The sequence below is a fragment of the Saccostrea echinata genome, unplaced genomic scaffold, assembly GCF_033153115.1.
Source record: "Saccostrea echinata isolate AGI-Se365-2 ecotype Australia unplaced genomic scaffold, CSIRO_AGI_Sech_v1 ptg000029l, whole genome shotgun sequence".
In the NCBI taxonomy this organism is placed as follows: domain Eukaryota; kingdom Metazoa; phylum Mollusca; class Bivalvia; order Ostreida; family Ostreidae; genus Saccostrea; species Saccostrea echinata.
The window spans coordinates 18973853-19118031 of NW_026889778.1; the positions used below are offsets into that span (position 1 = coordinate 18973853).

The window sequence follows — 144179 nt, forward strand, 5'->3', positions numbered from 1 at the left end:
AATTCAAAAGCATATATATATATATATATATATATATATATATATATATATATATATATATATATATATATATATATATATATATATATATATATATATATATATATATATATATATATACACAAGGGATGACCATCGAATACAGAATAGCCCGTTGGTTAACCACAAGACATTCCGACCGACTCTCTCTCTCTCTCTCTCTGTCTATATATATATATATATATATATATATATATATATATATATATATATATATATATATATATATATATAGAACGCACAAAGAAGTTCTCTTTTTATAAGGAAGATTCCGTAGGTCGAGAGTTCAACCCCGGGCTGGGGCGGAAGTGGGTATCCTTATAAAAAGTGAATTTCTTTGTGCTTCTGTATCAATTTTTCTTCACTTAGGGCAGTTAAGTAAGTTAAAGAGTTGTTGTAAAATGTGCTTTATGAATAAAACTAAATTTCTTTATAATGTGTATCGGTAACAATAAAGAAAAATAGACAATTCCACACAACCTGCTTGTTAGACAATAAATTGAAGATTAATATACCTAACATTAGGTCTATCCTAAAATAACTGTGTACAACAAAACTTCACTTATTGATCAGAACAACACCTATTTTTAAATCCCCAACTGTTTTACAGTCTGAATGTATTTTATGCAATTTATTGTAAGGCATAAAAATTACAACTGTTTTAAAGTTCAAAACCGTTGCACATTACATATTATATTGTCCAAAATGCAGAAACAGTTCCTATGATTAGATACAATGTAATAAATACAGCAAAAATAATACAAGCACCTGAAAATGATAAAATGATAATTTCAGGTGAAATCTGAACACCCAATGATATTTTATTGGCAATCAAAGGTACAAGTTATAATTCTATACACAAGAGGCCCATGGGCCACAACGCTCACCCGAGTAACTTTGGCCCTGCTGTTCTTCACCAGATTTCCCCCTTGTAATACCTATCGTGGCCCCACCCTACACCTGGGGGGGGGGGGGTCATTGAACAATTTAGAATCTACACTACCTCAGAAAGCTTCCACATTGGTATCAGCTTTTTCTGGCTCAGTGGTTCTTGAAAAGAAGATTTTTAAAGATTCTTTTCTATATCTTTCAATGTGAAACTTGGATATCCTAATGTGGCCCCACCCTACACCCGGGGTGTCGTGATTTGAACAATTTATAATCTACACTACCCCAGGATGCTTCCACATATGTTTCACCTTTACTGGCTCAGTGCTTTTTGAGATTCTTTTCTATATCTTTCAATGTGAAACTTGGATTCCCTATTGTTGTCTCACCCTACACCCAAGGGGTCATGATTTGAAAATTTAGAATCTACACTACACCAAGATACTTCACATAAGTTTCTGCTTTTCTGGCTCAGTGCTTCTTGAGAAGATTTTAAATATTTTTTTCGATATATTTCAATGTGAAACTTTGATATCCTAAATGTGGCCCCACCCTACACCCTGGGTGTCGTGATTTGAACAATTTAGAATCTACACTACCCCAGGATGCTTCCACATATGTTTCACCTTTACTGGCTCAGTGCTTCAAGAAAAGAAGATTTTTATTTTAAAGTTTTTTTTCTATATATTTCAATGTAAAACTTGGATTCCCTATTGTGGCCACACCCTACCCCTGGGGGTCATGATTTGAACAATTATGAATTTACACTACCCAAGAATGCTTCCATATGTTTCAGCTCTTCTGGCTCAGTGGTTCTTGAGAAGAAGATTTTTTAATGACTCACCCCTATTTTTGTATTTTCTTGATTATCTCCCCTTGTATGGGGTCTAGACCCTTCATTTTAGCATTTTAAACTTTCTTTCACCAAAGAATGCTTTATACCAATTTTGGTTAGAAGTGGCCGAGTGGTTCTTGAGAAGAAGTTGAAAATGTGAAAAGCTTACAGGCGGACGGACAGACGGACAACTGGTGATCAGAAAAGCTCACTTGAGCTTTCAGCTCAAGTGAGCTAAAAATCAATTTGAGAGTTCAATAATTAGGAGCACATGAATCTTCCCATAATATTTCATAGTTCGAGTTCTAAGAGATCATTATTTACTGAATCCTTTTCCAATCAAAGCTATTTAAAATCTTTTGAAAATGGTGCTACACGTATCTGGTACATGTCTGTACTCCTTTAGTAATGGAGCCTAGATAAGCATAAATATTAATGTTAACAACCAAAATTCATATAAGCATTGGTACACCAATAAACCTTGAATTCCCAAAAATAAATTGATAATGAACAGTTTTAAAGTAAATGCTCCTCCTCAATTTCAACATAAGGATATTCATCAAAACTGCCTGACTCCACGAAATCTGGATGGCAACAAAACCTGCAAAATAATGGAGAGCAACCTTAACCCTTAGTCTTCATGTTCTATAATAAAGTAGAATATTGGTTAGTATTTAATTAACTTGATCTCAGTTTAATTAATAATAGAACAAACATTTATTATGAGGCCAAGATTAAAGCTTTTATTACTTCCCTTTGTATGGATCCATACACAGAAAATGATCTCAATACAAACATGACAAAGACTTCTAGGGGCAAAATATATATGTTTTGAACTAAGTAGAAAGGTTTATCTGGTCTTATATAAATAATATTCCAAAATCTAGTCTGTTCAGTTTTACTACACAATGCCTTAATTATTTATTTCATGTTGAGTACATGTCTAATAATAAAAAAGGGAAAAAATTGTTAGTCTCTACATTATGATTTCAGGACTCCATTCCATGCTAAAAATTGTCAATGTTTCAAGCTTAATACGTTTCAAATAAAGTTTATCCTGCAATCTGAACATTAAATGTAGAACTCTATTGTTTTACCTTTAAAAACAATGTTTTACTGAGCTGTCACCTCCATAAATGATGTAAGTTAGACCTGTTCACCAAGATATAGTGCTATTTTTTTCACTACATTCACAATCTTTTTCTAATTTGCAATCACCAGTGTTTGACAGTTTTGAAATTGATCGAGTGAAATCTCCAGTGTGGGTTAACAAAATTTATCAAAATTTTGTCATCAGCTTCCCAGGCCTGGAAGCCATCACAAGATACATTATAATAAAAAGTAACTAGAAATATGTCCATAGGACATGAATGCCCCGCCGAGGGTATATTAGTAATGCAACATTTCAACACAAATTGAGAAAAGTGAGGTCAAGGTCAAAGGAATAGTCAAGGTGAAAAAATATTGATGCAGTTGAATAGCTTACATCAGTATGTATCAGCATATGAAGTTTGAAACTAATTTAAGAAAAGTGGGGTCAAAGGAAAGGTCAAGGTCAAAAATTGTTGATGCAGTTGAAAAGGTTACATCAGTATGTATTAGCATATGAAGTTTGATAAAAATATTATGAATGTTTTCTTTAAAACTGAGCTAAAAACTAATTTAAGAAAAGTAAGGTCAAGGTCAAAGGAAAGGTCAAGTCAAGAAATATTGATGCAGTTGAATAGCTCTCATCAGTATGTATCAGCATATGAAGTTTGGCACTAATTTAAGAAAAGTGAGGTCAAGGTCAAAGGAAATGTCAAGGTCAAAAAATATTGATGCAGTTGAATAGCTCTCATCCGTATGTATCAACATATGAAGTTTGATAACACTTTCTTGAATGGTATCTTTAAAACTGAGCTAAATTTTTTTTAAGAAAAGTGAGGTCAAGGAAAGGACTTGGTAAAAAATATTGATGCAGTTGAATAACTCTAATCAGTATGTATCAGCATATGAAGTTTCTTAAAAATATCTTGAATGGTTTCATTAAAACTGAGCTAAACACTACTTTAAGAAAAGTGAGGCCAAGGTCAAAAGAAAGGTCAAGGTCAAAAAATGTTGATGCAGTTAAATAGCTTACATCAGTATGTATCAACATATGAAGTTTGATTGCACAATCTTGAATGGTATATTTAAAACTGAGCTAAACACTACTTTAAGGAAAGTGATGTCGGGGTCAAAAGAAAGGTCAAGGTCAAAAAATGTTGATGCAGTTGAATAGCTCTCATCAGTATGTATCAACATATGAAGTTTGATTGCACTATCTTGAATGGTATCTTTAAAACTGAGCTAAACACTAATTTAAGTATAGTGAGGTCAAGGTCAAAGAAAAGGTCAAGGTCAAAAAATGTTGATGCTGTTGCATAGCTCTCATCAATATCTATCAGCATATGAAGTTTGATAAAAATATCTTGGATAGTTTCTTTGAAACTGAGCTTTGAACAGAGCTAAATGCAAAGTGTGACAGAAGGACAGACGGAAGGACGGAAGACGGACATGACAAACACTATATGCCCCGACCATATTCATGGCGGGGCATAAAAAAGTCAGAGCCTGGTTCCCTGCATGGCTCATCCACGCCAAAGGAGCAAAGCCAAGTGTAGTTCAAGTCAATGCTATTATATGATTGGTCATCACTGTTTCTGCAAAATTATTGATTAATATTGAACCATTGCCATTAACCATGGAAACGCCACAGTGATGGATTACATTGACGGTGTAGAAAAAGAGAAGAATGCATTTTGCTGAACCATTAAACCAGCTGCATGTTGCATTTACACCCCCCCCCCCCCAATGGATTCTCACATCCAACAAATAACATACGTCCCTCAAACCCAGTCAATAAATTTAATGTTTTATGTTTACTAAATGTTTTTTTTCCCACTTTTTTCTTTTCTTAATTTCTGGCATTGAAGATTGAGCTCATATTCCAAACTTCAAAGGATTTAAAGTTTCATTAAGGGAAAATTAAGAATATATTAGAATTAGACTTTACTGTAAATTATTTCAATGTTTTTTAGAAAGATTATGTTAAGAGATTTAGTATTTATAAGTACAAATACTTTAATTTCATTCTTGTCAGGCTTAATTTCAAAAGCAAAATAAAAAAAAAGAATTTACAAGATGTTTTTATTCGTGAAGTTGCCTATTAAATTATCTGTAGCATTTTAAAACTTTTAAATGCCGAATTGAGAAAAAAAAATAAAGAAGAATTCTTATCGAACAAAAATTATAATCTACAAAGAAAGCAAATGTAGTAAAGTTTGTTAAGAACATATAAAACATAACACTACCACTACCATTATTATCATATTACATGTATAAACAAAAAAAGGTCAAGCTACATGTATATTACAAAGCTGGCCTCATTTAATGTCATCTATAAGCCAATCAGTCTCCTATCAAATAAATGTTTCATAAAATGTGTTAATAATTTGCTTACATCATATTACACGGACTAACATATAGCTACATACAGCTGAACTTTGTTATGTCAAACTGTCATATCTCGAATACCATATCTATTTGATTAAAAAATCTGCGTAAATCAGAGAAGAAAATGTGATTCTGCGAAATTTTGAATCGCTGGAAAAACGTACGCTAATAGTATCTATGGTATTCGAGAGCATACTTAAAATTCATTAAAGACACACATTAACATTAAAGATAATTTGTTAATGTGTGTCTTTAATGAATTTTAAGTATGCTGTTATAAATTCCCGGAGAAAATCTGTCACTGTGTACGTAGCGTAAATTAATCCCACGCTGAAAAACGTACGTCTACAGTATGTCAAAGTGAGTTAAGTACAACTAGTATTTTAACCATAATATCTAAAACCATTGGATATCTCAAAGTTTTTTCTCGGTCTCATTGGTTTGAGATAATGTGGTACCTGAAACTTCATTGATTTAGGATGTATCTCAATATGCATTATCCATGTAAGTTGGTTCAGATATAGCTTGTAATTGTTAAGAAAGGACCATCTATTAAAAATTTGATCTTGTCACTCATCCAAAAAATATAGTTCAAATGACCCTCGTATATATAAAATTGTTACACCAGTTGAAAGATCGGGTTCCCTAAAATTTGACCCTTTTAAAATAAGTGATTAAAGGTCCTCATTATATACTTTATTTACATCACCAGTAATGACGTATTCAGCAGATTATTGTTGTACGATGATGAAGAACATGAACATGTAGGTAGATAATGTTTCAGTAGTTTGTCATCAAGGGACTGAAGACTTTTTCTGTAATTAAACAGTCTGGAAGAAATATTTGCAAAACATACAAGATGTTGAATTCAGCTTAGGATATGGTGAATACAAGGCTGTTCCCTTCCTCTGTTGGCAAATTAAAATTTAAGGAACAGACTGGTTACTTGCGCAGCATTCTCTTCCGTAAAACACGGGGGTTTAAAATGCCTATGATCTGAAATATACATAAACAGAGATCCCACCCTGTATTCTGGTGTCGAATAATCCAAATAGGGACTTTCCTTGACCCTTTCAAATAGACCATTAATAATTCCAAAAGGACAGATTTGTTTGGTGTGGACGTGATGATGACCTATAAGGTATTAGTGAATCAAAAGAGACATCATGAACATGTATAATAGCTAGGTTTATTGTAGGACTGGTGTCCATGTCTGTGTATTGTCAAGAAGTCCTATCACATTAACACTGCTATACATGCACTTGAAAGATTTCCAACACCATCGACACTGTATAAAGCTCACCCATAGTGGTGAAACTCGTGATACAATGCGTATGAAAGGTCAAATCTGAATAGTCAATTAGGCCAGTCAGGTTAATTGCACGGAGTGTCAACTGGAATGAATTCATGAGCGTCTCTTGGATGTAGAAATAAAAATTTTGAAAACCTTGATCTACAACTAATGTGAATAGGGGAAGCAGAAAAAAATCTTGCCATAGATATATAAACAAGATCTTTAATTGCATAAGGCAGCAAAAAATTTGTGAGAGTACTGAAATACTGTCGTTTTCTAACCAACCAACCCCCCCCCACCCCCCCCCCCCCCCCAATAATTTTCAGTACAAGCATGCTGTTAATATTCTTGTCAAGTTATTATAATTTCCTTACTATTTAATGAGTTTAATTTGTGCCCCTTTCAGAATCGGACATACATTTAAATATACAGTGTATATTATAATGCATTTTGGCAAGAAAATCAGATTCTCTAGATTCTATCCACAGTTGCTAGTACACGTATTTGACATTATATTTTCTATTACAAAAAATATAACCCCAACTCATAAATCACGTCAAGCGCTTGTGATTAAATCTTTAGTTATGTCACACTAAAAACTTGATGGAATCATTTTCAAATTATTCATTTTTATTCAATTTTTTTAATGGTGCAATATTCACATCTATGACACAAAACATAACATAACGTAGTATTTGATAACAATTTAAGTTTCATAACAAATACTTCTCGTACATTGATGAGACGCGTCTTAAAATTTAACAAAAATATTACATAATTTACAGGAATGATTTTATAAACAACCAAATATATTACAACTTCGTCTAAAAACAGTACTCTATTTCCGGCTTTGGGATCATGAAACATTAAACACGTTTATTTATTTTTATCATCAAGAAATCCAAATTATAGTGGATAATTTTAGTTCGCTGCTTATAAGCATTGACTGAAATTTTGAAAGTTCAACGATACACTACATTTATTTCATGAATTCAAGGCCAGAACTACATGCATTTAAGATACACCAAACAAATGTGTAACACTAAAAGTATTTGTGATTGCATGTCTGTAAACTGTATAAATATTATAATCAAGTTCAATGGGCTATATGCATTTCAAAACTACTTACATGTTTTGCAACGCATATTTTCAATTTCAAGTACTTTCATGTTCTCATTATTACAATGTTGATTGCATTGATTTAAATCTCAAAGATATGTACACATGCATATAAAATTATACAGGTTTATACGTAAAAAATAATTTACATGTGAAGATGACTGGATGATTGAAAATTTACATATTATTTACATGTGATAATTTTAAAGAAAATGATTCTTTCAATACATATTTAAAGATTGTAATGTTTCAGTAGTGGAAATCTAGATAAGTACCAACACTTCAATAACTAAAACTTAAATTTCTCCGTTTTCTTGTGGACAAATTAGAATACAGATCACTTTATCATTTGTTCTTAAAAGCAAATTTGGGTGATATTTGATATTGATAGGTATTAGACTATTATATATATATTGCACAGTAAAACTTGGTAAATAAGTCGCCCAAGGGATTCAGGGAATCATAGAAAGAATTCCTTACAACCGAAATTTCTTAATAACCGATTTTTACTACACTTAATGTGTAAATACAAAAAAATTGACAACTTCCATACAACCCTTTTTGCAAGACTAAATTAAACAATGTACCAAACACTAGATCTATCTCAAGATATATGTTTATGGAAAATCTCACAAAAAGATACAAACATACGAAAGTACCGTACATATTTCAAAATCCCCAACTGTTTAACAGTCTATACAACTATAAGGCACATAAAATATAACTGTTTCATATTCAAAACAATTGAAAATTGCACAGTAATTGTCCATTATGCAGAAATAGTTCATATGATCAGACACAATTTAATAAATACAGCATAAATAATACAAGAGGCTGAAAATGATGAAAATGATTAATTCAGATGAAAATTTAACACCCAATAAATATTTCTTTATTTCTAAATCAGGTATCGGAAGTACATGTATTTAAATTTTACACCACTAAATCAAGTTCCATAATAATTAGAAGCATATTATTTTCCCTCCATGATTGACAAAGTTAATGTTCTAAGAGATCACTATTTTATTGAATGCTCTTTTAATCATAACTATTTTAAAATATTTTGAAAATGGTGCTATCTGGCACTCCTTAATGGAGCCTTAATAAGCATAATGTTTACAACCAAAATTTATTAAGCAGTGGTATATTACACCAATAAACCTTGAACTTTCAAAAATGAATTTTTAATGAACAGTTTTAATGTAAATGCTCCTCCTCAATTTCAACATAAGGATATTCATCAAAACTGCCTGACTCCACAAAATCTGGATGGCAACAAAACCTGCAAAATAATGGAGAGCAAACCTTAACCCTTATAATTAGTCTTCATGTTCTCAAATAATGTAGAATATTAATTAGCATTTAATTATCTTGATCTCTGATTAATTATTAATATTAGAGCTCACATTATTATAATGCCTAGATTTAAGCTTTGATTGCTTCTCTTTTTAAAGATTTGTACACTGAAAATGATCTCCAATACAAAAGACTTCACTGTCATTTCTTGGGGCACAATATACATTTTTTGAACTAGGGAGCAAGGTTCATTTGGCCTTGTAAAAATAAAATTCAAAAATAATGTCTGTTCAATTTTACTGAACAATGTCTAAATTATTGATTTCATGTTAAAATAAAATTGGCTAATAAAAACAACAAAATTTGTTATTCTCTGCATTATGATTTCATGACTCCATTCCATGTCAAAATGGCCAATGTTTGAAGCTTTTTTTTTTCATTTCAAATATAGCTTATCCTGTAATCTGAATTTTAAATGTACAATGCCATGTACATACTGGTATTGTAGAACTCTCTCTGTTGTTTTACCTTTAAGGATAAATAACACAAACAAACTTTTTTTTCAGAAATCAGCAATATTTCTCACAGATTTATATTCAAATAGGTAACCTGAGTAATTTTTGCCAGGTAAAATGTTAGAATTTTGCAAGATTTTGTCACAAGGTTTAAAATGTGTGCAAAATTTTGTATAGAATTTCATAGAAAATGACACAAAGGCGCATATCTAAGCACCAAAGAAAACTTGCGACTTCTTTATATTTTATGGATTTATTATTTATGTCATTTCTATCACAAATCAGTCAAAAAGTATATATCAACCCATGCAGGCATCAAATTTTTGTTTGCGTTATGTATTCTAACTGAGCCATCACCTCGATATACAATGTAAGTTACCAGTTAGTCCTGTTCACCAAGATATAGTGCTTAATGTTTTTTCATAAAACTCACAAGCTTTATTTAATTTGTATTCATCAGTGTTTGACAGTTATGAAATTGATGGAGTTAAATCCGCAGCGTGGATTAACAAAATTTGATATCAAAATTGTGTTTGCGGCATCCAAGACTTGGAAGCCAGCGCAAGATACATCATAATAAAAAGTAAAAGGTATAGTCTGGTTCCCTGGCTCATCCACGCCAAAGCAGCAGAGCCAGGTGGACTTCAAGTCAATGCTGTCATATGATTGGTCATCACTGTTTGTGCAAAATGATCATTGATTAATATTGAGCCATTGCCATTAACCATGGAAACGCCACAGATGCATTACATTGAATCAAACAAATACATCACAATGAATCTCTACATTAATTGACACCGCAGCTGAATATGATGTCATAATGGGCATGGATTCAGGGAAAAATCGCTATGAATCTATTGTAGTTCACCTGGCCATAGTGTTGCGGAATACACAAAGCAGAACAGGGACAGGGAACCAGGCTATAAAAGGTAGTATAAAACATGTATTGGCCAGGTTCTCAAGCAGAATGCACTTTGCTGAACCATTAAACCAGCTGTTGCCTTAAGCCTCATGCCAGGTTCTCACATCTAACAAACAGCATACTTCCCTCAAACCCATTCAATAAATGTTTTATGTTTACTGTTTTTCTTTCCCTTTCCTTCTTTTCTTAATTTTTGGCATAGGTTGTACTCATATTCTAATCCTGGATTGAAATTTCTTCAAATACACTTCTTACTTTTTAAATTAAATTTTGAATATAGCAATTTCACATGCTATGTTTAAAATGGAAGATAAGATGAAAATTCATTATAAATGGTCTCAAGACATGGCCTTTTTGTGCTCAGCGAACCTAACTCTTAAAGTGTGAAACTGAAAATTATCAATACATCATTTTAATTTATTTTGAGGGGAAAAAAATTTCCAGTCATTCTAATAAAACTTCAAAGGATTTGAATTTTCATTAAGAGGAAATTAAGAATATTCTAAAATTAGACTTTACTGTACATCATTTTAATGGTTTTTTCCCTAAATAGGTTAAGTTAAGATATTATTTAGTGTTTATAAGTACATGTATTTTAACTTCATTCTGGTAAGGCCTCATTTCAAAAGCACAATAAGAAAAGAAAAAGATATTTTTCATACATGTATATACAATGTAGTGGCCTATTAAATTATTTGTAGCATTTTGAAACTTTTAATTGCCAAAGTGAGAAATATGTGATTTTTATCAAACATTAATTCTATTCTACAAAGCAAATGTAGGGAAGTGTGTTAAGCACATAAAACATAACACTGCCACTACCATTAAATACAATAGCAACAACAACAAAGGTAAATATTAAAAAGCTGCCCTCAGTTAATCTATAAGCCAAGCAGTCTCTTATCAAATAAATGTTCCATTCAATGCATTATATTCACATACTTTTACCATTTCAAGGATTTAGCCATATATCTGGAAAATGTAGTGCATGAAGATTGATCTAGGCTCCATGTATAATAGGAATATCCTAGATGCACCTTCCACACAAGTTTGTTCCTGATGGACAGATACCCTTTCTAAATGAACCTTCTCTGACTTCTTTAGCCTAAGACATGGATGCCTAGGTATATATTGCATATCCTTACATGCACCATCCTTACAAGTTCTTACTGGTCAGGTTTTAGTTAACTTTAAACACGAGACATGGATGCTGAGGTATATAGCACAAACTCAACTTGACAGACCTTGTCAACTCCATCAAAATGAGCTTTAAATCTTGTATAAAATGAGAAATTAAAACTTTTCTGTGAAATAATTCCTATATTGCTAATGATTAATCATGAATTTTATATATAATCATAGTATCTTAAAGACTCTTGTCATGGACTTCTGAAGGTAAGAGGTAATTACAGTTTCTTTTTGAAAACAGTTTTCAAAATTGCGAAATGCATGTAATTGAATGTGAATTCAATACATTTTGTTCCCTGGTTGTTCCTCATTGTATAAGCTAAAATACAAAGTACTGCTAATCAATCATAAGTGATACTCATAATTAAACATTTTATTTATTTTGAGCATGTAAGATTTAACATGGTCTATCACAGCAGAAAAGTTTTTAAAATGCTCCTGAAACATAAATTTAGTGTTAGTTAGCTTTATCAGCACTTTAGAGGAATTCGTTGTCAGGAATGTTATTTTTGTTATAAAAACAAGCATGCATGTACAAAATATAAAATAAATGTACGTTACAATGCTTAGATGCAAAAATAATGTAACAAATATAAATAAATAACAGATATAATTCACCTTTTCCATTACAAGTGTGAAATTACTACAAGAGTTCAAGTGTCTACTAACAGTTCAGCAAGGCAAGCAAATCCTGTCATGCAAGAAAATATAAAACACACCCACATCCAGTTTCTAAATAAAAATACACTGTTATCAAGATACAAACTGAGTTCTTGATCCACTGGAGGGAATTCTCCTTGTTATCTGTTTGCTTTGTTGTGCTTTTTCTTTGGTGGCTTGGGATTTTTTATAAGTTGCATGTAAGTCCTGAAGCCTCTTTTCCACATTGCCCAGTAGAGGGCGCCTCATAGGGTCTCCATTCCAGCACTCCTGCATCAAGTTCCAGCATTCCTCATCGAACACTGCCAGCTTTTCTGGTCTTAGTCCTGGAAACAGATTAATGAAACATTTTTAAACAGAAAAATTTACACAGTCTTTGTCACTTCATGAAGAGATTTTCTTTTAATAAAACTGAGGCTGGCCATGGGCACAAATTTTTGAAATCCATTTCTACATTAGCACAGGGCAATTCTTGTAAGTGCTTTGGCTCAAGGACCTTAGGCTCCTTATCTTGTAATTCAGGTTTTTCACACATAAATGATGACAAACTACAGTGAACATATATCTTATTCATGCAGACACTAAGAACTAGGAGACTTAAAGCACTCAAATGCCAAAGAAGAGTAAATCATAATATGCTTTACTTAGTAAGATATACCTACATGTATATCTTCAGGAAATTATCTGCTTTAATTAGTAAATCACACACATGTCTTGATTAATATGTTATACAAATACCTTTTTTGACATTTGTCCACAGTTGGTCTTTATTTGCACACTGTTCAAATGCACCAGGGAGCTTGACATTTCCAGCACAGACATACCAGAACAGAACACCGAAGGCGTACACGTCCACACTATTGTCATAGCGCCCAGTGAAAAGCTCTGGAGCCATGTGAATGGGCGTGCCCACAATACTCCCACTCATCATAGCCTCTGGCTTACAGAATCCTAGATCCGTCAGCTTCCCACGGTTTTCCTTGTCAAGCTGGAATTTAATAACATAGAATATTTCAAAACTTTCAAGTTAGAAATACATGACCATATTTCCTTTGAGAAAACTATTAACACACCTGTTTTAAGTTTCTAATTTATAATATTTTCACTAAGATTTTACACTTCTCATATATTTTAAGCTAAAGCTCTAAAAATTTCTTGTACCAAAAAAAAAATTAATCAAATACTTTCCATTAACAGATTCCTCAAAGACTTTTATAAATCTTTTTTCAATTAAAATTAAAACTTTCTTCCCTAAATCTGACAACTGCAGAAATTTTTCATTTACATCTATCACCTGGACCCAGAAAGGTAAACTTACCAGTACATTTTTTAGTTTGATGTCTCTGTGTACCAACCCCTGACTGTGAAGAAATCGGATCCCCTCCACTACATCTATAGCCACAACGATCCTAAGTAAGAGAGAAAAAGTTAACATTCAACCTATGAATAGCTGTATTCTTGACATTAAGTCTTATGTTAGGTATGTCAATTTAAAATCATCTTTGACAGTTAATATTTAACAGTCTGAATTAACAGAAAATATGGCAACTTATGTTATGTGCCTTTAAAAATTTTCCAATATATATTTTTATTGAATAAGGTGCTGTATCAATAGCCCTGACTCCGGGGCCATAAAAGTTAGATGAGCTCACTTTTGATCTCAGTCTCACTTTTCTACTATTAATTCCTTTGCTAAAAGCAAGACGAGATCAAAAGTGAGCTCGTCTCTAAGTTTTATAGGTGTTACTTAATATACCACATACATTTGAAATTTGCTATCTCAAACATTGATATCTCATTTACCTTGGATATGTAAAACTGAGATGGAAATCCCAATCACTTTTACTGTATGTACTTTTATTTACTTTTAGTTTTTATTTTTTTATATGGCCCCATAGCGTTCAAGATAACATGATTTGACTATATTAAGTCCCTCTCTGTTTTTATTACCTTGACAACCAGTCCAGTCCCTGTTTGATTGCCCCGTACAGATCCTTCTGCAGTCTGTCCATGATAAGTAAAACAGCGGGGGTGCTCCCTCCCCCATACATGTAGTCTATCACTGACCCACGGAGGGCCACAATTCTGTCATGGTGAGGAATGTTTCTGTCAAACAAAAGAGAGAAATCAAACCTAGATATGTTGTTTCAGTACATTAAAATATAATGTCTCCTCTTCATTCAATTCATACAGAAGTTTTGATGACATTTAAAATGTTCTTTAATGGTTATACCCACATGCAAACCATCAATTTGCAATAAATTACACTTAATTATGATGGAAAACATTTCAATTTTCAAAATTGTTGGGTACATACTTGGTATAGTAGAATTCTAATGCTAAATCATTCCAGTGTTTGTCATCAGGGGGAACAACTGATTTTATGGCACAAGGGGAATAACCTCCCCAAGAGTCGCAGGAGTAGACAACTCCGTACTGTCCTCGTCCTATCTCACGACCCATCTGTGGCATGCCTACAAGAGTGTAGAATTTCTTACAACGTAATACTATAAATGAAGAACTGCATGCTATTTCATACATCTTTAATGTAAGCAATAGCACAGATGAACACACAATATCTAGATGTTATCATCTCTATATACTTTTCAATTTTTAACTCATCTCTTTCTAATTTTTAAAGTACCAGTATTTTATACAGCATTCACGATGCTTTGAAGCAGTATTTATCTATGCAGTTGTATGTCATTAGCACACTTTATACATAATTAACTCACCATGCAGTATGACATCCATCAGAGAGGTGCTCTCCAGGGCCACCTTAGCCACACGAGGAGCATGAACTTTGCGGAGTTTTAATCGCCCCTCCTCTATCCTGTCTAACCTCCCGGAATGTTTCTGTTCCAACTGTTTAAGGGCAGCAGCGAAAGAATCATGGGATTTATTCAGCCTCTCTTTGATCTGACTAGAGATACTCTTGGCCAATCTGCATAACAATATATCCTTCATGACAATGTGTATATGTATAATTCCCAAAACTTGCCAAGTGTAAATTTTATTTGCTGTCTACGAAAAAAGTAGTCTCCCTTGAATAAGCAAGCCTTTTGTAAGACTGAACGTTTTAGATAATAGAATTTAACCTTTAATTCCTGTTAAGGTTTTCCATCCTTCTGCTCATTAATATAAAATCTTTCTTTAATTCTTAAGAAATCTAATTTTATGATTAAAATGCACACACTTTAAGTATACCTTGTGGGGCAAAATTTGACAGCAAGGGCCTGTTAACTTGACAGTTTTATAAAGGAATTATAGTAATTTCTACCAGTTAGAATTATCTCTCTTATCAGAATATCAATGAACCTTAAATTAGAATTATTTCACGAATTTTATGTTGCATATGCCATAACAGGTACAATCTATACAACTTTGTTCAAATCAGTAACTGCGTAAAAGACATCAGAAAGTTTGCCTTCACCAGAAATTGAACCCCTATCCTTTTGCACCATAACCATATTTCACCAGAACACCCATAAGAATTTTCATATTAAGGTAGAACCTATATCGGAAAAGTCTTTGTCACAGGATTTTCATACTTTTCAAAATGAGTAATTAGCACTTGCTTATTTATCAGTTAAAATTACATGGCATGTTTCCTTGTTATTAAATGTACTGCAGCCGGCGCAATTTGGAATGATTATAATATACTGCAACAGCCTTTTTTAGGGGGTACATGGTCATAAGGAGAATATAAAAAATCACAAAAATACTTCTTTAAACACCTTTCTTTATAGACTTTATTAATTAAAGAATAGTTAGGAATATTATCAAAAATTAATTTTGTTTTTCTTCAATTGACATTAAAGATTAAATCCACATTTCAAAAAATATATGCAAATACACTCAATATTTTTCAAAGGATATTTTAGTCCATCTACAACCCTAAATTTGTAAATATTTACTTAAAGTCTTTGTGACAGTGTTTTCAATCCTTAATATGATGAAGAACATACCCCAAATGATTACGAAGAATGATTAAAATAATTATATACCTTTCCCTGCAAACTAATGAGTGAGATGCTTTTTATCAATACTAGTCATGTTGACCTTTTTGCAATTACACACTATTTAGTATATAAATGAATGTTTTGGTGTTACTTTTAGATTTACAATATGAATATTTGTCAAAAAATGAAAATCTCTATTTAAAAAAATTAACTTTTTATCGAAATGTTATTATTATACACAATATAAACCACTAAAAATCCAAATGAATAATTAAGAAATAACTATGAAAATAAATACATTTCATTTCATAATTAACATAATTACAAACATTAAACACAATCTTTAATAGATTTAAGACTCAGATGATATATCATCAAGATATTGTACTATCTAATAGTCGACTGAAGATTTCTTAGCAACTTTGCATTCTTTCAAAATAGTTGCATGTCAATCACTTATCACAGTTGTGTATTTTCATTAGCTGAGACAGACTTGCATTCGTTCACTTAACTATGACGTCATACGACGTAGGTTCTACATTAAGTTTTGTGTCCATTACCTGGCTTCACTGAGACTGCTTAACATGTCTGAGGCTGCCTTCCTCTTCCACTCTATGTCTATCTTTGGCTGTGTACTCCATGGCATGGACTGTACAAGCTGAAACAGAAGAAATTCAATATAGGTCAAAGGTTCAAAGGTAAAGGTAATACAGGTTTATATATTAAAAAGTAATTTCTGTATGAATTTTCCCAGAATCTTAAATTATTAAAGAAAAAAATGTTGGGCAGTCTAAATCTATTTTTGATTAAAACATTATAGAATCGATAGAAAAGTGGACAAAAAAGTCACCCAAGATATGGTTTATTCTGAAAACTGAATCTGGGAAATTTTTATACTTTAAGAGGATATAGCTCTTTTAGACAAGGGTCATTTGTTTGATTAAATCTGAAAATGCATGTCTGCTTAAAAGATTTAGCATAGTGTACAAGGGTTTATTGTCATCCTGTGTTATTTTCATCCTATTACATTTCAAAACAATTTTTAATTACCCCTTTTTCAGTTGTAATAAAAGAAAAGTAACTCTTATCTCTGTTTAACTTGTGAATTCACCCACTGATGACAATGGTGAAAGGGATGAATTCAAATTGGCCCCAAATTTCACACAATATTTCTTTCACAGACTCAAATTGATTTCTTTGAAAGAAAACGGTCTTTAGTTACATCATTTTCATTGATTCCCTTTTTCTTCCTTTTTTGTTTTAATTTTGGTTTAGGAATAAAAATAGTACAAAAACTATTAATTTCTTATGAAAACTAAAATCACTGTAGAGAAAGATTTAGATACTCTAATGCTGTTAATTCATTGATACTTGCTGGCTCAAGCTTGTGTTAGTATAAACATACAGCACCGTTATATTTAAAAAAAAAAGAACACATCTAGAAAATGGCATTTTGGACAAACACAATGACAAATCCATTTTCATAATGATTAGGGTCATTGTTCATGCTATCTTCTTGAGACTATTTTTCAGCATTTGAGGAGCAGAAAATGTCATATACCGGTAGACAACACTTTTGAATTCAGAAAGAAAAAAGTGAAGAAGACGAGATTATATACCGACCTTCATTATGAGATTCTATAAAATCAGGGAGGATGATGAATTAGGAGGATGAACACACTGTTAATTTATATAGCATTACCGAATACTGTAATTCACTTTTAATTTGAGAGAACTTTATTTTCGCGAAATTATGTGAGACTGTCTGCTCACGAAAATTTCATTCTTGCATAAAATTCTACTATTAATTAAAAGATTAAATAGATCGAGTAGTAACCAAAATAAAAAAAAAAAATTGTTTCCGTAATAAATACCAAACAACAATATGGCAAAAATAAGGTGTCTAGTTGTGAAATTTTAGTGATCTACAGTACAGCAAGAACTGTGTACTGTATTTTTGCATAAAAAGTACTGTATGTTACAGAAAAGAGAACATTGCTGTTGTAAATCTGAGTTTTCAATAAGGGTGAATTATAGAACATTAGACAGGAATATCATGGTTGTACCATTTCTTTGAACATAGGAGTAAGTAAGGGTCAGAATATCTCTGCTGTACTGTATTTCTGTGTAAATGAATATCAGGATATCTTGGTTATACTGCATAATAGTTTTACCTGTTTCATCCTCTCCAATATGACCCTGATCAGAGAGGAACTTGACTGAAGACTTATCTCTACCTGGTAGGCTGAGTTCATAATCTGTAAAGATATACATAATTTAAATGTGTCCTAAGGCTTGTTACTTTAAAAGTGGGCATTTTTTTTGGGGGGGGGGGGGGGGGGAGGGGGGGGGGGATTTTACAATTTCCATGTAACAATGAAAGCATTCGTATGGGTGTTATTTTTGCAGAAGTTTAAGAATTTACAAAATGTGATGGATTGTTGTTTACATTGTAGTATATTGGTACTTTTTTTTTTTTTTGCAATATTCATGTGGTGATAGATTTTGTGAAATTATGTACAGCTTGCAAAATTTGCAAAAATTTCCACGACCTAAACATTACCATGTTTACAGTGAAATGGCAGAAAACATTTCCATTCATCTTTTTTTTAAATATGAGGAATTTCAAACATCAAGGATTCCAGATTTTTACCATTAAAACACAAAAATTCTTTAAAACGTGGTTAATAAGTATTAAGCATTTAAATACCGTGCTTTCTTTTGGACAGGTATATAATTATATTATTACAATTTTTTATTACATGATGGTGAGATTTGAAGATATATATTCAAGAACAAGAGGCCCAAGGGCCTTAACGGTCACCTGAGTATAATACAACAATTTAGAAGTTAAATACACTGACAGATGAAGCTTTTTTGCCCTAAAGCAAGAGAAGTAGGAAGATCAGGATCAACAAAATAATTAGTCTAGTATTCAGTATCAACTCATAAATTAAGTTCTAATCTGTGCTCCACTTAACACTATCACCATGCAGACTATTAACAAACTATTAGTGCTTCTGTACTATTTTTAAACCAATATTAAGACCTCTAGCATTGACCTCTCTTATGGTCTTTGAAGAACTTTTAATAAGATAAGTTATTTTTGTCTCATTTTTATTTATCTATTACTTACAGGTCTACCTGGTTATTAAAACTAAGAAAATACTTTTTGAATTATATGATAAACATTCTTGCATAATTATTTTATTCTATTTACCTTTCAAATACATTATTTACAGTGATTAATTATCAAAAGTGAACGGAAAAGGGGAATAACTTCTCTCAGTAGAATACAAATTAATAGAGCCCTGCCCAGGACTAGAATGCTTAGACAAATGGTCCAGATGTTCAAAAATCTGGTAGAAATGCGCTTACTTATATCATTTAAACTTTTACTCAGTTTTCTTCCGATATGCCCAGAAGCAGAGAAGAATTTCACAGGTACAATGCATTTTCACTACAGATTCAACAAAGCCTTACCCTAACACCAGAACCCAAGACCAAGGGTCAAGAAATTTACAGATTTGAAGAGTTACCCTCATCATCATAACTATGGACTTCGAAGAATTAACACTTTTCCACTATATTATCAAAAGCCCCCCCCCCCCCCTCGTTATGCCAGAACCCCTGACCCTAGGACCACAAGATTTAAAAATTCTGTTCGAAGCTCCCACTTTCATCATAGCTTAGCAATTTATTTATCAGCTCAATGCTAAGGAGCAGACAGGATTAATTAATGATTAATTAATAGAATTAATGCTTTTTCACTATATAATCAATAGAGCCCCCCCCTTCCTCAAGAGCCCCAAAAACTGAAGCCACATATTTAAAAATTTTGGAAGAAGCATCCTTGCCTATCATAATCATGCACTTAGTTTGTTTAAATAATCTCCAGTAGCAGAGAAGATTTTCAAAGAATCAATGCATTTTCACTATATAATCAATAGAGCCCCGCCCTAACACCAGAACCCCTGACCCTGGGGCCATGAATTTCACAATTTTGGAAGAGGCTCTCTTGGTCATCATAACTATGTATTTAGTTACTTTTTTTAATACCCAGGAGCAGAGAAGAAGATTTTCAAAGAAATTATGCTTTTTCACTATATAATCTATAGAGCCCCGCCCTAACACCAGAACCCCTGACCCTGGGGCCATGAATTTCACAATTTTGGAAGAGGCTCTCTTGGTCATCATAACTATGTACTTAGTTACTTTATTTAATACCCAGGAGCAGACAAGAAGATTTTCAAAGAATTAATGCACTTTCACTATATGATGTATATAGCCCCACCCTGAGGCCAGAACCCCTGACCCTGGGGCCATGAATTTCACAATTTTTGAACAGGCACTCTTGCTCATCATAACTATGTACTTAGTTACTTTTTTTAATACCCAGGAGCACAGAAGAAGATTTTCAAAGAATTAATGCATTTTCACTATATAATCAATAGAGCCCCGCCCTAACACCAGAACCCCTGACCCTGGGGCCATGAATTTCACAATTTTGGAAGAGGTACTCTTGCTCCTCATAACCATGTACTTAGTTACTTTATTTAATACCCAGGAGCAGAGAAGAAGATTTTCAAAGAAATAATGCACTTTCACTATATGATCTATATAGCTCCACCCTGGGGCCAGAACCCCTGACCCAGGGGCCATGAATTTCACAATTTCTGAAGAGGACTTCTTGCTCATCATAACTATGTACTTAGTTACTTTTTTTAATACCCAGGAGCACAGAAGAAGATTTTCAAAGAATTAATGCATTTTCACTATATAATCAATAGAGCCCCGCCCTAACACCAGAACCCCTGACCCTGGGGCCATGAATTTCACAATTTTGGAAGAGGTACTCTTGCTCTTCATAACTTTGTACTTAGTTACTTTATTTAATACCCAGGAGCAGAGAAGAAGATTTTCAAAGAAATGATGCACTTTCACTATATGATCTATATAGCCCCACCCTGGGGCCAGTACCCCTGACCCAGGGGCCATGAATTTCACAATTTCTGAAGAGGACTTCTTGCTCATCATAACTATGTACTTAGTTACTTTATTTAATACCCAGGAGCACAGAAGAAGATTTTCAAAGAATTAATGCATTTTCATGATATAATCAATTGATAGAGCCCCGCCCTAACACCAGAACCCCTGACCCTGGGGTCATGAATTTCACAATTTTGGAAGAGGCACTCTTGCTCTTCATAACTATGTACTAAGTTACTTTATTTAATACCCAGGAGCAGAGAAGAAGATTTTCAAAGAAATAATGCACTTTCACTATATGATCTATATAGCCCCACCCTGGGGCCAGAACCCCTGACCCTGGGGCCATGAATTTCACAATTTTGGTAGAGGGCTCAATGCTTGTTACAATGATGCCAACAGTTTGACTGCTTGATGTCCTGGAGTAAAGAAGAAGATTTTTAAAGATTGTATTATTTTTGGTGGTTTTAGCCCCACCCCTCAGGCCCCAGGGGGGCAGGGACCATGAAATTCACAATTTTTGTTCCCCTTCACCCATAGATGCTATATGCCACATTTGGTTGAAATTGGTTAAGCGGTTTCAGAGAAGAAGCTAAAAATGTTCAAATGTTAACACACGACGCACGACGCACACCGACGGACGAGAACGGATAGCAATAGGTCACCTGAGTGACTCAGGTGACCTAAAAATCATATTCCCTGGAAACATGAGGGGTTCCAAAAGGGGTTAGATACAGGATGTACTTTTTATTCTCTCTGTTACGGGAGTGTCTAAACCTTTTATAGAATTATTATATCGAGGTATAAAAAATATATTTTTATCTTATGAAAAGCTTTCATATTTAGTCTTATATATAGAGTAGTAATTAGTGAAATACTCTGATGATTTATAACCTGTTTGAGTGCCTCGCTTGTTGTCCCTGACTCATTGCCGTCCGTTTTGTCTATCCTCTCTAAACTCTCCAGACATCGTCTAAGGGTACCTATTTATAAGGAAGAAGACACTGGATCAGAAATCAGATGTGCTTATACAATGTATCTAATACAGAAAGTCATACATCTAATTTGAACTTTGAACTCATAGATCTGGCTTTAATTGAGTCCTTGACCTTAAGAAATATAAAATGCTGAAGTACATGTACGTGTAAATTTCGATAAACATTGTGAACAATCAAACAGATAATTATAACAAAGCCTAAAAGTACATGTATTTTCAAGCCCTAGATTTTTCAATCTCAGCCATCAAAATATTTTCCCAGGAGATTATATTGAAAAATGAATTATTCATGCATCTATACAAGGGTCCTATACAGGTGTACTAGACAGTGTCATGTGAACTTATGATTAACATAATTCTGTAGAAAAAGTGCATTTCTGAACAAAAGGTCCATACGGTAGCACAGATAGAGCTGTCAATGAAGTCTGGGTCGTGAACTTTAAAAATTTTGTAGGTCTTATTTTTAATGTTATCTGCAGCCCTGCTGATAGAGTCAATAACTCCTGACCTTGTTATTCTTAAATTTTTAATAATCAGCTGTTGACCTCTTTGTACCATACTCCCCTCATCAGATACATGTATACACCACCCTTATATGACAAATATAAGTTTTATCTCCTTCTACCAGATAAACAATCAAAATTTCATCTTCATGACCAAGCAAGTTTTCATTACATTGTCTCTATTTTTAAATTCTTGATTGTAATGTCATAATCACTAGAAATATACATTCTTACATCATATTCCCTTGTCAGAATTAAATATGACTAAAATACGAAAAGATATCCATGGAGAAATAATATGAATTACTACATATTTTTTCAAAGAATTAAAAGTGAACACATTTATTTTTAGACTTGCATGCAGTCTTGTGATATCAAAATTAAACAATTGTAGCCCTGTCATGAGATCTACCGTCTATACAAAGCATACATGTGATATGTACAGGCTGTACGCAAAATGTACAGTTTTTTGAGCCCATTCATCGTGTACCGGCGGGACACCAAAATTCACGGAATATGAAAATTTGTACAGTATTTTGAATTTCTCGCTAAATGCCACCATTTTCCTCTCATTCTCGCTCGCGAGACACTGGAAACGTCAGCTGTGTTTGACACTTGACCTTCTGATAATTGTGTAGTGTACACAAACCATCGCGTGCGAAGGTGTGAACTGCCAATTGGGATAATTATCTTGCTATAAATCAGTATCAAATACCCCTTTAGGTAGCTTTATTTTTTAAGGGGTACTTAATTACTGTTAAAGTTTCGTATACGCAACTTGATTGAAAAAAATTAAGCCAACTTCTAAAGTTGATATACATGACTTTAGTCTTAATATACGTGAATCTCACCCAGATCTTCGTAGGTATAAAATATACGATGTTTATTACAATGATTACAATGGAATTTCAGAAGAATTTAAGCGATATTTTATACCATTTTTTTGTACCGTTTTTTGATAGGCAGTGTACAGTTTTTTCACCCAAATTCCAGTTTTTTTATGGCTCCTGTACAGTTTTGTGGTCTTTGACTTATCACATGTATGACAAAGACTTAAATATATGAACTTCACAGAAAAGCATATCGACCAAGCAAGAAATGTGAAGTCAATTTATATGCTTTTTTGTGAAGTTCACATTTCTATGGATTGACTGAATGAGAGGGCTACATTTTGTTATATTATTTTTTTTAAATATTTGCAAAACAAAATTTGAAAATAATGGGAATTAACTTCAAGTAATTTTCTCTTAATTTTTATAACACATTAGATGAGAGATCAAAATAATTAAAGTAAACTCTTTTAACATGTGTTTTATGTAATTGTGTTTCCTCTATATTGATAGAGTAAAAGCTTAGCATTTTGATCTGGTACATTTAGTACCAAAATTAAAAATATTTGTTGTATTTTTTAATGATCACTTTATGAAACAAGAGGCCCATGGGCCACATCGCTCACCTGAGTGCTTTGGCCATGCTGTTCTTTACCAGATTTCCCCCTTGAAATACTCATTGTGGCCCCACCCTACCCCCGGGGGTCATGATTTTAATAATTTAAAATCTACACTATCCCAGGATGCTTCCACATAAGTTTCAGTTTTTCTGGCCCAGTTGTTCTTGAGAAGAAGATTTTTAAAGATTTTTCTTACATATTTCAATGTAAAACTTGGATTCCCTATTGTGGCCCTGCCCTACCCCCCGGGGTCATGATTTTTACAATTTAGCATCTACACTACCCCAGGATGCTTCCACATAAGTTTCAGTTTTTCTGGCCCAGTTGTTCTTGAGAAGAAGATTTTTAAAGATTTTTCTTACATATTTCAATGTAAAACTTGGATTCCCTATTGTGGCCCCGCCCTACCCCCGGGGATCATGATTTTTACAATTAGCATCTACACTACCCCAGGATGCTTCCACATAAATTTCAGTTTTTCTGGCCCAGTTGTTCTTGAGAGGAAGATTTTTTAAGATTTTACTTACATATTTCAATGTAAAACTTGGATTCCCTATTGTGGCCCCGCCCTACCCCCGGGGTCATGATTTTTACAATTTAGCATCTACACTACCCCAGGATGCTTCCACATAAATTTCATCTTTTCTGGCCCAGTTGTTCTTGAGAGGAAGATTTTTTAAGATTTTTCCTATTTATTTCAATGTAAAACTTGGATTCCCTATTGTGGCCCCGCCCTACCCCCGGGGGTCATGATTTTTACAATTTAGAATCTACACTACCATTGGATGCTTCCACATAAATTTCAGCTTTTCTTGCCCAATGGTTCTTGAAAAGAAGATTTTTCTTATATATTTCAACGTAAAACTTGGATTCCCTATTGTGGCCCCGCCCTACCCCCGGGGGTCATGATTTTAACAATTTAAAATCTACACTACCCCAGGATGCTTCCACATAAGTTTCAGCTTTTCTGGCCCAGTGGTTCTTGAGAAGAAGATTTTTAAAGATTTTTTCTATATATTTCAATGTAAAACTTGGATTCCCTATTGTGGCCCCGCCTTACCCCCAGGGGTCATGATTTTAACAATTTAGAATCTACACTATCCCAGGATGCTTCCACATAAGTTTCAGTTTTTTTGGCCCAGTGGTTCTTGAGAAGAAGATTTTTTAATGACCCCACCCTATTTTTGTCTTTTCTTGATTATCTCCCCTTGTAAGGGAACTTGGCCCTTTATTTTTACAATTTAAACTCCCCTTCACCAAAGGATACTTTGTACGAAGTTTGGTTAAAATTGGCCCAGTGGTTCTTGAGAAGAAGTTGAAAATGTGAAAAGTTTACAGACGGACGGACGGACAGACAGACAGACGGACGGACGGACGGACGACGGACAACAGGTGATCAGAAAAGCTCACTTGAGCTTTCAGCTCAGGTGAGCTAATAAATATATAAACATCTATGTTTACAATAGAGAATACGATAGATCAATATTCAAGGCACTGTTATGATTGTTATGATAACTTGCAAAGAGGAAATGAAGTATCTGTTTTTAGAAACATTAGTCATCATATAAAATTAATTCAACGTTTAATTTGATATTGTGAAGTCATCACTATTATTGATATGCTGTTGCAGTGTATATATATTACATGTACTTAATCATGTGATCAAGTTTGAGCCAATCAAAGAGCTGCGAATATTACAGAAAAAATAATAATTAACTATTAAATTATACAAAATAATATTTATAGGCCTTTTAAGAGGTTGGTCCATAGATATATTGGCTTCACAGAAAAGCATATTGACTATAAGCATGAAGTGCAAAGTCCATATGCTTTTCTGTAAAGTCCATATATCTATGGATTGACTGAATCAAAGGGCTACATTTGTTATATTATTTTCTTTGAAACAGAAAAAATAGAGACATGCTAATTAATTTTATAAGAATTTGTAAGTTTAAAAGACTTTTAACCATTTTAAATACATCTTTGAAATTTCCCTATGTTATTTGAGTAACTCAAGACAATATCGTAATTTAAAATATAATTTAGCACTTGATACCAAGCATTATCCAATCAGATTTATTGAATTACACGGTAAAAATAATATCGAATTGATCGACGCTTACATCTAAGTGATTTTTATTAACAGGGCTATAATGAAGGAAAATTGCCCATCCCTTACAGTATCCACCAATATCCCTATTCACTAGAAAAACTAATATCAAAAGATAATAACTGTTAATTTTAAACAATGCATATGACCTTCAATTTGAATTTCAAGTTTTAGCTGATAACTAAACTACTGTTCAAAAACTGTTCAACAGGTAAATAATTGTCCAATCACTGACAGAGTCAGACAAATAAACAACATGCTTGGAACTTCCTTAATTCACCCACATGCTGAAAAAGAATGTCCCCAATGCTGACATTCACATGTTGTATTTGACATGTGTCTGATCTCAGTCTACATTGTTTACTGTACAAAGCTCAGTTGTTAACACTGCCATGATAAGAAACAAATGGCCGTGATATGACACAAAGAAGGAAATTCTCCTTAAACTTCTGAAGCCTAAAGCAAGCAGTGCAATTTCAGTCACTCTACAGAAACAAGAGAAATGTGTAAGGTCCAATTGGCCAATGAAGTCCTAATAATATTGTACATGTACATAAATTGGCGTATTCAAAATTTAGCCTATAATTCACTGGGTATGGAGTTGTTGGCGTAATCATGAATTAGCGCTACACATGTCCATGCCGTGCATTGTATATATAAATGACTTATATTTCTTAGTGGTATTCATAAATTAGTGCATCTTTGTCTGCGCCAAAGCCGCTAAAATATGAAGCCTGCTTTTTTAAGTGCACATACAGTACAAGATATGACCAAGGATTCTTTACACTACAGAATGATCATTTTATGGATTCCAGGACACTACTTCTTTTCTGATTATTATATACAATTAAACCTCATTATCTCGAACTTGATGGGACCGAGAAAAATCTTTGAGATATCTGAGGATTTAAAATATCAATTAAAATACATAAATAAAGAGCAATTGGGACTTAAAAATTACTTCAACACATCCACAGTGTACGAGATACTGAAGTTCAATTCTATATATACAATCTTTCTTTTCTATTGCGTTGGTCACAGATTTGTTTGCTAGTGACTAGACAACTCTGTTAGTAAAGCACCTGTCTAAGAGTTCAAGGGGTTTGGTTCGAATCCTGGTCAGTTCCATTGAATTATCTCTCTTCCTGGTACATTTGGTGCCAGGTTTTAATCCTGGTCAGATTGCCAAATTTTTTCCCTACAAGTTTCACTATAAATTTTTAAATTATGTCACAAATTGTGTAGATCACCTACTTTTCCTTCGCAAAAGTTCTGAGGCTATCATATTTGTTTTGATATGCTGTGTATTTACACAAGCAGTCTTACCATTATTCATCTGACAATTATAAATTGATTTATAAAACTTCAGGTAGTCATGGTAGTTTTGTATGTGTGTCGATCTGCTTATTATATAGACATTTTTTTCCAAATCGTACTCATATAAATAACATTCAGCAGACATCATACATATACTATGTAGATTTTAATTGTGTCCCTTATCTACTGCACTCTTATATGTAATATGTTTTATTAGAGGAACTTTGGTACACAGGGCTCGACATTAACTTTTTTTCCTACTTGTCCATTCGGACAAGTGACCAAGACATTTACTTGTCCGAACTTCACTTGTCCGAAAATTTTTCAATAGAGATCTAATACTGTCAACTTGAAAACTAAAATAAAGTCCATTACACATGGCATGTGCTTGATTGACTCGTGATGTAATTGATAAATACAAAAACACATAAAACGAATTTTTTTCTAGGCTTTCTGTCCTGACAACAACATAAATGTCCACATTCGTTAAGTTCGTAAGTTCCATGCCTGTTCCGTAGTATGCAATTAGTGAACTTCGATCCCGATCGAATGTGAACTCAATTAACGATCTCTATCGGGATCGAAGTCCAGTTTTTATGTACAGCTTCCGTCTTGAATTTACCGATTAACTTTCAACAGTCGTTCTTTTTATTATTTAGAGACTCTTTTACATTAAAATGCACTTGTCCAATCGGACAAGTGCCCGGCAATATTCACTTGTCCGTAATTTTTTTTCAATGGTACCGGACAAGCGGACAAGCGTTAATGTCGAGCCCTGGTACATATAAACTACAACATGTACATAATATACAAGGAATACATTTTTTAAAATCTTAAATTTCAATATCCAATTCACAATGTTTCAGTCAAACTTTTTTTTGGTCCATAACTTACAGATATTGCAGTTTATTTGAATGTGTACAGGTATGCATGAATGAGGGACCCTCTGTGTGAATTCAAAATTAAACAACCCATTGGACCATATCAGGTTTATGAATCTGTAGAGGCCATAGCTTAACTCTCTATACCTAGGGTTGTCCCTGAGACCCTTGGGCCAGAGAATTTCCCCACCAATACTGACATAATCCCTGGTTATTCAAACCTGTTAGGGGAGGAACCCTAGACCCCCTTCTACTTTTTAAATGTCTCATCTATTCCGATTCTTAGGGAAACCCTGTATACAATATGGTATACCTGTATAAAGAGTCTCTCGATCAGTACATCTAAAGACTACACCAGTTTAACTATTGACTAGTTAGCTTAACTATCTTTACCTGTATAAGAGTCTCTTAGTATATCTATAGACTCCATCAGTTTGTTGGCTACAGCTTGGTTTAGGGCTCCGAGAACTAGTTCCTGTATCTGGTACGTACAGATCTTCAGGCCTTTCTGAGTCAAAATCTCTCCTTCTGCATTAAAATCTACACCTACAAATTACAAAATAAACTTGTCACATATATACCGGTATCATGTATGTTTCCATTTCTATTTGTTTTCTCTGTGATAACTCTTTGAAAGTTAGTTGAGTTGATTTCTTGATTATTCTACCAGAAAGTAAATTTTGAAAAGCAATAGCTCAGAAGCTAAGGAGGCCTAATATGCATGTAAATCTCGTGTGTCTGTCTTTGTGTCTGATGCTCAGGAGGCCTATTATGCATGAAAACCTCGTGCGACTGTCTTTGTGTTTGACGTCAGTGGGCGGGGACTATTGAAATTGACATGGGAGGCCTCGTGTAATTTAAATCTAAGTCTACATCTTTAAAATCTAAATTTACAATTTTATTTCACAATAAAATTGAAATATAAGGAATCACTGTCTATAGTTAGTAGAGTATGCTAGGGACATCAACGATAGTTGGAAACCTGGGATAATTTATGCATAATGGGCTTCCCGTTATGCAAATTATCCCACGTTTCCAAATATCGTTGATGCCCTAGCTGGCATACTCTACTAACTAGACAGTGATTCCTTAAATATTTGTATGTTATGTTGACTATATTATACCAATAAAGGAAAGGGGCACTACATGGCATTAGAAACATTCCTTGCTATATATAATGAGAAATGTTTTGTGAAGAGGAATCACAACTAACCAGTGTGTGCAGGTCAGTGACCAAGTTAATGTTGGAGGAAATCAAATGACACCTCATAAACTGGCACAAGGAATAAAAGAAGAGATTTTAGCTATTATAAAACCAGTACCTTTTCAGCAGGGCTGAAAACTCTTTTTTTAAATAGATTTTTTCAAATTTATAAACATTAAAAATTATCAATATGGCAACTATTAGACTAGTAATTCTGTGAGCCAGCTTCATGCACTGGTCTAAGATAAAGTAAGCACATGTACAAAATTGTACTTTCTATAGGTCTCCAAGTGTCAGGTATATTTATACATGTGGACACTGAAAGTCAGACTTTCATTTTCCATTTACCTAGAAATTCGTACTCCTCTGCCTTTCTGATCAACTGATCCCTCATGTCACCGATTGTCTCAGCGATCATTTTCCTGATTTCATCCCCCTTTTCAACAGCTATGGCCATTAATTGTTTAAAAAGCTCTGTTTCCTTTTCTCTGGCAAACTCTAGCTTTTTTGGGGTAATTAGCATGTCCCTGGCCATGTCAAAGGCGGATATGATGAACATGTTGAGACAGCGAGCATGAGAATTGTTTAATACAGTGGATGAGTTCACTAAATACCGTTGAAGAATCTGTTGCACAAATTGTAGGAATTTCTGAGGAAAGAGCTCAAAATTTTCCACAAATTCACTGTCAACTTCATAATAATCTGAAGTGATTGTATGTCGCATGCTTCGGACACCTGGCGAATCATTCAGGTAACCGATTTTACACAATTGTCTAAACACTTCCGAATTTGACTGAATTTTTCTTGTAATCTCTTTTGGCACATTTGTATAATTAGGTTCTGGCATGACCCTATACACAGGTTCATCAACACTAGAACTAAGATTATAACTGTCTTTTTCCTGAGTTGCTCCTCTTTGTTGCCTCTTCTGGATTTCCTCCTGACTGGTAGGAGCGCCATCTGGTGGATCCAGATCATAGTTTTTTTGACCAGGGGGAGGAACTCTGACAAAACAGACTGGCTGATAATGGCTGACATTGGAAAGTTCCTTTAAAATCTGTACATCCTGAAAAAGTCAATTATGAGTGAGTTAATCCTGCTTTGATATTTGACTTAGAATCATGCAATTTACTAATAAAAGATATAATATAATTTAAATTTTACACTTGTACATTAATTACAAGCATGAATAACACTATTCAATTTGAATTTCCATGATAACTTCTTTATAATTATCTTCAACTAAGCCCCCCTCTCTTCTAAAGCCATGCTTTTCATTTCAGATTGCTCAAGAAGTTAAAACATAGGTAATCAGAGATTACAGAGCTCACCTCAAGGAATGTTGTCTTTAAGTAAGGCAAAGTCCAACACTAAACTAATAATCTAGGAGTGTGCATCCCTAGATGCAACATTTATGCAATTTTGGTCTGATAGGGCTTGCAGTTACTTGGGAATAGACTTATCTGAAAACTTAAAACTAGTCACTCATTCAGAAAATGTAAGTCAAATCCAGCATCCGAAGCAAGTTTTGAGATTGTTCGTCCCTTGACGCATCATCCATGCAAGTTTGGTTCAGATAGGCCTTATAGTTACTTGGAAATGAGATCTGCTCCAAAAACTTTAATCTGGTTACTCATCTGGAAAATGTAGGTCAGATCCAGCATCCGAAGCAAGTCCAGTAGTGTGAATCCTTAGATGTATCATCCATGCAAGTTTGGTCAATATAGGGTTTATAGTTACTTGGAAATGACATCTGCTCCAAAAACTTTAACCTGGTCACTCATCCAGAAAATATAGGTCAGATCCAGCATCCGAAGCAAGTCCAGTAGTGTGCATCCTTAGATGTATCATCCATGCAAGTTTAGTCAATATAGGGTTTATAGTTACTTGGAAATGACATCTGCTCCAAAAACCTTAACCTGGTTACTCATCCAGGAAATATAGGTCAGATCCAGCATCCAAAGCAAGTCCAGTAGTGTGCATCCTTAGATGTATCATCCATGCAAGTTTGGTCAATATAGGGCTTATAGTTACTTGGAAATAAGACCTGCTCCAAAAACCTTAACCTAGTCACTCATCCGGAAAATGTAGGTCAGATCCAGCATCCGAAGCAAGTCCAGTAGTGTGCATCCTTAGATGTATCATCCATGCAAGTTTGGTCAATATAGGGCTTATAGTTACTTGGAAATGAGACCTGCTCCAAAAACTTTAACCTGCTCCAAAAACTTTAAAGGTGCATAGAAACAGATTTGAAGTTTATATTTCCTCAGATTTCCTGTATGGTATCACAACTTATATGTTGCTATAGCATTTCACACGAAAATAAAATTAAAAACTTATTTAATCTGGAAATTACTGAAACTACGAATTTTGGGAGGCGTTTGATTAACACATCCTCGCACTTTCACAATTTTTAACTTTATCCTTAATACTTAAGAAAAATAGCAATTTTGTTGTGTATTAATGAATAATATTATATCTATAATCCAGAAAATTCAGAGTAAAAATGTGCGAAAACAAAACCCACTCACTTAAGTATTGTCAGCCCGTGCTCAGTGTTGTGTAATTGTGTAGAGTTTAACAAATTGAATACACCCGTGAAACATAAACTGTTCTTGTACACAGGGCACGAGCTCTGTTGTTATTAATATTAATGTTTATGTTTCACCGGGTGTGTTCAATTGTTATACTCTGCACACACCACTGAGCACGGACTGACAATACTGGTGAGAGGATTTTGCTTTCTACATTTCTACTCTGACATTTCTGCATTATAGTTTTAATATTTTTCATTAATAAACAACAAAATTGCTACTTTTCTAAAGTAATAAGGATAAAGTTAAAATTTATGAAAGTGCAAGGATGTGTCTATCTAACGCGTCTAGAAATTGGAAGTTTCAATAACTTCCAGATAAAATAGGATTTTTATCAAAGGATGACTGCACTTAAGGACCTGCGAAAATTGCGACAAAATAAACTTTTAAAACAAACATTTTTCTTTTAATTGCACGAATGGTCAACATCTAATCTACAACTTTATGTAATTACATTAAATAAAAGTATGTATTTACGAAGTACGAAGCTGTTTTCTAGGGCGGGGGTCATCACAATTCCTTGAATTTCCGTACGATAATGAGGACGCCCACTTTTCACTGACTTTATACATAGTCAGCGCATGTTTGTCTATTGTTCTCCGTTTAACAGTAGTTGTATATTTGCATTAATAATGTTGTGTCAAAAGGAGATTAATAGACAAACATGCGCTCATGGTTTAAACGAGAAAAAACTGCCTCTTCTTAAGTTCGCTCTCCCTATTGTAACCAAGGGCTGTGACATGTTGAATATTATAATTCACCACGTGATTTCCTACCTCAGGTAACTCTGTGAATACTAAATTCCATCACGTGACTTGTAAAGTAGCATGTTTTGTGCTAACTAGGACAAAGTGCTCGAACACGTTAAATTGTTAGACATTGATTTAAAAGATTCTTTACTTACATGGACGTCGCTCATATTGTTAATTTCGTTTTTGAAACCTCTGAAAATAGTGTACTTGTGCAATACAGAATAAAGACGGAATGGGAAAGAGTGCATGATCTCGTATTTTTTAATATATGTCAGTGTTATTTACCTAGTCTAATTTTAGACCCATTCTTGCAATATTAGCTCCACCTCTCATGCATACCTAATGTTTAATCAAGGGCAGGTAAGGCTAAATTCTCTATATTTGGAAAGAGTAAGGGCAGAAAACATAGAATCATTTTATTGTATCACAGTCTAAGATCATTTTAATATTTAAATTCGGTTCGAAATTGACAGGATTCTTTCATTACCCGGTAATAAATAAAAATAAGATAAGATTATGATATAAAAGCAACAGAAGCGACCGAAAAAGACCCAAAACCCGGCGTTAAGTGCAGTCATCCTTTTCAATGACATATGAAATGCTATAGCAACATAAAAGTCATGAAATTATATAGAAAATTTGAGTAAATATTAACTTCAAATCTGTGTCTAAGCACCTTTAACCTGCTCCAAAAACATTGACCTGGTCATTCTTTAGCTGAAATTGCAGCATCTGAAACCTTGACTGGTACAATGAAACACACTAGAAGCATCCTCCATGCATCTCTGACTAATATAGGCCATAGAAGTACTTGAAAAGAAAACTGCTCCAAAAACCTTAACCTGGGACACTGACGCCGACACCGATGCCGACACGGTATTACATAAGCTCCCCCAACTTCGTTGAGGTGAGCTAAAAAAATACCAAAAATATCATTTAAAGACAAAACACTGTACATGCCATTGTGTTTATCATATCAATAAGCTCAGAGAAACTTTCAATGAAAACTAAAAAAGTATACCTTTTCTGGAAGAATCTCATCCTCGTAGCAGTAGATAAGAATGGGGGACACTTCCTCTACACAGTCAGCATACACCCTCCTTATATCACAGTGGGGGGAGGAGGGGGACACAATTACCCTGGCTCCATGTCGAAGGAGAACATGATTCAAATTCACCTCCAACAAAGCTAGTCCAAGAGCGGTGTCCCCAATCTCATTATCGTTTATCTCTAAATCTTTCCTTGGAATCGTCTTCCAGGGTCCTTTATATGATTCCAGATTATCCACAAGGTCATAATCATCCGGAAGTTGGAGACTAACAGATAAATTGTGTCCGTGTTTAAATCGCACCATCCGGTAATTGCCATTTTTTTCAGATTCACTGTATTCTAGAGGAAACAGGCTTCTGTTGAAGATTTCGTTGATGAGTCGACCTTTGGTGTAGATGTTCTGACCGAGGATCACGATCCCTGGGGGTTTGGTGGCCGTCGACAAAACCTCCTCCTCTTCCTCCTGGAGAAGTTCCACGGTAAAAAGTTGTCCTGGAAATTTAGAGGAAAATTGGTTTTCACATATTTATCAATTAAAATATGTATCACATTTAATTTACATTAGAGACAAACAGAAGAAAATTGTTTTGTTTTTTTTTTTTAATGTATCTGTAGCCAATATATTGACTTTTTTATAATTACAAGAAACAGGTATGCCTTATATCAAGGTTTGCTATAACATGATTTCTTACTGTATAATTTGCCAATTCAAACCAACATAATTTCTCTTCTCTAATATTTGATAAATTAAAGATTTAAACTTAATTCTATGACTAATAATAAAATAAATAATTATGATATGTTCATCATTTTACATGTAAATAAATTATGAACATGTTATAATTAATTTTTCAAAATTCTTCAATATTCAACATAAATCAAGATTGTCATTTAAATTACTATGTACGAAAAACTAAAGAAAGACTTTCATCTTTTTGAGAGCATTAAATTAATTAACATGAATATTATAATTATATGCACATGTTTAACAGCTAGTTTTCAATGAATTGACAAATTTTGAAAGTTAATATTTATCATGTTTATTGTGTAACAATAACAAAATTAGATTAGAATATTCCTGATCAAATGCACAATATTACACATGCATACATTAATAAACTATGCATTTAATTTTTAAAACGATCTTATTTTAAATTATCAAATATATTTCTTAAGAAATAAGCACTGCTTTATACTTCATACTCTTTTCCATTTGATATAAATGCTACATGATTGTATAGTTGTTGAAGAAAATCAATATGGGACTTTAAACTTTACAGCAAAGGGTCATTAACCCCATAATCATGATAATATTCAATACTGTGAACTCCTAGCTGTGTCCTTGCAAATAATTTAAAAATAAATTATATATTATTTTGGATTCTATAATTTTTTTTTTCAAATGTTAATCTGCAAAATAATTTACTCTAATTCTGATCTTCATACAAATTTTTAAGACATAATTATGAATAATTTCTCTAATATAACATTCTAATTCCTATAAAACAAACTGCATGACTGTCATGTGATATACAAACAAGCAGTTCACGCACGTCCACGATTTTCACTAATTATTGTGTCGTTAGAGTAGATTAACTCTAAGAGGAGAAGTTACCTTAAGAGATCTGACTCTCTATAGTCATAAGATTTAATACAAGGATTACATATGCCCAAAGTCACAAGACCTGCACGGGCCCCCACATGAATGTAATTCCATGCATGCAAGGTCAACATCAGAACTTCTATAAAAAGTACACAATGTTAATTCATTAAAAGCTTGTAGATATATGTATATTAGAGAAGTCGAGTAAAAACAAAGAAAGTGTGAGCGTCACGAGTGCGTCCGTCACCTGCAGGACTTTCGGTAACCTTGAAAGACAGCAGACTTCATCGGGGTTTGGGAAAATGAAATGTTCATCCTTATCTTAATATCATTTAAGGCTTAATATCTGAACTTTCTTTTTAAAACATTGACATGATTGAGAGATTAAATAGCAACTTGAAAGCGTGCATTATAAGAAGGAGGTGCTTTCTTAAGGAATGCAATTCATTTTGCAGCTCTGTTCTAAAAATTGTTAAAAAGAGATTTATGGTCAGAAAACTTTTTGGTGTATACGCATATTAACACAATAATACAAGAAATTTTACATTTCTGATCAAAAGATTAAGTTTTTCTGCTCCACTTGTTGCACATTTTTCAGACACAATTTACATCAGATATGTAAAAATTAGGGTGCATGTTTTTTATTTGCCTAGGTAAGCATTCACCCATTATTTTCAATCTTAACCAATAAATGAATAAATTAATATACATCTGTACATAAATCAAAGAAGGAAAGAAAAAATTGCGGATAAAAATTAGTGCAATTATGGCCTCGTCAAGATTTAAGATATCTAGCAAAGATAAATCAAATTATATACATCACTTTAATTCATATTATTTTTATTTTCTATTCATTTTTTTTTATTTTTATTCAATGAGCATGGAATTAGTACTTATGGACAAGAAAACTTAATTTAATATGACTATAAGGTTTATAATAACCTCTTTTTAAATTTGTTTTTCCATTTCACACACATTTACAAATGGTACGCCACTTAATAACTTTTTAGCATAAATAGTTTTTACTTAAAGTAAGACCTAACTAAAACTATCCACTTTTCAATTTTTTTTTTACATTCCTTTGGTGCTTACTTAGCTGAATTTGCTATTGAAAAAAAAAAACAAAACTTTTTTTCACCTGTGTCCGCCTAAATCAATTACTATAGTATATAGGTAAAAGACCTGTGGTTATAATATTAATTGTCCAATCTGTTGTCCAGCATGGTGTCAGCTCTAGCATACATGTATATCAATAACCCGATAATAGCCCTAAATGTCTGTCATGGTACTAATCCATTAAACTTTTTTATATGTACAAATAATGTTTACCAGTAGTCGTTTATGTTTATTTAGCAAAAAAATCATTTTCTGTAATAAAAGTGTATCAGTTACTGTCAGTACGAGAAAAAAAAATTTGGGCATTATTTGAAGGAGACAATGATTATTCTGGGGGACACTGAACTCAGGATAAAAATAAGATATACACAGCTCTATTTTTATTCCATTCATCATACATCAGGTACATATTTTGACAAGCATAACCAGAATACACAGGTGAGATAATGTATTATCTGACAACAAATATATGGTGGTCAAAAATGCTAATGACTGCATGTTCACAGATCAAGTTGATAGGGTTAAGGGACGACCATTTGATTCTGAAGAGGGGGGGGGGGGGGTGCTGGCAGATTTTGGAAATAAATAATTTGTCCTCAAAAATGTTAAAAATAAATAATCTGTCCTCAAAAATGTTTAAAATAAATAATCTGTCCTCAAAAATGTTGAAAATAAATAATCTGTCCTTGACTAGCATTGCTAGACAGATTATTTATTTTCTTAGAAAATAAATAATCTGTCCTTCACTGGTGGTAAAACAGTACACCACCCCCACCCCCACCCCCACCCCCCCCCCTTTCGAAATAGAATTCTGGAGTTTGGTTTTTTGTTTTTGCTTGTCAAACCTTTTTAAGAGAAGAAGACAATAAACTATCTGTCCTTGACTGGCATGAAATAAAAATAATCTGACTCAAAAAATTTTTGCCAGCCCCCCCCCCCCAACCTAAGAATAAATGGTCATCCTCTTCTTCCCATATACCGGTATCAGCTATATTAATCAATAAACCTCATAATTACGATCATCTCCATGCTTATCAAATTTTTTGTTACAGACTGTCGGTTACAAATCATTTCAGTTTTTTTCCCCACATACATTGGCTCTTATTTCTTTGATATTAGGGTGGTTATTTGGTCCCACTCCAAATGTGAGAAAATAGACTTACTTGCATAAGCCCCTCCTCCCCCCCCCCCCCCCCCAATTTTTTTTTTTTTTTTTTTTTGTGACTTCCATTTACAGTTCTGAGTAAAAATGAAGTAAGAATAATTTTAAAAAACAAAGTTAAGCATGTTAATTAAAGACTTTTAAGCTTCAATCAGATCTGTCTTTTAATTTTCTCTATATTTTATAACAACTAAAGTTTCCAAGGAATGTCTTTCAGGTCAATTAAGGTCCTCATAGAGCAATATATAGAGTAAGATACACTTTATTAATAACAAAGTACCAGGGACAGATGATTTTTCTTGTTTAATACATGTATAAACATAATTCGTTATATCCATTGAATTCACAATATAAGACTGCGGAACATTAACTGGCAAAATTGGAAATTAACTGGCAAAATTGGAAATATGCAGCTTACATCATTTCCGTCTGTTACAATCAAAACCTTTAATGATACACAATGGAATGGGCGGGTACAATTTGGCATAGATGTCCGAGAAAACACTGGATTGAAATTTTAGTTTGAAAATCATTTTCAATCCACCTCAGCTACGCTAGAAGGCAATGGGTTACTGATTGACCCAGATGACAAATAATTTCAATTTCGGAATATTTTGAAGTTTAAATATATAAATCAGAATTTCTGACCAGTGTTTTTAAAGAAATATAAAGAGACAAATATTTGATTTCTGTTAGGTATGTGCATGCATGTGTTGGGGTGGGGGGGGGGGGGAGGGAGGGGGCTGAACGATCTTGGAAATAAAAAAGAAAGTTTTTTTAGTATGGACAATCCCTCCCGGTTTTTGATTGTCAAACATTTTTCAGTGAAGACAAAATTAAAGACGTTTAATACCTCTTGTCATCCTAGAAATAAATATATTTTGTCATGTGAAGGCATGATCTGACTCGACAATTTTTAACCCCCCACCCCACCCCCCTTTCTAGTATCAAATAGCCATTCCCTGAAAAAATAATCTCTGTCTTCTATGACATTTACCTGTCCTTAAAATTATAAGCTAAAAACTCATATAAACAATGATGAATATGAATTACAAACAACATGTATTTGGGAATTGAAATTATTTATCTTTTGGATTCACACTCTGCATTTGAAAACAGCTGAGGTGGATTGAAAATGAATTTCAAACTAGAATTTTAATCTCATGTTTTCTCAGACATCCGTGCCGAATTGTACCCGCCCATTTCATTGTCTATCATTAAATGTTTTGACTGTAACAGATGGAAAAGACGAAAGCTGTATATATATTTCCAATTTTGCCAGTTAATGTTCCTTAATGCTTTTATTTTAAAGCCACAAGAAATGAAAACCACTTTGCTGTATATATACATACATACATACATACATACATATATATATATATATATATATATATATATATATATATATATATATATATATATATATATATATATATATATATATATATATATATATATATAAGCATCAATTCATTACAGAATGATGCAAAATTTGACAATAAACTGCTTTTTAAACTTGAAATTTTGTTAAGGGTAAATATAGTCACTTTAAATCCCAGATAAAGTTATCTCTCTTATCTAAAGGTCAATGAACTTTAAATCCTTATAACAGTGGAACAATTTGTTGTTTTTTTCTCATTCATATTTTTTTCCAGCTTTAGTCTGGAATTCATCATGCACTTAGGAATTACATAGCTAGAAATCAACTTCCAGAATTATTTTAGGAATAAAAATATGACTTCCTTCCTTAAGCTTAATAAGAGAGGAGCTATCTATCCAGTGATATGAAGAGCTCTTCTTTTTATCTATATCTTTTTTTTTTTAATTTATTCATGAATAACTTGGTTTGAAGTTTTCAACAAAGGACAATACATTACAAAACACTAAGACAACTAATTTAGTGTAAAGCCATCAACTTTGAAGTTGATGAACTTGCAGCCAATGGAGTTAATTAAATTCACAGGGTTTGACATTAACTTTTACAATTTAAGTACTGGATCAATCGAGCTACTTCTGATAATTTCTTATAATCACTAGCCCTGACCAAACTTGCTAATTTAATTCTTACAATGGAGAATTTTAATGAGGTATCTTTCAAAACTATACTTATTAAAGACATTATCTTGCATGTGTCAATATTTTTGACAGACTGTTCGATAGGTCAACTGAGTCGAATTCATTGGGACATTCGAGTATTATAAACCTTAAAGAACAATATTCAACAAACTTTAATAAAATAATTATCTTAAATATTAATAAATCAATTTAAAACTATACTATACATAACTATTTATACCATATTGATACTGAACTACTGTGACAGTAAGTTTCGAATTCAACTTGTCAATTGCCATGATTACAGCCCTGGCTATATAAAAATAGCGATTGTGTCTTGCAGGGATTTTTTTTCTTCACTCAGCAATGGCTTCAGAGAAATAAGAACAATTCTTTAAAAGTTTTTAGATTTTTTATTTGAAAGACTGAAATGGGAATTTAAGTTATTTTATCAACACAACCAATCGGTCTAGTTCAGGTACATTTAACCGACCGGACCACTCATTTACAAGACTGGGTCGGTCGGACGTGCCTAAGTATCAAACCCTGGTTCATAAGGCAAATAATAAGGGTGGCATTAAAATGACATCTGCCCTTTCAGCATGTGTTTAATGCATAGGTACCTGCAGACATTTTTTATATATATACTTAAATAAATATACTTCCTACTGAATCCTACATAATTAGGTAGGGGGTATATTTTTTATTATAATTAAGAAAAATAATTAATATCAGGTGCCTTAATTAGTGGTTTAAATTAATGTGCATTAAAGGAAAGCCATTCTGACAAACATGATAAGCCTATATCATATTTAGTAATTAAGACTGAATGACAATATGTGTCTTGACCAGTGAGTATAAAAAATAACAACATTATGTTAGCCCCAGTGGTCTGGGTTTGACCAAGATTTGACCAACATTCTACTCCCTGACATTTATGCAAATTAAAACAACATATGACCATGGTACATAAAAAATATGTAAATCTGGATACTGGCAATTTTTTCATGATTTGAGCATATAACTTTAGAATTCATCTTACATGTGTATAGTGTCTTTAAAATATTTATTTTTAATTGAAAAAAATGCTGTATGAGTGTTAATTGTTTTGAAATTATATCAAATATCATTTTATAATTAAATATGGAAGGGATAAAAAAATAATATAATAAATTAAAATAGAATCAACATGTTCAGCATGTTCGAAAGACTGAATTTAAATGCAAGATTCTTTTTCATTTTATACCACTGTGCGCCAAAATGAATCTACATGTAAGTCACATAAGTAGGACAATACATTTTAAAGGCTATATTAACCATAATTAAGTCAGAATATGTGATCTAGAAATAGATGGTACAGTATATCAAAGTAACAATAAATTCATATATATGCAGTTATGTAGATGTTCAAAATCCATTGTGCTACCATTAATATTGAATTTTTACAATATGAAGCCACAATTAAAAAAAAAGAAGTTTTTCCCATTGCTACCGACCGAGTGAGAGGAGAAAGTCTGCACTCTTAACCACTTGATATGGCCTTCGGGCGTTTTTGGTTTGTATTATAGACAACCTTCCTCTGTTTGAAATCATTTACTCTTTATCATCTGAGCCCAAGGTTGGCCAACATGAACAATCGTGTAACATTGAAATTTACCTGCGTGATATTAATAAGAAATGTAGAAGCATTCACGACAGGTTATTTAGTGTCCGTAAAGAAGCGAAAAGTAACCCAAAAACTAGAGTTTTAGTCCACGGTTTTTGTTTGTCCAACAGGAAAATGTACATGTCATTATGAAGAATTTGAAACATCTTCAAATTTGAAATCTCCAAATATTGCATTTAATCTTGTCAATTAACTTTTCCTTAATACTTTTGCCTTTCCTCTATTCCTCATTTATACCATATGATTATTGTATGTATTATATGTACCTATCTTTTTTCTCTTTTTTTTGTCCTCTTTCACTTCCATTTTCTGAATAAGTATATCAATAGACTTATATCTGTACCTCTGACCTGAATTTATATATATACTGTAAATATTTTCATTGTCCTCATGTACCATATATTTTAGATGGTTTTGAGTGAATAAATGAACATGAACTTGATCTATCGAAGCAAGTTAAATTGAGTTATGTCATATACATTTAAGTTCATCGAACTGTACAGATTTTTAAAGATTTTCTCATTGTTCTTATTTCATTCATTAGCAACAGCTGAGCAATCTAGCCTTGGTGATTATGGTGATTGAGAATTAACTATACAGTTCCCTTTGATATCAGAGATTAGATCTTTAAAATGCAACTTAATGACATTTCTTTGGCGTTGATTCTCCCTTTTACAGATGTTTAAAACAGCATGAATAATCATAAATGGTTTTGACTTTCATTTTCAACTCACCGACTTCGTGTCGACCATCCTCGTTTATATCATTAAAACATCGCTTGGTATCACTGAGAATTGTTTTAAGGCGTTTTGTACAGTTACAGAAACGACTTAGTTCCGCGGGGATGTTAGCCATCATAATGAAAGGCGCTGAAGACCCCGAATTTGTCCAGGAAATCACTCATCTCAACGCCATAGCATCTTCACTGCACAGTGGTCTCCATCTGAAATGGAGTTGTCGTTCTTGGTTTAGGCCAACGATAGTTATTTTTTCGTTTTGGCAAGGAGTTTCAATGGGCACTAGGGGGTCATGAAATGTTTACAAGCCACAGTCTTCTTTGACAGTGAAATTGATGATAATAACTATGTATAATCAATGAAAAAAAAACAAATAATTCCATTCAATATTTCAGCAGAGGCGATTTGATGTTCTGCAGACAAAAACGCACAGTTCCTTGCCACGCCCCTTCCGACCTCTTGTACTTTCGATCACGTGCATTTGTTTACTTCCGCCAAAACAGAAACTACAAACAATAAGGGGGAAGGGCATAAACGAAGATATTTTTTACACGTGACAGGAATAAAAATGGTAAAATTAAACTCATTATGATAGAATTACGGAACGTGTGCAACATTGTTGCCGATGCTGCGAATTATGTGTCAAGGCGGCGGCGTGAGAGACGCCTTCCCGCAACCGCAAAAGATAGTGGTAAGTTTTGCAGTTGAGTTTTGGGATGGATATCACAGGTAGATGTTATATTGATGGTGCTTTAAAAAAATAGCTTTATTAAACATAGATTATACTATCACACCTGACAAAAAATAAGACAAAAATCCCAAGCTGGAATTTATATTGCTTCAGAGATATCCTAATAAAGTTTTGTTTCCTTTCACTTGATTTTTTTTTTTACACTTTTGAATTTAATTGTAGAGCACCCAAGAATTTTGAATCAAGAGAAAAATGGAATAATCTTGTTTACCTGGGATGATGTCACACAAACAAGCAAGGTTGATTGAAATGTGTCAAAAAAATATATCTTATTAGCAAGATAATTATTTTTTAATAACAGTGTCAATAAAAATTGTATTGTGAAAGAAACGAAACTTTAAAAGAAGGGTTTGGGGTAATGAATTACATGAAACATGATACACTGGATACTGAGCAATATTTGATTTCAAATGAAATTTTAATCTTTCAGGGAGCCATATGTACCCATGTAGGATTTTATGACCCAACTAAGAAATCCCATGAGGTAAAAATATTTATATTAAATTGAAAAATTGAAAGTGCAAGAAAATTTGATTTATTTTAAAGTAAGCATTGTGATTTCTATGGATTTATCGTCATCTTTATGCATGTAGAACTGCAAATGAATTAATCCGAGTGTAATAAATTAATACTTTTAATTATAATAGTTAAAGTTTATATCCAAGAAATTAATGGTTTTTTTTTTTGTAGAAAGCTAAGGCTTGAATATAAAATTTGTGAAAATCTTAAAATTATAGGTGATTTGGATTTACAACCAGAGGGCCCGAATAGTGTCCTGTTCCATAAACCAAGGGAGGTCACTCTTAGGTAGACATTAAATTCTAAATTTTGACATGTGCTTCACAAAGATCAAGATGTAATAAATATAATTTTAAAAATATTTTAAAAAAATAATTTTGGGAAAAGAGATAGACGTGTTAACATGGTTAAGGGGAAAACAGAAGATTAGATTTGTTTTGAGCATTAGAACTAAGCACCAAAATTTTTTACTAAAAAAACTTTAATTTATTAAACACATCAGTATAGAAGATATATAAATGTAATTTCAGCATTCACAGTAATTGGCAGGGATGACTCTTTCACAGCCAAAATACCAGGCAAAGGTGTGTACTATTTAAAAACTTTACAAGAAGTTAGTTTCATGCTTTGCTGATGGAATATACATGTATGCCCTTGTATCCAAGGGAATCAAAATAACACATTTTATTTAAAATATACGAATTCATGTTTTGAATTTTTTGTCACTTTCAGTATTGGATTGATTTTTAATTTATCTTTGAATTCTGTTAAATAACATTTTCTCTGTTATGAATGAATATGCAAGAGAAGTATATGTACATTAAAATTTCCTTGTTTTTAACACAAAGACAGTTCTTTTGAATGAAGTAGAATCTTTAATAAAGGCAGTTAATTTGTTTTAGATGTATACAGTGTGTTTCTAGCAGAAACTCAGGCTACAAGCACAAGAGTTTTCTCCCTTAATCTAGAGCGACAACACTTCATAAAAGTTCAGTTTTTGTATGACAGCCAGACTTCTGACAGGGAGTCCCATCTGATGGTTATGCTGCATAGAGAGTGTAAGATTTGTAGCTTAGAGTGACTATGAATATAATGCTAAATAGCTAGCTATGTATGTCAGAGTGTGTAAAAAATGTTGCACAGAGAGTGTACTAAGTCATACTGCATAGAAAGAGTAAGTTAATATACTGCATAGAAAGTGTAAGTTATACTGCATAGAAAGTGTAAGTTATACTGTATAGGAAGTGTAAGTTATACTGCATAGAAAGTGTAAGTTATACTGCATAGAAAGTGTAAGTTATACTGCATAGAAAGTGTAAGTTATACTTCATAGAGAGTGTAAGTTATACTGCATAGAAAGTGTAAGTTATACTGCATAGAAAGTGTAAGTTATACTGTATAGGAAGTGTAAGTTATACTTCATAGAAAGTGTAAGTTATACTTCATAGAAAGTGTAATTTATTCTGCATAGAAAGTGTAAGTTATACTGCATAGAAAGTGTAAGTTATACTTCATAGAAAGTGTAATTTATTCTGCATAGAAAGTGTAAGTTATGCTACATAGAAAGTGTAAGTTAATATTCTGCATAGAAAGTGTAAGTTATACTGCATAGAGAGTGTAAGTTATACTTCATAGAAAGTGTAATTTATTCTGCATAGAAAGTGTAAGTTATACTGCATAGAAAGAGTAAGTTAATATTCTGCATAGAGAGTGTAAGTTCGCAGCTCTGTTAAGGCTGCATAAAGGGGGCGGGGCTTAATTTTTACGGGAAATGTTTACTGTGACATCACAAATATAGCAATTTCTCACAATAACGAAAAATGAAATAATTTGCGAATCTGAACTGCATAAGAGTAATGAACTACATCAAAACTTACCACTGCATTCATTTTTGTAGCTAGTTAAATCCCACACAGCAAGATATAAACAAGTCACTGATCGCAATGCACTTGTCGACATGACGTCATCATGGTAAAGTTTGACGCATTTTATGTGCAGTGAGAGGCGGATCAAGTAATTTTTTCACAGTGAAAAATGCATTTTATTATTAAAGAGAATATTATTTGAAAATCTTAGTAAGACCATTAATACAAATCTGAAACGTTTGTTTAGTGCCATTATTTAAAAAATATCGAGAGAATGTATTGAATTAAATAAATTCTACCGTGTTTTTGTCTACAGGGTGTGCATGTTTCACGCCGAGGTGCCTCAATAAATCGCCTTTTCGCAAGGGCATACACTTAATAGATCTTGACCATTTTTTAAATACACATAATGGACATATTCCTTAACTTGAAAAGTGCTGCTGCTTTCCTGAAATCGATAGCATAACTTAATAAATACATAAAATACTTGGTAAAGGTCACACATATTTCGACATTAGCAAGATAACTTGAAATTTAAACTTATAAAATGCAAATTCTATTTAAAGCAGCAGCACTTTCCATAAACTACAAGTTATGTAGAAACAATCTATTACTTTATTTTTTAATTTTAACTAGGGTATGCTCTTGCGATATTGAAATTTGCTTGTGACCTACATACAGTACACATTACATGCATTTATCACGTGACTATCAAATAACGCGAACAAACCAAATTCAGTACAGAGTGGGGTATACAATATTATTTCAAAGAATGTTAAAGTCATAAGATAATATAGTACCTTTATAAAATTAAAATTCATTTTAAAAAGGTATGTATTTATGCACTTTTATATTCTGTTGATTTCTTCAAAGTACGCCTTAACGGTGCTGCGTTATACTGCATAGAGAGTGTAAGTTATACTGCATAGAAAGTGTAAGTTAATTATGATGCAAAGAGAATGTAAGTTCTGCTGTATGGAGAATGTAAGGCTACATATGCATAATGTCGAGTTTTGTTCCATTTCATAAAGTCATATTTACACTGTATACTACTATGTATTTGGATAGAGAGTGTAAATGATGTTGTTTCTGAGTGTTAATAAAGCTGCATGTATTACATGCATTAAAAGTAAATACATGTAATGCAATGTCAGTATGAGTTATTCTTAAAAGTGAATATGAGAAATTCCCCTTAAGGAGTATATTTAGAACATAAATATGAAGATGGATCCACCCTAATAAAGAACAAATCATACTCATACAATCTTGAGATATATTTAAAGTGCAAATCATTTATGATTGAATTTATCTTTTCTATTTTTAGCTGTGGGACTATATCATATCAGGCTGGGCAGAGTTGGAGAGAAGGGTGTGGTATGTAGAGCTTCCCTACACTCAGAGATAAATTGTTTCTCTCAGCTTTACAACTGTACTAATTAAGACCTGCTATGTTTTATAATAATCTCTCACAAATGCCTTAATTTTTTATTTTTAAATTTTTTCTTATAAAAAGATACAATTTCCTCACCTGAAATAATTTTGTGACCTTATTTTAAAATTTGATTTCCTCCTCAATTTTCAAAATAGATTAATTCTTTTAAATATAATATTACATCCATACACATTTACATGTATATGTACATGTACTAAGGTGATGAGGGACCAACCAAAGACAGAGCAGTTAATTAAGCGGTTTTTCTGGTGTCAGTGGGACATGCTTCACCAGAGGTTGTATTACCTCCAGTATGTGAAGCGGGGGGAGGGGGACAAGGCCCACATTGCCCCCAGCATCTCCTGTATACAGTTTTACCAGAACAGCCAGCATGATAACATTGTAAGTTGATGATTTCTGTGCTTGTACGATTTCTAGAGTGTTCAAGGTTGAATAAAACTCTGCTCAATAAATGAAATTTTCTAGATCAGCTTCTGCTACATTTGAGGCAATATGTGTTGAAGATATTTAAAAAAGAATCAGTGATATAACAATATTGGCAAGTAAATCTATACTGAGTAATCTTTTTTTGTGTAAAATATGTGATCAGATTGTTTATGTGCATTTATTGTATGTTTTTCTTATTTCAGCTGGATATACCAATAGAATTTCCTTTCCCACACATAAAGACAAGTTCAAAGTAATTTCTTTCACATTCTCTTTTTGCATTCATATTATATTGTCACCATGTCTTTACAAACACTGATCTTCTCATATTTTCCTCTTGTATTGTGTATTGTAGTGTATATGTAATACAATGTATGAAAATTGTTCTATAGTACATGTAAGTTCTGAGTTTATGATTAAATGTTATTATTTCTAAACAGATTTCATTATTCAAGTGATCATTTGGATTGTGGAATTCCTGGTGAGTAATTTTTGATTCTTGCCAAAAAAAGTCATTGAATAAATAAAAATAAAAAAAAACACCTCATGATATCATTTGACCTTGATACACATACACATTTCCCTTCTACCATCTATATTCTTGGCAGTGTGCTTTATTTTTACCCAAATTGTGTCCACTCTTCTATGGGATATATGTATAGACCTAACTGGAATGAAAGTCATGATTCCTTTTTGTGATATTTCAGATTCATATCTCAATATGGTTGTGCTTACATTGGCCAATGGGACATTTTGTATCTGTTACCAAAAGATGGTGTCACCTTACACTGTAGATAGACGGTCACCAGTCAAACGGGCCAAGATATCGCCTGGTCCAGTAAGTTTGTAAAGATCATGTGATGCTTATTACAGAAAAAAGACAAACTGATAGTGCCATACATTTGTTTACAAATTGGTGATAAACATTTTGTGTTGCTTTTCTAGAATAAAAGCAATTAGCTGGATTCTATATAATTGTTTTACTCAGTTTTGATCTGTAAAATTTAATATATACTGTAAACATACGACGTTTTCCATGGGGTCATAATTCTGGGGAATCACAATTTCTGTTCGATCCATGGGTAGCAGATTATTGAATTTCTTAGATTGCCACTATATGCTTTAAATGTACTTATTATAAGTATGCTTGGACTTGCTAAGGAAAATTTGTGACAACATACATGTACATAGCATAAAGTAGTACCATGCAGAAAAAAGTACTTTTATGGTACTTTTAATGCATGTGCAACTGGAAAGAAATCTTTTGATATTTTAAGGTACATGTTTATGCAACAAAATTTTTTATGCAAATTTTAACAGAACCCTTCTCCCCTGAGTGCCCACAGTTTATCTGATACAGATGAAGAAACTGTTGATCTTAACTACTACATTTGTATGGTGCATCATGGTATGTTAAAATCAACTAATCAGTGTAAATTATATTGTACACTTTCAAAAGATCATTGACAGTATTAAATTACAGGAGAATTGATATATATTTTTACTCTACTCCAGTGACAAAAACTAGTCACAATTATTCATTAGAGTTTATTATATTAGTTTGCAAGATTCAAATAACTGTATAAAGCAATATACATGTACTACTATCAGATGTTCATTTCGCAAATTAATTTGCACAAACTTAGATTTTACAGATTCATAAATCATGTCCTGTAACTATCAGAGGAAGTTCACATCATCATGTTTATTATTCAATTTAATTAAACATCATTAATGTTTACAGCCAAAACTCTCCATGGTTGTGTAACTGGGCTTCCATATTCCCGCAAATACAGACTCCATTTTTCCTGGCATGGTAAGTAAGAAGTTGGAATATGTAGAGGTACACATCTTTAAAAGATATCATTGAAGTTGAGATGTGCTGTACTCATATAAAGATATCCCTGAGTTTGAAATGTTGAAATTGAGATTTGTACTCATATTTGAAATATCTGAGATTCTGAGATATTGAAGTTGACATTTTTTGTACTCATATCAAGATATCTGAGAGTTTGGGATATTTAAAATGAGATAAAATATATTTACTCTTATCAAAATATCTTAAAGTTTGAAATATTGAATTGATATTTGTAGTACTCATATTAAGATATCTGAGATTTTAAGATAGTGAAATTGACATTAGTAGGACTCATATTAAGATATCTGAGATTTGAGATAGTGAAATTGACATTAGTAGGACTCATATTGAGATATCTGAGATTTGAGATAGTGAAATTGACATTAGTAGGACTCATATTGAGATATCTGAGATTTGAGATAGTGAAATTGACATTAGTAGGACTCATATTAAGATATCTGAGATTTGAGATAGTGAAATTGACATTAGTAGGACTCATATTGAGATATCTGAGATTTGAGATAGTGAAATTGACATTAGTAGGACTCATATTGAGATATCTGAGATTTGAGATAGTGAAATTGACATTAGTAGGACTCATATTGAGATATCTGAGCTTTTGAGATAATAACGTTGACATTTGTTATACTTAATATATTAAGATGATTGACAGTTTAAACAGTGAAGTTGACATTTGAAGTACTTACACTTTTATTAATAGCAGATGTAACGTTTTGGGTTTTATAAGTAAATATAAATAAATTCGCTACCACCAACTGTAACGTGTAATTTTACATCAACTCGGTACCTATGAGGCACGTTACAATAGTTGGGTTCGAAGGTGCCTAGTTTTAATAAAGAAAAGAAATATATATAAACAGTTAATACATGTATTTATTATAGCATCAATACATATATTTATTATAGCATCAAAAACAATAAACTTCAACAAATATTTAAAATGTCTCTTCAATATTAAGTATACTGCCGAACTTCCGCGGAGCTTGGTGCTCGGTGCTACGTAAACAAGGTGCTCGGGGCTGTTCGGTGCTACTTGGTTTCTGGTGCAACAAGCCTGCAAGGTTTCCGTTGCTACTAGGTGTTCTGTACTACTTCTCAGTTTCCGGAGCTTCAAGATGTTCAGTGCTATCTGCTGCTACTACTAGGTATAACTATACAGGCACAATCAGGAATTCTGATACTGTAATCAGAACTATATCTGAAATCCAAATTTCTACTTCTTAACAACAAAAAGTCCACCCCCCCATCCTATGCTAGCATGTCATGCATAGATAGGAAAATTCTTGTGCTAATGCCAACCATCATTTATAACCTATGCAACTTAGAATTGTCTAATATATACTACTCGGTGCTCGGGACTACTTGGTGCTCGGTGCGACCAGGTGCACGGTGCTACCCGGTGCTCGGTGCCGCCGGTGCCAAACTGCACCAGCACCGTAAATTAACTTTAGCTAAGTCTCAATAAAAACGGAATTAATTATTCTAAACTTGCACAGTCGATAATACTAAAATTTATTTTAATAATTTAAGAAACAAACTTTGGTTCAGAATCTCACACCGAGTAGTCAATATCTGAATACTTTAAACTAATAAAAATTCTCAAATATTTTCTAAAGAATTTACATTTTAATATACTATTTCTAAATAGGCTAAGAAGGTTTGAAACTTTTTCTAACTTATCTAAAATATGAATTTACCTTAAACTTTACTGGCACCAACCAACACCGACTTTCGCTTATTTTTCTGGAGGAGATCTGATGACGACGCTTCGAGTTCGCTGCTTTTATACTGTGACGCAGTGATGCTGCGACTACGTCATATGTAAAATGTAAAACTCCAAAAACAATACTTCTATCAATAAACTAGGATAAACCAACCCACTAATAATACTCCAAAAGATCTATTTTATATATCTATAATTTTATAATTATTTTAAGCTTATTATTTCTAGAGTTATATATCCAGAAACTACTCGTCTGCCAACATTCCGGATATATTCATCTCTACCATACAGTTTCCGCAATTACTGAATCTCATGCATTTCCAGTTATCATATAACGAAATCCCGGTAATAAATAAATCTTTTGATGCTAAGTTCTACAAGACATAATAATATTAAGAGACATTCTTCAAGAATAGACAAAAGTGGAAATATATACTACAGGTAAATGTAATCCGCGTAATCAAAATGAAACACTGACATTTGTTGTTCCAAGTGTAAACATGCATCTTTAGTTCTAAAACATAACTATGAAACATACATTCTAAACAACACTAAAGGTTTGCTATGCAGGCGCAACACAGATCTAGCCAAACTTGCAGATTCTTTTCTGATCTGCCATCAATACTTATGACTCTTCCATTGCACAGTTACATAAAAAAAGATCAAATCTCTTCATTCAAAGATGCAAATCAAACAGTGGTTTGAAAATAAGTAAAAATAAAAAAAAGACAGACAAACTAGTTTATGTTTCTTCTCAGTGAAATTCAGTATTTAAGTAGAAAACATATAAACATTCATTTGTGAAATCCATTCGATGTTTCTTTGACACTTTACAGGAGACTACCTAATGGTGCTGTTACCCGGCCATTTTGTACATCTTCTTAATGTCGGAATTGAATTTGAACCTTGCCAACATATCCTTCTACACGGTAAAACTGTCGTAACCATTGAGGTTTTGTGTGACATTTCACTACAAGTTGATTTATCATTGTAAGGCAAGTGTCTCAAGTCAATTAATGTTTTGGAGACATATATTTCAGAACGCAGCATCAAAGGGAACATCACTTCTATACATAGAAATGTTGACAGTGGTGTTACCATGGTTACAGGGAATGGCGAGTCACATGATGATTCTGTGGCAGCCATTTTGGATGTGTCTGTGTTGTCATCAGCTGCAGAAAAATTAAACAACCTGTCAAATACCAGTTTGTATGAAATACAGAGAGATTCTCCAATGGGTATGTACAAGGATAAAGTTACAAAAACATGACATTTTTCAGCTCTGTTTACGTGTATAGAAGAACATTTGTTTTTTACCTATTCATTTAATTTTTGGGAATTCAAAGTACAGTTGTAACTTACAAAATTGGGAGTCAAAATTTAATATTCAGTGTACATTGTAAAGAACTTTGCTTACATGTTTCATCTGCATTACATTGCTTAAGATTATGCATATATTGAATCATATTGGAATCTCCCATTTTTGTCCTTAGGGACCTGTTTCTATGACAACAGCAGTGGTGAGGTGTGGAAAGTCCATGTTAACATGGAAACATTAATCCAGGTGTTCGTCCACTGTTACATGTCCACCACCAGGGCGGCTCTGTTACACTATGTACTGACCAGGACACGCGACTTCTTCTTAATCAAAAGGGTCAGTTTTGCACAGGATTACAAATAAATGTAAACTTGATTTCACTCTGCGTTTAAGTAGAACGCTTGTAGCTTTTATAAAATATATTAGCACATAATTTACAACATTTTGTTGTACATCTATAGTAGATAAAATGTTCTATCGTTAAAATGATAAATGTCCTACGGACCTGGTTTAGGAGGGCCTATCCCGAGACACAGTTAGATTATTCTAACTACATCTATAGCAAAATGGTAAATACACATTTCCATTGAAACCAAAGGCATAACTCACTGCAAGTTGTAAGAATGAAACTGTTGCATTACTAAAATGAAGCAGTATATATCACTACTTGGTGAAGAAACCAGCTTAAACAGTATTGTCTTTTTTGTGTACTTGGTTATTGGTGCATTGCTTAGATTTGTGTTTGTATTTGTAGCTCTTTGAAATGCTTAGCAATGACATTCCAAGTAGTGAGGTACCTGCACTTATGGCAGAGTTTCTCATTGGTCAGTATCCATATAAATGAATAATTACTGATCTCTGATTGGTCAACATATCTATAAATGAATAATTACTAATCTCTCATTGGTCAGTATATTACATATTTCTGTAAATGAATATTTCTGATCTCTCATTGGACAGTATACAAATATAATTATTCCTGATCTCTGATTTCTTTTATGAAATAAGCAATAATAAATTAGGTAATGTAAGTATTGTTTTTTAAAAATGTTTTTCTCACAGTCACCACCTACTCCAGTATGAGGCGACAGTTTGACAGAGAAATCTTGAAGCTGGTTCCGTTCACTGCTTCTGACACATTTAGAGGACAGTTTGAGAAGGTATAGTTGAACCAACTTACTCTTACATATGAAATGGAGTTCCTGTAAAACAGCTGACTTTAATATAAAGTCCAGGACTGAGATGCACAAACACTTGTTACTTTAACCAACAGTTATAACTTCTTATCAACTTTCTTTATAAACATTATAGAATTAACTAAAATACAGATTAATTACCTTTAACATGTCTGCATGCAACTGAACCCAGAACTTTAAAATTTCTCAGTCATGCAGTATTAGAAATAATAGAAAAAATGATATGCAATACTGGATTAATGCATGGCTTGAAAATATTTCAGTCTGACAAAATTAAAGTAAAGTTGACTTATAATTTCTGGAATTTCTAGAGCTATGAAGGGGAGAGAATTGCCCGGATATCCTACTCTCCACTGGTCTGTGTAAACATTGCCTCCAAGTCAGCCAAGGATAGAACACGTAAGCAAGGCAGTGTGGGGGATGATCTCTGGGATATCCTGAGGCATCACCTGCGCTGGATGCAGGTGGAGGAACTTGTTCGATTCTCCCACGAATCTGTGAAATCTCTGATGGAGGCAAGAGCCCAAAGCAGAAATAAGGTAATGTTACATTGCATTGTTAAATATAGCTATTAATTAAAGAATGCTAAAAATAAGCCTGTGGTTAGAAATTTTCAGGCACTTAACAGTCTAAGTAGCAGAGATGAAAAATGGTATCAGATTTAAGGGGGCATAACTCTGAGACATTTCTGTTTTCAGTAGTTTTCTGAAGGGAAAAAAAAAAGATACATTTTTCAGAGGGCTTAATTTTAAATGACAGTTAGAAGTGACTTTGTAATGATTAACTGCAAAATGATATACATGTTCTTATTAATGATGCTTAATTTACAACAGGAAGGAGCAGGCCAGGGTACCAAATCAGAGGACCAGTTTTTCTTTTCCTCCTTTCATGGACACAAGTCAAGGTCAAATAGGTTTGTATAGAGATAAATTAATGAGATGTTCTCTCAAATTCAGAGCCATCTCAAAAATTTATTAGAATGTTAGTACATGAATATCAAATATGGATTTACTTCAGTCTGTAATACCTTAATTAAGGAGGCTGTGAGGTAAACAGTTAAAGCAGTTATAGATTATCGATTAAAATCCTTATCACAAATACAAGTAGTTAGAAATTATCAACCTCTTCTTTGTCAGGAGTTAGAAAGAGTATATAAAATAGCCATGACAGTTTAGTCTCGTTAACAGATGATTGCCTTATATGAACTGTCAACAAATTGTACTGTTTTCAGATCAGAGTCCCCAGCCCCTGGCACCACAACATTCAACAACAACATGAAACGAGTGAGACCAGACACAGTGTTAGGGACAGCCCCACCATTTCTACAGGGAAACAATATTTCCAACTGCTCAGAAATGGCTATGGACATGGTAAATATGAGAAAATTAAAAACTTTGTAATTTTATAGACATTTTCATTAAATTTAATTTAAAATGGTAAAAGACAGTTAAATATTTCTTCAGAAATGTAGCACTCATGTTAATTTTTTTGGAATAATTATATAAACAATTGACTGATAACAAATTAATTGAATATTTCTTCTTTGCAATACAGATCTTTTTTTTTTTTTAATTTTTCTTCTTCGCAATACAGATCTTAACATTAATGAGTAATTGACCTTACTTATATTTATTCCAGACTAAAGAATTGTTCACTACTCATCTAAACAAGTATTTAAGGAAAGAAGCAAGATCAAAAGGTCATTCAGTTGCCAAGGAATACATAGCATGTCAGGTAATGTACAAGGAATACTGTAAATCACTTTTAATTTGCAAAATCATTATTTCAATATTTAGACGAGACTGTCTGCTCACAAAAATTTTGTTCTCGTGTATAATTATACATGTATAAGCTAGTATAGCTTATATACAGCAATAACCAGGAATTGTGAAAATTTTGTACTGCTCATAAGTAGCAAGTACCTATCTCATGAAAATAAGATCTCACGAAAATTTGGTGATCTGCAGTACATAGTTTGTTAGGTACATCATTGGTCACTGTCATATAAGACATATTGTTATTAATGTCATTCTTTCTATATACATGTAGTTTTTTTTATACCCCCGCTCCGAAGGAGAGGGGGGTATACTGTTTTACCCTTGTGTGTCTGTCTGTCTGTCTGTCCGTCTGTCTGTCTGTCCGTAACAAATTTTGGTCGCAGTTTTCTCAGCAACTACTCATTGCAGATGCTTGAAATTTTAGTACTATGTTTGTTTAGGCATGCCATTTGGTGGGAGTCATTTTTGTACGAATTCGATGTCAACTTCCTGTTTTTCTGTGCGTCTGTCCGTATCATACATAACAAATTTTGGTCGTAGTTTTCTCAGCAACTACTCATCGCAGATGCTTGAAATTTTGGTGGGATTCATTTTTGTACTAATCCGTTGTCAACTTCCTGTTTATTCGTGCATCTGTCCATACCATACATAACAAATTTTGGTCGTAGTTTTCTCAGCAACTACTCATTGTAGATGCTTGCAATTTTAGCACAATCTTGTTTAGGCATGCCATATAATGGGATTCATTTTGGTACAAATCTGATGTCAACTTCCTGTTTATCCCTGCATCTGTCTGTACCATACATAACAAATTTTGGTCGCAGTTTTCTCAGCAACTACTTATCGCAGGTGCTTGAAATCTTAACACAATGTTTGTTTAGGCATGCCATATGTTGGGATTCATTTTTTACTAATCCAGTGTCAATTTCCTGATTATCACTGTGTTTGTCCGTAACTGAACTTGTGTATTCACATCAGAGCGGGGGTATTATTAGTGAGCATTGGCTCACAGACTTCTTGTTTTCTGTTCTTTTCTGCAGATTCAGCAGTCCAGACAACTCTGTCATCTTCTGTGGAATCTTCGTGGTCCCCTCCTCCCCTACACAGACTTGGACTTCCTGCCTAACCTGTGAGTGTTCTTGTTAGGTCACCTGAGTCACTCAGGTGACCTATTGCTATCCGTTTTCGTCCGTCGTTGTCCGTCATGCGTCGGTCGTAAACTTTTGAACATTTTTAGCTTCTTCTCTTGAACCACTGAACCAATTTCAACCAATTTTGGCATATAGCATCAATGGGTGAAGGGGTACAAAAATTGTGAATTTCATGGTCCCTGCCCCCCTGGGACTTGAGGGGTGGGGCTAAAACCACCAAAATTGATGCAATCTTTAAAAAATCTTCTTCTTTACTCCTGGAAATCAAGCAGTCAAAGTGTTGACATGATTATAATAAGCATTGGGCCTTCTACCAAAATTGTGAAATTCATGGCCCCAGGGTCAGGGGTTCTGGTGCTAGGGTGGGGCTATATAGATCATATAGTGAAAGTGCATTAATTCTTTGAAAATCTTCTTCTCTGCTCCTGGGTATTAAATAAGCTAACTAAGTACATAGTTATGATGAGCAAGAGTGCATCTTTCAAAATTTTGAATTTCAAAGCCCCGGGGTCAGGGGTTCTTGTGTTAGGGCTGGGCTCTATTGATTATATAGTGAAAATGCATTAAATCTTTGAAAATCTTCTTCTCTGCTCCTGGGTATTAAATAAACTAACTAAGTGAATGGTTATAATAGGCTTGGCTGCCTCTTCCAAAATTGTGAATTTCATAGCCCCTGGGTCAGGGGTTCTGCTGTTAGGGCTGGGCTCTATTGATTATATAGTGAAAATGCATTAAATCTTTGAAAATCTTCTTCTCTGCTCCTGGGTATTAAATAAACTAACTAAGTACATAGTTATGATGAGCAAGAGTGCCTCTTCCAAAATTGTGAATTTCATGGCCCCTGGGTCAGGGGTTCTTGTGTTAGGGCTGGGCTCTATTGATTATATAGTGAAAATGCATTAAATCTTTGAAAATCTTCGTCTCTGATCCTGGGAATTAAATAAACTAACTAAGTACATAGTTATGATGAGCAAGAGTGCCTCTTCCAAAATTGTGAATTTCATGGCCCCTGGGTCAGGGGTTCTGGTGTTAGGGCAGGGCTCTATTGAGTATATAGTGAAAATGTATTAATTCTTTGAAAATCTTCTTCTCTGCTCCTGGGTATTAAATAAAGTAACTTAGTACATATTTATGATGAGCAAGAGTGCCTCTTCCAAAATTGTGAATTTCATGGCCCCTGGGTCAGGGGTTCTTGTGTTAGGGCTGGGCTCTATTGATTATATAGTGAAAATGCATTAAATCTTTGAAAATCTTCGTCTCTGATCCTGGGAATTAAATAAACTAACTAAGTACATAGTTATGATGAGCAAGAGTGCCTCTTCCAAAATTGTGAATTTCATGGCCCCTGGGTCAGGGGTTCTGGTGTTAGGGCTGGGCTCTATTGATTATACAGTGAAAATGCATTAATTCTTTGAAAATCTTCTTCTTTGCTCCTGGGTATTAAATAAACTAAGTACATAGTTATGATGAGCAAGAGTGCCTCTTCCAAAATTGTGAAATTCATGTCCCCAGTGTCAGAGGTTCTGGTGAAGTGGGGGGGGGGGGGGGCTCTATTGATTATATAGTGAAAATTCATAATTTCTTTCAAAATATTTTTTCTACTCCTGGTTTTAAAGCAAAGAAACAAGTGTATAGTTATGATGAGCAACAATGCTTTTACAAAATTTTTAAAACTTGTGGTCCCAGGGGTTCTATTGTCTGTTGGAGGGGGGGGGGGGGACTCCATTGATAATATAGTGAAAATGGGTGAATTCTTTGAAAATCTTCAACTATATGTACTAATTGTATAGTTATGATGATGAGGGTACCTCTTCCAAATTTGTAAATTTCATGACCCTGGGTCATGGGTTCTTGTGTTAAGGTAGGGCTGTGTTAAATAGTGAAAATGCATTATTTCTTTGAAGATCATCTCTGCTCCTGGGCATATTAGAGGCAATTTCAGAGTAAAAAGTTTTCAAAAGCAAGGGTATTTTTACCAGAATTTTGAACATCTGGACCATTTAGTCAAGTGTTCTGGTCCTGGCCAGGGCTCTATTAATTTGTATTCTACTGAGTGAAGTTATTCCCCTTTGCCATTCACCTTTGATAATTAATCACTATAGGTAATGTATCTGAAAGGTTACAACATGTAATAGAATAAGAGAATTATGCAAGAACATTTATTGTATAGTACAAAAAGTACTTTCTTAGTCTAAATGGTCAGGTAGACTTGGAAATAATACATGAATAAAAATGAAACAAAAATAACTTATCTTTTTAAATGTTCTTCAAAGGCCAAGTGAGGTCAATGTGAGAGGTAATAGACATTTTATAAAGAGTGTGCATGGTAATAGTGATAAATGAGGGACAGATAGATAGATATTAGAACAATTATTCTGATGATCTTAATCGTACTATTTTTCTTGCTTTTTGCAACAAAGCTTCATTTGTCAGTTTGTGGATCCTCAAAATTGTTGTACTCAGGTGACCGTTAAGGCCCTTGGGCCTCTTGTTTTCTTCTCTTAGACTAATGAACAGATCCATCACCTGACGATAAGATGATGAATATGAATTATTGTAGTTAGATCTGAGAGGGATGATGTTGAAATACTGCAAAAGTGGAAACTTTGACGATGTGGAAACGGTGGTGAAATTTACAAATTTCTAATAGTTGTCAAGTTTTCCACTCATAAACTTTCACATTCCTGATAAAGAGCACTGTTTAATACTAGTATATTGTCAAAGTTTCCACTTGCCATTTTTATAATCTACCAAAATTGTCAAACTTTCAACCCATCAATCTAATCACTTTTACAGTATTGCATTTCAGTAACTGCTGTTAAGTTCAGTCTGTAGTTGTAGATATATGCAGCCTCTGATCATGATTGAAATTTGCTTTTTATAGGACTGACCCATCATCTGATGACGAGTATGAATTGTTCCAGCTGTTTGAGAGGTATTATCAGACATGCCAGGATTTATCATTCCCACTTCCTCAAGGTATGTACTACATGTAGCTATAGGCAAATCTGGTCAAGTTCAGGTGTGTTTAGGTGTGGATGAGAAATGGGAGGTTGGGGGTCTAGATCTATATGATACATTTACCGGACTGGGTATAATGAAATGAAATACTGCATGTTCTTCCGTGATTTTGATTTTTTGGTGTTTTTTGGTTCTGTCTGTTTTAGGTTTTATATCGTACTTCACAGCTCTGGGTTATCGGAATTTAAATACCAGGTAATATTTATCACTAAATTACCTAATGCAGGTAGTACCTTTAGAGCAATCATACTCTTTGATTCAAACATTGGTCTGTTTATCAATGATAATTAATTTCCTAGTTTTTCTTCCCCAGCCTGTTCTTGCAGTATGTTGATCATGGAGTCCTCCAACTTACAGGAGAATTCATGGCTCAGGTTTTAGCAGGTAACACAAAAATTAAATTACTATATAAATATAAAAGTCTTTTTTATGAAAAAAAAATTCATGATGAAAATTATGTAAGTTAATTGCATTTCCAAAAAATCCAAATCCTTTTTTTTGCAACATGTTTGTGGTACATTGTAAGTTCTAATATGTGTTCATTGGGTGCAGTTCTTTTGAATTTTCAAAGAACTACAAACATTTAGTCCCAATTCATGCCTACATTTTTCGTCCATTTATTTCAATAATAATGACATGAAGCCCATTAAAACTTAATTGATTACAAAGAAGAGAGTACATGTATTTATAATTGATTAATCATTTTAAAAACAGTGTCAAAAAGTAAATTGCTCTTTTTTACATCTGTTTTCAGAAGTGGGTAAAACATTTTATCCAATGAAATCAGGCTTAAAAAGCATCAGTGTATTTTCAAAAAAGTAGCTATGGAACATGATTTTTAAAAGCACTTCTTAATTTAAAAAGCAACATTTTATTTTTAAGAGGCTTCAAAACCATTTCCAAAACAGTTTTATTTTTTGAAATTGGTTGAAAAATGAAAAAGTTATGATAATTTTTGTGTTTTCATTTTTTAAATCTTGAAACAAAAAGTGTTGCCATTTTTTAAAAAATCAAATAGACAAAGTCTACTGAGTTATAAGTCTTTATTTAATGCAAAGTACTTTATGACAATTATATAAACAAAAAATATGCATTAAGATTTTTTTCCCATTGTATATCATCGTTTGAAAAATAAATTTGATAGGGTCAGCAGAATTTTAAAGTCTGAACTGTGGTAAACAATGTCTTTTCATTCTTAATAAATAAAATGGGGGAAAAAACACTATGAGAAATATCAATACATGTATTTAAAAACATGATATTTCTCCAGCTAGAGTTCTTTGATCAGAATTGCTAAAAAATAAAAATTTTAAATTTATACCCCCTCCCCTTCGGCAAAAAGAACGAACTACAATATATACAATAAAAATGTATGAAAAAATTCTTACTAGGGTGAAAAAAGATTATTTTCAAGGATGATGATAACTTTGATGATGAAAAAGAATAGGCTTAAAGTTATTAAACTTAATATTATGATCAGAAATTGTGTAATCAAATCAGAAAGCCTCAGCAAGTAAAATATAAGTTAATGAATACATATGTAACAAGTGTAACATCCACATTTTTCACATGCACATCAAACTCGCACACATTTTATTTTAGTATTAGAAAGTAACAAAAAAGCTTAACTGGCTATACATCATAATTTTCAAAGAATATTGCATGAGGCAGAAATGAGGATATGTTAATTTACTGTCACCCATAAATTTATATTTTGTAATATTCATTATGTTCATGGTCACCCATAAATTTATATTTTGGATTATTCATCATGTTCATGTTCAAAAATTAAGTCTTGATACAATAATTATTCTTTCTCAATTCACTTGTACATTACACGTACCATAGTTTCTCTCAGTAAAATGTTATTATGATGTACAAAGTTATTCTTGTTTGTCTTGTCATTTTCTAAATTTAATTTGAGGACAGGTATTGTTGAAAGTTTTTTTCAAAACAAATTGATCTAGTAATCAGCTGATTGGCGAGTTGGCTTGGGGTGGGATTGGGGGTGGGGGTGCAATGATGTAAATTATCATTTCTTTGTGTTAATTTATGTATTTAGAATAAACTTTCTCTAATTTTTGAAACAATCATTTTTACTTTGGAAAACCAGACACAGACATGTCACGCTGAATATGACACTCATATTGGTTTCGTTGTCGTGCATCATTGCACTTTCACCTTACAAATTCAAAACAAACTACGAAATCAAAACAAACTAAATTATTTAAACAAGATATTTACATGATTTTATGACCTCTGGCCCTTTGCAATTTACTAAAATCCTACACCATGTACACACCCGTCACACGTTTAATACAAAGCAAAGGGCAAAAAACCCTGTCAGGCAAAAATAGTCCATGTGATTGAACGTGATTTGGTGTTAAGTACAAGAATTTAGAATTATTTTTAGATTAAATTCTCATAGAAAACACGTTTTTATTTTATAAAAATCAGGTTTTTAAGGCGTATATTCTGAAATTCAATTTTTTCTCTTGAAACGAATATTTCATTATTATTTTTTTACTGCTAAAATGATGTGATTTATTTATTTTTAGCTCTACTGGTCAGAGACCAGAAGAGCTTATGCGATAGTAAGGTGTCCGTCGTCCGTCCGTCTGTCTGTCTGTCTGTCTGTCTGTCTGTCTGTCTGTCCGTCTGTCTGTAAACAATTTTTCAAAACGCTACTCCTCCTACAGTTTTGGTCCGATTTCAATATAACTTGGCACACAAGTAGACTACACTAAGATACATAATTTAGTGCATCGGTTTTTGATTTCGATGGACGGTGTTGCCATGGTTACTAAAAATAGAAATTTCTGTGAAATTCCTTTAAAACGCTACTCCTCCTACAGTTTTGGTCCGATTTCAATATAACTTGGCACACAAGTAGACTACACTAAGATACATAAATTAGTGCATCGGTTTTTGATTTCGATGGACGGTGTTGCCATGGTTACTAAAAATAGAAATTTCTGTGAAATTCCTTTAAAACGCTTCTCCTCCTACAGTTTTGGTCCGATTTCAATATAACTTGGCACACAAGTAGACTACACTAAGATACATAATTTAGTGCATCAGTTTTTGATTTCGATGGACGGTGTTGCCATGGTTACTAAAAATAGAAAATTCTGTGAAATTCCTTTAAAACGCTACTCCTCCTACAGTTTTGGTCCGATTTCAATATAACTTGTGTGCCAAGTAGACTACACTAAGATACATAAATTAGTGCATTGGTTTTTGATTTCGATGGACGGTGTTGCCATGGTTACTAGAAATAGAAATTTCTGTGAAATTCCTTTAAAACGCTACTCCTCCTACAGTTTTGGTCCAATTTCAATATAACTTGGCACACAAGTAGACTACACTAAGATACATAATTTAGTGCATCGGTTTTTGATTTCGATGGACGGTGTTGCCATGGTTACTAAAAATAGAAATTTCTGTGAAATTCCTTTAAAACGCTACTCCTCCTACAGTTTTGGTCCGATTTCAATATAATTTGGCACACAAGTAGACTACACTAAGATACACAATTTAGTGCATCGGTTTTTGATTTCGATGGACGGTGTTGCCATGGTTACTAAAAATAGAAATTTCTGTGAAATTTCTTTAAAACGCTACTCCTCCTACAGTTTTGGTCCGATTTCAATATAACTTGGCACACAAGTAAACTACACTAAGATACATAATTTAGTGCATCGGTTTTTGATTTCGATGGACGGTGTTGTCATGGTTACTAAAAATAGAAATTTCTGTGAAATTCCTTTAAAACGCTACTCCTCCTACAGTTATGGTCCGATTTCAATATAACTTGGCACACAAGTAGACTACACTAAGATACATAATCTAGTGCATCGGTTTTTGATTTCGATGGACGGTGTTGTCATGGTTACTAAAAATAGAAATTTCTGTGAAATTCCTTTAAAACGCTACTCCTCCTACAGTTTTGGTCCGATTTCAATATAACTTGGCACACAAGTAGACTACACTAAGATACATAATTTAGTGCATCGGTTTTTGATTTCGATGGACGGTGTTGCCATGGTTACTAAAAATAGAAATTTCTGTGAAATTCCTTTAAAACACTACTCCTGCTACAGTTTTAGTCTGCTTCTAATATAATTAGGCATACAAGAAGACTATACTAAGATACATAATTTATTGCATTGGTTTTTGAATTCGATGAACAGTGTTGCCATGGTTACTTAAAATAGAAATTTCTGTGAAATTCCTCTTTAAACATTACTCCTCCTACAATTTTGGTCTGATTTCAATCTAATTTGGCACACAGTTAGAATACACTACGATACATAATATGTATTTCTGTTTTTTTTTATTTGGGTGAGTGGTGTTGTCATGGTTACCGGTACTAAAAATAGAAATTTCCGTGAAATACTTTCAAAACGCTACTACTCCTAGTTTTCATTTGATTTCAATATAACTTGTCACAAAAGTAGACTACATTAAGATACATAATTCTATTTATTGTTGCATGTTGCAATGTTTCAAATCCAAGTGCTACTTTTCTTTTGTTATACAAACAGACCAGTAGAGCTACAGTCTCATCAGAGACTTCTGGTTACCCATATACACTTGCAGTAATACCTCACGAAGGTTTCCAAAAAACTTTTGTGATTGTATATATCGTCGTCTTATCGTATCAGTCCGTAACACACGCCCACCCGATCAATTATTTTTTTTGGCAACAATAGTTTAGCAAATATTAGAGTTACCGCCCGTTGCTTTTCCGTCGCTAAAAAAAGCATTGAAATGGATAAATCATACTTAAATCTTTCCGTATGTTTAACTTGTGTTAAATTTAATGTAAAAGATTGATAAAGTACATTTTTTATTTGTAATTATTCCCATTTGAAAATTGTAATAAAATGACAATTTTTGTTGTTTTTCATCTGTAAACACCCCACTGCGAAACAACAAAAGCTTTGGTATGAATTAGTGGAATAATTCATAATACTCTGTGAAAATATGAATTTTTGTGTCACGATCGAGAAGAAAAGCGTTTTAATTAAAAATATTTTCAATTTTCCTTTGATTTCTATAGTGAAAAACGCAAGCAGTTATTCTAAAATTATAGAGTTACATGTTTCTCTCCTTGTTTTCCAAAATAAGTAATATTTTGAGAAAATTCACATAAGTGTTAAATATCTTTCAAATATACATGTATTAACTTTTGAAAATTGACATAGAGGTAGGCGGCAGGACAATACTATCATACGCAGTTCTCTCAGTGGCTGGCCCCTAATGAGAAAGGATGTAACATTGCTTATAGTTATTTAAGTACCTTTCATAAGACGCTTAGGTTTATGTGATTTTTAGCAAAAAATAATGGATTCAGAAGAGGTTGGATGAAAAATTCATAAATTTATTCATAATTTCTCTTTTCCCCTAGACATACAAGACACCAAGGAAGGCGTGAGAATGAAACAACAAATAATTTCCAGATTACCTCAGGTAGAATTTGTCTGAAAGGTGAAAAGTAAAACTCTAAGACTCTGATTCTGAATCAGAAGTTACACAAGACAAAAGCTGTTTATAGTCTTTGATTGGAAGTATTTTGTTGATGCAAGACTTAAATATATCGATTCCTAGGGAATTCATGAAAATGCCTACTGAGCTGAGAGATAAACCAATGGTAGAATCAAATACTTTAATGAAATATTTTAAGTTTGATTTAAGCACAGTTCGTATTGCTAAATGTAAGTCAATTTGTGGTAGAGAAGGAATATGTCTCTAATAAATAATTCTTTTTAGGAGAAGATGAATCATTATTTTAATTGTTGGGGCCAGTTGTAGAGGGTTGGGGAGCACTTCCTCCTTTAACCCATCCTTGATATTTGTACATTGTTCAGCATCTACAACACTGTCAAATGAATTTGCTTCATTTTTATTCGACTCTACTGTTTTTCTATGTTTAAAATTTATAGAACCTGGCAGAGGAGTGTTATCGAGAGTGGAACAACCCCCTGTGTCAGAGGTACTTTGCCCACAAACAGGTGTCCAACATCCTCCAAGGTAGGGTGAATAAGTCAACTTTAGTGGCAGAGAACTCTGTAGACTCAATAAATGATAAGAAGAATGACATGATAATCAGTCATTTAATTCTTTATGCAGAATTTTTAGTTTTATTTACATATAATTTTTTTACATGGATGGTAGTACGTCATGCAGAAACATTTTAATCCAAGAAAAAGTCACTCCACTATTTTTTTCAGCTTTACATATTGAACCATTTAAGACATGCTGTTGCTACTTCATTGAGTAGGTCAAGTGTACTGGTAATTAATTGTGTCCTACTTTTCTATCCTTCTACAGATTTTAACATCCAACAGGAGCGCAGTAGAAAATTATCTGATTACTCCTACATGGCCAGAGACAGATGTAAGTGATGTATGCAGTATATGTAGAAAAATTACTTTGATTAAAATTGGTATTTTTGAGAGAAATCTTCATTTTACCTGTTGATTTTAAATCAATATTGGCTCACTCGAGCTAAAGGCTCTTGAAAGCTTTTCTGATTCATGAATAATACATGTATATACAATTGTATTTTTGTTTAATGAAAGGAGAACTGTACTGAGCACATCTTGAGTAATCCTTAGATTTTTTCTTTTCAGCCGAGAGTTCAAACTCAAGCCTGGCTGATGTCTCCTTCCCACCCTTAGCTTCTTTCCTACATTATCTTGAAACTTTAGGTGAGTTAATTTGAATTTCTGTAAAGTTATTTGATATGTGAAAAGTTACAGACATGCATTTTTTTTCATGTTTCATAAAAAGTTGATTTTTATTTGTTTTTGCTTTTCTGGCAATGAATACTTGTTGATACAACACAAGGTAATGACATCTGCATGAATACATGAATAACAGCAGTGCTCAATTGTTCATTCCTATATTGATTGATTCAGTAGTTTCTGGTTTGTAGTTGTCCATGTTGCAGCCTTGATAATTATTCATTCAACTGTAGACTGTTGTTTTCTTGTAAATTCATGTAATTATCTACATTCATTTTCTGTTTAGCTAATATCACAATCATAAACTTATATGCATGTGATAATAGATTTAAAAAACAAAACAAAACAATTAAAACTTAAAACACAAGACAGAAAGTATTGTAAATACTAGCTTAATAAAAATCTTTTTCATCTGCTTAAAAATGCATTAAAAATTTCCCATTACAGCCGTTTTGTACAAATGTTTTTCTCTTACATGTATATAACACTATGGTGCAAGGCTTATTTAATTCTGTTTAAAAACAGGTTCAAGGATTTCATCACTTAATTGACCAACCCGTATATTTACATCCTGATAAAAGTTTTTAAATTATACCTTATTTCTTTCTTAATTATACCCTCTGTTTTACTAATGTTTGTGATATATATGCAAGAAGCTGTAATCTATCTGTGCATTTTCTACTTATAGACACTACCAAACCGACCCACACCCAGAATCCATTAGATGTGAACTTTTTGGCAGATGTGGCTCTTTATCATACCAGAAAAGAGAACAAATATGACATGTCTACTGTGAACTTCTAGTCTTTACAGAACTTTTGTTTAAATAACTTGTGATCATGGAGATTTCATTCAAATTAGAATAGTAGTCAAGATATTTTATTTGCCATGATATTTTGGAATGATCATCTTATCAAGTCAACGGTTTGACCTTTATCATGTTGTAAATTTTGATTTCACTAGGGGGAGGTAGATGCAAAATGCAGAATTAGTTATAAATTTTGCAGTTACCTCCCTCAAGTAAATTCAAAATTTGCAATATGATAAGTTTCTGATCCATTCGTTCCACATTGGAATGGATCGAGTTGATCAGAAACCCTTGACTTGGGAAGATTGGTACATGTATGTTATACATGTGATCCTTAAACTAGCTTGACTTGGTTAGATCTGGTATGTTACATCAGTGATCCTTTAATTAGCTTGACTTGGGATGATCTGCTGGTATGTTATATACATGTAAGTGATCCTTTAATTAGCTTGACTTGGTAGGATCTGTTGGTATGTTATATACATGTAATTAAGTGATCCTTTTATATGAAGAAATCTGTGATACCGGTCGTTTATATTACTTTGAGTTTATGATGGGATATTTGTGCAATATTATGATAATTGTTGTTAATTAAATTGTTACATTTGAATATTTGTTTATTTAAGGAATAAATTTAATGTTGAAATTCTTATATTGATAAATTTATGGTATGTTGTTTTACGTCCCAGTCGAGAATTTTTCACGCATATAGAGACATCACCATATACTGGTGAACGGCTTCAAATTTAGCCCTTTACTCCGCACTGAGGGCCATTGTGCAGTGAGGTGTAACGTGTTTAGGGGTCCATACCTGGTTGATTCCAGGATCTCGGGTTTGGATTAATAAAATAACTAAAAAAAATTTTCCTCTTAAAATTGCTTGAAAAATGGTTTTCCTGCAAATATATACAGATATGGCCCTTCCTTTACTTACTTTGGTAGAGCTAATGTGTAAAAAATCTGTTGTTGTAAACGAAAGCCAAGAACTACTAAAAATAATACGGCCTGATAGATGAAATGTTAGTTAACTGTTTAAGGTTGTTGCTAATTAAAGACGACTAACTTTAAAAAAAAAAAAAAAAGCTATACTTGTAAATTATAGGATTTTGATACCGCAATATGAAACAAATAACGTCACATATTCTAAATATAGGATAACACACTCCATTACAAGAACTGTCTATGATATGGATAACCTTTTGCAAGGATCTTAGCTGGTACATCTGTACAAGGAACAGGTATATAGGCAGGAGAAACATCAGGGTTCAGGGACATTCATGTATCTTCAGGTTAAATTTATCTTTTGACTCTCCAGAGAAGGTGAGGTAATACCGAATTTTGTAGAGGCAAACTATGGGTAGGTTGGGGAAATACTCTTTGATCAGGGTTTTATTTTAATGTTAAATAAATCTGGTATCTATCTTTAATAAGTAGAGTATTAACGTGTTTTGTGCAGGAGATTTAGCTGGAACAAAGTACAGGTAGCTGGGAGAACATCCAGGACCAGGGACATATTCACACTTACTCAAAAGTTAAGGACCACCCACTTTGATATGAAACTAAAAGTAAAAAAAGATATTTTTGATTGAATATATTCAGATTTACTAGTCAATCAAACGTTTATTTATCATTTGTTTTTAATGTTACATCAATATCTCCATTCATATAAACTGTAAAACCAGTTTCTTCAAGGCCACCAATGCGTGTTCGAACAATGCAGGTTTTCAATTGTATTCACATCCATGTTCGCATGAGCTTAACTGATAGAAAAAAAGAGTTATAAGTTTTCTGCAACCATGCCTCGTCGGAAACTCTCGGATGCTTAACGCTGGCAGGCCATTGGAATGGAAAGAAATGGAATGACGGGTTGGCGAACATTTTAATGGCAGTCACACTGTAATTTTGCGTCTGGCACAGCGCTGGAGAAGAACTGGGGTTGTGGAAGAAGCTAAAAGATCTGGAAGACCTCGAAAGACTACAGAGAGGGAAGATAGACTTCTAAAACGACTAGATAAACAGAGTCCTTTTGACACTGCATACACACCGAGAAGCAAATGGAACACCCAAGCTCGAATCAGCAGAAGCACAGTTAACAGGAGGCTAAACAAAGAAAAGGATGCGATCATGTCGGCCATACAATAAAACGTCCACTCTTATCCCAGAGACACAGAGAAGCAAGATTACTATGGGCACAACCGCATAGGAGGTGGAACATTCGGTCGTGGCAGAAAATACATTGGTCAGATAAAAGCCGATTCTTGCTTCACCCGGTAGACGGCAGGGTTCGGGTCAGGGATGGGGTAATCGTTATCAGTAATCGTAATCAGCTGTAATCGATTACAGTTTGTGGTGTAATCATGAGTAATCAGTAATCATCCATTTTTCTGATTACAAGTAATCATAATTTAATCAATTACTCTGAATAAAAAAGCCTTGTAATCATGATTACTTTATGATTACAATGATTAAAAAAGTGCATAAAATCATGGTCTTTTATGACATTCAGTGAATATTTTTCAATGTGCAAATTTTTTTATAGTCAAAAGTTATTATAAAAACTATAGGCAAACAATGTAGCTATATCTTCTTCTATTGCCTTCAGAAATGTTCATAATAAGGTCCATTGACCAGGCAGTGAGTGAATCCTCTAATACTAGCTAATAGTATATTCAATGGTCATTTCAAAATACTTAAAGCAGCTTAGCAATTCACCTCGTGTGACTAGATATATATACTGAGGAAAATTACTGCAGAGTTTGACTTTTTTGATCCAGTTAACATCTGTGCAATGGAACATTTTGTTTACCCTGTAAATCTTTAAGTACATCTATACAAGTGATTTTTTTTTTTTATATCAAATGTACCTTTGTAATGTGTATTCTAAAAATCACAGCTTTGTTTGACTTACCAAAAATGTCTATTAATTAACGATAAAACACAGGTGTGCTTAAGTTGGGTCAGCTTGGGTAATAACAATAGAGATCATCTAACAATGCTTGTCCAATCAAAGTGTTAATTCTAGTAAAAACATCTAACAATTTGCAGTTTAGTTGAAAGGTTCATCACTTACATCAGATTGGTCAATTACATATATCGGTTTTCTATTGAATCCCTCTAACAATAATGTCCTTTTGGATTGTTTTTTTCCTCAAAAATAACACAGATATTTACTTGTGTATAAGATAGAAAGCGGATGATCAGATAAACCATCTCAAGCATCTATATAAGGACATGTAACCAAATTTTGTCTGAACTCTACCTTTAAAATGTAAAAGATTATTAAATGCAATTAAAAAGTGTGTAAAATGAGCATTGATTTTAATGTATAATGTCCTGTGGAAAAAAATTCTTTCCCAAACATTAAACATGGAATTTATAAGAAGAAAAAAACTTTTTTAAAAATTAATGTAATCTAAAGTAATCACAAGTTATCATGATTTCATGATGGAAATAAGTAATCAGATGTAATTGATTACATTAAAAAATGACTGTAATCAGCTTGTAATCGATTACTTTTAAAATCCAAAGTAACTGTAATTTAATCGATTACTTTTGAAAGTAATCGACCCCATCCCTGGTTCGGGTATGGAGACACCTAAATTCTGCATACAAACAACAACATGCATTGTTAACGAAGGCCTTTGGTGGAGGCGGTGTAACAGTATGAGGATGTTTCTCTTTGCGGTGTAAACTGGAGCTGCACATTCTTGATGGCGCCTTAACTGCTCAAAAGTACAGGGACAACATACTAAGCCAATTAGGTGTGCCTCATTTCGATGATCATTCATTAGCAAGTCGACCTGTACTAATGGATGACAACGCTAGACCTCATCGGGCCCAAATAGTTAAAGACTATCTTCGCCAAGAAGCCATTGAAACAATGCCTTGGCGCGCCATGTCCCCAGATATGAACCCAATGATGAACATGCGTGGGATTACCTTGGTCGTCGAATTAATCAGAGGACTCCAAGATTTAAAAGCTTGCAGGAATTGAAAGACGCTTTAACACAGGAATGGAGACAATTCCCCAAAAATCGCCTAAGATGACTTGTCCACAGTATGAGAAGGCATGTAAAAGAACTGTACAAAAGTCGTGGTGGATATACACATCATAATTATTAAATATCTATGCTTATAAAATGTTGAAAATTAATGACTCTTTAAATGCCAATAAAGTTAAACATGCTTATTGCTAGCAACTTTTGTCAACAACAAATTAAAGTGAAACTTTAAATTCTACATTTTTTGACTTGTATTCTTTTCAGATGATCAGATGATTTCGAAACATACATTGTCTAAGGAGAGTTTAGATCTACTCTTTAAAAAAATCAAATAATTAATTGGATTGGTCTAAGAGAATGAAAAAGTTTCAAGAATTTTCACAGAAAGAGTGATGGTCCCTAACTTTTGTGTAAGTGTTTATTAATTTTCAGGTTTTATTTTTCTGGTGACCTTCTACAGGAGGTAGGGTATAACCGAGTTCTGTATTTTGTATCGGAATTTTAGCTGGTACAAAGTACTGGTAGGTTTGGAGAATCACATCTATAGAATTAGTGTTTTTTTTTTTTTTTTTTTTTTTTTTTTTTTTTTTTTACATGTAAAATTAATCTGATATCTGTTGAAAGTAAATAGGGAAATAATGTGCACTGTATAGGAAGTTTTATGATTGTACTTATTACAGTCAATGACATATAAAAATGGTAAGATGTCAGCGTAAAATGTGCAAGTCAGAAAAGCTAGAGAGTAATGTGTATTCTTTAGGGGTGAATGATGAATCGGATTTGCAAAAATGTCTGGAATTGGAAAGACGGTTTGATCATGTCCTGTATTGCATTGAGATATTTCTCGGTACATCGTGAGTTTTGTGAGTTAATCTTCTATCGGCATTTGATAAAAGGGGGAGGGTATCTTAAGACAGTCTCTAAGAAATTAAAAAACTTGCATGTCCAGGTGTAACGCTACGTCAAGTTTCCAATGGATAATAACTCTCTCCCCCTCCCCCGCATTCTCTGTGAGTATGCACTGTTACAACGCACTTTGAAAAATTACGCACTTTGAAAAAAAATTTCAAAGTGCGTTAAATTTGGGACCAAGTTAACGCACTTTGAAACAATTTTTTTTTTTCAAAGTGCGTTAATGTACCACATTAACGCACTTTGAAAAAAAAAGTGTGCACGGCTTGGTCAATATTCTTGTTAATATTAAATATGATTATTTGAACCTGGTTGGATAACATTTCAGTGATGACGTCACTTCAGGTTCTGAGATATAGGCCTAGACGTTTTAAAGATTTTTAGGGGTTGTTTTGTTCCCAAAGGTTCTCGTAAATATTCTAAAAGGAAAGTGGGTCTTTTAGATATACTGAAGGAATGATTGTTTTATAGCAGAATTTCGTTTCTTTTTTTTTTATTTTATCCAGTCTGTAATAAGTTTGGTAGATGTAGGGGACGATAAGTGACTTAAAGCATCGCATTCTTCTTAGGGAAAAGGGAGCAATTATGATTTTTCCATACCATGAAATTCTCTCTCTCTCTCTCTCTCTCTCTCTCTCTCTCTCTCATATTCATCTATCTATCTATTATGAACACATATGAAACAATGGTTGACTCATTTATTTGATAGTAAGGAAGATAAACCTTAGCCACATTACTCACGTGACTGAAATTTTTACATGGCTATTGTTGTTAGATCAGCGATTTGACACCCGAGCCTCTCTTCTTTTATTTAAAAGGGTGGGTTATTATTATTATTTTTTTTAGGAAAGCTCATCTCAGTTTTTTTTTTTTTCATCTATTTAACGTTAAATCAAAGGGGGAGTTTCGATAAGGCCTCTCAGCGGTCCGCTTTTTATCATAAAAATAAATTTCAATTTATTTTTTCAAAACTAGTTTAGAATTCAAGATAATTATGTTAACTTTTTGTTATTTGTATTTCAAAAGTTAATATGAGATGAATTCACGCCGTAGCTGATGCATACTAAGATGTGCCCTCAGATCCGTTAACATTATAGGCTTATGGGAAAATATAAGAGGGTGGCATTTATAAATCGATGTTTAGAATATGAAGTGCATGAGGGACACTCACCTAAATTTGTTCAGTAATTAGATATACTCTGCACACCAATTTCTTGAAATATGATGAGTGTCACTTATGCACTTCATATCCAAAAATTGAAAATTGCATAAAATTTGCATATCTAAAATTAGAAGCTCCTGGTTTCTTGATCTGACTCTGTGTTCAAATACTAAGCCAAAAGTAGCACATTTTTTTTTATATCAAAGAAGATATTCGATTATATTAACAGTAGAAAACATTATCGTATCCTATCTCCATTTCGATACTTTTTATGTCGCCAACGTACAACGTTAACGTCACATTTTTAGCTCACCTCCATGAAGTTTGAGGAGCTTTAAATTTGTAAAACCGTCGACATCAGTGTTCCGTGTAAGAGATTTTTCCAAGTATATCTATGCCCTATATTAATCAGAGTCACCTGATCCAGCGTGTTTCCTTGTCACCAGTCAGGTTTCAGATGCTGCATTGTCAGCCAAAGAATGTCCAGGTAAATGTTTCAAACGCAGGTGTAAGTTTTTGGAGCAGAGCAGCTGTAAGCACTTGTTGACCAGGCTTGCTTCATGATGCATCTACGGATGCACACCACCAGACTTGCTTCAGATGCTGGATCTGACCTACATTTCCTTGAGTGAGCAGGTTAAAGATCTTGAAGCGGGTCCCATTCTTATGTAAATATAAGCCCTATCGTGACCAAACTTGCACTGATGATGCATCTAGGATTGCACACTACCAGACATGGTTCAGATGCTGGATCTTTCTTACATTTTTCAATTGACTGTACAAAAAATAAGGTTTAGAGCAAGTCCATTCCTTAACGTTATTTATCATGCATAGTTATATTTTTGACTTTCTTGTAAATAGAAATCCAAGCTCCAACATGCTAGAGAAGCGCCCTTATATTTCCATGCGGTTGATTTAGGGAACATGGATTGTTTTAATTAAGTCTGGATGTCTAGGCGCATATGTGTGCTTGATTAAGGATTAAACACATATCTTTGGCGTTTACAAATGTATTCGAACTGCCCTCTGGTCTAGCAAATCATGCATAATGAATTTTAAAAGTCTCTAAATGAGAAATGAGTAGAGTTGGTGAAGCAACTTAAGTATCTATGGAGAGTTGGGAAGCGAGAGGAAATTATAGTTTTGGCTGGGATTCTCTCAGCTATGCTGAAAAAATAATGCAGATCTATATGTGGGCAAATACTTCTAATTTCATAATGAAAAGGAAACACTCAATGTATTATAGATTTCTCCATCATTTGGCTATTCACATAATTACATAATCACATAATCATGACATATCAAATACATTACACTGCAATATACTGAAGCCGGTAGGTGTTAGGTAAAAAAAAAAGGTAAGTTTCTAGCGCCTGCCATTGAAATATCTGGCGGCCGCCAGATAAAACTAGTTTTTTTGCTTTATTAACGACATCTTCTGTTTGCAGTCAAATCTGGGAGTTTCATGCCTTATTAGCAAAGATCAAATCTACACTTTATACAAAAATTCAATTCATAAAGTCTTCACTTCATAACTTAAAATGTATGCTTTATTAGATTACATGTCTACACCGCAAGAAACTTATTTGGCGGCTTCTAGTTATTTATGTGACGGCCGCCAGATAAGTTTCTGGCTGCCGCCAGTTATTTATGTGGTGGCCGCAGGAAAACTATTTTGCAGCCGCCAGATATATTTTTCTAGCCGTCGGCGAATAATTACATGGCGACCGCCAGATAAAATATTTTTTATTTTTCTAACCTTGCATCTCTACAATGTACATGTACCGGCTTACGTAGCAATAAGATGCTTTTAAATAAACCTTTTATTTAGGTATACATGTATATATAAAGTTGCATTTATTTTTTAATCTTGCCGATTTTTTCTTTTTATTTTAAAACATTTTTTAAAATTTAAATTTGATGATATTAAGGTATATTTTTATAAAACATGTAGTTGTATAACCTCATTGATGAAAATGTATTGCATATACCTGTATATGACGTTTTTACATTTACCTTTCTCATGTCTACATATCTATTCATTTGCATTTTTCGTACGTGAAAATGTCAAATATGAATTATAAAGTTTACGTTTAAACTGTCAACTTATTATGATGTTAAAACTTTTTTGTATATGTTTACGTTTTATAAGTTAAATTCATTCTCTTTTAAAGAAAAGTAATATTTAACACACCACAAAAAATATCGCACCTTAAAAAAACATTTGCATAAAATCGATACCATTTTCCGTTAAAAGAAAGCTGAAATTGGTTAATTTATGTCTTTATTCATATTTATCCTATTTCATTTACAATTTTGATGGTTTAAAAAATCCACTTTCCTCCTATAAAAATGTCTACTCCAAAAATATACGAAAGGGGTATACTTAAATTCTCAATTATCACGTGACCGGAAAATGCGCAACATAAATTATTTTCATATTTTTTGGAAGATAAAAAGTTTTTCTACAAAATATCAAAATTTCTTGAAATTTCGTGAGGGGCCGAAAAACGGCGTTATCGAAACTCCCCCTTAACTGAGAAAGTATATCAATGTCATACCAGTTATGTAAATACATATATTTGAGTAGGAAAGATAGAGTTGGGCTGAAGGACCTTCTATCTGTCTTTTCCTTGTTCCCGATGAGGATAGATCAATTTAATAAAGTTTCTTCTAAAAATATAATAAAATAATGCTGTCTATACTAAAATCTAAGTCCAGAATTTTTGTTTTATACATATTTTTTCAAAGTGCGTTAAGTTTCTCCATGGTAAAAAAAAATGTTGATGTACCCTCTTAACGCACTTTGAAAATTTTTTTCAAAGTGCGTTGATTTTGTCCCAAATTTAACGCACTTTGAATTTTTTTTTTCAAAGTGCGTTAATTTTGTTCCAGTTTTAACGCACTTTGAAAAAAAATTAATTAGCTTAATGAGTTTTATTTATTTAAATAATCCCCGATTGTCAAAAATTTATTAATATTTGATGAAATTTATTTAATTGACTGCCGTCATGAGAAAAGGGCCCTTATCTTTTGACGTCACAATGCGTAGAAAACGACGTCAAAGTCGCGGTATTGTAAACACGGAAGTAATTTTTGTCGAGTGCGTTTTGTGAACAAGATATAAAATTGGATTTCCAGATGTTACAAGAAAAAATTAAATGATATGAAATTTGATGCGGAAATTTTTAATAAATAATATAATTACATACTAGTACATGCATTTATTAATTATTCTGTTTCAGTATTTAACTTGATATCACATAATCAAGCTAAACGCGATATTGAACTCATTGTTAATTACGACGATTTATAGCGACGTGTTTATATGATGCATGCCTCAAGATACTGTACATTTGTTGTCTGAGCAATCTTCAAATGTTTAAATTTGACTAATATTCAATAGACTAAGTCTTATTATGAAATGGCATTCTACATACACGTATATATTTTTTTTCAGCGAGGGGGGATCAATGCACATATACACTTCTCTTTTCTAAAAAATACCTTCACGTAAAATGTATTTACCCATTTTAATACGAAGTTAATCATATCGATATGCGCAGTTAGACCAGCTCAGGGTGAAGCGTCGATATCAAAATGTGTGTTGGGGGGGGGGGGGCAGAGATCATTGAAATGGAAAACAAATCTGCGAATAAAAAAGCAATCGGTAAAATTTCATTCTAAAAAGAGAACCTTTCTTTTTTATTGGGGGAGGGGGGGTTAGATACTGGTATCATGGGAAATCCGGACCTCCTACTCTAACAAAGAATAACGGGGGGGGGGGGAGCAAACGGTCCCTATATAGTTAATTCTTTGCTAAATTAACAGCAAGAGCATATGCAAAGGGGAAAACGGAAAAGGGGGATGCCACGGAAATTTTGCATAAAATAAATTATGGTAAAAAAAAAAACATTTTGAAATGATCAAATAAATACATAAAAAAGTAGTTTCTGATAAAATTTATCTATCAATTTTCTTAAATTGTTGCGATAAAAGCTGACTTGAAATTGAATTGCAATATGTTTAGGAAATAAATACAACTATATAATGTGGACTTTTTCCAAAAGCATTATGATCAATGTTGAAGAAAATAGCAATTACATCGACGGTGATATTAGGATTTAAAATATTTATGAAACAGAAGAAACAACAGATTAAACAATAGATTAGGCTGTTAAGAAATTAGAAATTTCTGATAAGTGTTGAAATGGCGACATCTTTTGGGAATAAATCACCGATAGAGGAATTAGTACTAGTAACAAGTGGTTATAAGTGTCATATTCAAATGTTAAGAAAATGTTCAAAAACATCAACCACAATTTTGTAAGGCAACGAAGACAATCAAGAAATCTAAATTTTGATAAAGATGAAAGAAAAATTAACACTGGTGATGTTTCGAGCGGAAAAAAAAGGTTCAGGCAAAACTTTGAAAACCATAAAATATGTTAGAAAAAACATTTTTTTTTGGTTGACTGTTGAATTCATGTACATCTGTATGTAATAAATTAGTCACGTTTCGTGTTAAAATCTTGGACGTTGAGTCTCTGCTCCGATATTTCAATATCCCGGATATCTCGACATTTTTTGAAAGGTCCGTTGCTATTGGGATACTGAAGGAAAAGGATTAAACAAGCACACACATCTTTCTGATTTTAAAGAAAAAAAAATTGTTTCTATTTCAGATGTGTGGTGACAGGCAAAAATAAGAGCCATGTTCTTTAATTTCAAGATTTTTGAAACACTAACTAGGCAAAAGTGGTTTGTCTATTTTATCTTTAGCTTTCCAGACAAAAGCAGATACTAAGTCGCCTATGAAGGTCAAGTTAGAGTGGTAGAGTTACAAACATTCAATAGGATATTACTTAACCGAATCGCCCCATATACAAAAAAAGTATAAACATGTGTGTCGGACGTAATATTTAATTATTGTTTAAGAATATATTTTATGTACGTTTCGTCGCATCGAAATATGAAAAACTTAGATGTCAGATTAAGAAAGATGGAGAAGATGACTCGATGACCTTAATTATGTTAATATACATATATTCAAGCAGGTCCGTAGCTACAAATTCAAAAGTGTGGGGGGGGGGGATTCCTACATAAATCTGACACGCAATTAAAAAAAAAACCCTATACTGACTAAAGAGTGGTGGTGGTTTTTTCAGGGGGGGGGGGGGGCTTCCCAAAATAATCTGAGAAGCAGAAAAAGGGGAAAAACTTATCTGTACAAAAATCCTGGAATTTTCCAGTGCTCCACCTTACACCAACAAAAATTTGGTGGGATGGGGGACGGGAGAACCAGCACCTATAAAAGGAAAATTTGCTAATATTATACTAAGAAAAAGTGGGGGCAGCCCCCCCCCCCCCCGCCTTCTACGGGCCTGTTAATTCTTGCAAGAGATTCGGTTTCAATTTCAAATAGATTTCATAAAAATTGTAATGCAACTTGATTTTATTTCGTTCAGAGAAGTCCGTTTAGTATGTATATATATTTAATAAAAGAGCCAAGAGCAGTACAGCCATCCTTTTGATCGAACTATACAATATATACATAAACCATATTTTTTTTTAAAATTAACGGCCCTTTTAAGAAATGATGAACGATAATTGTGTGTTCATAATTGCAGTAGCGTCGAGAGCACAAGTGTCTCAAAACAATAAAAAAAAATGGGGGGGGGGATCAAAGTACAGAAACGTTTATAACCGCTTTTGATGACGTGTGAGTTGCTTAAAAAGTAAGAAGTTGGCAAAAATTTAAATTTTCGTGTCCGGAATAAACGTTCATAAAACAATCCTTTGACATCATTATGTGCCTCCTTGCTGTTTCTACATATCATATCTAAGACAGGTGAATAAACTGAATTGTATCAACAATGGAAACTTAATTATTTAAACATTTTGAATAAAGTGCTCAATAAAAGATAAAGGATTATCCCCTTGGAGGTAGTGAACAGATTTTTTTTTATGAATTATGTTTTTTTTTTCTGAAACTTTACAAAAAAAAAAAAAGGTTTCACATCATGGCGTATCTGAATTTATTTCCCATTAGAATTTTTCGGTGATACAGAAAATACATGAGGTGTTATTATCCCTTTGTAACAAAGTTACAGGGGATAAAGTAACGTGTGTGTATGTGGATGAGCGAATGCTTGCTTATATCCCAAAATATTGTTTTAAGATCGGGATCGATATGCTCTTTTGCGAGGAGATGCCCCGCTTTAATTGCATGAGGTGCCCTTCTGGGACATCTATATAGATCTTTTTTATAATTTAATATTACAAGTACTTTACATCTTTTATACATTGAAATAGAGTATTAATTATAAAAAGAATACAGTGGAATTCAACAAGTATTAATTTTTCGACTCGATAAAGACACGTTCCTAGATCCTGTCTAGACCCCCACCCCTCCCTCTACGAAATTACTAGATATGCCCTATATAGTATGAAAAAAGTGTGCGACTCCCCTTGTGAATAATTACACACTAGTTGCTTGGAAGAAAAAAAATCAAGTTTATATGTGTTAAAACGATTAAGGTTATTTTAAAAATGTAGTTTTTTTTAAAGAATGCTTGGAAACTGAATTTGACGCACGCGACGTCATTACGTTTTCAGTGAGTAACGTCAATGTTGTTTTGAAGCGGCCTTACTAAAATGCTCATAAAATACTGAAAAAAGTGAGATATTTTTAAAACTTGTGTATATTTGCATTCAGAAAGAGTCAGACTATCATAATTGACCAAAAAGTCAATTTGTGGAATTTTGACCTTAAGGGCCCTTTTCTCATGACGGCAGTCAATTAATTTTATATTGATACATTATATTTATATAGGCCGGTAATTTACTAGTACGGATTAATATATATAATTACATGTATCCATCGTTAATTATCAGTTACGTAATTATAACTTTTGAAATTTCATTTATTTCTGTATATTTAGTCACCTCCAATGTCCCAGGTACGAGTGAATGTAGAGTTTATTTTCATACTTTCCATGTACGAGTGAAAAAAAAAATCTACAAACTATAAAGAGAGATAACTCGCGTTCGCCTACCTGTAGCTTGTACCATCTAGCGTCAACCTATGAATAACTTGTAACTATGACGTCACAATCAATCCGCTGCGTATAGCTTACATCATGACGTCATTCGATCATTTTCATGCCACCAGAAACATGATTGTAACAACACTTCTTTTATTCCACGCCTCAAAGTGGTTGTGGAAGAACTATATGGGTATGTAATTTTTTTGTGGTGATTTCACGTAAAAAATAGATAAGGAAAAAGTATGATTCAAATAATATTCAGTGCCTTTTCTGCATTTTTTAACTTATCAGCACCACGTGCACTACCAAGGGCGCCGATAATTATAAACCCTCACGACCCAGGGAGCCCAGTGGATCCACCAATATATATCACTAGGCGCATTCACACTCTCTACCATCGGCTCATACATTCATTGTCTGAGAGAGGAACGAACGACAACTCTGCATAGGAGATTGGCGCATTCATAGTAGCCCCGATGGCGACCATAATTAAGGCATATGGGAATGTTAATCTGAAAAAAAGGTGTTTGTAGTGATTTTACTTATAAGATCAAGATAGAGTTTAAAAAGATGATTCAAATTCTTTATACCAATATTAAGTGTTTTTCTGCATTTAGTACTTATATATAAGCAGCACCACGACCAAGCGAGCCGGTAATATTATTCCCTGAGAGCCAGGGAGCCCTAGGCCTGTTGATCCACCTCCTACCCACAATCGGGTTCACAGTGGCCCGGGGGCGACCATTAAGGTAAGTATTTTTTTTTAACAAGTGAAATCGAGCTTACATGAGCCAGATTGTCCTTTGACAGCGATTTTCAACCCTTTCAGTTATTTCAGTACAATTCCATATGAAATAATCGTTTTATACGCGTATTTTTATAGATATAAAAAGTTGAAAAATCTTTTTCCATTTAGACTGGACTCTAGACTATATGTACACTGTACCAAAACGACAATATGTACCGTCACACGTGTCCCTTTCCCAGAGTGGGTAAGTCAGAAATTACACGAAAAATGAACTCTAATATCTATTTCAGTGAATAAGACATGGCCGTAGGGACCGGAAGGGGGGGGGGCACGGGGGCCATGCCTCCCCCCCAATAATATTGCCGATATATAGATTACTATAGAAAATACAGCTACTATATGCCTGTGCCCCCTCAATAAAAACGTCTGATGACCTTTTTTTTTTTTTTTGATTGTCAAGGAATTTTTGGCTGATAGTGCCCCCTCAACTGAAAATGTATGGCTGTGCCCCCCCCCCCCCAACTGAAATTGCTTCCTAAGGCCTGTAAGAATTGAACATTGAATATTTCCATTTCTATTTGTTTTCTCTGTGATAACTCTTTGAAAGTTAGGAGAGTTGATTTCTTGATCATTCCATCGGAATGCAAATTTCGCCAAGCGAAAGGTCAGGAGCTAAGAAGGCATAATATGCATGTAATTCTCGTGCGGCTGTCTTTGTCTTTGACGTCAGTGGGCGGGGACTATTGAAATTGACATGGGAGGCCTCGTGTAATTTAAAGTGACACTGTGACGGACAAACGGGAAAATTGTAAACAGTAGAATTTTTGCATGACACACGCAAATTTTGTTCAGTTCTTGAAGATATTAGGTTTCAGAAAATTACAGGTTTCAGAACCTAAAAAATCTAATTTAATGGAGAAAAATAAAAGTAAAAAAATCTTTGTATAACCCATCACAAAAATCTTCACTTCTTCCTCTTTATTGTACGCATGCGCTGAAAAGTTGAAGAATTTACCATGGTTTCAATTCCATAGAGATATAAATGTATGATGACTGAGAATTTTGATACAATCTTCGAAAAAGATTATCATAATTTATTCCTTACTTCTGCTTGCCCCAATTCAATGTTGTTTACAAGTTTCACGCTAAAAATAAAGGACGCGTGACCTTGACACTGTTGACATTGACGATAAAAACAAAGCGATAGATACAACATTTGTTTTTCCGGCACTTATATTTTGCAGTTTTTTTCTTGCTTTACAGTGCAGTTGATTTGTCAAAACTTCGTTATATTCATATTTCACAGAAATCTTTTGTTTTGTGATATGCTTCGCCCGTTATGCAAATTATCCCACGTTTCCAACTATCGTTGATGCCCTGGCATACTTTACTAACTAGACAGTGATTCCTTAAATTAATTCTATATATAACGGTATCTATTTTAAATATTGAAAATACGTGTTTTCGCTGTGAATGAAAATCAATTATAATTTTTGGTCCCAGAAATAAACACTGCATACCGATGGAGGTTTTGTAATTGGATGATGACGGAAATATTTCCTCCAACAAGCGGGATGTCCTTGAAAGATGGAGAGTTGATTTTGAAAATCTGTTAAATGGAAATGGAAGTAGCGAATTTGACAACGACCACTTTTTAAAATAACTCAAAGTTAGATAAACATATAAAAGAAAATCGGATGGAAGATTCATTTTATAAGTGTAACGAAGAAATAAATTATGATATATTTTCTGATATAGTGATGCATGCAAAATCCAAGTCCGCTTATGGGTTCAACGAAATTCTTTATAGTGTTTTAAATATCCAGTTGTCACCAAAATACTTTTTAAACACATATTTGATAGAAACACGATTCCCTCGGTGTGGCGGAAAGCGATAATTTGTCCCCTTCTTAAGGATCCTTCATCAGACAAACGTCTTCAAATGAATTACCGCGGAGCGAGTCTGTTGTCATGCATAAGCAAAATTTCCAGTTCCCTTATGAACAGAAAAATTATGTGTTATTTAAAGCGACAGTACGGCTGCAAAATATGTGCTTTTTCATCCAAATTTACCCAATATGTCATTAAGAAATAAGGTATAAAGTTGATGTAAGCAGTTTGAGAAACAGAAATATTCTCTACTCAAACAAAATTAACGTAATTAGAATCTGCCGGAAAATCAAGGGTCGTACGAACTGGAGCAATCTTATAGCATACTTGATTCTAACCATCCGGCGCGCCCGGGTTAACCGTCGACACACTTGATTCTGAGCCGGTATTGAGCACGCATCAAGCCGGGTGAGCCGATTGAGCCGCAGAAATTTGATAGGCTCGGGCGGCTTCAACATGGCGTCCTTGGGGATAGTAGTGTTGAACGTTGTTTGTTTTAAGACGTGAAGCTTTTGATCGAGGTACGATTGTGAAATGAACATATCTGCAAAAAGTGTAGTCCTTTTCTATATGCTAGATAATGTTTTACGATAGAAATACAATATTTCTATTACTTTACATGAGCCTGTTCGCTTGATTCTAAGAGCGTACCGGGGTTTACCCGGCTTGGTTCGGCTCGGCCGAATTCTATCACAATCAAGTATGCTATTAGATCTGTTTATTTGTACCACGTGAATTCTAAAACGGCACGTGCTTACACTGTAGAGTTGAAAGTTATAATGAATATTAGGTGAAAGCAATTTTCAAAAACACAAATTATCATAACTTTCTGATAAAATAATCTAAAATAATAATCGTAAAGATTTTAGTCTGCATTCAGGCGAATTTAATAGAATTAAAAGTACAAATGTTGACGTTTTGTGTATTGGGGTCCGAGAAAGGAAAAACCAACTAATCATACGTTATCGCGGCAAATGTCAAACAAAATATTTTTCTGCACAGTTAAAAAAAATTAGCATTTCAAATGGCAACAATGTTTATAAGTCAAAGATGTATTTTTTATGTTGAGTTTACAATATTTTTTTTCTTTGAAAGCGACGGAAAAATGAGAAATGATAACAAGTATCAACAAACCTGTCGAATAGAACCTTCGAGAGCCCTGCGTGAGTGTCGCCGAGTTCCCGTTTCTTCCTTATCCAGCGATTATATTAATCCCCAAACTAAATTTTAGTCAGGAAAGTTGCTTTTTCCAAGTTCTATTTTCAGTTTCTTTTTATTTTTAGTCGACTTGTCAATGTAGCAGGCCTACCGGGATTCCCTCTCTAACCATGCTGTTTTGTTTAGGAAATCTACGCATGCGTGCATAGCATGGAATGTGGAACCCCGAACACGTTGCGATGTATATATTTACGTCCCATAAATAACTATTAATTTTAATGAAATAATCCAAATTATTTAATTGTAAAAGTTGTAATTTTCTGAAAGTTTATACATTTATGAGTAGTAAAAAAATTCCAATTCTTATCGGAAAATTTTATCTAGTCAGTATTTTGATGAGATGCGCCGTACTGTCACTTTAAAGAATAACGCTATTCTAGTCCCCCTTTGCGCCTACTTCGGCTGTTTACGGAGACATCTTCGCAAGCCAAGGGTTTCTGATCCGCTACTCCTCATCAACCCTTGGCATATGGTGAGCACTGTCAAAAGTCGGGATTGTTTACGCCACGTGATCTCGAATCTTATCACATACGCACAGATTACGTGATCGACAGAATAAAAAGTGTATTTACAAGAAGGTATCGAGCAATGCTTATTTGTGAAGTAGGGTGCAAATCTATACCTGCAATATATAGAATCCTGATCACATTTTGTGCACATCTGCTCAAAGTTGGGTGACACCATCGCTTTTTTATAGAATAGCAAGTTATCTTATGGAACGTTGTTCACTTGCGCTTTTTAATTTATTCCCGAGACTAAAAAGTCAAGATATATCCCGAATGGATAAATCGTCATTTACAAAATTATTCGCTGATTGGTCGAACAATATCAATGGGCTCCAATCACAACCTGAGAAAAAAAAGCCAGACTTTTGATAGCGCTTGTGAGGAGAGTAGCGGATCATAAACCCCGTGGCCGTGGCTAGCGAAGATAGTAGACACTGGATGGATACCCAGTCAATATAGACCTTGAATAAATGTAATCAGATATATATTGGAATACAGTTTTAGCCTTTGACATTGATCGAATTACAAGATATGTATTTGAAGTTGATTACAATAGGTGTAGGAATAAATGGTGCAGAGAATTAAAAGAAATATACATCATTTAGATTTGCATCATTACTTTAAGTCAAGACTAATGATAGAAATAAATATGGTTCATATATATATATATATATATATATATATATATATATATATATATATATATATATATATATATATATATATATATATATATATATATATATATATATATATATATATATATATATATATATATATATATATATACTAACAGAAAATACCTACCTTAGCACACAGATGTATACTTATAAAAAGTAAATATTTCAGTATTATTTATATATTCATGTACGTTTTTGTTTATCTCTTAACGTAGTGCTCTTTTCTTTATGAATTTAAGTTTTGTGTTCACAGTGGCATGGAGGCCCGATGGGCCGGGTGTTTGCTGTATTTTTAAACTGTATGTAAACAAATAACATGTACACATGTCACAATAAATAAATAAATTACCTACTTGCTTATTTACTTATTAATAATCAGTAATATTCGTTCTAAAAGCCTTTTCCCGAAAATTACTTAACATGATGCCCATTTCGTTGTCATTTAGATAACCAATTATAGTACATGTACATGTATTTATTTTTTTCATTAGAAAAAATCCAATATATTAAAAAAAGTCCAGAGCACTGGATTCCTTTTTCAACCCATTGTTTGAGTTCAGTATGTGGTAGAGCTATGGTCGTATCTGAGACTTCCGTTTCGTTGTTAAAGTTAGGCATAGCGGCAGTGGTCATATTCACTAAAATAATCATGAAGTTAAACTAAATAATTTTGTGTTATCTAAACCAGCCCATAATCATGCTCATTGTACATCAATACCTTGTTTGTTATACAAATATTCTTTTAATTTTCCTTTTAAAGAAGAAGCCAGATCTATCGACTCTAAGAACCTAGTCTTCTCAACGCCAGGCGCCGAGGGAATGAGAGGAAACAAGTGACAATTCAGAGATTGATGAAGAGCTGGCAATCCGATCATGTGTTATTGTTTGTTTTGGTTTTTTTTTTTGTTTGCCTTGTTTCTTTTTTATCGTTTGTTTTAGGTTATTTTTGTAAAGTTAAAAAATCCTTTTTTTCTTATACAGGTGACTCTCGATGGCTCGAACTCCGATCTCTCGAAGTTCTCGATCTCTCGAAGTGAACCTCCGGTCTGAAAACAAGTGAATTACCTGTAAAATACGAATGAAAACGTGCTATGATATTATCAACATATACTTCCGGTTTTATAATAGTAGAACAATGATGATCGGAACTGAAAATTCCGGATTTTATTCACTTTCTATCTCTCGAACCCTTCGATCTCTCGAACTTTTCTTGCAGTCCCTTGAACTTCGAGAGATCGAGAGTCACCTGTAGTTTTACTAGAAGTAAAATGTAACTGTTTTTTCCTTTGTAAATTATTGTGTAAAAAAAAAAAAAAAAGAATGCTCGAATTTAAATGCATTGGTTTTTTTTTTTTAAATCCAGAAAAAAATCATGGAATACCCTAAATTGAATACGGGTAGTTCTTTCACACAATGCCATTCAGTCTTCTTTCTGATAATGCCGCGTTTGAAAATTTGAATAACTGAAAAAAGATTCCAAAAGAAGCCATCTATAATATCTAGTTATGGATAAACGAATTATTGGACATCTATGCATAAAAATTGGAACATTTTCAGATTAACAATACAAATGCAATTGTGATAATACTAAGTCTTTGGCGAATTGGAAAGAATTACCCATCCGAATCCGCGGCTAAAGGAAGGAGGCACATTATAAGGAGACCGATTATACACTGTACTATTGTAATACATGTAGTAACTTCAAACTTAAAAAGAAGAATGAGACTTTCCTTGTTACCCCCCCCCCCTTTCGTTTAATTTTCTTTATTCTTTTAAATTTTATAAGGGACTTTTTTCTATGTGTATGCAGAGTTTGAATTTATATTGCTATAGTTGATGAGCATCCAGATGTTTAATGGGGATCTCTTAAGGCACATTTCGCTTCAGTTTTATTGTATGATATTGAAGTTGTGATTAAAACCAGCCTTTTCAAAATTCTTTGCTATTAGAATTTGAAGCAAATAAAAAATCTTTTTTAAGTCAGATTGATAGAATAGTAAATCCTTTCTTCTTTGAAGTAATGATAATGAAAAGCTATATTGTTATGCTTTATGTTCTAAGTGTTTAGTTTTGATTGAATTATCGCTCCTAAACTGTTCCTCTGGTTTACATGCACAGTGTACAAAACTCAACACGTCATTGAAACGCATACAATATTAAATCTCAAATCAGTTCTGATAAAAACTTATTTGTATGGAATCTGGATTAGTATGGAATCCGGATAGTATGGAATCCGGATAGGGCAACGTAGTGCACTATCGCACCATCAAACATCGACTAATGGGCGATGGCGTGATGACGATGAAGCGATGTTGCGATGACGCAACGGTGCGAAAGCGCGATGACGATAATGCGATGGCCCGACAATCCGATGACATCGCTTCATCATCATCGTACCATCAAGCCATCGCCAACGGGCTATTGCTTCATCGTTATCGCACCATGGCGTTATCGCGCTATCGCTTCATCATGCCATCGCATCATCGTCATCGCATTGTTGCACCACCTCATCATCTTCATCGCGTAATCGCACAACCGCTTCATCGTCATCGCGCCATCACATTATTGTCATCGCATTATCGCGTCATCGCACTATCGACCCAAACCTCGATCGTGCACGTGCCATTACGCGATAATGAACTACATCGCCCTATTCGTAGGTTCATGCCTACAACGTTTTTCAATCTCTAAATCGCTTAGCATGACGTCTCAGCCGCTCAACTATGACGTCACAGCCCATGACATTGTGTTACGAAAAGACAGAGGCAAAGAGGAAAAAATCTAAGAAAATGTAATGAACATAAAATTCAATGTTTTGAAGATGAATATGGAATTTATTTCACTCGTGAGACAAGATTTTTTTATATTTTCACTTGTGCTTCGCACTCGTGAAAATACTGAAAAATCCTGTCCCACTCGTGAAATTAATTCCATATTCATCTACAAAACATTGAATATCCTCTATGTATTTCACTATTGAAAATGGAATACAAAGCCAAAATCTGAACATAATTTATTTGCATTTAACGTCAAACGTCAAATTCATTTTCAAAGTAAAGAAACGCTACAGTACTCTTCACCAAAACCGTCAAAGTGTGGACTTCATTCATCACACCATCTTATCTTAAATCTTGGATCTAGCATAGCTGGTATTTAAATGTCATTGTCATTTTCAAATGGATTCCTTCTTGTGTGTTGTGAAGACTTCAAAGTAGTCATCAACTTGTTGTTTTTCACTGCTGACAAATGATTGATCTGGTGCTTCTATCCCAAGATGACTAGTATAGTTTGACTTGCACTTTAGTGTCCTTGTATTAAGAATTAAATAGCATATTCAAAGGGATCTAGTATTGCTCACAGTTCTTGCAAGAGTTTTCTTTCATATGTAGACAATTTAAGAGTCATTCTCTGTAACAGCTGTGTAATGACTTGAACTTTTATATATAGGAGCTGTGGAACGCATAGTCTCAGAATTTCTCCAAACTCTCTATGATAAAAGTCTTTGATACCGTAAACTCAAATCAGGCAAAAATTGGTTGCTACGTGTCATGGTTACTATAGCAACATGTCCTAAAGTTTGAAAAATTGCATTTTTCAACATATTCAGAGTCCCACAGTTAACGTTTGCAGCAAAGCAAACAAGCTAAGTGGCAAGGACTGTACTGAAAGTTGAAGGCCTGATGTTTTCAATGCATGATAAATATATTTGGTAAATCATCTATTACATACGTTACTATGGAAACAAAGCATTCAAAAGTAATATTTTTTTTCATTTAATTTTTAGCTGCAATAATGTAGCCCTCTCCGATTTTTTTTAATCTGATATTTTCAGGAGAGGGCTACAATTCCACTGTATCTCCGTAATGGTGCAATATATTTTTTAGATACGGGCGACTGCAGGCAAAATAAATTGTTTTTGCATTCAACTTACTTCCAATAAGACGGAATTTTTATTCACTATCAACATCATAGCCCTTTATACGCGAAAACCAAGTAAAATAAATCTGCGTGTTTTCCAGTCGTTCACCTCAGCAGCCATGACAGTTCTCGCGTGATGTACTGAGACTTGCGCTTGAAATTTAGAATCACTTGATAATGTAAATGTCGGTGTTGATAAATGTTTGTGTTGTATGATATAACTAAACATCGATAAATAAAAGCATTCCACGTGATATTTTTATCATAAACAGTGATATTTATGCTTCTAATAAGGGAAATCCATACAGATCCGCTCCCCTAGATCCCAAATTCTCATTGGTTGTCCCAAAATAAAATCGATCAAGGTCAGTAAACATGGCGGATAAATTCAAGTTGTGATGTTGACATACACGAAAAATAACCGATATACGGATTGTTCTGTATATTTTTGGATCAATTCATGTCCTGCATAACTACATTTTATGAGTTCAGGTAAGATATGTTAATAAAATACCCAGTTACTGATAATTTGAGCCGAAATCTGTGCGCACTTGCACCATTACGGAGATCCTAAGGAGTTGTAGCCCTCTCCCAAAAAAAAAAAAAAAAAAAAAAAAAAATTGGAGAGGGCTACATTATTGCAGCTATTTAATTTTATAAAATAATACACTTAAGAATAAAAACAATTATAGGTTGAAATGCAAGCAAATAATAGACAAAAGATCCTTGTAACATATACCAAGGACGAAATATGATATTTCTTATAGGTTGGCAATGGTTGCCATGGTTTTAATACCACGGAGGGATTTTAAATTTACTCTCTTATTGTTTTAATCTTATCCCAAGTTTTTAAAAAAGCATATTTCTATACAGCGGATGATCAATTTTAAAGTCTTTGGTGGGACCCTAATTTTCACATTTCAAAAAATTCAAATTCATTTCTTTAAATACATGTAGAGCGTTGCTATTATAATAGAAATTAGCCGAAAAAATATGCATAAAAATCTGAAAAATATTCCGTTTCCTTGGATACGTACCCTTGTATGTCAAAATCGAACACTTTCCTCTTCTTGGTAACCATAGCAACAGTGTTGTATTTTTCAACAAACTTTATCAATATATGATATTCAACTTAAGTACTACCAAATAAGTACTATTCAAGGTGAGTTAAATAATTTGTTTCTTGATTCAAAGGTAAGTAAATTTATAAGGCAGCAAAAAAAAAATCACTTAAAAGGACTGGTACGTTGTTTCCATGGTTACATTGCAAAGTAACAATTTATTCCATTTTTAGCTCTACTGGTCAGAGACCAGAAGAGCTTATGCGATAGTAAGGTGTCCGTCTGTCTGTCCGTCTGTAAACAATTTTTCAAAACTCTACTCCTCCCACAGTTTTATTCTGATTTCAATATTACTTGGCACATAAGTAGACTAAGATACATAATTCTGTGTCTCGGTTTTTGATTTCGATGAATGGTGTTACCATGGCTACTAAAAATAGAGATTTTTGGGAAATACTTTCAAAACGCTACTCCTCCTACAGTTTTGATCCGATTTCAGTATAACGACACACAAGTAGACTATACTAAGATACATCATTCTGTGTATCGGTTTTTGATTTCAAAAAACGGTGTTGCCATGGTTACTAAAAATAGAGATTTTTGGGAAATACTTTCAAAACGCTACTCCTCCCACAGTTTTGATCTGATTTCAGTATAACTTAACACACGAGAAGACTATACTAAGATACATAATTCTGTGTACCGGTTTTTGATTTCAATGAACGAAGTTGCCATGGTTACAAAAAATAGAGATTTTTGGGAAATACTTTCAAAACGCTACTCCTTCTACAGTTTTGATCTGATTTCAGTATAACTTGACACAAAATTAGACTATACTAAGATACATGATTCTGTATATCGGTTTTTTGATTTCAATGAACGGTTTTGCCATGGTTTCTAAAAATAAAGATTTTTGTGAAATACTTTCAAAACGCTACTCCTCCTACAGTTTTGAGCTAATTTCAATATAACTTGGCATACAAGGAGACTATACTAAGATACATAAGTTTTCCTATCGGTTTTTCATTTCGATCAACGGTGTTGCCATGGTTACTAAAAATAGAAATTTCTTTGAAATACTTTCAAAATGCTACTCCTCCTACCGTTTAGGTCTGATTCAGTATAACTTGCACACAAGTAGACTACACTAAGATACATAATTCTCTTTACCAGTTTTGGATTTCGATGAACATTGTTGCCATGGTTACTAAAAATAGAAATTTTCTTGAAATACTTTCAAAACGCTACTTCTCCTACACTTTTTGTCTGATTTCAGTATAACTTGGCATACAAGTAGACTACACTGAGATACATAATTGTCGTTATTGTTTTTTGATTTTGTTGAATGATGTTGCAATGGTTACTTAAAAAACCAAGGATCATTATTCTATTTATTGTACCGTTCACGGTAGCTCAGTCGATAGAGCGCTCGCTTCGTGATCGGGAGGTCGTGAGTTCGAATCTCGGCCGCGACTGACCTAAGTCGATAAAATGGGTAGCAACTGTTTCTTCGCCATGCGCTCGGCACTTTGAAGTGAAAGTTGCGGGTCCTTCGGATGAGACCTTAAAAACCGAGGCCCCGTGTCGCGGTGAGTGCCGAGTAAAGGTCAAAATTTGAAGCCCTTCTCCGGTATATTGCGACGTCTCTATATGAGTGAAAAATTCTCGAATGGGACGTAAAACAACATACAATCAATCAATCTATTTATTGCTGTTGCAAAGTTTCAAGTCCAAGTGCTACTTTTATCTTCCTTTATAAGTACAACTAGTAGAGCTACAGTCTCATCAGAGACTTCTGGTTTCTTATGTTGCAAGGTCCTTAGGATGTATATGTGCCAGTCATGAATTTTATTGTTTTTCCTCAAGAAAGTAGCTTTAACCCAATCTTAGCGACAGATTTTGCATGGTTACACTGTGTTACCATGGCAACCATGAAAGTTATTTTTAGAATAATATTGCCAATACCTAATTAAGGTCAAATATTTTTATTGTTTTTCTTAGGTTGTTGATTGAGTTTGATCATGTAAGACCTATCATTAGTGAATATTGCGCGTTTTTCAGCATTTTAAAGCATCTAAAATGTATTCCAAATGTCCCATGGTTACCACTTACTTAGAAATAAATTCTAAATAGTTTCTTTATAGCATAAGTGGCAACAAGGTGTCATGTTTTGTGAGAATGGTTTGTTTCTTTTTCTTAGTCTTTATTAAGGTTTAATATAGATTCAAAATAGCTGAAAATCTCAATTTGTCCAACTTTTTTGGCTGTTACCATGGCAACCAAGACACACAGCAACAAAATTTCATTTCATATATGTTTCTGGTGTTAAGTTGTAATAATGGGCAAAGTTTCATCAAAATCGGTGACCATGCGTGGCAAAGAAGTTTAAGTGGTTAAAGAGAATTGCTATTAATAGAAGTGTTCAATTTTTCATCAGGGACTTGAGGGGTGATTTAATCATTCTTAGTCGCGAGTTTCATCTTGTTATATTTGCAGTTTGTAATTGGTTTTCATCTTTTAGTAATTGACTTGCATGGAAAGACTTTCGCACATGGTTCATGATTTGGGAAGTTTTTGAAAATACTGATTTCAAATGTGGAGTACAGTCCCTTTGTACATCCTTGACTTTCAGCTGAAGTTTGTAAGCATATAGCATCTTGATTGTTTTGGTAAAGGTTTAAATTCCTCGCCATATTCTTCCTTTAGAACCATGTCTACTCCACACCACACTTTCAGTCTTTTGTTGTTGAGTGACTTCTATCAATACCTCTCTATGTTTCCTCTACAATGACTAATAAATACGAGGGTTGATCCAAAAGTGATGTCATAACTGCTTTTAAAATTTTTAATAATCGAAACGTATCAACAAAATTTTATATGGATATACCTCTATCTATTTTGAATTTTGAGATCGATCACTGTTTGTTATCTTTCCCTTTTTAATTCTGATTGAAAAATACGTATACTGGTGTATTTATGTTTAAAAAAAAAACAGTCGGTTGATCGAACCCGTAAATCAACTTATAAACTGTAGTAGAAACTTTTATTTTACTGTTACTAATACGTTCACTATTAATAACTAATATAATTATGAAATGAATAAATTCTGAGTTTAAAAAGTTCAAATAAAACGACCGTTCTAAATCCTATAGGCTTACACTTGAGTATGCTTGTAATTCGCAAAATGTATGTACATGTATAGAACACAGCTCCTCTCTCGTATAGTCGAAGTCTATGTATAGATATTATCATAATTTTAGAGAAAAAAAAGATGTTAAGAAAATCCATGTCCTCTTTCAAATTATTTTGTTTTCCTTACGCCCCCCCCCCCCCCCCGAAAACGATTTGATTCAGCCGCTTATAATCTGATGAAAAATTAATCAAAAGTCTGTGAATTTAGTCTTCGAAAAGCCATGTTAATTGTAACATGTTACATCCATACATGTATCTAAAATAGAATATTTTAATAAGTAAGTTGACAACCAAAGTCAAAGTACACGTGTGGTGCTGAAACCCCGTATTTGAATTTGGCTGAAAGTCGGTTGAGTGCGTTAATACACTTGATATGGTCAGGACGGAAGCATTTGATAAACACACAGCGCCTCTGACCCTCCAACTATGTCCCAATATATTTTTCATGAAAGGTGTGAGCTGGAAAAATGACCATAAGAATGTTTTTCAATCACAAGAGAAATCCAGACTTTCAGAGCCATCTAGCGTCGTGCGATTTTGAATATAAAACAAACGGAATTCAAATACATAATGGTTGTGACTTTCGTAATGTAAATGAAACGAAGAAATAAAAGTAAATAATTACGTTTTATACATATTTTATGTGAAAGTGGGGCCAAGAGAGTCTCTCTCTCTCTCTCTGACTTTGCTTGAAATTCTTTACAAACCCATATAAATTCCCTGTTACCGATATCTTAGTATTAATTACAATTCAGAGCAAAATTTCTTGTAGATTTTAAAACGATAATTATATTTACAAATCAATGTGATGAAATATTTTTGAATTTTAAAATATTTTATCAGAACTGAACGAGCTTTCTCGTCAGTGGTATGGACACGGTGCGGCACGGAGGAAAATTTTCTGGAGACTGTGCGACACGGTGTGCCTACCAGTATATTTCAAATTCACACACACACACCGTAGACGGTGTAACACAGACCATATTTCTCACGGTGTGTTTTCCACCGAGCTAAAGGGAACACTCATGACTAGTACATATACCTTGTAAGTTGAATAATGAAAAAAACTTTTTAAAACATGAACAGCTTGTTAATAATGCAAAAATTGAATAAGACTTTCTGTTTTATGTAGCTTAATCCATAATTTTGATTTAATATATTGTACTTGTTTTTCAATGAAGGACACTTTAGGGTAGAAATATTGAAAATGACAATTCAACATTGATTTATTTAGATTATACTATTCAATACAATGTATTGTTTATGAGAAACTAGCTCAATCTCATTAAATGTAATATGCAAACTTGATTGACAACTATTTCATTTTCCCCGAAAACAAGTAATTTCCTTATAATTATTCCTTATTTCTTTTATTCGTTATTATTTCCTTAGTGTGATAATTACAGCGCTAGCAATTAATATATAGGGAAAGTGTTTTGAAATTTTCTAATTTCACTGACTCTCTTTCTCACTATAAAAAGTGAATTTCACAAGTTAGAGAGAAAGTTTTTCATTGGACATCAAGTTGATCATTCAAAACTTTCTGTACATCTCTTTTGCATTGCAAACGTTAAAATACATAGATTTTCATTAGTTCAGTGTTCATTTCTTTATACTACCGATAATGGAATACTATTTGATCTTGATTGTGGTATTTAATACTATCAATTCACTTTTAGGGAAAAAAGATGGAATTTGTTCGAATATATCCCATGGGTAAGTAGATAAAAAAAAATGACACTGTTAAATACGGGTGTTATGGAATCAAACCTGTTTTTGAAAAATATCATTTATATTTAATTCTCAATGTACTGTTAGATTAAGAGGTAAGGGCACGTAAAATTCAATAATATTTAGAGGTTGTTACCTTTTTGCTTATTTATTGCGAATAATTGATATTAACGAGGTTCGCTCCTGAGCTTTTAAGCAGATTTTTATTTTAACCTATATTTAAAAAATTCTGCATAATGTTTTAATTCTTACAATAAAATTGGATTCTACAATGCCAAACAAACTATATTTCTAGTTAAAACTCCATGATTAAATTCCATACCAAAAGCATTATGTGAGGAACTATATTTTGTGGTGGAAGGTTTTTTAGAAGAAAATGATCATTTTTTTCTCTTTCGAAGTATTTAAAGTATGTTAAGTTTGGATTCCTATTTTTACATGCAGTCTGCACACAGAGTTATTTTGTGCAGTGAATTGTTTTATACTGGTCTTAAATTATATATTAAATACACTGTCGTGAATTCTATCATCATATTTGATAAATATAGCAAATATATTGTGAAAATTAAGGAAAAAAATAGCCCTAATTTGAGCTCAAAATTAGCACTATTTTAGTAATATCTAAAAATTAACATCACAGACCCCCACTTTTAATTTTCTTTTCTGAATATATAAGATACTTTTAACCATTCTTCTTAAATTCAGTAAAATGTCATTACTTTTAAATGGGTTTTTTGCTTGTTAAATTTTTAATGCTAGCAAAATGAAATTTTTTGAGTGCAAAAAGGTCCAATAATTGAACATGCGGAGTAATATGAAAATTTTTTCGTTGTCAAAAATTTTAATGGGTCTATTCAAGATGAAATAAGAGTGTGTTTGTACCCATAACTTATTTGAATAAAAAATATTGGAGGAAAAAACTTTAAAAATTGATTGATGTGTAAGATGTACTTACAGTGCAAAAAGGTCAAACTAAATGCTCTGTAGCACCAAAAGAAGCACATTGACCCCCATTTTTTGTTTTAATTTTTAATTAAGCTATGTGTATAAATTCTGAAAATATACTTGATAAACAATTCTCATTACTTTTGATGGCAGGATCCAGCCTCCTTAACATGATATTTAAGACACAGTGACACAAAAACGCGGGGAAAAGAGAACTTTAGCATTGCTCATGCCATTTTGTATAATTCTTGAAAGTACTTTAATTAGTGTTCTTAAATTACAAATTTAAGAACATTTTTTTTTCTACCACGAAAAATTATTGCTTGGTCCAACACCAAAATGTTGATCGTCTCTCATCCATGCATTCCCAGAAAACGTAAATCATGGCTTCAATTTTGAAGAAGCGAAATTTACATGTCAGGATTTTGACAAATTTAAATATGAAAAAAAAATTACCTTCGTATGCCCCCGAATCCATGTTTATTACAATGAGGTTTGCAGATATCAGTCGAATTTCAAATGCCCTTGATGTAGACTATATAAACGATTCGGTTGATTTAATCTCTGCTTTTCCGACGAACAAGACTGAGATATACATGTAAATGCAATATGAGAGCATTAAAAAAATACGTAGACTTTTGTCATAACGTATTTATTTAACTCATAACTAAATTTGGTAGACATATTTTAACAATAAATACAAATACATAAGATAAAAAAAACCCCTAAAATTGAAGACTGCGAAATTGGGGTCACGAAGCAAGGTCAAAAAGACAATAATGGAGCTCATGCCCATGTTTAAAAACACAGATGTTTGATGTAATGTTATGAAGAATATCATGGTCACCGTATTTAAAGAATTTTCATGCAAGTTCAATTCATAAAGCAGAAGTTATTAATTGAACAAAAATAGAAATTAACAATTGTACACAAAACGGCAATGAAACTGTGTCCACAGGCCCCTTTAAAATGACTGTACTTTTATACATCAATGTGTTAAAATGTTCAAACAGGTAAAATCATTAATCATATAATCATCAATGCAATTTTTTTCAATTTTCATCAGACTAATTTGTGCTCCAATGCATATAAATGACTAGAAAATGAGGGTCTATATGTACAAGTACATATCATCAGTTCATTCATTTTCAAATTCATCATACTAACTTGTGCTAAATAAAAGACCAGTAAAATTACATTGAGTACAAATTCCATTACATCATGGATATCAATTATGTGTTTTGAAACATAAAAATATGCCAAATATTATAAATAAATATGTACATTGTCTAGAAAACAATTAGGTAATAAGGTCCTTAATTTACATTAGATTAATAAATTCTACAAAAACATGAGATCGGATTCTTCTGTAAAAATACGATACAAGTTCTAATAATCAATATGTACTAAATATCCATATGAAAATTCATAAACTTGTTCAGTATTCAAAATTGTTAATTTAATAAAAATGTAACAGAAAGTTTCTGATGAGATTCAGTGTAGCTCTACTGGTTTTAACTTGTAATAGTGTAAAAGACATTATGAAGCTGTAGAAGTCCCACACTAAACCAATAATCTAGTAATGTGCATCCATAGATGCAACATGTATGCAATTCTGGTCCAGGTAGGACTTGCAGTTACTTGGGAATGGACTTGTTCTAAAAACTTTAAACTGGTCACTCATCCAGAAAATGCAGGTCAGATCTAGCAGATAAAGCAACTCTGTTAGTGTGCATCCCTTGATGCATCATTCATACATGCTTGACCCTGGTAGGCTTTATAATTACTTGGGAATGGACCTGCTCAAAAATTTTCATGCATCCCTAGATGTATCATCAATGTAGGTTTGCTCTATGAAGGATTTACAATTAAACTGGAATGGACCTGCTCCAAAACGTTTAACTTGGTTACTCATCCAGAAAATGTAGGTCAAATCCAGCATCCTAAAAGAATCTGGTAGTGTGCATCCCTAGATACATCATCCATCAATGTTTGGTTGAAGTAAGGCTTCAATTTACACTGTAATGTACCTGCTCTAAAAACTTAAACCTGGTCACTCATACAGAAAATGTAGGTCAAATCCACATCCAAAGCAAGTCTGAGTGTTCATTTCTTGAAGCACCATCCATGCAAGTTTGGTCTAGGTAGGGCTTGAAGTTACATTGGAATGAGCTGCTCCAAAAACTTTTAACCTGGTCACTCATCTGGAAAATGTTTGTCAAATCTAGCATCCGCAGCTAGTCTGATATTGTGCATCCCAAGATGCAATTTTCGTGCAAGTTTGGTCCAGATAGAGCTTCAAGTTACACTGGAATGAGCTTGCTCCAAAAACTTTAAACTGGTCACTCATCTGGGAAATGAAATACAGGTCAAATCCAGCATCTGATATTTATTTTTTCTTATAATAATATACTCCCACCCATTAATACGAGGTTGGAGGCATATTTTTTTTGTTAGAAAAATAATGTCAGGTGCCTTATTGTTTATCAAAAATTATATGTAAAGTCAAAAAAGTGCATATCATATTGTAATGTCTAATGTACACTAAACATAAAAAAATATATGAAATGAACTGAAATTTTTTCACCAAATTGAAGAAAATTTACAAGCATTACATAGTCTTTTGTAATTTTCAGGTCATTTTTACTGTTTTGTAAAGTTTTATTGATAATTATTGTTCCTAGGAGACTCAGAGATAATACTTTGAAAGATTAATGATTCTGGAAAACTAGCTGTAAATCTAAAATGTAATCAAATTTTGTGTTGAACTTGGAACAAGCAATTTAAATGTCAGGCACTGCGTAAAAAAGGGAGCCAATAGATATTTCAATAGTTTCCTTCAAATAATTCACATGCTTCATTTAATTTACTTAATTTTTTGGGGCTTTTTAGGGGGAATATTCAATATTTCTTTAAACATAAGTTTCTCTGATGCAAGATCTGTTGCAGACTGAGGCAGTTCACCATCACAGGATGCCTGAGTATGAAATTTGATTAAGATTTTTTTTTAAATGGTTTATTTACTTATCTAAACTCTGATGGATGAGTTTTAGAATGCCTTAGTATAAAATTTGTTTCATATAGGATATAAAATTTGATGTTAATGAAGCAGTTGCTTCATATGATAAAGACTGGTTCAATTCTGGTTTTAGTTGTGGGTTTCAAGAAACAAAAAGCCTAATTTTGTGAAAGGAAAATACTTTGAAAAACTCTGACATTATTTTAATTTGTAAACATCTCCAATGATGTTAGAGAAGTGTGGCTTCAGTGCCAGATACATTAACCTTTAATAAATCAAACTGCACAATTTTTTCTTGTACACAAGTATACTGTATTGAAATTTTCCATAATGAAAAATATAAGTTTACATGTTGTTTGATACATGTTTTTGATACATCTAATTATAATTGTTCATGGGAAATGCTTATATATAGCATTTGTTTTATGAATTCAGTCTCATCCCTACTTAAATAAATGTTCATAATGTAATATGTATACCATCTTACGTACAATTAATATGATCAGATAACCAATGGATGAACGTAAGTGGGTCCACAAAATATATCCCCATTTGCATTTCAGAAAAAGCTAAATTTATTGGAATCTTGAACAATACCTAACCAGAACAGGAAGTCTGCAATTTTCAATCTGTCCTCTGCTTTCAACATGTCAAATGGCTCGGTGTAAATAACCTTCCCTTGATCATCTGCTGTTCCTCTATCTCCCAAACATATGCCGGTAGCATGCTCATCTGATATTTTCAGGAATGCAAAAATTAACTACAACAGAAACAAGAGAACCATAAATACCACAATGCTCACCTGTGTAACCCTTCTCTCTTCACTAGGTCTGATTTGTAGGGTACTAACTCTGAATGTGCTTCTACCCCAAAATGCACAAATGGTTCACACACCCTACATGGTATACATAAAACGCTGCAAGGTTTACATGAAATGCTGTCTGGTTTGCATAAATTGCTACATGATTTACACAAAACAGTTTGCACAAATCAGACAAAGCACTTGTACTACTCATGATGCATAAATAAAATCATGAAAATTTTAGTTCTTTACAGTTTTTAAAGCAGGTATCCTGAGAGAAAACAAGAGGTTCATGGGCCACAGTGCTCACTTGAGACACTATGGCCCTGATGTTCTTCATCAGCAGATATCTCCCATGTATATTCCTGTGTAAAACTTTGCCCATTGTGGCCCCACCATGATTTGAACAAATATGAATCTAGTATACTATCTGGGAATGCTTCCATATAAATATGACTAAGCATGGGATTACTGTTCTCAAGAGGAAGACTTTTAAAGATTCTTCCTATATATTCTTTTGTAAAATTTTGATCAACCATTCTGAGCCCACCTACCTACAGGGGCCATGATTTGAACAAACTTGAATCTACACTATCTTAGGATGCTTCCATATAAATTTGACTAAGCATGGCTTTGCTGTTCTTTAAAAAAAAAAAAAAACATTTTTCCTACATATTCCCAGGGTTTGCATTAAGGCACATCCAACCTACCCAGTCTAGTAAATGAGTGGTCCGCATGTGTAAAATGTTTGTGAATTAGACCGACTGATAGGAAAGGACTGTGACTTATAAGGAATGTAAAAAAAAAATTATCTAAAGATTGCATTACCTGAGTTCATTACTTTCTGTTTTTATTTGTGTTCCTTTCAATAACAGTCATTCTGTTACTAACAGTTAATTATTGTGGAGGCCCATCCATAAAGCAGTGATGTGTTCTATAGTATACTATTTATATCGGCAAAATTATTCCGGGGGGGGGGGGGGGGGTGCTTCCCCATGTCCCCCTGTTTCTATGGCCACGTATCAGATGCGCAATTCTACAATTTTAATTTGCAATTGCTCTCGGATATCTTTTCCACAGTCTTACCTTAAAAATGCTTAATGACCAAAGCAGAGATTCTGACCCCCTGCACTGGGCCTCAGGGGAGGATATTATAACATTTAGAATGCATAGTAGAAGATAGTAGTATTCTATCAGTTGTTAAAATTACAAAGCTCTGCCATTAGTCTGTCTAATTTCATAGATCCTCATATACACAAAGGCACAGGGGTTTTATGAGAGCATTTTCCAGATTTCCATACCTTGCAAACTTTGTCAGGGTTGTACCATAAAAGATAAGACTAATCATGGCTTTGCTGTTCTTGAGAAGAAGATATTTTAAAGATTTTTCCAATATATTCCTATGTAAAACTTTGATCACACAATGTGGCCCCACCTTACCCCCAGGGGTCTTGATTTGAACAAATTTGAATCTACACTACCTGAGCATGTTTCCACTTACGTTATATATTTCATGGCCAAGTGGTTTTAATTGAGAAGATTTTTAAATGATGCCATTCAATTTTCACTATTTCTTCATTATCTCCCTTCGGAAGGGGGCGTGGCCCTTCATTTTAAAAAGCTTGAATCCCCTTTACCCAAGGATCCTTTGTGGCAAGTTTGGTTGAAATTGACCCAGTGGTTTTTGAGAAGTTGAAAATTTGAAAAGTTTACAAATGGACAGACAGACAGACACCCCGGACAAATTGTGATCAGAAAAGCTCACTTGAGCCTTTGGCCCAGGTGAGCTTAAAACAGTCTAACTGAAAATAAATGGCTTAAATTGTTAAGGCATAGTATTTATATGAAACTTTGATGTTATTGTAAAAATAAATTTTAATTGTAATTATAATCGTAATAAACTGTTCCTTCCTGGTAAGATTTCATTTTATACTTTTTTATTACACATTAACAAATTTATACATCATTTTTTTGGGTCAATGTTACATATATTCTCCCTCATCAAAATTTGTCTATGAACTATGATAAATTTGAAGTTTTTTGTGTCAATAAGACCAATATACAATGGACAAAGATCAATGGCAGTAGGTCACCTGAGTGGCCTAACAATACATCTCCATTAATATTGATGTACTTCAAACAACTGAATTTACCATCTCATCTAGATAGCTGTTAGTACTGGTTAAGCAATTCTTACTTTTGTTTCCATACAAAGAATTCCAAGAGAATTGGGATAAAATACTGAATGTAGTGACTGTCCAAGAAGCTCTGCTCCAAATTGTCCCATAACATTTTGTCCTACTAGCTGTCTTATATCGGTTGCATCTTCAGTTACAGGGGCTTTCTTTACCTAAAATTTAATGATAGCAAATACAGTATACTTCTTTTATAACATATCTCAAGGGACTGTAAAAAAAATCCTACGTTATTACCAGAGTATGTTGTAAACAAAAACCAGAAGTACTCAGTACTCCTGTACATTTTAAGCACATAACGTCAACAATTTTTTGTATTTAGCATTTGTGCAATACCTAGCACAACCATTCTGCCACATAAACAACTGGACAGAGTATTTGCAAAATGCAGAAGACATGCCGGAACCAGAAAAGATTGATGATAGTGATGGCAGCGATGGTGATAGCTGCATTGAAGAATATAATAACCCTTTTAAAACTTGTTTGAAAGTGTTCTTAGTTTAAGCATATATGAACTGATATTGTGGTAGAACACTGGTAGAAAAAAGCTGTACTCAATGTTTTGGTCACCAAGTTTAACCCATGTATAAAGGGGCTGAGGAAACAACTTATGAAATACAACATGATGAAGTATGTAAAGACTTATTCACAACACTTCCTATGGTTGCATACAGTAAACACAAGAACATATGTGATCTGATCATTAGATCAGATCAAAATCAAATGAATTTCTCAGAGATTGTTTTATGCATAAGGTGGACCCCTGATGAGACGGGCCTTACTATACAATCTTAAATGACATGTGCTGTTAATACCACCGAAACACTCTTAATTGTTTGTCATGCATATAAACAATTGACCAAATGCTTTGAGTGTCAGGTTCTAATAAGCTTAAGAAAACTAAGTCAGGAAGTTTTCATATAAGTTACAACTTTTCTGGACCCCTGGTTCTTGAGGAAATTTTTAAAACATATCACCAAATTTTTACCCTCTCTTTATAAAAGGGTGTGTCTCTTCATTTGAACAAACTTGAATCCCCTTTACTTAAGAATGCATTTTGGAAAGTTTGGTTGAAACTGGCCAAGTGGTTCTTGAGAAGTTGAAAATGTTAAAACTTTACTGATGAATGGACAGATGAACGCCACAGAGAATGTGATCAGAAAAGCTCATTTGAGTTTTCAGCTCAGATAAGCTAATAAATCAAAATTACCTCTACAAATAACACAATGTCCTTTGCTTGATCCTTCTTTCCAGAATAGAAATGATAGACCAGGTTAGGCACGTTCTTCAACTTTTTATTTTGAAAAGAAAAGGATCTCTGAGGTATATAACTGAAAGACAAAAGATGAAAGTGTTTTAAAATGCTTTTTTCTGCCATGTGAATGAAGGACTACTATATATCCCCCCCCTAAAAAAATAAATAAATAAATAAAATACATTGGGCATAAACACTTGGAATGAATTTGAAACATACTCCCTGGACAATTTTAAATACCACTGTCGACACGTGTATTTTTTGAACTACTATTGTTTAATGACTTTTTTAGATGCATGTTTGTTTTGATTCTGAAATTTTTGTGCTACAAAATGTGTTAGCTTCTTTTTAAACAAGAGGCCCATGGGCCATATCGCTCACGTGAGCACTGTGGCTAGGAAAGAGCAGAAATTAGTTCAGTATTTAAAAGTAGAAATGCATAAGTGGCCCCGACCTACCCATAAAAAAGGGGGGGGGTATGATTTGAACACACTTGAATCTACACTAAGGATGCTTACACTTTTCTTTGCCGAATTGTGGCTTTTTTCCTTACAAGTTTGAACTTTCATTGTGGTCCCACGCTATCCCCGGGGGTCATGATTTGAACAAATCTGAATCTATCTACACTACCTGAAGATGCTTCCATATACCGTAACTAATCATGGCTTTGCTGTTCTTGAGAAGATTAAAAAAAAATTCCTATGTATACCTATGTATAACTTTGCTCATCCATTGTGGCCCACCCTACCCCCGGGGTCATGGTTTGAACAAACTGGGATCTAAACTAACTGAGGATCCTTCCAAATAGATAATGACCAATCATGGCTTTGCTGTTCATGAGAAGATTTTTCCTATTTACTCCTATGTAAAACTTTGCTCATCCATTGTGGCCCCACCCTACCCCCCAGGTGTAATAATTTGAACAAACTTGAATTTACACTACCTGAGGATGCTTCCATATAAATATAACCAATCATAGCTTTGTTGTCCTTGAGAACAAGATTCTTAAAGATTTTTCCTATATAGTCCTATGTAAAACTTTGATCGTCCATTGTGGCCCCACCCTACCCCTGGGGTCATGATTTGAACAAACTGGAATCTACACTACCTGAGGATGCTACCTTTTAAATATGACCAATTATCATAGTTTTGTTGTTCTTGAGAACAAGATTTTTCCTATATATTCCTATGTATAACTTTGCTCATCCATTGTGGTCCCACCCTATCCCCTGGGGTCATTATTTGAACAAATCTGAATCTACACTTCCTGAAGATGCTACCTTATAAAAATGACCAATCATGGCTTTGCTGTTCTTATGAAGAAGACATATAAAGATTTTTCCTATGTATTCCTATGTAAAACTTTGCTCGTCCATTGTGGCCCCACCTTACCCCCCAGGGGTCATGATTTGAACAAACATGAATCTACACTACCTGAGGATGATTCCACATAAGTTTCATCTTTTCTAGCCTAGTGGTTTATGAGAAGATTTCTAAAAGATGCCATTAATTTTTCACTAATTTGTGATTATCTCCCCTTGAAAGAGGGCTTTCATTTGAAGAACTTGAATCCCCTTCACCCAAGGATACTTTGTGCCAAGTTTGGTTGAAATTGGCCCAGTGGTTCTGGAGAAGAAGTTTACGAAAACAACAACGCCAATGACATCAATTCCAACAACAATGGACAAATTTTGATCAGAAAAGTTCTCTTGAGCCTACGGCTTAGGTGAGCTAATAGAATAAACAAGGGCTTTTATTTCAATTTGTTTTTAGCTAAAACTGCCATTAGGGCTCTTGTAAACCATTTTATTAAAAAATTTCAGCCTTACAAACTAAATATACTAACCCTTCTTGTAAAAAAAACACATTTCCAAAGAATTTACAGAAGTTCTCGAATATGCTTTCAGTGGTTTGCCCACACTTTGAATCCTCTTGATGATCCTGTGGCCCCTCTTTTCCTCCTCCAGCTCTTCCTCTTCTCCTTTTTCCTCTTCCTCTCCCTTTCTGCTCTTCTTTTGAAGCAGACATTTTGTCAGTTTCTTTGAAAATTAGTTTATTAAGTTACTTTAACTTTGAATTCTCAAGGTTAAAATTACAATAAACTTACTTTTTTGGATATTAGTTGATTAAACCAAAAGGTACAGTATAACTATGAGCACTGAGCTCAAAAAATGATACCCTTGCTCCCATATGAGTATAATGGTAAAGTCCATTTCTTGGCAGAATGTAAATGAGATTCTTTGAAAGTTCCATTGAATTTCATAAAGGGGTTGAGGAGGAGCTGCATTAACAAAATGGGTACCCCTTTCTCGAGTATAGTGGCAAAATCCATGTTCTGCTATGGGAAACCCCAAAATATGTGTCCGATTGAAACATAAAATAGGTGCACAAAGACACTAATAAGGATTCTGTAAAGTCCTAAAAGATTTTATTCAGTGGTAGAGGAGGAGTCGCTGATGAGAGATGGGTACCCCCAATATTATAGAAAGAATGGCATTGTCCATGTTTTGCTATGGGAAACCCCAATTATGTGTCTGATTGAAATAAGATGCACAATGTCACTATGTAAAAGAAAATCAGAGTTTTACTAAATTGCATTCAGTGGTGTAAGGAGTTGCAGATAAGGGATGGTAACAGACACCCACATCATCATATACCCCAACTTACCAAGTGGGGGTATAATAACAACTACTTTTTCTAAATAACTTGGGAAAAATTAATCAACTAAAAGAAAATTCCAAAACCTTATTGCATGTCTACAGTACACAAACAATTATTCTTCAAAAATATAATTTAGCTACTGCTTCAATGTGAGAGAAGTTATGCAAACCAGGTTTTTTTTTTTATTTTTTATTTTATTATTATTATTTTCTTTTTTTTTTTTTGGTAGAAAAATGTCATTTTCAACCCCCACTCCCCAGTGGACCCCCAGAATGGAAATGAAAACTCCAAAATCTTAATATTGCACATCTACAGGACACCATCAAATCATATTCCAACAAGAGGCCCATGGCATGGGCCACATCCCTCAGCTGAGTCATTATGGCCCTACTTTTCTCCAGCAGCAGATTTCTTCCCTACATGTGTATATTCCTACATAAAACTATTATCACTTATTGTGGCCCAACCCTACCACTCAGGAGTTACAGACCCTAAAATGTGCTACTATCCGACATGCACACTGTACGAACAGTACATGCTTGCTACAGGGCTTGCATGAAATGCTGCACAGTTTACATGAAATGCTGCATGGTCTACAAAATAGTCTGCACAAAACGTTTTGTGCATGATTCTCGCATCCTTTGGTCTCAATCTGGATCTTCTATTTGGGGTCTCTAAGAATTATTTAAATCATTATGAATTATTCATAGATAAATTAAAAATTGTAATCTTTAACATTACATTTAAATTTAAACTCACTACATCAGTACTATATATAAGCCGATAGAAATATTCAATGTTCAATTGTAATTGATTACTAATTGTCATTTGATTTGCAACCTGACTGGTGAAATGCCTATCATCGTCTACGTAAAAATCCTTTTCACTAGAGTCTAAATTATGCACAGAAAAAAAAATGTGTCATTCACAATCTCTTTTGCTTAGGTGAGCTTTAAATTGAAATTATGCTCAGGTGAGCTTAAAATTGAAAGTTTGTTTTTTCATTTGACTCCTGACCCCCCCCCCCCCCCCCCCCCTCATCTGGGGAATATTTAACTCTGCATTCGTCAATGCATGTGAATTATACCTCATTTATTTGACAATTATAAATCAAACAAACATATGCTTAAAAAGACTATAAATGACACATTGTTTCAAATATTTTTATCACAGTCTAGCAATACAATGTATAAGGACAAGATGATAAAAAAAATTTAAATATTGCTTTCTTTGAAAAGAAAAATGTATTGAACTCAATGCCCTTAAAATTGATGTACACATAATTAATTACTTTGAGCACATTTTCTGTCCATCTTATCATAAGAAAAAAGGACAAACAAATATATAATACATTACAGGGTAATTTTATTTTGTTGTTCCCGTAATGTTTATTTCTATTTTCACTCGTAAAATACCACCAGTATATCTTCGAACAATATTGGCTACAAACAAAACATTTTGACATCTTGACCCATCGGTAGCCATATTTAAAATGAAATGACTTCCGAATGATCCTAAACAATTCTTACATGAAAATCGCATGTTTTTCACACCGTTCTTACACGAAAGTTGCATATTTCTCACACGCTTCTTACATGAAAGTTGCATGTTTTTCACACTCCTCTCGCACGCACGCTACAGGGTTTGCATGAAACACTTTGAAGCTTACAGGAAACGCTGCATGATTAACATGAAACGCTACATGGTAAGCACGAAACACTACACAATTTACACAAAACGCTAAACGGTTTGCATGAAAAAGAAAAGCGAGCAAAAGTAACAAGCTTCTTTGTGGTAGTAGCATGATCAGGGTCTGTATAATTTTAAAACAAGAGGCCCATGGGCCACAACGCTCACCTGAGTTACTTTGGCACTGCTGTTCTTCACAAGACCTCCCCTTTGTAATATTTATTGCGGCCCCACCCTACCCCCAGGGGCCATGAATTGAAGAATTTAGAATCTACACTACCCAAGGATGCTTCCACATAAGTTTCAGCTTTTCTGGCCCAGTGGTTCTTGAGAAGAAGATTTTTAACGATTTTGCCTATGTATTTCAATGTAAAACTTTGATTCCCTATTGTGGCCCCGCCCTACCCCCGGGGTCCATGATTTGAATAATTTAGAATCTGAACTACCCAAGGATGCTTCCAAATAAGTTTCACCTTTTCTGGCTCAGTGGTTCTTGTGAAGAAGATTTTCAAAGATTTTGCCTATATATTTCAATGTAAAACTTTGATTCCCTATTGTGGCCCCGCCTACCCCCGGGGGCTATGATATGAACAATTTAGAATCTAAACTACCCAAGGATGCTTCCACATAAGTTTCAGCTTTTCTGGCCCAGTGGTTCTTGAGAAGAAGATTTTGCCTATATATTTCAATGTAAAACTTTGATTCCCTATTGTGGCCCCGCCCTACCCCCGGGGACTATGATTTGAACAATTTAGAATCTACACTACCCAAGGATGCTTCCACATAAGTTTCAGCTTTTCTGGCCCAGTGGTTCTTGAGAAGAAGATTTTCAAGGATTTTGCCTATATATTTCAATGTAAAACTTTGATTCCCTATTGTGGCCCCGCCCTACCCCTGGGGTCCATGATTTGAACAATTTAGAACCTGCACTACCCAAGGATGCTTCCACATAAGTTTCAGCTTTTCTGGCCCTGTGGTTCTTGAGAAGAAGATTTTTTAATAACCCCACCCAATTTTTGTCTTTTCTTGATTATCTCCCCTTGTAAGAGGGGTTGGCCCTTCATTTTAACAATTTAAACTCCCCTTCACCCAAGGATGCTCTGTACCAACTTTGGTTAAAATTGGCTTAGTGGTTCTTGAGAAGAAGTTGAAAATGTGAAAAGTTTACAGACGGACGGACAGACAGACAGCTAGACAGACAGACGGACGCCGGACAACAGGTGATCAGAAAAGCTCACTTGAGCTTTCAGCTCAGGTGAGCTAAAAAAGTTCGAATCTACACTACATGAGAGAGCCTCCTTATTAATACATGTATGACTACCAGTAATCATGTGCTTGCTGTTGTTAAGCAGAAGATTTTAAAAGTTTTTTTTTCTCTATATATTCCTAGTTTGTGAAAATTTTGATCACCTACTTGTGGCCAACCCTACCCCCTGGAGTCACAATTTGAACAAACTTGAATCTACATACTGGAGAATGCTTCCATATAAATGGACTATTCATGCCTTCCCTGTGCCTGAAAAGGAGATTTTTTCCTATATATTCTTATGTAAAACTTTGATCACCTCTTGTGGACCCACCCTACCCCCAGGGGCCATGATTTGAACAAAATTTGATCTACACTATGTAATGTAATGAAACTTTCACAAAAGTTTTAACTCTTCTACTCCAGTGGTTCTTGGGAAGAAGACTTTTAAAGATTTTTCCAATATATTCCTATGTAAAACTTTGATCGTCCATTGTGCCTCCACCCTACCCCTGAAGGTCATGATTTGAACAGACTTGAATTTACTCTACCTGAGGATGCTTCCACATAAGTTTCATTTTTTTCTGGCCCAGTGGTTGATGAGAAGAAGACTTTTAAATGATGTCATTAATTTTTCACTAATTCTTAGCTATGTATCTCCCCTTGGAAGACGGCATGGCCCTTCGTTTGAAGAAACTTGAATTCCCTTGACCCAAAGATACTCTAGATCTGTTCCAAGTTTGCTGAAACTGAAATTGTCCAAGTGATTTTTGAGAAGAAGATGAAAATGTAAAAAGTTTACGATGACAATGACTCCGACGACAACAACAGACAATGGACAAATTTTGATTAGAAAAGCTCACTTGAGCCTTCAGCTCAGGTGAGCTAATAAGCTAAATTAGCTATATTGCTAAAAATGTGAGAGGAGTTTTAGAAAGAAATTGCAGCTAATTTCAATATTAAACAAATAAATGTTTACCACATGTCTGTGAAGGATACATTGACTCTGGCTCTTCATATAATACTAAATTTATCAGATGATCAGTCTCCCGTGCAAATGTCATCAAAGCTGAATTCAACTGTACAGCATACATCTCTGCAAATTTTCCCACAGGTGATTCCAATGTTCTATGAAATTTTAACAAAAAAAAATATTATTACATTTTTTTTCCAATATTTGCTCCATTTCTCAAATGGAACACAGTCGCACCTGTTTTTAAAAGAGGCCACTTGAGGGAAGAATGACAAACTGGTCACAGACACTTAAGACAGGTGGCTTCTGATTCCAAGTTTCAAGTCAATGAGTAAAAGCTGGGATATTATAATTCTTAAACACATTTAATTCTGCAATTTTGACACATTTAGCAAATTAAGAAGTCATAAATTTGAAATATATTCCATTTTAATCAGTAATGATATAGACTTCAGAAAAACTTTTTGTTTTCTGTTTCATAATGGTAGCAGCAATGTTATTCACACTGTCACCATGTACTTAGTTTATCTGCTAAATACCCATGAGCAGAGAAGAATATTTTCAAAGAATTAATGCCTTTTCAGTATATGATCAATACAGTCCCGCCCTAACACCAGTACCCCTGACTCAGAGTTCATAAAATTCACAAATTTGGAAGAGGCATTCTTGCTTATTATAACAATGAACTTTTTTTGTTTGCTTAAAACCCAGGAGCATGCAGAGAAAAAGATTTTCAAAGAAATAATGCATTTTCAGTATATGATCAATACAGCCATGCCTTGACATCAGAATCCCTGACCCAGGGGCCATGAATTTCATAATTTTGGAATAAGCACTCTTGCTCGTCATAACCATGTTAACTTAGATTTACCGTGCGTACAACAGAGATGGATGGACAAACGGACCAGAGGAAAATCATTATCAAGTCACAACCTTCATCTGAGTAACTTAAGCCCTTAAGCGCTTCATTTGAACAAATTTGAATTCCCTTTACCCAACAATGCTTTGTGGTAAGTTTGGTTGAAATTTGTTTGTGGTTCTGGAAAATAACTTTAAAATGTGAAAAGTTTACAGAAAACACATAACAGACAGAAAAAACTGACAGATAGATGGATGCTGGACACTCATACATTAATTAGAAAAACTGACATTGAAACAGGTAACTAATTACTTACTGCTTATCAAATAAGACTTTTTCTGGCATTTCCCATGTCTTTTGTATACTTTTCTTAATCTCCTCTTCTACTTTCTGTGCCTCCATAGTTTTATGCGGCACTCTTAAAATTTTTCTAATTTTTTTCAAATCATATGAAAATGTCAATATTTCTTCAAGTTGTTTCTTGAAAGAGCTGGTAATTTTGCTGGGATCAGGACAAAAGCCTTTCTCATTCATGAAAGCATCTTTTACTTCTATGAGAAATTTTTCTAAGGGTTCTGGTTTCTCCTCATAAAAGATATTTAAGTGCATTAGATCTTTATATGTCCATTGACTTGCTGAATCATTTCCTCTTTCCTTTCCTGAAAGTGGACTCTTTAAGCAACTTGAATCTGCTTCGTCTCCAGACTCACTCCAAGAACTTGAATTTGCTTCGTCTCCAGACTCACTCCAAGAAGTATAATCTGATTCAAGTGATGATGGCGCACTTCTCTTTCTCTGATGTAAGATTGCCTTACTGGAGCTTGGTGTTTCATTGTCCTTTGTGAAAGAGAAAGAAGCTTATCAACAAGAGGCCCATGGCCACATTGCTCACCTAAGCATTTTGGGCTAAGAAAAGCTACACTACCTGATGACTAATTATGGTTTGCTGTTCCTGAGAAGAAGATCTTTAAAGATATTTCTTACATATTCCTATGTACACTTTGATCCAATGTTGTGGGCCCACCCTACCCCAAGGGGGTCATGATTTGAACAATCTTGAACCTACACTACCTGAAAATGCTTTTTAAAGATTTTTTCCTATATATTTCTATGTATAACATTGAGCAAGTAGCTTTCCCTGCATTTATTGATAAAATAAAGCAAAAAGATTTTATTTAGATGTCATAACCACCTTTAACCAAGTTCATAAGCTAGTAGTCACTTTTTATGTTAATAAGAAAGTTGCATACAAATTTTGGTGTTGGTTAAAGGTGGTTATGACATGTGTAGAAGTTGCCAAAGGCACCGACCCTCCTGAGTTTTTCCTTTGCCATAATGCTAATACGGACCGATGGTACATCACTTTGTGACCCTATGTCATAATAAATATTACAGAATCAGTAACCAAACAACATTTGTCATTAAATTGGATCATTACCCTGATGATTCATGCAGTTTTTAAGGAGGAAAATATTAACTGAAATTCTGAAGTCATTGTAGGCTGCAAAAGAGCCTTATAAAGAATGATCCTTTACAGCTGGACGGATGCCGGACAACGGGTGATCAGAAAAGCTCACTTGAGCTTTCAGCTCAGGTGAGCTAAAAACTGTAAATTATTTAAATGAGAGGCCCATGGGTCACCAGAGTAACCTCAGCCTTGATGGAGAATAAGATTTTACTAGCGTAGGCTACATAAATTTAATTCTCTTGTTTTCTCTGAGTAAAAAAAATTGAATCAGAATTTCCTGTTACTGTAGATTCCTTATTTTATGCGAGTACTTAATATTGTGAAATGGCCCAAGGGAGTCAAATCGCGAGGACAATAATTCGCCAATGGGTGATTTATCTAGAGATTTTACAAACATTAAAGCACCATAAAAATAAAAGCGAGTGATTTTATTTCGCGATTGGTGTTTCTCGCGGTAATTACGCGATAATTTATTCCTATTATTATTTAGGAATCTACAGTAATATGAAAATCTAAACATTAAGTCCTTATTAACAAATGTTTCATGAAATTCTGTACAGTGGTTTAGAAAAGACAAGAACAGGACTATGGACTAACTGACTGATGGATAGGTCAAAATCATTATACCATCCACAATTTGTTGTGTGGGGTATAGTAATAGTTATATTGAGGCCCTGGTCTTCTTACAAAGATTTTTTAACAGTTTTTTTCTGCGTATATACCAAAGTAAATTTCAATAGAAACATGCCTGACACTCTTCCATCAGAAAAGCTGACTTGTCTAAGGTGAGCTAAAAATATCATAATTCTTACAGAACTTGCTTTTTCATCCTCTTCAGTATCACTTGCTTTCCTTTTCTGAGTTCTCTCAGTCAATGGCTCAGGTTCATTAGAGGCCATTTTCTTTTAACATCTACAAAAAATTACACAACAAATCTGTAATATTAATTACTTCCATTTCTATTCATAAAAACAAGCAATAGCATAAACTCAAATCAAACAAGAGGCCCATGGGCCACATTGCTCACCTTAGCACTGGTTACAAGAAAGCAGAAATCAGTTCAGTACTGAAAAGTATGATATTAAATACATGTATATAAGTGGTCCCAATCTACACTCCAAGGTGGCATGATTTGAGCAAACTTGAATCTACACTGAGGATGCTTCCATATTTCTTTGACTAATCATGGCTTTAAATGATTTTTATAAGACTTTTCCCTATAAATTTCTATGGAAAGATTCCCTATTATACTATATACACGATTTTGGTAAGTTTGTCTCAAGTCCCTGTGATTCAATAGTTACTGATATTGTCGGCGGGCAAGTATAAGTTAATACCGATAGCTTTCAAGAGGAGGAATTGGGCACAATTTGACAGTGACAAATTTAATGAAATTTAATTATTTTCAATCACTGAATTATTTACTTCATGTAATTATCACAGCTGTAACTAAAAGAGGCATGATTCCCCCCCCCCCCCCCCCCCTTCGAATTGAAGCATGTTTATAATGCAGGAATATCTTCAGGGTAGATGAAAGTGATTGATATACATTTGCAGTACACTTACTTTTGGTACCAAGTTTATCAATTAATCTACGTAGAATCTGTCAGTCATGGTCAGAATTGTTGGCTCTAATTTGATTGACAGGCGGTATGTTTTTTTTTATCTAAAACAAGGTAAATTTTAGGGATAGTATGTATTGGGTGTTAAATTATTGTTTTACAAATGTTTAATATTGCAAATACTCTCAAACTACTAATTTGTAGTGAGATATGTGGCAAAATATTATTTTGGGTGGAAAAAATCAGTGGGGGTCTATTTAGTGCAGAGCTTATACCAAGAGAAGTAATATGTCAACATATAATTTTTATTAGCTAATCCTTTTTCTGAGATGGTATTTTATAAAATGAAAACAATTTTTCAAAGATTGAGTCCATAAAAATATTAAACAAGAGGTGTTTGTGAAACACTAAGCACCCGGTGGCAACAAAGTTTGAAAAAGTTATTTTTAGCATATAGGTCACAGTCAAGATCACAAGGTCATTGACCTTGGTGTCATTTGAAAGAACTTAATTAGTGGATTATGCATACCAAATATGAATCTCTATCTCTTATGGTTCAAAAGTTATGGCGCAGGTTCATAAAAGCTATTTTTAGCATATAGGTCACAGTCAAGGTCACAAAGTCATTGACCATGGTGCATTTGAAAGAACTTAATTAGTGGACAACAAATATGAAGTCTCTATCTCTCATGGTTCAAAAGTTATGGCGAAGGTTAAAGCTGACAACAAACAGACAAACAGATAGACAGGACAAAAACAATATTCGCCCCCGATCTATCGATCCGGGAACATAAAAATGATCCAGATTGACGTATGGAGAATATTTTTTGTGTTGTTTTTTGATACGTTAGCATAACGAAGTGTACATATTTATAATAATTCACGCAAAAAGAATGATAATATATGGTTTAATGACATGATTATACCCTACTTTGTGTATAAAAGCTTGATTGTCTAGAAATTAATTCTTATTTACAGAAAAAATCAAGGACACATACATTTACATAAGTGTCAATATTTGGCATTAGGGGGTACATGTGAGAGGCAATGCCAAAAAGAATTAGCATGCTGACATATAATTTTTATTATGTCGATCAATCCATTGCTGGGATGTACATCTATCATATAAAAGCAATTTTTTCAAGATTGAGCCCATTTATTCCTGAGTATCGGACTACCTTAATTAAGTCTGAATCACTACTGTCCATGTTTTGATCCTGTTTTAATCCTGGTAGGTCTGTTTATAGTCCTTTTTTGTGTGATAAAGCTTGAAACAAGGGTGTAGACACAGTGATGACTGTCCAACATCACAAACTTTACATTCATATGATGATGCTACAGTTTTTCTTCCATCTCCAACAGATTTTCTCTTTCCTTAGTACTAGTAGTTGAACACACAGGACAAGTCTTAGGTAGCTTTGACATTTGTCCTTCCTTTTGCTCAATCTTGGTAATGAAATGGCGACCAGTCAAACGTTCAACATCTCTAGGATTGGCTGCTCCACCGACTATAGTGGGTTGAGGGATGGTCTCACCAACCAGCTATTTAATGATTTCTTGTCTAAAGATCTGATGCAACACAGGTTTCTTTCGAAGTTTTATGCAATGTTCCTTGTAAAGCAAGTATGCATTCAGGGTTACCATCGTAAGTAGGTGGAAAAACACTTTTTTCCACCTATTTGGTTGAAACTGGCACAGTGGTTCTTGAGAAGAAGTCGAAAATTTTAAAGTTTACAGACGACACATGTCAGATGACACACGACAGATGGATCAGGTGAGCTAAAAAAATCTTGAATTTACATATTTATTGTTATGTATTTATCAAAGGTTCGAATAAAACATGTTCGTGTTTATTTATACCTGTAATCTATTGGTTAGTTGTAATGCTGGTCACTAGTCAGATGACATTTAAATATTCATTGCATGGGTTTTAACTGACTGTAGTTAGCACCGAAAGTTCTATAGCCATTCAAAGGGAGGGGGGGGGGGGGCTCTGAGGTAGAACCATGCATGTCCACGTCATAGAGCCTGGGAACACAAACATGTTGTGGCAAAGAGTTCAACAAGAAAAAAAAAAGGGAAAATGTGGGTTTTTGTGCATGCAAATTAACTGGAGCGTAAATGAAGTTTTCCTCTTATTTCTTTAAAAATGTATACTTAATTTGTTGTATTTAATCGCGATTCTACGAAAACATTGATGTCCGTCTTTGGTTTTCGCATATATAACAGAGTACTAGATTTACCCCTTTTTGGCAGGTGATACTGCTGATTCAGTATTAAATACGTATATTTATGAAGGTTTTTATGTATTAATGAATTCATTTAAACTTAGAAAATGTGCCTGAAAAGTTTGAAGAATTTCTGTGCATCGATAAAAAAAGAAATCGCCAAAAAAACAAAATCCAGTACAGTTGAGAGTGGTATCAGGTTCATTCGCCCTATCTATCTGTTCGCATGAGGCCATTCGCGCAGGGTCAGTTCGCCATTATTCTTGTTCGCCCTATATCTCATTCGCCATATATCTCATTCGCCCTAATATATTTATATACAGTATATATTAAATATTAACATTTATTATTAATTTTATTTGACTGTTTTTTTTTTTCAAATGTTGCTACAGTATTCTTTTTTTTTTATTTACCGTAATCTTATTATTAAATAATTCAAATTTGATATTAATGCTTTTTCAGGGTTCGACACTCGTCAAAATTTGGTCTCGCCATTTGGGCAACCTTGGTACTGATTTCAGGTTGCCCGAATGAATTTCAGGTCGCCCGAACAAAATATCAAATGAAACAAAAATGTGCAATTGTTATTAAAAATTTGTTAACAGAAGTTGTGCTTTTGTATTATAAAATGTAAACCAGACATTTATGGAATGTCAAAAGCTGTAATGTATAATCTCACCTCACATATTGACACAAAATAAAGTTTCTAGTTTAAAACATTCATTTTCACTTACCATAAAGGCCTAAAAAAAAATAGGGTCAAACATCCCTGGACTGAATTAACCAGATGTGATGTTTACAGTGGACACCCAACATGGCTGTACGAACATCAGAAAGTTGTGGGGGGAAATACTATATGTTACAAAAATGATCATTACTCTTTATATTTATGGTGATTGTTGACTAGGTTGACATATTTTATATCTCAAATAAAACTTAATTTAATACTTTTGGTAAAAATTATATCAGCTGATTGATCAAACACAGATTTGGCAGAAAGAAAAATCCACGAGGCGGGTTACAGGAAACAATGTTTTCAAGGCCTTGTAAAGTTTATTTTAAAATATTAAACATCATTAATGAATATTCCCAACTCGTCCCAGGTCATCATTTGGGCGAGCCAGACTGAAAATCAGGTCGTCAAAAATCATCACAGGATGGAAATGATGAGGTGACGAGCGTGAATGTCGAACCCTGCTTTTTACATGCTTAATTGGTTTAATTATACTTAATAATGTCACTGTAATTTTGGGGATCATATCCCTGTTTTTTTTTTTTTTTTTTTTTTTTTTTACAATCTGCGTTATGTTTTGAAAACAATTAAAGGACTGAGATAGGACAGGTATTTATAGGTGACCACGTGCATAAGTCTGTTGTCTCCCGTGTGCAATTTATGTAGCAATATACATATAATTTATTTAAAAAAATCCATTTTCATTATTCAACTTTCTGCAACATAAATAAGGCGAACGGACCCTGTGCGAACAAGTTTTAGGGCGATCGGACTCTGGGCGAATGGGAATTAGGGCGAACGGCGTCAAGGGCGAACAAATTTTAGGGCGAACGAACATACAACCACTATGCGGGCATCGGGAGTCGGGAAGACTAGATTTACCGCTTGCCTGTCCCCTGGGGAACTGGATTTGAACAAAATTAAATCTACACAACCTGAGGATGCTTCGATCTGTTACTAAATATGGCTTTCTATATTTAGTTTCCAGAATTATTGATAAAAATTACCTGTCAATATTCTTCCAATCGTTTTGCACAACACCGGATGTCACGAATTGCACGTTGTTGCAGAGGAGATTCGATTAACGGTAATTTTTCCGTATATTCTGCGCACAGTATGGAAGCTCACTCTGACTTAAAATGAATAAGATAATAGAAACAGATATAATTCTTTCATATTTATTATATTTGTTGCTTTAATGATTTGTTGAATATTAATTAAAAGTATGATGTATATTTAGTAAATTTATATAACATGATACATAAATTTGTGGGAGTTTTGCACATGAATGAAATGGGGGGGGGGGGGGGGCTCAAAATTGATATGTGCTATGTTCGCACTTAATTTTATTGTAGCTTTACAATGTCTGTCTGCAGCTGTAAACAACACCAACAGTTTGCAGAAAATGAAGCATTCAAAGTGTATAGAATTGAAAGTAAAAAATTTAAAGCTGCGGTAGTGGAATGACCACCTCTCAAACAGGTCAGTGTATTTATGCACCGCTTGTGTCCTTTATGCAGAAAAAAATTTCTTGCACCATGAAAAAAACATTGATGACCAGCTTGTAGATCAATTAGTCTCATTGATAAAAACAAACAATGTTTCTGATAACAACATAGAGAAAATAATGCGAGCTGTGGCACAGAGAGAATCAATGAAAGTGAAAGACGATAATTGCAAATGTGTCGGGTCAATACAAAAATGTGCCTTTTTTAAAGCAATGTGATATTGACACTTGGGTAAATGACAGAAACAATATTTTAATATCTTTTATATTGTCTTTGTATGGCAAAAATATAGCGAAATGTCAGCGGTGGAAAAAAAGTCATTTTTGCCATAGAACATTTATATGCTCTGGTTGCGGGCAATGTCATCATGCCATTTTCATTTAGTGTTAATTCATTGAGTTATTATATGTCGAATAGCAAGACTGTTTGCAACCTTTATTCTGGCGCCCACCCTGCAGGAAGTTATTCATCTTTATTAAATTGGAATGAAGAACATTCTACACTTCCTATTACCATACCTTCAGAACATGACCTTTTTTGATAACAACCAAGTCTTAGCAAAAAATTGGAGAGTGAGGTATGATGCCAAAGCCATCCTGAGTGTGATTACAACAATCGTCCATTTTTTCCCCAACCCTTGCACGGATCTACAAATTATAAATGAATTTTCTCCAAGAAACTGGTTTAAATTTATAACATTCAAATTGCAGCACATACATCAGCTCTTATGAATTTTATAAATTGTTATGAAGAAAAGTTTAGATTTTCAAGGGAAAATTTCATAAAGAACAGGTTAGTCATCATATGTTCTCAGCAGCGCCCTGGATTAACATCTACAGAGGACACTGTATCTTTGTTATTGGCAAACAACAAGAAAATGAAATTTAGTGAAAAAAGTAAATAAGACGCATATTGCTTCATTGACCATCATCACAAGAACGCTCCAAAAATTCAAATGAGTAATCCCATCTCAGTTAACCCTTGTACTTATGAATCAGTTCAAGTTGTTTTAAGTAGCATTAAAGCTGAGGTGGGCATTCCTGAAAACAGAAAGTGGACACTAGTGTGATGCGATGGTCTCCCCTTCCTGCTATCCCATCGCATTATTAAGCAGAGCGAAGACCTGCAAGACCTCCTAATTCTACCTGTTTTAGGACATTTTGAAATAAATATGTGCAAAGGTATTTTTTGTTTCAAATAAGGCATATTTTCCACACACAAAAATTAAGTATTGTTGTAAGTAAGTAAAGATAGAAGAATAAAAATATAAAATATTTTTTTTTTATGTTTAATGCAGCTCTTATAAAGCCAGTTTGGGAGGCTTTGGGTATGGATCTAGCAAAACTCTTAGGATATAGGTCACCGAAAGCTCTCCAGGCCTGTCTAGATGGAAATGACCACCACAAAGCCATGCCGTTTCTTGAAATATTACATTTTGTTACAGGTCAGTCCAAAATGACGTAATTGATAACTAAAAGAAAATTTTGAAACATTAAAAAAATTAAATCCACGAATTTATACTCTCTCTCTCTCTCTCTCTCTCTCTCTCTCTCTCTCTATACACTTATGTGAAGGATTGCTTTGAAAAAGAAACTTCCTTCCCCAAATGGCTATTTTACCTGGTGTAAAGATGTGGAGGATCCAAACTACAAATAAATATTTCAATATCACTTAATATTTCCAAATAAAAAACAACAAAACGTTATAATAAACGTGATGTCTTCAACTTTTCTATTCTCAACTTCCCTTACTTATGTAGCAATATATCTTTATTACCTGCATAAGGGGTCTATGTCTCCGAGTTGATTCGATACGCAAGTTCCTGCTCTTCCTACACACAATTTCAAAAACAAATCATGTCATTGACAAACAAGTTGATTAAACAAGGATATTGTATCGACCATAAAATTTCCAAATTTTGTCTTTGAAGGAGACTGTTGATATCCTTGTTTCATCAGCTTGATTGTCAAAAACATGCCTCGTTTTAGATATTATTCGTAGAGTATTATACAAAAGAACGAAAGCTCCTGCTCTCACTTCAGAAAATTTTATTTTTTTTCTAAGTTGTGATTTATTTTGTAAAGATATTGAACAATATATTCCTATGCTGGTTAATGAAATTTATAACACCCGAAAGGAGCCGCCTTCTCTTAATGAGACATTCGACAACAGGTATAAAATGCTAAATGACCAATATGCCATCTACAATTGGAAATAACACGGATTAATTTTTACCTCAGATGTTTGTTCTATTCCTTTATGATATCAGGTATTTATTCTAAATCTTCCCAAATTTTTGAATGTAGAAAAAGGTTCTTTAAACATTTTGTAGACAAATTCTATGCAGTTAACTAGGTATTGCTAAAGATGGTTTCTGTACTGTTCATAGCTCCCTTTTGGTCCTTGCAATTAAGATTGTCTCAGTAATTTTCAACAAAATTCGTATTATATGTAAATCATTTATTAAAATGACATAGACTCTAAAACACATGCAGATAATTGTATGTTACACTCTTGCTTATGACGTAAAATGAAATAAAAATAAATTGAAGGAAAAAAATCACTATTTGGATTGAATTAATGTCACAAATGTTTTCTCTTTACTTAATTTTCGGACTTACATGTAACAAGAAAATTTTTAGGCTTGTTAATATGAGAAAAGCCAAGCAGACATATTCTTCTCTTCAATTAAAATGGGTAAGATGTTATGTATTTGCTAACAAATACATGTACATGTATAGATTTCAGGGGTTTTACATGTTCTACATCAGAAACTAACTTTATGATTACAATTCGAAAGGCTTGAGTCATTTCCTTAAAGTGAGTCTAAAACACATTGAACATGCAAAAAATTATATGAGTGTTCATTTTATTATATACTAGTAATTATTTCTTTATTTTATCATTTTAAAATTTGCCTTAAAGCATTAACACCTGACTAAATAAGCTATATTTGCGTCCCTGTCTTTTATTTAGGAATGTATTCCATAAAAGATCCTAGGAGATCCTGCCTCGACGTTTTTCTTCTTTTCTGTATACCATTCTGGATTACACTTGTGGCCTCAGAAAATGTAACTATTTTAAAAAGGACGATTGTCCCTGGAAATGAACTGCTTACAATGCCCTCTGATCTCCCTACTACTGAGGAAAACCACCATATCAGTAGCACTATGGAGAATGGAGATTTTCAAATGTTGGAAAGTAAGATTTGGCAAAATTCCAGCAAATATCCAGCAAATGTCTCATCAGCCGAAAAAACTGTTGTGGGAAAACCTGGCATAAATTGTTCTCTTGTTAAGCATTTGCATTTTGTTTTAACTCTTGGTAAGAAAATGCCTCTCTATGTTGAAATTATAGCTATTGTAATGGCTGTCATAGGAATACTTGGTAACATAACGACGGTATTCACCATTGTGCTTAACTTCAAACTCTATTTCCTTGCCCTACTAAGCCTCGCTATATCAGATTTGTTAGCATTGGTGCAAACTAGCGTAATTCTGTTTTATGAATTTGAAATGTTCGTATACATGAGATGTATCAAGACAGCCTTCATTTTTAATATGGGTACAGTCCACTAATTGTTTTCCCATAGGCGGCAATGTTAACGTTTCTTCACATAGAAATGTCCCTAATTTTCGTTCAGCAGTGAGTGACCCCTCAAATCAAAGCACATCAAGTTGTCTTTCCTTGGTTAAAATCTCGAGGTGGCATGTCAGATTCGTTTTCCGGCAAAATGCGTCTGTCTGCGTTAACCTCTGAAAATGAAAGTGAAAGTAGGGGAATTCCAGACTTCTCACTGGTGTTATAATACATAAAATAATTCTGCTGATCTTATTGATAAATTACATCTGCCAAGCTTTTTTGCAAGGGAACATACTCCTTATCAACAAGTATGAGGCTCAGTTTAATACATTATCACAGTTTTTTTTATTCAGGTCTGCAAATTAAGGAACTTGTAATTTTTTCTGCACTACTTTCTTCCCCTACCGATTCTAAAAATAATTAGAGGTATGTACCCAATATAGCTTGCATGATTTCCATAGAAATGAATGCTGTTTTGAACATTATTCTTATTGCTATTGTTAAGTTCCTACTTTTGGTCTACCCAATAAAAAGCCAAACATGCCTGACGAATAAAACCGTTATCATTATTTGTCCAACTTTGCTAATTTCAAGTTTTGGCTACGGATCAGCAATTGCGTACCTTTTGATGTACCTTTCAAAAAGTCCAGAGGGGCAACTTTATCAACTCTTCATTCAGGCTTTTAACACTTTTCTACCTGTTTTGATAATTATAACACTGCATATCATTACAGTATTCAAACTGAGGAATTCTAGAGCTATCCAAAAGGAAAAGAAATCAATGAACAGTATTGTGACGTGCATTCTAGTAATCTTTCTTTTCTACAACCTTCTAAAGAGGGCCAATACTTTTACTATCGTCGGAAACCCACGGTCGGTCTCGCTTCTCTTACCTCCCGGGAGGTAAGAGAAGCGAGACCGACCGTGGGTTTCCGACGATGTACTTTTACAACAGATGTCAAGATTTCACAGATTTTACACATCACTATAACAATTGCTGGTCTTTTTAACCATGCATCTAACCCATTTATCTACCTAGCCTTTACTCCGCTTGTTCAAAAGCCTTGGCAAAGATTCAAGCAAAGGTTTAAAAGAAATTCAGAGTAATCCTTTTTACACCCTTTCTTTTCAATATTGAAGGAATCTGTTGTTGTAACTGTACTTGTGTCTTGTATTTATAAAGTTGAGACAAAAGGACAAAAATAAACATCCTAGAAATCTTAGAAAACCTACATTTTTCTTAAGTATTTTAGAGATTTGAGACATGCATCATTTAAAACCAAAATAAAGTAAAAAATATACTCAATCCACGCATGGAAAATTTTGTATACAGAAAATGTCCTTAAGATATTACCTTTCTTCGATGTTTGATATCATTTGACGTGCTTAGTTGTAACGATGATAATTTTGAAAGATGTGGGTCTTTTCTGTCTTATGGTTATTGAAATATTGTTGTTTAATTTTTTTTCTGTGGTGCCAGTGGAATTCATGGTATTCAAATAATTTACATCAAATTGAAGATTGATTCAAACAGAAAATATTAAAAAAACAAACAAACAAGTTGACATAAATGCGGGTTCTAGAATTCTGTTTTGAACATATTGGAACGTACTACTTGTATCGTATGTATATTGCAAAATATTATTTGTTTTTATATGCTTATGAGTTGTATAATTGTCTTTTTAAAATAAAAAACTAGAAAACCCAATACCTTTTTCGTTGACCTTTTTGTAGTTTGCAAGGTATCTGTTAAAATAAAATTTTGATCCACTTAATTGTCAGTTCAATTCTGTTCACAAAGAAATGTAAGATAGTACCTATAGATCATTACTAGTATTTGGGAAATAAACATTTTTCTTCTTCTTCAAAAAGTAACACTAATTATTCCTACATGTGAAAGCTCTTTTAAAAAGAAAAGTAGTATAGTCCATTGTACAGACGTCATAGCATCCAGTGCAAAAAAGAAGCTCTCATACTAGACGTCATCATGTGAAAAAAATTACTTAATGAAAAAAAAAAAACAACAACAACCAAAAAAAAAAAAAAAACAAAAAAACAAAACAAAAAAAACAAAAAACAAAAAAGACTACCCAGAGGATACTTCTCCTTTGTTCGTAAAAGTAAATAATATTCACTCGGTGAACACTTTGATAAACAGTTTGATGTCCTTGCTTGGGGATATATAACCCGAAACAATTTTTCGGATAAAAATTAAACCACCATAAATTACAAAGTTTTGTTTAAATTATTCAGTATCATGATCAGTGATGATTTCATTCATTTTTAAGAGTTCAGTAAATGAAAACAATAAGAAATATTTATCTATCCTGTGCAACCGGTCATGTTAGCCTAATGGTAGGTCGTTTGCTTCGTGATTAAGAGGTCAAGTTTACAATCTTGATCGCCACAAAGACCTAAGACGTAAATAAAAGTAGTGACTGTCCCTACGCCAAACGCCCTGCATTAGAAGTAAAAGAACATAGGTCTTTCTGATGAGACCTTAAAGCCTAGCTTCCATGTCAAGGTAGGCGTAAGCATAAAGATAACGAACAGTACTTGATGAAGCTCAGATGTGGATTGAAATATACAAACTGAGAGCAAAGCAAACACGGACCTCAAACAACACCAGAAATTAAATCAGTTACCATGGATGAGTAAGCAACCTCTATCGACCGGTCATATTCACTATGTGTTTTCATTACGATCAAGGAAGCAGAAAAAATCAGTTGACAATTGAGTGTGAAAATAATAGTTTAACAATTTTCATGATAAAACGTTTTAATCCTTTTGTATATATGGTTACAATACAATATGTTCATACAAAAATTTATAGGTTTACACTTCTTTGTATATTTTCTGATTAACATTTGGTGTAAAAAAAAATAATCAAACAATAAACATTATGTTGGACACAGAATTTTTTACAATGTATTTTATAATTGTTATAAGGAACATCTTCTCGATTATTATCATTCATAATCACTCTTAAATGGTATAATTTCTGTTTTGCACCAAATAAGAATTTTATACATTTAATGGAACATCATTTGTGAGTCCTCTAAAACGACAAAAAGAGGTTTTATCCCTTATACATTATTGTTAAACTTGTTTAAGTAAAATTTTATAAACATTGTGAATCAATTGTGTCGTTTCTTATGATTCTTAGAGAATATTTAGTCAGTCATTGAGAGAAAACTGAAAGAAAAATAAATTTTAAATCAAGGAAGAGTTTATGTTAAACACGACAGTGGTTCAATATAAGTAATGCAACATACAGTTTATCATAATTAATGCACTGATGTAGAAGTGTTTTACATTATTTTGCAATATTTGAAAAGCTCTATTAAGAACTCCTAATTACAGAAAATCCCATGTTTCTTCCTATTGTCCTCGCAAAAAATTCACTTTTAAAGTAAGCATGGTCAAATATACTGCTAAAAATGTTCTATACTAAGAAGAATAAATAAAAAAGTGAAAATAACGAACAGTGATTAATCTAAAAAAAAAAATTACTACAAAAACCCCCATCTTTGAACAGGGCATAATCGAGGTCATCAAGAAAATCCAGAGTTAAGAACACACCCAGCTAAGATCCTTAAACAGACTTAGACTAAAGCCATTTTTTCAACTGACTTTACAACGTGTTTATTAATTATTGAATTCATCTTTAAGTTGCAGCTAACATCACTTTTGTAAAACAAAATTGAAAAAATATTTTAATTTTGTCTAGTTGACATTTTAGTACAAAAAAGTTATTTTGACCTAAGCTTAAGATGTTTAATGATCCCGGACCAGGAATAAGCTCCTGTTGAACGAACACACCGTGAGCCCTAAATATTGATCAAGTGGACAGAAGATTTCATAGTCAAAGTTAGTATTTAAAAAGGCCCAACATTTGGTATAAAATAATACAGCCAAAATATGACCCAAGAATATGTTATATTTGCTAACTAATTCATTATAAGAGAAAAGCTTTCATTCGTTTCCATTGTACATCCCTAAAGGCGAGTCTACTGAAGTTTTCTGGTCATGAGTACAAAGACTTGAGGCATGTGTAAAGGTTAACAGGGAATACTATGCTGGATTGAAAGTGCTTTACTTGCTTTTCGTAGTTTAGATGACCTTTTGCATTACTTATTGTACAACCCAGGTATGAGTAGAAGAAGATCTTATATTGATCCTTTTTTTAAAGTTCTGATGTGACTAGCTGATTTGCATTAGGTTCGATTCTCCTTTTGTTGAAATAAGAAAAATCACCAAACATCAAAATGTTTGACAGTTTTGGCATACAAATTGTTATGTACATTGTAATAGCTATTTCAATGCCAAAGCTGAAAAAGGATCAAAATCAGATCTACTTCTCATTGTGTTTTACATTAAAATCTTCTTTTATGTCAAATCGAAACATAGCTAGTTTGCTGATGTTGATTCATCTGACTAAATTGCATATGATACATAAAATTTGATTCATAATAATTATGTTACATGAATTGTATGTCAGTAATTACAGTTAAACACACAAAATAAACATTTTTATACTTTATGCAATGCTCCATTTAATCTCTTATTTGGAAAAAAAATCAATTGTACCTTAGTGTTTTTTATTCATTACAAAAATCCAGAATATCTTAATCTCCCATAAGACAAATTTCAGATAGAGTCTAGCGATTTTGTTCTTCTTATTTGTATTAATTGATTCTTTTTCATCAGATATTTATCAGAAAATAAACGTGAACCTCTAAACCTTGAAAATGTAACTTTTATAATGAGTACGGTGTCTTTGACCAGGAGACTGCAGGAATATCGAGTTGGAGTGTTTGGAGCTTTTTGGCATCGCAATGTCTAATGAGACACTGATTTTTAATTTGTTTTAATTAATAACAGAATTGCAATGATAATTATGTAGATTGATTCATAATCAGACAATATAATTAGCTTATATTCTTGTGAGCTGAAAAAAAAACATCAGTCAAAAAGCTATTGGATTTGCAAAATATTATTAATAAAAGACAATTACACAACATAAAGGTACATTAAAACAAATAATACTTAATAGATCTTAACAATATGAAAATATGTTATACGTCACAACAATATCCAATACACAATTCTACAAGCTTTTGTATTGCGCACAATTTCCATTCCTTTCACATTTTCTCTTCTGAACATTATATACAATTGCATTTACCTAATTTGAACGCCACGAGGACCATTAATAGTGTTAACGGAATAAATTGAACAATAACATTCTCAATAATCATGAGATATAAAAGAGAACCACGAATTTTGCACATTGATTATCACTACTACAACAAATTGATATTAAATTCCATGGAATAGTTACGGTTTAAGCACACTTGCGACAACAACAAAAAAATGCTTGCAAGGACTGGTACATGCAAGCTGCCACATAAATTCCCTTACTAACAATTAAAAACAAAATATTGTTTAAATGTTCACAAGTTGGACTGACAACATCCTAGGTTAATATAAAAAAAAAAACTTTGTAGAATGTCCTTGCAGAACAAATATGCACTAGTCTATCTCAGTAGTGGAATATTTTAAAAGGAAGCTTATATCTCTCAGTTAAATCATAGCTTAGATACATAATATTATATTACATATAGTCAGTAATGATGAAGATTTGGTATTGAATGATGCAATGGGTTTATACCTTCCAAATAATGACGTGACTCGGACTATAATGGAATAGTCCAAGTTTCTGTTTGCCCCTGTTTGAATAGGTCTTGGCCTTTGCCATATGAAAGACTACAGAGGCAGCGTCATTCATAGGGAAGATTGAAGCCAGCATAAAAAAGGTAAAGTTAATGAAAAAAAATAATAAAAGCAAAATATAATCGCTTGGTTATGTAATAATATTACTGGAATGTATAAACTTTTTTTTTTTTAAATTCTGAATTATTTGAAACAAAATTATCATTGATTTTATCTATACTAGTTTTGTGGCGTCAGAATGAAATATGTATGATCTCCACCTAATCTTTCAGAAATGTTATTTCCATCCTCGTGTTCAAGATTATTTTCGTCAGGTTTGATTTTCGATTCTTGGTCAGAGATACTGTTTAGCTTGTATTGATTACATTTATCAGTAGTATCATGAACTGAAACTGTACTGGTTGTTTCAAAAGCATGATTGTAGGTATCCTCGTTATTATCTTCCATTGTCCATTTTTTATCAAAGTTTATCAAACATTTCTTTGCATTTAATGTATGGGCTATCTGATATCAAGATTCCTTTATTAGTCTCGTCACATGTATTTTCTTCATTAACCTTCCTTTCTCTATGTTCTCTGAGATGATCATAAATCCCGTCTTTGCTGTCAATATATGGACTCTCTGTCTCATTGTTACATGCAGTATCTGTTGATCGAAGGGATCGTTCCTGGAGCTCGAGGACAAAGTAATTATGGTTTACAATGCCGGTGACTTCCGGTAAATCGATCTCTGTACTGATCTCGACTTCTGAATATCCATCTTTACTTGCGATTTGATTTGATATCATCTTTTGCTTCTTTTTATTTTTTTTCTTTCTGTAGTGCATATTATGAAGAAATATTTAGAAAATAAGAAACAATGTTAACAGACCATACAAAATTCAATTTTATCCTGCAATCACAGCTTGCATTTACCAAATAAACATGAATGAAGGTAGCTAATAAACCAAAGCTATGGTGAACGCGACCTTCATGCATTCAGACGTTCTTTAAAGAATTATTGCATTGTTTACGCCATGACGTAATACGTTCAACTGCAAAAATATGTCTAAATAACGGTAAAGAGTAATATTTTTTTTTTAAATTGGCGTTTCTCTGAGAAAAAGATTGATATAAATTTTGGCAAAATTGACGTTGGAAAGGTTTGTTTTCATCATACTTAAACCACAAAGATCACTAACCGAAGAAATATGAGACGTAGAGCGAATATGATTCCTCCTATTAATACCGCATCCACCAGGGGGAAAACAATTTGAAGTACCTCTTTTTTATCTAGTAAGAATGAATTAAAGAATAATTGTATCTATTTAAGAAAAAAATAATCAAAGTACCGTAGATAGATTTGTCTTCAATTTCCTAATTCAACTTTTTAGATCATACATAAAAAACAAAACATTGATGAAAGTGTCAAAATTTGACTTCTCCATTGCACCTAATCCCACCTTTGATGTTTTGGAGGCCTTTGTTTGCTCTCCTCCCGATTGTTTAGATGGACTTTGAGCTCGAAAACCGTTATTTCCATATCACGTCTGCTAAATACATGCAACTGATAATAGTATGTAAAGATTTACACTCACTGATATTTGTATTTTTTACTATGCTTTGTGTCCCTGTTGTGACTGATGATATATCAGTTACTTTTGTTGTTCTTCCTATTATTGTTGTTTTTTCTTGCTTTATCTACATGTCCAAAAGGAAGGTTAAGGGAAAAAAGAAGCAAGTAGAAGATTTATAATATATAATATGTAATAATTTGTAAATATAATTAAACAACTTTCTTGAAAGAAAAAAAAAGCAACATACTAAACATAAGTATTCTTGAAAGTAAAATACCTCTGAACATAATTCCGTGACATTTAGTTGCTCTTCACAGGATATGACGTAGCAGTCATTGTTGCTTTTGGCAGTCCTATCGCATATAAAACACTCGTTGAAAAAACCTTTGTCTTCATTGTTGATGACAGTGTCCTCTTGTCAAATAGAAAAAAATAAAATTCAACAATCTTTATCCCAATTACAATAATTATAAAGAACGCTTGTTGTTTATTAACAATGACACGATTGTATTTCAATGTGAACAACAGGAAAATGTCGAAGTTATGGATAAATATTTCAGGAATTTATTATACATACTAATGTTTTTGGATGAAAGTGAAGAATTGTTTTCCAACAAAAAGATGCATTTTTAAAAGTTTTTTAACAAGCAAGTGAAGTAGAACAATACAATTATGACATGGAGATGGTCTACTAGAATTATTTATTTAAAAGTTTTCTACAAAGCAGCAACATTACGAATTCTATTTTGCTGAAGATTAATTAAAGGAACCTGGACAGATTGGAAAACTTCCTGTGATTCTGAAGAAAACCAGTATTTTTTTTTGTCTTTTCTTCCAACAGGAAACGTACGTTGCTTATTTATATTACATTGTCTCAGGATAATTATATTACCCATTTCACTTTGATATGTAAAAAATATTTAAATGATCAATAGAAAACAAGACTTTTCTTGCTAAATTTACTAACTCTTATAACCGTGAACATATGAAATTAGGAAAATAGGCCGCTATTTTGTGCACACAGTAAACAGCAAAATGTGTGAAATATCGGCAAATTGTGATGCATCGTACGGCAGGAAATAAATTTCCTTATAAGCCGCGTACGCATGCACTCATTAAGTTTACATTATAGAAGTTTAAGTCTCTTGATGTGTAAATTCGAAAATTTGCGTTCAACGAACTCTCAAACTTTTTGAAAATCAATATTAATATAGCTGGCAATTTCAAAGTATATTGTAAATACTTGTTTGGTCTTTCTTGTTGCTCTTCAACTCAATTTAATGTTCCTCTCATGCACTAAGAAGAAATTATATGCCATTTCTTGCTTTAATGCTCCTTAAAATTATAATTTGACTTTATATGAAAACAGAAGATCAATGCTCTCTAACAATAAAAGTGCATTTTTAAATGAAACAAGGCGAGGCAAGGCGGAGCATCTCCTCACAAAAAGAATATCTTCAAATCACGACAGCATTGGACATGTTGGATATCGATTCCGCTGCAAGTTACGTCATTTCCGTTTCGCACAGAATTAACTCACTCACAAACGAACACACACGTTTCCTGTAACTGAAGCCCCTCGAACTCCGTTGCGAGGGGATAATAAAGAATGCTATATTTTCAAGGTATTGTATTTCAGTATTTCTGACTTGTGTAAATTTTGCTACGCTTTTATGTGACTTAAAATGAACATGAGGAAAATTTACCCAGATGTAAAAGTTAGTTTTTACCTAGTCTGACTAGAAGCATATTTTGTACTTTAAGTAAATTACCTACGCTCAAATCGTCTTTACCTCCGTTTACTAGCACTTAATTACACCCATAATTAAATAAATAAATATATATATATATATATATATATATATATATATATATATATATATATATATATATATATATATATATATATATATATATATATATATATATATATATATATATATATATATATAAATATATATATATATATATATATAATATATAGAGCAACAACCATAAAATGAAATGTATAATATATCGAACAGTAATCATGTTCATAAAGTCCATTGAAACAATGCAAATAACGAGCAGAGCAGACACGGATCTCTGAAATCATCAGACGTGAGATCAGGTGCCATAGAGGAGTAGGTATCCCTTGTCGATTGGTCACATCCACCGTGTACTTCTTATCATGCATGATCAGGTACCCGGAAAGCTTTGTAAACAATTAAGTGTGAAAATAGTGGCCTAACAATTTGTATGAAAAATGTCAGTCAACATTCGACTTAATGACAGATTGTATTTGCTTATAAGGTCATTATATCGACCAAAAATTGTGCTATGTTGATTTTAAACAGATTTTGGTATCATTGTAACAGTTTCAAAAGCAGCGCGTCTTTCTTAACATTTAAAATTGTTGAAAACTTGAATCTAGTTAAACAGAAAAAGACATTAAATGAACATATACTCATGTCCACTTAATCAACTTTTACTTTAGGTAATTTATTCTTGAATCATTTCAATTGCATTGATTCTTGAAAATATGTTAACATTACGTTAACAGAATGTTAAATAGATAGATTGAAAGTCAAAAATCAAACGTTTTTCAGCATAGTTCATTTCAACATTTCAACATTTAGTTTACCTAAGCTTAAAGAACGCCCCTTAACAAAGCGTACATTACATAGACATTTTACTTATCACTTGCCTTGGTCAATCCCGATGTAACTTTCCTTTGCCACACCAATCCAATATCTTTCAGTCCGGTTTCCGCCAACTGCCTTACAAGTCTTGTTAATATCATTTAGAAATATTTCCTCAGTTAGAACATGCAAAGATGACATCGATCTACAAATCTGCATTGATTTCATCCAAGTTGCCGATGTGTTTGATTCTGAGGCATAATATAAAGTATTTAGTGAACTGTTATCAGTGTATACATCTGAAAGTAACTCAATTTAATAATAATCAAGTATCAACAAAATGTTAGTTCAGTACATAGAAATTTAAATACAGTTTAGCTAGGTGAAAATGGGCAGCAACGAACCTGTCATGTCACAAATTGGTTTATATAGAAGAGAACAATCTTCTTCGTAGTAAAATGTGAAATTCGGGGGCACTGAACATTGAATTGCAACACAAAGTAGGCCAGCTGTGTTAATATCAGCAGCTGTTTCATTCATCGGTTCTAAATGTTGTTTTAAAATAAATTTGGGAACAGATATTAGTTAAAGCAGTTTATAATAGCATAAACTAAAAGCATAAACTGTCCATTTAAATTCATCTGCATGTATTTAAATAACCACCAGAAAAGTACCTGATTGAAATACAGAATATGTGTCTTTGCCTCCACAGTCATGAAAGTAAGGCTCTATATCCCGCTTACAAGATGTAAAATTACATAATGATGTGGAAACCTTCCCTTCTTGTGGTCTTTCTTCTAAACATCTACACTCATTGTCCTTATTATATGATATAAAAGCACAATTTGCATAACTTTATACATGTTACTGAATACATAATTATAGATAACATATAAAATTATAAATACATCTCTTATATTCATAATAAATTCATTTTAATCGTCAGGATACTCATACCCATTTAATACATACATATATAGCAACACAATATTTTTACAACTTATACCTTTATGGCAAAAAAAGGTAAACTAGATGATAGACATATCTCCTGGCAAAATCCTGCAGATGGAATTTGCATTCCAAATGCATTCGTTGAGCTCGTTGATTGTATAAAACTATGATTATAACAACCTAAAAGTTAAAAAAAAATGAAAAATATTGATTTTTAGCACATTCTTTAGAATTAGTGAAACTCTTTTAAAACGATAGATTTTTAGTTGAATATTGTATCCATGTAGAACAAAAATATCTTTCTCTTATAAATAAACACATTATCATCATCCTCTCCCCATTGTTGACATGCTGACTATACACAATCATTATCATAAGTACATATGTAGCACTTTCCACATGTACTGTAGCTGCTGAACTGTACAAGAAATTGAGTACATTTTCTTGTTTGATTTTCTATACCTCTATTAATTCGATGAAACTATAAAATTAAGTAATGAAATATTTACTAACAATGAACGACTCATATTTATTTTTACAAAATATGTCCATGTTGAAAACCACATAAGTATAATCAATTAAATTAACAAGACATAGATAATTAACACAATTATATTCATAATATTTATAGATATGTTTTCGTTTTACCTAAAATCTTAATCAATTGGGAAAACCGTCGATACTTTCCAGTCCAGCTTCGGAAATTCGTTACATCTTCCGAATTAGGTAGAACACTTCCATTTAGTCTACAATTCTGCTGAGCTTCAAACCAATTCATTTCTGATCTCTTATTTGTTATCAAGCCTGTTTTAAATATATTCCTGTTAACGCTAACGAATAGCCTAAAAGGATTCATTTTCATCCTTTTATTATAGGAAAAAATAACTGTAAGTTGATGACACTTGATCTTGGAAATTGCATAAATAATAACCTTTATTTCAAACATTCAGTAAAAATGTGATTATGATAAATTTTCCAATTTTTTTTTTTTTTTATCTTATCGATAAAAGAATTATTTGCTAATTATAAATCGATTAAAAAACCCATAACCTTTAATAAGACAAAAAGCACAGCATAAGAACAGAATGTGTTTGAATTTCATCTTTTACTGCAATAGAGATGTATGTCTGAAAACAAAAAAAAAATACAGGCAAGTTTCCAAGCATTGAGGCTGTGTTTAAGAAACTAACGCTTCGAACAAATTGAATTTCAGACAACTATGCTTTTTAAATGTTGAAGTATTCTGTTAATATTATAATGAGAAATATAAATGAGGGGTGAAAGGTTAATACATGTACTTACAAAGCATTCTTTAAAAGAGAATGTCGATATACAATACAAGTTTCAACTGATATACATTTTTTCATTAAAATTTTGCTTAATTATACATGTACAATCATACTTCCACCTAAATGAAAAACTTAAACATACCTTTTAGAAAAACGTAAAATGCGATCTGAAAAAATATGTTCCAGACAGTGGTGCATGATTATTTAATTGACAAATATTTCCTTGCTTTTATTATGTAATTTTCCTGTTTGATTTTCTTACTATTTACGTAAACAATGTTTTTACAAAGAAGAGTAAAACCCAAAGAAAAACAAGAAAAAGAAAATTAACCGTCGTCTGCTAAGGATCAATTTTGTCTGAAAACAGACAGGAACAAAAGAAATATATTAAAATTGTAAAAATTAAAAAATAATAAAAATGAAATTAAGTGGAAGAGCTAAACACTTTGTCAGAATGGATTAGAATATTAAGAAACATTTTTTAAAAGTGCGTTTTAAAGTTAATACAAGCAATATGCGAACCATTTATCTTTCTGTATTCAGTGAAAAGGAGATAAAATGAATTAGAAAAGACAAACTGAACATGTTATGGTTCAGGCGACAAGGCGTGTAACAAGATCATATCTGTTTATAAAGTTTATTCTTACAACTTTATTTTTGAAGAATTTGGGTTTTAATTCTACGTCTGGAAATCTAAAAGATCACTTTCTAAGAATGATATTCTTTTTTAAAATATCACATTTCATTCTTAAATGTTTTAGCATACAACAGTCATCCTCACTTATAATGGATTGCTCCTGTTTTTACTAACAAAAATATTAACTGCTGTAAAGGAGAAACATCAGACTACTGTTTAATGAAACATGAAGATAATGTAGCAAAGAGAAATCAAGCTCAAAAGTCCATTGAAGAATTTGAAGCAATAGCAAATGGGAGCAGAGCAAACACGGATCTCTAAAAACGTCAGAAGTGGGATCAGGTACCATTTCGGAGTAAACATACCACGTCGACTTGTCAAACCAACCGTGGGCTCATTGGCATATCTTGCAAACAAAAAAATGCGTAGACAAGTCATTGTGAAAATAATGGCCTAACAATTTGTATGAACATTCGATGTTGACTTTATAATTCAGGTAGAATTGTTATAGTTAAAATTTTTCAAACTACTCTGGAAAAAAGTTTGTACAATTTTAAAATAGGAGCCGTATTAACAGTTAGAAAAACAGTGAAAGATATAAGTCGTATCGTAATCGGTTCTACCAAGCACATATATAAGCATATTCATCGTGTTTTACATAGATCCTCCGTTGAATAGATGTCGATGAAATAAAAAAAGTAAGAAACTGTAACTAAATATGCAGACTTCTTTTTTTTCTTTTTTTTTTTTTTTTGTTTTTTGTTTTGTTTGTTTGTTTGTTTGTTTTTTTTTTTTTATGGCATTTTAGAGTAATATCTGGTAATATCTAAAAAAAATCACAGAAAATTGTGTAGCAGATTTTATTAACTAGATAAATCACAGTCAGGTATCAAAACATCACGATCATGCAAAAGTGATGTCAATAATTGAAAAGGTGTATCAATAAGAAGCAAAGGATGAGGGTAAACATCTTCATCTGTCATCATTTCCTTCATTTGAGTGAAGCCTACGATCTAGTAAATAATGGAATTCTTATTAAAAATGATATACAGTAAAACTTGTTGAATCCGGATGTTGTGCATTCCGGTATGTTGTTCAGTCCGGCGTAATAGTTTAGTCCCTTGGATTTTCTTTATAATTTATGTTTAATAAATGTTGTTCAATCCGGATCTTGCCTATTCTGTAAACCGGCCTCTATTTAAAGAACTAACTGCTCATAATTAGTACAAATTATCTCCTCTAATCCGGCCACTTATTTTTACCTGTGCCCACTGGTCATTAGAGAAGTCTTGTGTGAGATAATTATTGTCCCGTTAATGATCTATCCTGTATTGACAGTTTAGATTTTAAAAAACGTGATACAAAATCATCGCAAAAGAACGAGTGATAGTGATGGTTGCGTGTAGCATGTCTGTAGAAAAACTTGGAGACTTATTCATGACCTCCTTTCTACTTTCGTTTTGCGTGCACGACGTGCAATTCGAATTACTTCCCTTTGTGTCGCTAGTTTACCAAGACCATAACGACAGAAGATTTTGGTCAAATATTCATAATAAAATTTGAAAGTAACAAATACAGTGTCTAAATATTCAAACATATTAATTTTAAAAGAAAGAAATTAATTAGGAATCTGTCCCTAACAAAATAATATTTACAGCTACGATGAGGTTTTGGAGTGTGTTTAAAACATTTAACGATTTTCAAATTTAATAAATGACCAAAAGATATTATATTTCGTTACTGAATAAAAAACTTAAACAGAAATGAAAATTCTGAAGAACAAACAGAGTTCAAAACAAACGAAATAGACGATTTTTGCAAGTGAAACGTAAAAAATGACACATTTGATCAAGTATTTATTTACCACTCTTTGTTTATATCTATGTAATTTTTAATTTGCTATAACGATTTAATTTTCTCCAATCCGGATGTTGTCTAATCCGGCCAAACATTTTGGAACCACTGGTCGCCGGATTAGACAAGTTTTACTGTACATATTGAGGACGATTAGATTTTCTCTTTAGACTTGTCACGTGATGTGGCAGTCACGTGATTTTAGTACATGTACTTGCAGTATTGAGGTCACCTATAAATGTCAATAGTGCAAGGGCATAACCAAGTTAAAATTCAAAGTTAAATATTTTAATAGTTTCAACACCAATAGTAGTTTATGAAAAGTGCTGAGATCCTATATATATTCTACTATTTCATTGTTAAAATCGTATTTGTATGAACACATACTGATTCTTTTACTGGTCAGCTTCATTAAATATAGAAATAATTAATTCAGTTTCAAGATTTCAACAGGATCGCAGCACTTTTCAAATAGATTAATACTTCTAGAGTTTATGATTAAAAACTTGTCATGATCCATTGAGGGTATGTCATTGCACTAGATCGATTTGTCAAGACCCTTAGATCATCCTCCAATGTACCTGCATACAAATATACCACAGTAATCGTTAATTAGGAAATGTGCGGGAAATATATGAACAAACTCATAAAAAAGGACATTGCATCCAAATTAATGGCCTCTTAAAAATCTTCAAATAATATTTTATTTATTTATAAAATACATTTCTCCGTTGTGAAAATGTTACTTGATCCGCCTCTCACTGCATACAAACTGCGTCAAGTTTTACGGAATGATTGACATAACGACAAGTGCAGTGCAATCAGTGACTTGTTTAAACCTTGCTATATGGGATTTAACGAACAATAAAAACGCAAGTTATAGTAAGGTTGATGTAGTTTAATTATCTCCTACAGTTTAAAATCGCAAATCACTTCATTTTGATGTATTTGCAAGTGTAGTGGTTTAGATTTCTATTTCATAGCCCTCGTTTCGTAAATTATATTTTGCAAGTATTTGTTGCTATTTCAGTCTGATAATTCTATTTACCTTATGTTTTCAGTTGTTACTTACGTAAAACCTCTTTATTATTTGTCTTTTATAAGTTAGGACATGTGTTGACATTCCACATGTTTTACTTTTTAAACAGGAAGTGTCATCCATGTTGGGAGTCTTTCCATAGTACTTTGGTAGCTGTGTTCTGATTGGTTAACTTAGCTATAGAATCTTTGATGTTTATTGGCTTTTATATTTGGGCCTATAGCTATATAGGGTATTTAAAGCCGTGTTCGTGTAGTTTTCTTCACTTGGGTTGGGGAAGAGACCTAATGGTTAGTTCCTATTTACAGTGCTAATAAAACCTCCTGGTTTAAACGCACTTATTTGCTTAGTACCCTTTAGTAGTGCTAACAAAATCTTATGATTTAACAGTACTCTAGGTCTTAGCTAGCTTTAGTTTCATGTTTTTCACAGATTCTAGATTTTTGTTAGGAAACAGCTAGGATGTAGGTTTTATAGAGTTAATTTAGTTTTCCACTTTCCATGTCCAGCCTGGTCTAGGGATTTGTAGATAACAGGTATAATTCCTAGAACCACTATTTACTATTTATTATTTATTTTTGGTGTTGTTTATTTTCTGGGTCAGTTATTTTTAGAACCTAGAATTAGCATTGATATTTTCAGTTCAACTCTAGAGTGTTGATAGTAGTCATATTGGGTCATGTAGCTCATTCCTTTTACACTTTTCTAATTTATTCATTTAAGAGCCAGTCCGCGAGAAAACCATGCAAAACTGTCCAAATCGAAGGTTATCATATCTTGATGAAATTTGGTGGGTAGTTAGACTTCATAACATGTAATTCAAAAGAAGCAAAAAATTTTCCCATCATCCAACATGGCAGCCGTAGGAAGCGCCACCTTCTTTTTGCACGTTTTAGTGCAAATGCACTTAAATAATTCAAGCAAAATGGTAAAAATTACATTTGATTTATTTTACTTAAAATTAAATTTGTATTTCGTTTAAGGTATTTAAAAGTAACATATGACTATGTTCTTCTAAAACTGATATCTATCATAATCAAATATGCAACATATCGAAGGGTAGATAACTCTTAAAAATTGGCACAATGCCAAGTTTGAAAAATTGACAAAATTATTACATATTGAATGGTCAACATCTTCCAAGACCAAGCTACAAAATTACAATTTTTGATCTTATTATCAAAATATAACTTTAAATATTATCTTTTCAAAATATTAAGCTTGGGATTTCATAATTTATTGAGATATAGAGATTTACAAAAGCCAATTTTCAAAAAAATTCTTTGAATTCCAATGGATTACAAAGTCTAATATAGAACTTTAAATTATAAATACTTGTTGTTAGATAAGAAAAAAACGTTACCATTTTCTTTATAACCATAATCAAAATTGAAAAAAAAAATTATAAAATTGAAAAAAAATATATAATTTCAAAAATTAGCCTAATTTGAGGTTTGGCATTTTTCCAATTGTTTAGAAATGGAATGAATTCATGATAAATTGCTCTGGCTTACTTGTGAATTTTCAACGATCATATTGAATATTCATGTTTCTTTCATTTTTGTACGATAGTTTCTCTATAATTAAAAAAAAATGGAATTTACATGTCTTTAAATTTCGGAGGACTCTATTACATCACGGTTCACCATACATATAAATTATGAGACTTGAACACATTTGAGCCTCTGATAAGTTGTTTGCATTCTGTCAATTTTAAATTCACACTCTTGTCAAAATAACAATTCTCAATTACAAAAATACTGACATGAAAATGATGAAATGCTATACAAAATACTCTGTAAGGGAGTTTAGCAATTTTTTTTTCAAATCATAGAACTTAATTTTCATACATCCATGTAGATACAATATGGTAGAATTCTGAGATATGAGGAACATAAGTAAAAATCAAAGAATTGTTTTTATTAAAATCAGTTTTTTCCCTTACAATCTTACTAAAATGGATTTTGTAAAATGATATACTGTTAAATCATTTATATTTTGTAGTTTGAGGAAAAACATTTGGTTCTGGGGATTCGTTTTATGGCTCTGAGGTGTTTAGTTGTTGCATATTCCAAAATTTACATTTTTAATAAGGGACTCTTTATACCACAACAACAATGACCCCCCCCCCCCCCACCACCTTTCCAGTTTTAGACTCCAAATCTTTTACTACGTTATTAATTGTGTTAGCCAGTAATTTCAACATACCAATGTTTTCAACATTCACTTAAAAATTGTATTTGTATAAATATTTTTGTAACAAATTTCTATATATATAGTCCAATTACACAAAGGTTTTCATTTCAATCACAGTGCAAGTACTAGCAATAATATTTCACTAAGTTTGCTCTTTGAACACCATAATATGGTACTTTCTTGATCATCTAAAAAAAAAACAACACATATTACATGTATAAGAAATACATGTCAGTGCATGCAGTTTTACATTATACGTGCATGTATATATTGATATGCTAGCATTTTTTGGTTAACACAAATTCTAGATCTTTGAATTGCATTTTTGATGGAAAAAATTATAACTATGTTTTAGTATGTGTACATTTTATTGTAAAAGTAAAATTAACTTGTTAGCAATATTTTGATCGCCCGAGTGGCGCAGTGGTTAGAGCGTCTGTTAGAGTCGCTGAGTAAGGAGATGATCCTTACGTCATGGGTTCGAATCCCACTGTGGGACGTGGAGGCCGGTCCTTCGGATGAGACTGTATAAACCAAGGTCCGGTGTCGCAGTAGGTGCTGGCACGATAAAGATCCTTCACTGCTCAGTGGCCCTGAGTGCCGAATATAGGTCAAAATTTGTAGCCCTCCACTGGCAAGTGGTGGCGTCTCCATATGAGTGAAAAATTCTCGAGAGGGACTTTAAACAATAAACAAACAAAAAAAGCAATATTTTGACAATTTTAAGTCACAATATCTTTCATCCTGACAATCAGTACCTGTTTTCCATGCACTTTCATTTTTTTCTCCAAATCCTCATCACATACGAAATTTGCATAAATTTTACAAAAGAACTCTCTTTAAGTTTGGATCTTAAATTATTTCACAAAATCTGAAAATCACCTCTTGATTTGAGAAGAATTAAAATTCAACCAATCAATTTTCTCTGTTTCAAACATTTCCTTTTCTGTCACATTCAACATATATGCTGTTTAAGACTTCTTTCACTTTAACACTAAGTCTCTTTTAATAAGAATTTTGATTATCTTAAGGACCTATCCTTCTGATATACATGTATCTGTACTGCATAAACACATGCTACACTACATTGTTACTGGTTATAGGCATACAAAATGTGTATATATTTTATAAGTAATGAAAAGTTTTACCAAAATTATATTTATGATCCTATGTACCTACATACATATCGGGATGTATGTACAGCTAATACATTTCTCAAAGTCAATTTTAATCCACACATACCTTATTTTTTTTAATTTTGCTCATTGAAACTGGTATAACCGTCCTGATAAACAATTACCACTATAAATTGTTCATTATAACATCCATTTTCTTGGGGGAACAACCATTTCAATTTCATTTGGGTGGGGTAAAACTACTGGGTAGATACACATGTATATAGAACCTGAATAATCTTTCCTCCACTGGGAAGAAGTTAATATGACCTTGAATGGTGCCCCCCCTCCCCCCCCCCCCCGCAAACTGTTTTCAGTGGTTATACATATATACAAAAAAAAAAAAAATCTCCGATCATCTCCAAAATTAAACTCTGTCTGCAAGTGTATTATTGCTACTATTATGGTTATTCAGACAAAGTATCAAATAAATTACAAAGCATAATACAATTTTATTAATTGTAATATTATTAAAAAAATAAATATATATGCCATGACAAAATTCGACAGATCCCCCCCCCCCCCTTTACCATTTGAATGAAATTCTCACTCCTTTATCATTTTTATATATCTTACATTCATGCCCATTTTTAATTCTTATCAGTTTGTACTGCAATTTGCCAAAATGGCATATGTTTTTGGCTGCAGTCATGTGTTGTTTGCACAAGCTGAATATTGTAAACGTGTATCATGATACATGCTTTGTCCTTGCTTGTTTCAGGATGATCCTTCTATCCACATACATGTACGATGTTTGCTTGTCTCTCCAGTGAACAAAATGTCACCACGATGTTTTAAGGCGTATAATAAAGGTTTTGACGAGTAGAGTTAATCACAATTTCCATTTCTAAACACCAGATATAACATAAAAGGCCTTAGCGCAGGGGCTATTTGCCTGTTCAAGCTGGATTGTTTTTTTTTTTCTTACATTCAAAGATCTTAAAAATGAGTTTTTCCACTTTCATAGTGCATTGATGCTCCACAACAACTCCCTAGGTTCATATAAAATGATCATACATGACCTTCTTTATTATGTTCCCCAAACGAAGTTTGGGAACATATTGTTTTTACTCTGTTTCTTATTATTATTATTATTATTATTATTCTTTTTTTCTACTTTCTTCTCCGGTACTTTTTTGTCCGGGAGTGTTCTCATAGAACCACTCATCCGATTGACATGAAACCTTTTTAGGGTTAATAGGCATGTTGTGTAGGTTTTCGGAACGAAGGTCATTTTGTGCGCACATGCATGCACGTGCGCGCGCGTGCAATGAGTGAAATGACTGATATACTTGATGAAGCCGTAACTTTTATATTTCTTGATGAATTGCTTTGAAACTCAAAATATATAGATATATTAGTAGTCTAGACAAGATAACACGGTCAAATTAGCGTGAACTCAAGCGCATGCACGTGCGCTCTTCTCTGATTGGCTGAAACAAAAATCTCAATAATTTCCTTGTTTTTTGACAAAATACTTTGAAATTTAGAATATAAGTATATATTATAAGGTGCTACAACATGTTATATAGGAAATTTCTAGAAAACACGCGCATGCAGGTGTGCTGCAATCTGATTGGTTAAAACTTTGAATGTCCAGAACTCCCTTGGTTTTCAACAAAACAGGCCTAGGATGAAATTTACGACATGGATAGGCACATAGAGCTCCTACATTATGATACTATCAAAATTGAATGCAAGGCCATGCATGCGCGTATGCTGAATTCTGATTGGCTAATACTTAAAGGGTTAAATCTATCTTATTTTTCAATGAAATTCTTTAATATTTAACATAAATGTATGTATTGTGACACACTATAAGAAAATTATTGTGAAAAATGTAGAAAACATGTGCAAGCACATGCGCTGAAATTTGATTGGCTAATACCCATATGGCTATATCGGATTAGTTTTCCAATGAAATACCCTTAAAAATAAAGTGTCCATCTATATAACAAGAGTATTGTCTAATTTATTGAAGCTTGTAGGGAATGGGGCATCATAAGGGATTGGGGGGCCGTTTGGGGAACATCTGTAACGGTTCCCGTTACAATTAGCACTAGTTCCATGTTGATATGCTTGTCATTTTTACCCAATAATACTAAAGAGTTCCAACAAGGGGAGATAACAATTTAACTCCAGGAAATTAGTTGCAGGGGGCTAAAATAAGCAATAGAAATTTATATGAAGTATCTAAATCAGTTATTCCTATTTAAAAAAAATATATTTGATTTAGAATCTCCTTTTTTCATTTAGATATTTAAGAAATAGTCCATTCACATGGTAATAGACTGTTATTTAAAATATGTGAAATTATAGCGAAGTATGGTATTTCAAAGTTAATTTTAAACATGTATATATTATTTCCCAAGCTCAATATTTTAATATGTTGTAGACCTATGACCATTTTAAAGATTACACTTATTTCAATTTAATTTTTTACATTGTCTTAAGAGAAAATTGCATCTAAAAAGTGGCTAAAAAATCATACTCATTGATTTAAGATCTAAAAATAGACCTTTAAAAAATAAAACATTAATTTGAATTACGTTTTTCTTCATTAATTGTATAAATAAGACCATGATTTTGAAAAGAAAACAAAATTTGGAAATAAACCGATGGCAGAAGGTCACTTTTTGAATTAATTAGTTTGTATGGTTTTTCCGTATAATTTAGTGTGATTTTCGACAAATGTGCAAATGAGCTGTTACTAAAAATAGATGCGAGGTTCGACAATTTTTTTGTAGATATTTTGACTTCAACTTATATGTAGAAAATTTTAAGCCATTAAAAAATCCTATGTTGCAACCTTCCATTTGACGATTTTTTTTAATTTTGCATGGTTTTCTCGCGGACTGGCTCTTAATAGGATTTTTGACCTTTTTCATAAGTATGGAAGCTCGGTAGGGACATAAATTATTTTCATCGGTTTTCCACATTCCTCCCATTTTTACTATTGAATTTTTCACAAACTTCTTATTTATTTATTGAGATTATTGTTATTCACTTGCCAGTTTAAATTATATTTTTGATAAAACTATTTATTCCTGTGCAATTTTGAAAGACTTTATTCTTGTTTAAATTTTGACTATTATTTGTTATCATTTACAAAGGTTAATTCTCACTTTATTAAATTTATAAAACTTACAACTGTGTTTTCATTTAGCGTTGATCATTGTTCAAATATCCCCTTACCTGGGTTGACAATCATAACTGGAGGCAGTTTTCTGCTTTAAGCCAAGTTGGCTATTAACTTTGTTGATTTATCTATTAAAGAGTTCTACTTCCGGTTACACAAGGATTGTTAGTTTC

The 144179-nt window shown here is 33.1% G+C and overlaps 3 protein-coding genes and 1 pseudogene across 4 annotated transcripts; 2 read left to right on the forward strand and 2 right to left on the reverse strand.

The window, feature by feature from the left end:
• Positions 1–7145: 7145 nt before the first annotated feature.
• LOC133195685 (dual serine/threonine and tyrosine protein kinase-like) lies at positions 7146–42601 on the reverse strand. Its single transcript, XM_061331591.1, has 14 exons — positions 42379–42601; positions 34014–34534; positions 29995–30712; positions 28836–28988; positions 22079–22167; positions 18370–18453; positions 16756–16853; positions 14969–15177; positions 14551–14707; positions 14184–14339; positions 13552–13642; positions 12972–13221; positions 12340–12559; positions 7146–8934 (listed from the first exon to the last, which is right to left on the reverse strand). The coding sequence occupies exons 1-14, from the start codon at positions 42500–42502 to the stop codon at positions 8850–8852; spliced, it is 2955 nt and encodes a 984-aa protein (XP_061187575.1). The 5' UTR covers positions 42503–42601; the 3' UTR covers positions 7146–8849.
• A 264-nt stretch (positions 42602–42865) lies between these two features.
• On the forward strand, positions 42866–67667 carry LOC133195686 (protein pigeon-like). Of its 2 annotated transcripts, XM_061331593.1 has the most exons (31): positions 42866–43072; positions 43295–43371; positions 43563–43616; positions 43870–43939; positions 44182–44235; positions 44554–44709; positions 46841–46890; positions 47168–47350; positions 47599–47648; positions 47836–47876; positions 48103–48233; positions 48716–48803; positions 49140–49211; positions 51834–51926; positions 52038–52235; positions 52491–52651; positions 53070–53139; positions 53378–53475; positions 53823–54050; positions 54345–54424; positions 54743–54881; positions 55150–55245; positions 56330–56418; positions 59325–59419; positions 59608–59656; positions 59775–59845; positions 64875–64936; positions 65410–65497; positions 65798–65863; positions 66100–66177; positions 66902–67667. In XM_061331593.1, the coding sequence occupies exons 1-31, from the start codon at positions 42970–42972 to the stop codon at positions 67015–67017; spliced, it is 3006 nt and encodes a 1001-aa protein (XP_061187577.1). In that variant the 5' UTR covers positions 42866–42969; the 3' UTR covers positions 67018–67667. The 2 variants fall into 2 exon arrangements, with proteins under 2 accessions (XP_061187577.1, XP_061187578.1); XM_061331594.1 differs by lacking the exon at positions 66902–67667 and having other exon boundaries at positions 66119–66177.
• A 31574-nt stretch (positions 67668–99241) lies between these two features.
• LOC133194595 (uncharacterized) lies at positions 99242–117786 on the reverse strand. The gene is made up of 8 exons (XM_061330526.1): positions 117732–117786; positions 113014–113113; positions 111050–111570; positions 109881–110029; positions 105152–105344; positions 103261–103381; positions 102053–102205; positions 99242–99813 (listed from the first exon to the last, which is right to left on the reverse strand). Exons 2-8 carry the CDS (start codon positions 113098–113100, stop codon positions 99613–99615), a joined length of 1425 nt encoding a protein of 474 aa, XP_061186510.1. The 5' UTR covers positions 113101–113113; positions 117732–117786; the 3' UTR covers positions 99242–99612.
• A 300-nt stretch (positions 117787–118086) lies between these two features.
• LOC133195057 (uncharacterized) lies at positions 118087–119696 on the forward strand (annotated as a pseudogene).
• Positions 119697–144179: the final 24483 nt, after the last annotated feature.

Excerpts from the sequence above, each read along its gene's own strand:
- LOC133195685 (XM_061331591.1), bottom strand. The coding sequence starts at position 42,502 with ATGATGGCTAACATCCCCGCGGAACTAAGTCGTTTCTGTAACTGTACA. Across the intron at positions 34,535-42,378 it reads GGATGGTCGACACGAAGTCG|GACAACTTTTTACCGTGGAA; the intron begins GTGAGTTGAAAA and ends CTAAATTTCCAG. Across the intron at positions 12,560-12,971 it reads GTGGACAAATGTCAAAAAAG|GACTAAGACCAGAAAAGCTG; the intron begins GTATTTGTATAA and ends ATCTGTTTCCAG.
- LOC133195686 (XM_061331593.1), top strand. The coding sequence starts at position 42,970 with ATGATAGAATTACGGAACGTGTGCAACATTGTTGCCGATGCTGCGAAT. Across the intron at positions 53,140-53,377 it reads TATGGCAGAGTTTCTCATTG|TCACCACCTACTCCAGTATG; the intron begins GTCAGTATCCAT and ends TTTTTCTCACAG. Across the intron at positions 53,476-53,822 it reads TTAGAGGACAGTTTGAGAAG|AGCTATGAAGGGGAGAGAAT; the intron begins GTATAGTTGAAC and ends TGGAATTTCTAG.
- LOC133194595 (XM_061330526.1), bottom strand. The coding sequence starts at position 113,100 with ATGGCCTCTAATGAACCTGAGCCATTGACTGAGAGAACTCAGAAAAGG. Across the intron at positions 103,382-105,151 it reads GTGTTTTTTTTACAAGAAGG|TTATATACCTCAGAGATCCT; the intron begins GTTAGTATATTT and ends TTTGTCTTTCAG. Across the intron at positions 102,206-103,260 it reads ACATTGTGTTATTTGTAGAG|GTAAAGAAAGCCCCTGTAAC; the intron begins GTAATTTTGATT and ends ATTAAATTTTAG.